General features: G+C 39.1%; 1 protein-coding gene across 2 annotated transcripts; it reads right to left on the bottom strand.

Moving 5' to 3' along the window:
- Nucleotides 1-28,002: 28,002 nt before the first annotated feature.
- On the bottom strand, nt 28,003-90,838 carry LOC149168861 (uncharacterized). 2 transcript variants are annotated; one of them, XM_089428453.1, is made up of 7 exons: nt 90,696-90,833; nt 89,851-90,633; nt 89,168-89,458; nt 86,876-87,187; nt 86,488-86,652; nt 28,607-28,690; nt 28,003-28,290 (listed from the first exon to the last, which is right to left on the bottom strand). In XM_089428453.1, exons 2-7 carry the CDS (start codon nt 90,337-90,339, stop codon nt 28,165-28,167), a joined length of 1,467 nt encoding a protein of 488 aa, XP_089284579.1. In that variant the 5' UTR covers nt 90,340-90,633; nt 90,696-90,833; the 3' UTR covers nt 28,003-28,164. The 2 variants fall into 2 exon arrangements, with proteins under 2 accessions (XP_089284579.1, XP_089284578.1); XM_089428452.1 differs by having other exon boundaries at nt 89,851-90,838.
- Nucleotides 90,839-144,179: the final 53,341 nt, after the last annotated feature.

Here is a 144,179-nt window from a genome sequence, read left to right as displayed (position 1 = left end):
TGTTATATCATCCAGGTAAATCACTACCGATTTATTGACTAAACCTTTAAATGCGATGTCCATGGCTCTCTGAAAGGTAGCGTCGGCATTGATCAAACCAAATGGCATCTTCTGATATGCGTATGTGCCCCACTTGGTTCGGAATGTGGTTTTCAACTGATCATCGGGATGTACCAGCACTTGATTGTATCCTGAAAATCCATCCAGGAAAGACATTAATTCTGAGCCCGCTATTGCCTGTAGTATTTGCTCCATAGGTGGGAGGGGAAAATTGTCTTTCTGACAGGCTTTGTTGAGATTCCGGAAATCAATACAGATTCTAATATCTCCGTTTTTCTTCCTAACAGGCACCATATTGGATACCCATTTGGAGTGTCTGACGGGGAAAATTATTCTGGCTCTCAACAATTTATTTAGCTCAGTCTTTATCTGATTTTCTAAGTTGGGGTGGATTTTTCTGAGCTTCTGCTGGACAGGTTTTTCATTGTCAATCATAGGGATAGTGTGTTGAATGATAGAAGTGTTGTATGTTTTCAGCTCATCGTAATTCCACGCAAAAACGTTTTTGAATTGTCTCAGAAGACGGATATATGCTGATTTTTCTTCAGGGGCTAGGCCGTGGCCTAGATTAACGTTTTGCGGCTTCTGATCGGTTCCTAGGTTCACTAATTCATAGTTTAGAGTTGAACTGTAGAGTTTAGAATTGGCAGACCTTTTAAACCGACTTTTCAAATCATATAAATCTTCTAACTTAACCACTGATTTAGGTATAGCGTTATCAGTGCTATTTTGGCGAATTTGGTGATCATGATGGTCTTCGTCAATTATTTGATTTGAGTAGGATCCTTCAGAAGTGAGGAAATTTACAATGTCTGGATCGTCATTGAATACTCTCCAGTTGGTGATGTTGTCAGGGATGGATGGTTTAAAGATTAATTCTATTGAAAACCTATAGGGACTAAAATCTTCGGAGGGAATTAGTCTAGAGGCTACGTTATCTAACAGGTTTGCGCTCGCATTTTGGAGTCTTGGGATTGACGAAATATTGAATGCTATGAAATGTGAAGTCAGATCTTGTACTAAAGATTGATAGTGTTTTAAATGACTTGACAGGCAATGTATGGTGTTACGTACCTGTTTGATGACAATTTCGGAATCTCCAAAGACTTGAAGATACTTAACATTCAAGCCGATTGCTTTGTATAGGCCTTGCACCAAGGCTTCGTATTCCGCTGTATTGTTCGTGCAATCGAACTCAAGTCTGCATGTGAGCATGGTCTTGTTTCCGTCTGGGCTAATCAGAACGCATCCTGCTCCTGCTCCCTCGTTAGATTTAGAGCCATCAAAATATAATTTCCAAAATAAAGATGTATTTACAGAATTATCTAAAAAATTAAAACACTTTGAATCATCAGTTTGGGAAAAAATTTCAACTTGGGACACAACTGAATTTTCTAAGTAAGGTGAAGTGTGAGCATTGAAATTGCCGAGGAAAGAATCTACCGAGTAATTGCCTATGATACTGCTGTTGTATGCTATTGCTTCGTTCTCTCCTTCCAATTCTGTCACTATGTACTTTTGGTGCAATTCTCGTTCAACCTTTATTTGATTGGGTTTGCCGTTGTAGGGTAACCACATGTGCGACCAGTCGGTTGAGAAATATCTGTGGAGTTTCTCGGACCAATCCCTGCTAAGAATTAAACCATAGAATTCAGGGATATCAACTACTAGAATGTCGATAACCTAACATACTTTCGGGTTAGATGACAATCTTATGGTCACCTGGTTAAGTTCACCAATCACTTCGACTTGAGATCGATCAAGTTGAACTATGCGCACTGCAGATTTCTGAGGCTGAACATTCAATTTGGCACATATTGATCTGGGTAGAATATTCATTGAAGCACCAGAATCAATCAGGCAATTGTGCACGTTTTTATTGAAAATTTCGTAAGTGAGGAGAAAAGGAGGAGTATGGGATCTTGACCTTCCTCCAATCAAGGCAATGTCATTCGGATCAATCTTATTGATCATGTTGGTTGGAGGTCTTCCCATGTTGTGGGAAGCTACAGCTGTAGGTAAATATATAGTAGGCACGTCATGTAATTCTTTCATCATTATTTTTTGTTGATGTTTCAATTTGCTCAATTCGTACAAAGTGATATTAGCCCTAGTCTTTTTCATGTCATCGATAATGTTATACTCCATTTCATCCGACACTATCAGTGTTCTTGATGGAGGTGCTTGATCTGATTGGATTGGGCTAAATTAGGTCGCTCTAGCGGTTGTTTTCTTTGTTGCGACCTTATCTTTTGTTGCAGGGCTTGCGCCCTTCTGTTTAGGGGTAGTTTGGGGAGGATCAAGTTGATTTTTGCTTCGTGTGCTAACCGGAAATGCTTCTTGATCCTCTTCTTGTGGGAGGATGAAATCCCACATTCCTTGTAGTTCCACAACTTCTTCATCATCGGTTTGCCCTTCATTGGTATTCTCTTCTTCTTCTTCTTCTTCAGATTCGACGTTTGAGACAGCATTGGGTGGTTTCACCTCCATGGGAAGGTTTCTTTTAAAAGATCTGTAGGGCTTTTTTGAAGAAGTTTCTGCTACTTGTTTTCTTATATCAATCATCTCGTTGGACATGGGCTTTAACACCTTTTTTAATCCTTCCATATCGAAAGGATCTTTCGTTTGCTTCTTCTTGGTGTCTTCTTTGAAAGAGATCTTATTAGATTTGCGTTCTTCTATTGCAGATCTCTTTTCTAGGGCAACTACACGTTTTTCTACTGCTAATGCCTCAGTCAAGTTTTCAACTAAGGTCATCTTGTTTTCCCTATCTACGAAGATGGCCAAGTTTGATGGTAAGGCCGTGATGTACCATTCACATCTTACTTCCTCGCTGGGTTGAGAAGCAGCAGGAATCTTGTTGAGGATCTTGTTGAACCGTAAATTGAAATCTTTAATGGGTTCTCTAGCCTCAGCTTTAAGATTAGATAGGTCATTGATCAATGTCGCTGTTGATCTGTCATCGCCAAACTTGGTGAGGAATTGACTTTGAAAAATGTCCCAACTTGTGATGGACCCGGAAGGTAACGAAAAGTACCATGACCCGGCTGTTCCTTGCATTGTGTAAGGAAAAAGTCGGACGACAGCATCTTCGTTGGTAACTCCGTTGAGATTAACAGAAAGCATGAAATTATTGATATGCTCTTCAACTAGCATGCTTGTTTCTGGATTGAATTTAGGTAGCCACTTCTCAGGATGGTCCGGTATTGGGCTCAGGGGTGGAGGCATTAAAACCGCCCCAGGATTGTTCCATGGAGACTGGGCCATCGTTGAGCCGCTAGTTAATGAGAGTGCAGAAGACAGTCCCTGATGCTAAGAAGATGAAGGTATTATGATCTTTGATGATTGAAGAGGAAGTGTTGTGGAAGATGGATGAGTGATTTGGGATGAGGATGTGGGTGGTTGACTTCGCGGTGAGGGTGTTGAAATGGACGAAGTGGATGAAAGAGTCTCACGGTCAGACTCTGGTGGTGCTTTCCTTGCTCTCTTCCTAGTAGGGAGAGGGAGTTCACTTGGTTGAATACCAAATTTTTCACTCTTCAATCTGGTCAGAGGATGAGCAGGATTGTACTGCGAAGTCACGCTGTTGTTAGATTTATCAGACCTATGAGAAAAAATAGAGAATCCCTGGAGTTTACGAATCAAAGTTTGAATTTCAGGGGGTTCAATAATGAGTTGGTTTGATATATTGGAGTAGGTAGCACCGGTGGATACTCGAGCGACTTCTAACTCCGAGTTTAACCGTAGTGGAGAAGTCGGGGGAGTTGATGAGGGTGATTTACTCTCAGAATGGCATTTAGATTTTGACTTAGTTGCCATTCATAGTTCGTGCCCTCCTTCTAGCGCCAAATATGTTGAGGGCCCCGAAATCGGGTCAACAACAAGGGGGATACCCACCCGGTCGGGAACCTGGTTGGCGGCTCCTTGCTCGTTTGGTGTAGCGGGTCCGACTGGGGATAATGGGACCAGATTCCCAATCTAAAAGATGTGTGTGTGTGTGTGTAGATTTTGAAGATACTAATCTAAAGGTAATTTTAAACTAATTTAATTCTAGACTCTAAACTGACTCTATGCTACTTTAATCTAACAAAAACAGCACATCTAATCTATACTAACCCGGGGTAAAATTCTTTCATTATGCGATCTAAAAAGATTTCATACAACAACTGGTAATAAAGATCATTCAGCTATCATAAGAATATAAATCAATTAAGATGAACCATTCTGCATAAGAAGTTAGGAAAAACAGTTGTGAACAGCATATCGCATAATCAGTTATTCATATGTCAAGCACAAACAAATGATTCCACCGTAAAAAAGTGCCAAATGGTAATCCAGACATTCATACATCAACATATAAACAAATCAGTTGTATATCACTCCAAGAATATGAGCAGAAATTAATCAAGAGATAAAAGTACCATTTATGACTGATTTTCACTCACAAACTTCAAGCAATAACGATTTATCTCTACTTACTTCTAACATCTACTAAGAGTACAGAAGTGCAACATCAGTAGCAGACATTAAAATGTAAACATAAATAAATCTCGATCCATCCATTCATCAAAAACCCCCTCCGAGGGTGCAAAAGTGCATGTTCTGAGGACAAGTTTTTTGACAAATTTCCGGACCCTTCTCCAAATGCCATGAGAAGGGTTAAATGCTACTAACTAACTAATCTTAATTACACAAATTTATGGAACGGCTTCAAATGACCGCCCTTTTACTAAAGCAAATTAATTTCTAAAAATTGAATCTAATTTCTAACCGTTTCTGTATCTGCTCCTTAGTGCTGTAAGCAATGTGAGGTTTGCCTGGAAAGAGTCGGCTGGTTGTCTTTTCCTTTTGCTTGGGCGATGAAAGTAGAAATAACAAAAGCTGGCACCTCTTTCTGACAAACTTGAAGATATTTTTGAAAATCTTCCTCTAGCTGGGTGTTTTTTGCTTTGTGTATACTTAGTATAACCCAGATTTCTTTCAAACTGATTGTGTTGTTGCTATTTCGGTTTCCGGCCGTGTAAATGACTCAATGAGTTAGGGATTTCGTTGCCTGAACAATCTTACGCATTGAAAATTGCTTCCATTCTTTGTTCCAAGCTTTTCTGAAGCATCATCCCTTTTCAGTGTTTTTCTTTTTGCTTTACCCAATCTGAGCTTCAGGATCTTTTGCAAACATGCTGCTTTTGTGCGCCTTTGACTCTGAGTCTTGGATAGTCTATTTTCATCAGTGTCTGTGGAGTGATACTCTGGAATCCGCGGCTCTGCTGCATGCGGCATTCATTTGTGAAGGCATCTCCTCTCTGTTCTTCAAGTATTGGCGCTTTCCCTTTTTCCTTAGATGTTTCCTGCATATAGATTTATATTAGTCGCTACCTTGCAGTTCACGCAAAGGAAAAGAGACATGACGAAAAGATTGACATGAAAGCTTTAAACTCTAATGAATGCATAATCATGACACTCATAATGACTTGACTCTTTGAAAAACGCAACACGATCATCTTTGGATACTCAGGCGTGTAATCATTAATTTCCCTTAAGGTGCGCGCTCGATTTTGGGTTTACAGATCATGCCGAAGAAACTTTGCGATGAGTGGTTTCTGCAATTCGCATCGCAGCAATTAATAGTCTCATTCGTCGCAGATCGCAAATCGCAAAATCGCAGTTTGTAGGATCGCAAATCGCAATATCGCAATTTTCATTTGCTCGTTGTGTGCTGCTTATGCGACGTTTGCGATATGCGACGTCGCATATCGGCCGTCGGCGATTCCTTTTTATTTTCTTTTAAGGGCGTTTTCAAAATATGCGATGCGATGAATTTCGCATCGCTTCTTTGCAGCTTGTTTATGCGCATAGGAAAACTCTTCACTCTCTCTCTGCGATGCGATATAGCTTCTAGGGAGTTAAATACAAAAATTTGGATAAAAATATTTTTGGGATTTTTCGTTAAGGGTCCCCCTTTGCTTGATATTATTGCTAATACTAAACAAAGAGGGGGGTTGTTGGTGACCACAACAGGAAGAAGTCATTGTTTCCTTAAGATAGCTCTGGACGACAATAATAGAGTTTTTGGAAATAGTTGTTCTACAGAGAACCTTTATTTTGTTATTGAACCTTTCATTGTACTGACATAAAACAATTTCTTCAAAAAAAAGGTTATTTTCATCAAACTTTATGAAGTTGAAACTAGTATCATATCTAGGCTAGAGTCTTTAACTGTATCTATCAATAATAAAGATCAAATTTCCAAAATATTTTCTATTTATACAAGCGAAAAAATCAAAATCTGTAAATGCCTAATGTAACCACTCACAACTGGTTTTATTATGAAAGATATATTTAAAGAATATGAGAGGTAACTATTCCCTTGGATATTTATATGAAATGAAGAGGGCTAATTACTTCCTTTATTTTTACCTGCAAAATGTTAAAAATAAACTATCAACGTAACAAACTAACTAAATTAATTCTACTCCTATTTTAACTATATACATGAAATTGACTAGGTATAGTCATATTTCCAGTGTAACCATTCTCTCATTTTTATTCCTACACATATATACGTTTCAAATATTAGTACTAGAAATAAAGTTTTTGTCGAACTAAGAACATTAAATGTGGAATTAGAATGCACAACTATTGTTAGAATTTTGCTTGAAATCTCCTTCTTATGAAATTTTCTCTCCAATTGAATACCTATTGGATCATAGAAATCTGGATGGAATTCTATTATGAATTGATAAGCATTCAAGGAAAGAGATGACAGGCTAGATTGAAGATATGAATTTTTGGATTTAACAGCTTGTATCATATTATTAATGTTATGTGTGAAAGTTAAACTTTTGACAATTTCTGGTGAAAGAAAAGTTTCCAAATATATTTCTTTGAATGGATCAATGAAAAATGGATGGAAATCTTTCAAAGGACAATTATCAATTAAATTGGATCGCTGGCAAGTTTCTAAAAATACATCATTTTGTTGATATTGTCTTGGATAAGATAGAAGCTTTTGATAAAACATTAACATTGATTGAAATTGGAATTGAAACAGCTTTACATTCTTTCGAAAAACTTCAACTTTCCAACAGGGCAATACATCACTCGAATGTCTGATAGTAAGGTGCTCAGTATGCTAGCGTAATATATCAAAAGTCTGAAAATTAAAATCTAAAGCTAAATCTGATTTTATACAAAATGGGTGCAAACGGAATAGAATGCAATGACTATCTGTACAACTAGTGTTATAGCACAATTCGGATCATTTTGAAATATTCTCTCTTTCACAAGGATTGGCCAGAATTATGGAATTCGAGTAATTTCGAACTCCATCTTGTGAATTAGAAAGTGAATTATGAGTATGAACGGGCGTGAAAGATTGATCATGATAGGAATCATAGACTGGAATACTTTCTTGGATAGTGAAATCATGCAGATGATTTGCTGCTTTAGAATGAGGATGGGTTGAAATGATTTTTGAATTAAAATACCTCTCATTCTCAGTTGTCTTTTGAAGTTTCTGATGATTCTCTCGAGATAAATCAACATCTTCAATATCAAAGTAATTATCATAAATGATTTCACAAGATTTTGTATATTTCCCTTCAGTTTCATCCAGTATATTCAAACAAGGAGGGACAAGCCTTTCCTGTTCGTTAATGGAAAAAGGGTGTTCTATAATTGCTTCTCTATCTTGAAAAAAACTTAATGGTAATTCATTTAGATCAGCCTCTGTAGTTTCTGAAATATCATTAATATTGAGAGGGGAAAAATTACCATCATTAAAAATGTCAGGATAAAGAGAAAAATGTGACTCTGAAATAATGCATTTAAAAATATCTCTTTTTGAGAATTCTTGTGCATTATGTTCATTGTAGATTTCAGGTTTTAGATCATACCTTTGTGTGCTCATGTTTTTTGGAAGAAAATTACTTTGTTGTTCTAACCTTGGCATTTGCATTTGTTGGGTTGCGATCATATTTTCTGAATTTGCCTCAAAGTTGCTTCCCGATTCCAAGGCGACCTTTCTTCCAAAATTGCCGCTTTTGTCTTCTTGTATTGGATCAGAAATATCCTCTAAGCTTTGGGAAACTTCTTCATCACAATTTATTTGCACATCCAAATTGGATTTCTCATTTATGTTAGAAGGAAATTGAACAAAGCTTGGACTAATTTCCAATGGATCGGGAATAGGAGGCAGAGAATAATTATGATCAACACAATCTAGTGATTCTTCACTTATGGGTTCATTTTCAACATCAAATTTCAAACAATTTAGATGAAATCGAATATTAAAATCTCTAACAGATTCATCTTCTTTTCGTAGATACTCAATTTCATCATATACCTGATCATAATCGTAGCAGTGAAATTTACAAACGAAAACTGTGACAAATTGATCCCAGCTGTGAATTGAGGCAACCGGGAGGGTTCTACACCAGTTTCTAGCTTCTGCTACAAATGTGAATAAAAATTCTGCATAAAATGCCTTCATCAATTCCTTGAAAATTAGAATTTGAAACATTTTGAATAAATTGAAGGGCATGATTAAAAGCAGAAGAATTTCTCTTACCATTGAATTTTACCTGAGACAAGAGTCTTACCACTTCGGGCGGAGTGTTGGAAGATGCACGTACATGGATGCAATTCTAAATCGGAAGTTTAAGAGAGACCATCGTAATTCAAATATTAAAATTGAAAATAAACCCCAACAGACAACATGTTTCAGGCCCTCCTTCTAGCGCCAAATATGTTGAAGCCCCGAAAATCGGGTCTAAAACAAGGGGGATACCCACCCGGTCTGGACCTTGGTTGGCGACTCCTTATCCGTTTGGTATAGTGGGTCCGACTGGGGATATGGGACTAGTTTCCCAATCTATGAGTGTGTGTGTGTAGAATTTGATGTTCCTGATCTAACAGTTCCTAATTAAGATATTCTAATTCTAACTTTAATCTAATGCTATGCTATTTTAATCTAATATGCAGCAACATACAAGTCTATACTAACCCGGGATGTAGTTCTTCTATTATGCGATCTAAAAAGATTTCAAATAACAACTGGTAATAAAGATCATTCAGCTATTATGAGAAAAGAAATCAATAAGGATGAACCACTTCGCATAAAAAGTTAGACGAAACAGTTGTGAAAAACATATCGCATAATGAGCTATTCATACATTAAGCATAAATAAATAGCTATCACCGTACAAAAGTGCCAAATGATAACTCAAGCATTCATATAATAATACATAAACAACTAAAAACTTTATATCGCTTTAACACATAAGCAGAAATGGTTAAGAGATAAAAGTACCATTTATAACTAGTCCTACTCATGAGCTTCAAGCGACAATGATTTATCTCTCTTTGCTTTAACATCCACTAAGAGTACAGAAGTGCAACATCAGTAGCAGATATCAAATGCAAACATCAACAAATCATGTTCCATTCATTCATCAAAACCTCCTCGGAGGGTGCAAAAGTGCATGTTCTGAGGACAAATTTTTGATAAATTTCTGGACCCTTCTCTAAATGCATGAGAAGGGTTTAAATATTACTAACTAAATTACGTATTTACAAAGATTCAGGATGCGGTTTAAATGACCCCCCTTTTTCTAAGCAAAAATAAAGCAAAATTAAAGCTAAAATTGAATCCAAAATTAAACTACTTTTGTATTTGGTCTTTGAAATTGCACATATGCAGCATCTTTTTAAGGAGAGTCGGCTGGCTGACTTCTGCTTTTAGCTGAGTCGAGAAAACAGAATCGACGAGAGTTGGTGCCATTTTTTCGGCCGCATTTATGATACACTTAAAATTCATCCACTGGCTATGCTGCTTCACCAAGTATGCCCAGTAATATTCCCAGTTTAACTTGCTCAACCCTTGAATTTCTTTTGCCTTTTCTTGCGCTCTCTGTTTCCATTCTACCTCTAGTTGTTGTGCGTTCAATAAATATCCTGGAGTGGTCTCTGCGATCAAATTTTCCCTGTGCAAATTTTCATTTACACAATCAACAAGAATGCTTGTTGTCGTGGTTTCTCCTTCTGCCGCTTGTTCTGCCTCCCTGATTAGCTCGTCCCATTTGTTAAAGAGCATTTCTTTATGGTTTTCATTTATCCTTGGTGCACCTGCTCTTTTTCCGTCGTCTTTATCTTGCCAAGTCAAATATTCAGTCACCCGTTTATCAATCAGATCATAGTCACTTCGTAAATCTACCACTTGATTAGTGGTTTTATCACTAATTTCACAATAATAACTCCACTGTGATATCTTTTGGCCCAACGCTTCTTGCTGTTGTAGTAATTGTTCATTCAAGGAAATGGACTCCGTAATAAATTCTGTAAGCTTAGGGTCGTCTTTGCGCATCTCCTATAAATCCTGTAACTGCTTTCCTTTCTCATCCAAACTTTTCTGATATCCTATCTACATTTGCTAGAAGTCCTGTTGCAACCTTCCAAGTTGTTTCTGTGCTTCATTATTGGTGTTAACTTGTTGCAACTGTTGTTGTAGTACTTGTATCTGGTCTTCCCTTTCTTTTAACAACTGTTGTACCTCAGATGCTTTATCAATAGTCGCAGAGGCGTATGCTCCTGCGATCTGAGATAGTTTGGTGAGATTTTCAGTAGGATTGCTAGTGGGATCTTTCCACAAGACGTCTAATTGTTCTACGTCTTGAGAGAGTGTATTTTCCAATTTCCTTTTCTTTCTCTATCTTCTTACCACTACTTTATGCTGTGGGCTATAAAATATATCCAGAGGGGGAATTTCTTCTATGTTGAGTATAAGCTCAGAAGATGGGGCAACAGGAATATGCTCCATATCTGAGACATCGCTGACTGTTGTTGTGACTACTTCTTTTGCTACCTGTGCATTGCTCACAGGTGTTTTTATGGCTTGCCCTTCAAGATTGATCAATTCATTGAAGGTTTCTCATTCTTTATCTAATTCGGTTGTGACTGGCGGTGCTTGAATGATGAGAGGAGGAGGATCTCTTTGCGGGGAGGCAATAACCTGCTGATGTAGAAGTTCCATTGACTGGGCAGTATCTTTTACTGACCCTTCGCTCTTATCCTGTTCATTTCCGGATCTTGTAGAGTGTTCGGACATTTCTTGTTCAGACTTGGATTTAGATCCGTTAGTGCTTGATCTCCCACTAAGACTAACACTTGGAGTTGGTCCTCTTGACGGTAGGCGTAGTTTCTCTAGAGGAATACTGGTTAACCTTCTTTCTCTGTATATTGTGAACTTTTGGAATTCTTCTGGAGATAATTGCAATTGGGCTTCGTGCAGAATTTCTTCAAGTGTGCTTTTCTATTGAAATATATCATCAAATAAATCCTTTTCTCCGGAGAACACCTTTATCTTGACTGTAGTTGTGAAATTCTGGGCAACCCCATTAGGTCAAATGGTCTTCCCGGAAATTTGAATAGGTGTAAACACATCATATTCTTTACTTCCGTGAATGCGTGGCCTACATCAAATAGCGAAAAGGCCCCACAGGCTACAAGAAACTGTGGCCAGATAGCCTTCTTTTTGTCCTTTAAGTCTTTAGTTAGACCACCTTCCCCACAAGTTTGATATGCAATCTCTCGAGCTAAGAGTTTATCAGGGATATACAAAGGTAGGACATGAGGGGGTGCAGTACTTCCAAATACCCTAACATAAGTAAACAATTCCTCCCTGAACCCTCTTGCGACGGGGAGGATGTCTACCTCTACTTCAGGCAAGCACCTTGGGGGGTCTTTATCATACAACATTCTGTACAAGGGCAGCATAATTCCATGACAAATTTGATAGAAGTATGGAGTGAACTGAGAGTCCCACAATTCTTTATGATAGACATGGATGGGTAAGAGGTCTTGAGTGGCCCACTTCCAACCCATAACAAGAAATTTAGAAACATAACATATTGAATCCATAATATATGCAGATAGGTAAAAATGAGGGTAGATTCTCTGAGCCGCAGCTCTTTTGGACCGGTAACTGACAATAGTCGTGACTAGGTTATCAGATAAAATTTTGGCCCAATCTACAATAGTGGCATTTGTGGCAACATCCAATAATGGTAGCCATTCGGATGAAAATTTGTTGATATTTGGCATTCCAAATATTCTACAGAGCATGGCAGTAGCAAAGCAATATGGGGAGGTAAGGGAACCAGTACTGTACATACCGTGTTTATCTTTCTTCAGCGGTTCGTCTCTCCTGGACCAGTCTTTGGTGGTTTCTGCCAGGTCCTGATTTTCCTTTACGAATTTCTCCATGAATTGCTTGTTATAAGTTGCCTGTGGCTCGGGCAGATGATACATGAGCTTTAAATCCTGCGCAACGAATGAACCGATGAGTTCTTAACCATGAACTTTGAACTGTCTATTTCTGATTTCTGCGCTATCTAGTATCCACTTGACCATGTCTGTGTATGGGAGGATTTTTGGCCTTGCTGCTATCCGATGTAAGAATGAGCAAGCTAGCTCTGTTAGGGATGCTTCAGAAGGACTCTGTGAGCCTGCAACAGCAGTAACTTCCATTACTCTGGGATTCTCCTCTTCGAGCAGATTATACATGCCTTCCCACGTAGCTATTCCCTGGTCTCTGTTACAAGACGTGTCTATATACAAAGGTGCCATTTCCTTTTCTTCGAAGCTCGGGGCTTTGCTTTTCTTTCCCATTTCAACCTGCGTATTGCTTTGTATGGTCCTCTGTTCTCCGTTCCTGCAATTCACAAGTGAGGTAGAAATGAATGACAAGGAAGGGTGATGGGAGAGGTTTTAAATGCCGCAAACATACCAAATACACCACCTTACGTGAAATGATTCTTCGAAAAGCACGCACTCATATTCTATTAATAACTGACAACTAACTCCTTTATTAACATTTACAGCACATAACCATGTGTCAGCTTATGGAAAATACTTTTCTTGAATTACGTGTCTGAAAGCTCTGCGATGGAGAGATTTTGCGATTTGCTTCGCAACATTGCAGATCGCAACATCGCAAAAACACAACATCGCAGCATTGATCTGGCCTGACGTCGCAACATTGCTTTATCGTGAAATCGCGACATCACAATATCACAGATCGCAGGAGTTTTATGTATGACAAATTTCTTTAACATGTTTCTTGCGAGATGCGATCTTGCGATCGGCGTCATCGCATATCGGGAGATTTTGAAGTGTTTCATGTAAGTTTCGCTGAATGCGACACGATGTTTGTTCATTGTCGCGATTTCGCAGATGTTGGGATTGTGCTTGTAAGGTGGCATCCCACTATCTTTTTACAATGCGATTTTAAAGATTTTTACCTTATCATAAACTTAGATCTTAAGAATTTCCAAGGAGCTTCATAAGCTTATGATGGTAACTTTATTTGCGGAACTGGAATTTAAGCACTACTTTGTTTTTCCTGGATTTTATAACTAAGGGTCCCCACACATTTAGTATTTCGAATGACACTAAATGAGAGGGGGGTTGTTGCTTGCCACAACAGGTGGGAGGGCACGTCTCCAAAGAACCCAAGCCGAATGGTGCTATGCTGAAACTGATGAATGTGAAAAAGGTGCCTACTAAAGCAAGGTGGGAAGGCACATCTCCAAAGGGAACCCACTCCAAATGTTGTTATAGAGTTAAAATGGACATAACTCAGTCAATATAACTCAGAATATTTATTATAACCTATTTTTGGAAATAGAAGAACCATTTTGCATCTTCTCATGTGTTGGAAATCCTTATCTGGACACTTAAGAATCTCAAATTCGTGTTGCAACTTTTTTGTCGTCAAAAAAGTTCTGAAAAATAACTAATTTTAAATCAACAATATCTCCCACATCCGAACTCCAATTTGACCCATTGTTTTTCTGAAATTGAGCGATTTTTTGAGAGGAGCTCAAATCTACAATCAATTTTCTGAAATTTTGCACCAAAATTGCATAAAAATATAGGAGAGCCTTCGTCCACGAATTGTCGTCAGAAACATTTTTGCAACATAGCTGATTTTAAATCAGCGATATCTCCCTCATCTGAACTCCAATTCGAACGAATTTTTTTCAAATTTGGGTATTTTTTCGTAAGGAATCCAAATCTATTATTTTATTTTTTTCACCAAAAACTTCAGATCTGATCTGAAAACTCGCTGCCCAAAAACATTCCTGCAAAAAAATGAAAAAAAGAAAAATTCTTCCTGTTTGGCCCAAGAAAATGCTTTATGGAAGACGTAGCACTTGCCTGAAGTTTGTTGAATATTTCTACAAAATTTGAAACTGAAATATGCATCAAACCCTCATTCCCATGGAATCATGACCTACTCTGATACCACTGATCCAAGTCTTGGGGTGAGACCCACAAGATCTAAAAAAATGAAATGGATTTTGGGGGAGAGGCCCCCAAGATTTGAAAAATTAAAATGCAAGAAGAAAAAGAAGAAAATGCCCAATAAACAAAACCACAGAAATTTTTTATTAAAATGGAGAATAATTGTAAAAGCTACATTATGGCGGACAAATTGTCCTTTTACAAAATGTGACTTGTTACTTATAGTATTTTTCAATTACAATACCACATGTCAATTCCATGAGTGAATGAATACCATGGGTGGATGTCACTTACAATACCATGGGTGGATGTCACAATATCATGGGAAAATACCATGGGTGGATGTCACTTACAATACCATGGGTGGATGCCACTTACAATACCATGGGTAAATTCCACAGGTGGATGAATACCATGGGTTGATGCCATTTTCCATTCAGATCATTTGTTGTCACAACGACAATATACTCAATAACCTTACCTGGCCTGCCTAAGGCCTACTCGGCCTCCTCAAAACATCCCTAATCAACCTTCATACACATCTCCCCTTGTTTCTCCAAATTTGAGTCCTACTCAGCCTACTCCACAAGACACCTCTCTTAATTTTGTCTCCACCTCCCATAAACCCTCTCGTCTCTCCATAGGTCTGAGGCCTACTCGACCTCCTCCTTCACAAGATGCACTTTCCAACTAGAATTTGCCCAAAGAAAAAAATTCTCATTAGTTCTTCAACAAGAATCTAGGGCTCTCATACAACGGAAAATGGCCCTTTTACAATGCTCAATAAAATTCCAAATACAAGGGAAAACTTACACTGAAAAACCCTTGTCTTTACTGTTGAAACCCTCCTCGATCTCCATGCCACATCTTACTCAGTAATTTCCACAATATGCTCATTATTAGTTGCTCTTGTAGTTATCGAATCACTATAATTCAAGAGCAAACTCTGCCCTCAAATATATCCAAACACTATTGTAACTTTGTCCTTCTATAGCCCCAAGAGTTAGCTCAACCGGTCAAATCAATGCCTCACCAATCGGGAGGTCACAGGGTCAATTCCCGAAAGCTCTTGGGGTCAAGTCTAGATATAGGCCGAGGGGTGTGATCCCCTTCAGAGTTGATCTACCCAATCCTTATCGTGGACGTAGCAGCTACCCAGTGACCATGGGTATTCGTGAACCACACGTGAAAAAAAACTTTGTCCTTCTATGTTGCCCAAACAAGGGAAAACTCAACCCTTCTATATTGTAGTTCTCCACAAGGGCTATGGCCCCTCCTTTCGAGCCTTGTTTTAGCATACTCAGCATCTCCCTTTTGTTATCACAACGATAGCATACTCAATAGTCTTACTTGGCCTGCCTAAGGCCTACTCGACCTCCTCAAAATTGTTGAAAAATGTGTAACTAGGTTTGGTCTTCATAAATATTAAATGTACTTTTGATTCTTGTATATTGTAAAATGAAATAAAAATTATTATTGTTATTTTTTGAGCATGGGTTTCATGCTCAAGATCTTTTATTTTATAGGTCAAGCACCCATTGAGTGCTTCTAGGGTTTGTCTTAGGTCAAGAAATCAAAAGAGTCATTGTCATATGTTGAAGACCCCATCAAGCACATTGTAACTTGTAAAAAGAATTATTTGTGTATTTAAAAGTGTCAAAATACCCTCCAAGACCAAGTCGGCCTATTTTGAGGAGCCACGTCCACCTTAGAAGCTGATATAAAGGAGAGAACTTGACCTCCTTTGGACACACATTCACTTCTCATCATCTAAGCAAAGGAGAAGCACAAAAAAGCTAGCGAAGAAGGAGAAGGACGAAGAAGGAACGTTTTTGGGCTAGTTCTCACGTGTGAAGAAGGAAGGTTAGGGTTTACTACTTCAAGGTTGAAATTCTCAAGTTTTAAAAGAGGATCAAAGTTGTTGGAAGAGGAGCCTAATAGGTCACTTACCAGCCCTAGACAAGGAAGCAAGCCAAGTGAAGTTGTTGGAAGGCCTTGGAAGCCTAGATTTTACTCACATGTGTGCATGCAGTAGCAGTTGTAGGGGCCGAAAATTTCAAACCTGCAGTAGAGGCCGAAATTCTGAAGTTGGGGGTCAAAATTGTGTTGTTGGAAGAGATTTGACTGGGTTTGACTTGGACAAATGAAGCACATCATCAAGGAGGTCAAACTTGGTCTTGGTCTAGAGGTCTTGGAATTCATTAATTGAAGAATCTATAAGAATAGAAGAGTTTTACAGGTTTTCCTCTTAAATGAAGATGTTTTGGCCCTGGCTTGCAGCGTATATTCTGTGTTCTTGTGTACTATTGTTCTTCTTGTTTTACTAGTTGTTTGATGATAAGAACAAACATAATAATAAGAGAATAAGTTAATAAGTAAAAAAAGTAAAAAGACATCACATGTAGTTATCAAGAAAAGAGAAACCATCCTAACTACTACCCTATAGATTTCTCAACATGGTATCAGAGCTAAGGTTGGCTAAATGCATGATGAAGATCTCTACTACATTGAAGAAGTTCTTAAAGAAGTGTGCAATGGTGGCATGCCATCTCAATAAAGGCATTAAAGAACTATGGGATCTCATACTTTCTCTCAAGAAGGATATGACCAAGACATCTACAAAGGACGAAGGTCTATTCTCAACATTATTGGCACATTTGAAGATGAGAATATTTGGGTGATCGACAATGGAGCATCAAGACATATGACTAGTGAGAACAAGCAACTAAATACATTATCAAGAGGAAAATCTTCTTACTCCACTAAGCTTGGTGACAAGAAGAGCTATCCTGTGGGGGGAATTGGATCAACCTCGCTAGAGCTGGAGAATGGAGGAAATATTCATCTCAATAACATCATATTTGTTTCAAGTTTGCATAAGAATTTGCTTTCCATTTCATGTCTAGAAGATAAGGGAGATAGAATTTCTTTCATAGATGGAAAGGTTGTAGTATGGGATAAAAACTCTAGCATCAAAAATGAAAAGATGATTGGGATCTGTGAAGGAAGACTCTACAGATTGTTGACTCCCCTCTCTCAAGCTTTGGTTCACATTGAAGTTAGCCCATGTGAACTTTGGCATAGAAGGTTTGGTCACCTTCACTACAAAATATTACCAACCCTAAATTCAATGGTGAATGGCATCCCTGAACTCAAGGAGGATCATGAAGGTGTATGCATGGGATGTGCATTAGGTAAAAATAACAAAGGACCATTTGGAAGCAGTGCTTCAAGGTCAAAAGAAATTTTGGATCTCATTCATTTTGATGTTTATGGTCCTATGTCTCCAAAGTCTCTTGAAGGTCACTTATATTATGTAACATTCATTTATGACCATTCAAGGAAAACTTGGGTTTCTCTGATGAAATCCAAGGATGAAGTATTCGTCAAATTTCAACAATTCAAAGCTGAAGTGGAGAACCTTATAGAAAGTAGAATAAATATATTAAGGTCTGATAATGGAGGAGAATATACTTTAAAGGAAAGCATAGCCTTCTATAAGGAGTATGGGATTAAGAGGGAGTTGATAGTCCCATACAATCCCAAACAAAATGGAGTTGTAGAACGAAAGAATCAATCTATTGAAGAAAGTGTTAAAGCCATGTTACATGATCAAGATTTGCCAAAAAAATTGTGAGGTGAAGCAACTAACACTGTTGTATACATTCAAAATAAAAGTCACCATAGGTCACTAGATAACATGACTCCCGAAGCAGCATTCACTAGGAAGAAACCAAGTGTGGACCATCTCCAAATTTTTGGTTGTCCTATCTATATTCATATATCGAAGGACAAGAGAAAGAATTTGGACCCTTCAGGTATGAAGGGAACATTTTTTGGCTACAATAATTCTTCTAAGGCCTATAGGATCTATATAAAGGAAGGACACCGAATAGAAGTTAGTAGCAATGTGATATTTGATGAAAGTATTGCATTTAGGAAATCAAAGGATCTCCTGATGGAATCTGATGATGAATAGCTTCCTATATTCGAAGAGGAAGGCACCAGGAAGGAAGAAGAATCAAATCATGAAGATGAAGGTCCCAGTGAACCCGTGTAACCTGTGGTCATCCTTGAAACTAGAAAGAGACCTAACTGGTTGAAATCTACTCTTTTAGATGCAAATGGACATGGAGTAGCCAAGGGCACATTCAGGGAAAGTAAGAAGCCCAAAAAATATTCTAGGTATGTAGCATACGTGACGAAGCTAATAGAAACAGAGCCATCCACCTTTGAAGAGGTTGTCGACCATCAAAAATGGAAGGACGCCATGAATGAAGGGTATCAATCGATAATGAAAAATGGAGTTTGGGAGATCGTACCTAGCCCTAAAGACAAATCTGTGGTGACTTCCAAATGGCTCTACAAGATTAAACATGTGGCAGATGGAAGTATTGATAAGTATAAGGCAAGATTTGTGGCTAGGGGCTTCTCTCAACAAGAAGGCATCGATTATGAAGAGACATTTTCTCCCACGGAAAGGTATACAACTATATGTTCACTGGTCTCTTTGGCAGTATTGATGGGATGTAATATTCATCAAATGGATGTCCAGACTGCATTCCTAAATGGCACAATTGATGAATAAGTCTATATAGAGAAACCCTTGGGATTTGAAGTCAAACATAGAGAGGCTTATGTTTTCAGTTTAAAGAAGGCATCATATGGCCTTACAAAGATTGGGCTTCACAAAGAGTTTTGTTGATCTAAATATATATATTAAGGTTGTGAAGAATGAGCCTGTAATCATTCTTTTGTATGTGGATGATCTTCTCTTAATAGGTGTGGAAGGTCAAATCAAAGAGTGTAAGAAGAAACTAGCAGTAGAATTTTACATGAAGGATCTACAGTTGATGCACTACTATTTGGGACTAGAAGTTTGGCAGGGACCTGATGATATTTATCTAGGTCAAGGAAAGTATGTGATCGAGATGCTGAAGAGGTTTGACATGATGGATTGCAAACCTATGACAACCACCATGATCACAAAATTGAAGAGGCTAAGGAGTTAATAATCGAGCCCAATGTATCCAACCAGGTATAGACAATTGATTGGCTCACTAATGTACTTGATGAATACTCGACCAGACATATGTTTTGTAGTGAATGTTTTCAGTCAATTCCAAGCTAATCCGAAGCATTATCATTAGATAGCAGCCAAACATATATTGAGATATCTGCAAGGAACAATCCACTACTACTTGAAGTATGATAAGAGGAATGATGTCCACTTGATTGGATATACAATTTTTGACTGGGGAGGCAATGTACAAGATGGAAGAAGCACTATAGGAGGATGTTTTAGTTTGGGATCCTCCATGGTCCCATGGATGAGCCGAAAGCAAGAATCGGTTGCTTTGAGTAGTGGTAAGGTTGAATATATTGCAGCCTATGAAGTAAGTAGGGAAGTTGTCTAGTTGAGGAAGTTGTTGTCCGACTTGTTTGAAGGACCAATGGACCCTATAGTGATACATTGTGATAACACCAACTATATAAAGTTGTCTGAAGACTCGGTGATTCATGGAAAGACAAAGAATATAAATAACAAGTATCACTACATTCGGAAGCTAGTACAAGATCGTGTATTGCAGCTACAATATATTTCCATCGATGAGTAGGTCGCTGATATATTGACAAAATATCCTCCTAATAAGAAGTTTGTGTATTTGAGGGACAAGCTTGGTCTAGTTGATATATCCTCCCTAGTTGAGAGGGAGAGATAGGCACATCATTATTGTATTCACTTGGGAAGAAAGAATGGAGGATTGGGTAAGCATCTGGCATTCGATACTCTTTGAGGATGAGGTAGGGCATCCAAGATAAGAGTAGTCGTAGAGGACTGATATTCTTTGAGAACTGGCTATCCAATATAAGAATAGTCCTGGAAGGACATATTCTGTGAACACCCGGGTGGGGAATGTGTCTTGAGAGACAATGATAATGGTGTCTATAAATCATTGGTCTCGTTAGCATTGTGCTCTAATATTGTGGAGAGATGGAGTTGTTAGTCAAGGCATTGCTATGTGACAATTTTGGTTGGTATGATGCTAAACAGATGGATTACCAATTCGACTCTTCTTATGAGATCTCTTCAAATTGAGAATGTCCATGTACCATTTATGAATACCTCCCTAGTTAAGAGGTAGTGTTGAAAAATGTGTAACTAGGTTCGATCTTCATAAATATGAAATGTACTTTTGATTTTTGTATATTGTAAAATGAAAGACAAATTATTGTTGTTATTTTTGGAGCATGGGTTTCATGCTCAAGGTCTTTTATTTAGAGGTCAAGCACCCATTGAGTGCTTCTAGGGTTTTTCCTAGGTCAAGAAATCAAAAGAGTCATTGTCATATGCTAAAGACCCCATCGGGCACATTGTAACTTGTAAAAAGAATTATTTTTGTATTTAAAAGTGTCAAAATACCCTCCAAGACCAATTCAGCGAAGAAATTGTGAAGTCAACCTATTTTGAGGAGCCACGTCCACCTTAGAAGCCTATAAAAAGGAGAGAACTTGACATCCTTTGGACATACATTCACTTCTCATTATCTAAGCAAAGGAGAAGCACTAAAAGGCTAGCGAAGAAGGAGAAGGACGAAGAAGGAACGTTTTTGGGCTACTTCTCTCACAAGTGTGAAGAACGAAGGCTAGGGCATACTGCTTCAAGGTCGAAATTCTCAAGTCACAAGTAGAGGATCAAAGTTGTTGGAAGAGGAGCCTAATAGGTCCCCTACCAGCCCTAGACAAGGAAGCAAGCCAAGGGAAGTTGTTGGAAGACCCTGGAAGGCTAAATTTCGTTTGCACATGTGGATGCAGCAGCCGTTGCAGGGGCCGGAAATTTCAGACCTGCACTAGAGGCTGAAATTCTGAAATTGGGGGTTGAAATTCTGTTGTTGGAAGATATTTGACTAGGTAAGGAAGCACATCATCAAGGATTTCGTACTTGGTCTTGGAAGGGTATTGGTCTTGGTCTAGAGGTCTTGGAATTCATCAATTGAAGAATCTATAAGAAGAGAAGATTTACGGGTTTTCCTCTCAAGTGAAGAGGTTTTAGCCCTGGCTTGCAGCCTATATTTTGTGTTCTTGTGTACTATTATTCTTCTTGTTTTGGTAGTTGTTTGATTATAATAACAAACATAATAATAAGAGAAGAAGCTAATAAGTAAGAAAAGTAAAAAGACATCAAGAAAAGAGAAATCATCATAACTATTGCCCTATAGATTTCTCAACAAAAACAACTTTGTTCAACCTTCATACACAGCTCCCCTTGTTATTCCAAATCTGATGCCTACTCGATCTACTCCACAAGATGCCTCTCTTGTTCTTTTTTCCACCTTCCATAGGCCCTCTTGACCCTTCACAGGTCTAAGGCCTACTCAACCTTCTCCTTCACAAGATGATATCTTGCCAACTACAAGAATGAAGCACTCACCCTTGTATTCATACTTTTCCAAAGGGTGCACTACCATGGGTCTATGGGTGCAAATCCCCATCACCTAGCCCGCTTGCCTTAGACGTGAGAATACTCTCAATGCTACCCAAAACATTAACATTATGTCTTAGCGAGGGATGTATTCTCACAACACAACTCGAAATGGCTTTACCTTTGAACCTAGAACACATTTCATCTGCAACCACAACTACTCCATATAATCCACAGCTGCAAGGGAGCGCCCCCCCCCCCACTCCTGGAGTGTGCTCCAAACGGGAGCGTTCAGGGAGCGCGCTCCTGTTCGAGAGCGCTTTTCAAGAATGCACTCCCACAGCCCAAACTTGGAGGTTCCAGGAGCACTCTAGAATTGCTCAGGGAACGTCACTCCTGGAGAGTCCAAAATGCTCCCGGGAGCATGCTCCTTGACTCCCCCTAGCAATAAAAAAAATATCTCAGCCCTTTAGCCCGCGCACGGGTCAGAGTGGGTTTTTTTTGTTTTCAGAGGTAAGTGGGAGGGCCAACGGGAATAAAAGGCCTCCTCCCCTCCCACTTAACATCATTTTATGAGTTTGTGAGAGAGATTGAGAGGGTTTGAGCCTTGGGGAGAAGATTTGAGCGATTGAGAAGATAAGATTGTGGGATCTTGCAGGGGAGAATTAAAGGCTACCATTTGTGAGAGCTTGGGAGATTGAAGGCTACCACCACCATTGGAGAGCCAAAGAGGTAGAGTTTAATCCCACTCTTTTTTTTCCATGTAACATTTGTGTTTTTTATGTGTTGAATGAATCTACCAAATATAGAAGTAGAAACTAGTTATTAGAATCTAGATGTTCTCTTCTCCTACTCTTTCCCATTCCTCCCTCATTTTATTGCAAGCAAGAATCTCAAGTTTCAACAAACATTATGGCTATATGGCGTAGCCTTATCTTGTTGGTTCCATTTTTGGCTATGACGGTGTTGTTAGGAAACAGAAGAAGAAGTGATGGAGATGATGGAGAAGTGGGTAGTGGTGGATTCGGATACCATGGAGAACGAAGAGGAAGAGGAGGAGGAGGATAATGGGAGTGAAGATGGTGATGGAAAGAAAACCAAATTAGACCAAACACCCTTGTGGAAATATGTTACGAGGCTTGGAAGAGGGAAATGAGGTGGGACCACTAAATTTATATGCCCCCATTGCAAATCTACTTATTGGTTCATATACCCATGCGAGAAAGCATCTATGTGGGAAAAGTCCATGGGTCAGAAATAAGCCAATAGGAATCAAAACCTATGCAAATGTGCTAACACAATAGAGATCCAAATATATAAGGGAAGAGGAGGAAGCACAATACAAATTAAAAGAATCAAAGGTTGAACATGAGGCCACTAGCACACATACAACATTCAATGGTCAAACAAGAACTCCATCGACCCATGGTAGTGGATTCACAACCACAGGCACAAACATCCCTTTAAGGCGTAGAATAAAATCATAACTCCTTGATAAAGGTTGTAGGGATGACGTGGATGCAAAAGTTTATTGGTTTCTCTTTGCAAATATCATACCATTCAATGTGCTTCGCTCACCTTATCAGCTTGAAATGGTTACCGCCATCAATGAGGCCCCCAAAGGATACAAGAGCTGGATATGATAAAGCTAGAACCGTGCGACTTGGTTAGGAAAAAGCTAAAATTAAATATGTTTTGGGTAAATTCACAAATGCTTAGAATGAATATGGGGTATTCATTGTATCTGATCGTTGGACAAATGTAAAAGGAAAGTCATTGACAAGTGTTATTGGTGTGTTTATTATCAGTGCAGTCTTCTTTTCATCTCATGACTACTGAGATAAGTTCAATATTGGCATCAACATTGCAAAAACATTAATTCAAACAGTTGAAACTATTGGGCCATACATTGTCATCCAAGTCATTATTGATAATGCTTCTAATTGTAAAGGCAGTGGAAGCAAGCATTGAGGATAGATACCCAAACATATCTTGGTCTAGGTGTTTGGATCACACAATGAACCTTTTGATGCATGAAATTATCAAGATAAAAGACCCTGAATACAAATGGATTGGTTCATTGTACAAGAGAGGCAAGTACATGATAAGATTTATTACTAGTCATAGCAATTCCCATGGCCTTTTTCGCGGTCACTCAAGGTTGGAGTTATTGAAGATTGCAAAGACTAGATTTGATAGTTATTATCTCACATTCAGATGTCTTTTGAAGGTAAGAGAGGCATTGGCTAACATGGTATCAAGTGAATCATGGCAGGTATTAAAGGATAGGGCTACAACCGCATCTAATGGGGATGATTTTCAAGAGGTGGAGGACATCGTTCTTGATGGTTAGTTTTGGGCAAGTGTTAAGTATGTTTTGTAGTTCACCAAGCCCATTTATAACAAGATTGGTTTTGAAAATACAAATGCACCAGCGATTGGGGAGGTGTATGAACAAAAGGACAGCATGCTAGGGAAAATCAAAGATATTGTTCAACCGAAAAATGCCATCTTGTATGATCATATTCACAAACATGTGGTCAAAAGGTGGGATAATCTTGATGTTCCACTCCATGCCTTGGCATATGTCCTTACGCCAAAATTCTACTCTCCATATTAGTTGGCCAAACCTACACCTTAGGGTGGGGTTAGGAGAAAAACCCATGGAAATCCAAATATACAAATGGGTACATGCTAACATTAGACAAGTTGATCCCTGGCAGTAGTGTGCTAGTCATTGTGTGGAGAATTAAGCAAATACTTCAGTCAAATTGGAATTTTTGGTACTTTGCATGCAATCGATGATAGAGATAGATTGGATCATGTTGAATGGTGGAACGTGTATGTCTTTGGGGGGCCTTTGGAAAAATTGGCAGTCAAAGTGCTTTCGCAGGTGGTTAATACTTCTTCTACAAAGTGGTGTTGGAGCACCTATAGCTTCATCCACAATGTCAAAAAAATAATCCTCAATGAAAACCAGGCATAAAGCTTGGTTTATGTACACTACAACTTGAGATTGTTGACACATTATTGTGAGCAAGCTCGATTTGATAGAGCATATATCACTTGGGACAACAACCCGAAGGAGGGATGATGGAGCCTTACATTTAAAACAGTTGGAAGCAAAACTTTTGGACGATGAGGATGACAGTCATCAAGCAGTAGCAACACCAACAACATGCCACCCGCATCCACTAGCAAGACTCAAGTTGCACCAGCTTTGCTGCCACCTCCATCTACAGTATTGTGTGGTCATATGCCTTCTAGTTTTGGGTGTGGTTCATGATCATTGTAGAGCCAGACTATGCAGGAGGAGACTCCCATTCTTCATAGATCACAAGAAAAGAAATTAGAAGTTTCTCATGAGAAGAAAAAAATTTAGTAGATGATAGATTTACTTGTCATTTTCTAGTCTCAAAAATTTTTTATAACTATTGACACTTTCATATTTATTATCGTATTTTTCGTAAACAATATATGCCAGTGGAAGTTTGAAGTTGGCAATTATAACTCATTGGTAATGAATTATGAATATGATGCTTCGTGAAACGTTTCATTTCATGTTTGATATTTTGTTATAGTTTGGTAATGGTTACAACTTTAGTGATGACAAATGTTATAGATTGAATTTTGAAGCTTTGAAACTTTAAGGTTGGTGAGAATCGAGATGGTGTGCACCTGTGATTGATGAAGATTATAACTACTAGATGATTGATGTTATATGGTTTAATCCATGGTTTTATGTTTTTTATAACTAATTCATCACTCTACATGCTTTTGTTGACATATATGCATCAAAATATAGAAAAATATATATTATATAAAAACACTTCCGACTCAGAAGCTTCTGAAAATCATTGTTGCCACTCTCGCTCTTGCTTCCAAGCAGCCTTGATACAACACAGAAGCAATTCCCGCAGTATGACTGGGACCCTTTTTCAAAGACATCCTGCTCCTAGAAGCCAGTTGTTCCTGAGCATCCAAGATGACCATCTTGTACCATGATACAATCTTGGAAGACTAATTCCTCACATCTGCATGGCCATCTTGTACCATAACTCTTGAAAGACTACTATCTCCCACCTACATGGCTCCCTTTGAAATCTGACTCCCTCTGACTCCAAATCGCAGGCCTTCTCGACCCTCAAGGTCTCTACTAGACCTTCACTCCAAGTTTCTCATGTGTATATCCAATGGCTATCTCAGCCCATGTCCTATCACAAGAATAGATCCAGCCCTTACTCGGCCCCTCCAAACTTGGATCTCTTCACAAGACCTTCCCACCTACATCATAATGAATCTCTCATTAATTTCTCCAGACTGCAATTGTCCACAACTCCTCATGTGAATGATATATTCCATGTCTCTCTAGGCCTATTGATCCTAGTCTTCACAGCCCATACAAGCAGTCTACTATACTTAGCCAACTCTCTCGGCTGGTTCTTCAAAACACTGTTGCTGCCTACAACAGTTCCTTCAGCTCCCTCTCAAAGTTTTCACCTGTGCAAATCTCAGAGACCATGCTCAAACACCATGTTATATTTGAGCACTATACTCAGTGCGAACGCACACACACACAGACACACACAAGATCTGGTAACAGCTTCCACCTACCTTTACTTAGCTAATAAACTGGAACACGCTAATTTGTCTAACTTTTACACAGTGCAAACTTTAAAACTAGTTAATAGATCATGCACAAAACAATTCATCCCGAAATACAAAATTCTCATTAGTTCTTCAACAAGAATCTATGGCTCCCGTACAAGGGAAAATGGCCCTTTTACAATGCTCAGTAAAATGCCAAATACAAGGGAAAACTTACACAGAAAAACCCTTGTCTTTACCATTGAAACCCTCCTCGACCTCCATGCCACAGTCTGCTCACTGTTGGCTGCTCCTGTAGCTGTTCAATCACTGGAAGTCAAGGGCAAACTCAGCCCTCCAAGCTGTCCAGACTCCAAATGCTGCTGTAACTTAGCCCTTCTCTGCTATCCAAACAAGGGAAAACTCGGCCCTTCTCTGCTGTCCAAACAAGGGCAAAGTCAGCCCTTCTCTGCTGCAGTCTTCCACAAGGGCTATGACCCCTCCTTTCAATCCCTCTCAGCCTTCTTTTAGCCTACTCAACCTCTCCCTTTTGCTGTCACAGCTACAGCATATTCGGCAGCCTTACTTGGCCTGCCTAAAGCCTACTCAGCCTCTTCAAAACAGCCCTGCTCAGCCTTCATACATAACACCCTTTGCTGCTCCAGATCTGAGGCCTACTCGGCCTGCTCCACAAGATGCCACTCTTGTTCATTTTGCCACCTTCCACAAGCCCTTTGGGCCCTCCTCAGGTCTGAAGCCTACTCGGCATTCTCCTTCACAAGATGCTTTCTTGCCAACTACAAGAATGAATAACTCACCCTTGTACTTATATTTTTCCAAAGGGTGAAATACCATGGGTCATCAGAATACCATGGATCTATGGGTGCAAAGCCCCATCACTTAGGCCACTTGCTCCGTACATGAGAATACTCCCAATGCTACCCAAAACATCAACAAAGATTTCTTAGAACAAAGAAGAATATTATAATGCTGCAGAAAGAAGACTGGATTACTCTATCCATCCCCTTCCTCTTTTATATCTTATCCAAAATCCCCATTTATACAGGTTCCAATGAGAACTTCAACTAATCAATAGAGTTGGTTATAATCTAAAATTAGCGATTGGCATTTGTGATAGGAAAAGTGCAGACTTACATGTGCCTTGCAAAGATTAACCATTTCTAGCTCTAAAGAAAGTAACGAAGCATTTCTTTACCTTTATATAATATTGGAATCTGATTTGAAGTTTAATAAACCAAGATTCATTTGCATATAAAAATATCAAAGTTTAGTAAGATACCTGTTGAGTGTAGCTAAAATAAACTATAAGCTAAGCCAACCACAAAATCATTGATATGCCAACAACATACCATTCAGAGAGACAACACTGAAAATTTGTATGGTTCAATTTGCAACTTTAAACCATACAGTATTTTGGGCATTGAGCTGATCAAAGGTTAACCCATACAATTCGATAAAAAAGGATTTTTGCAATCCATTAATCAACTTCCAACTGCATTTACCATAAAAATTACTGATAATTTTCATTGGAAATGGTACTGATTTAATGAACACAAAACATTCCATCTAGCTTCGCATTAAAAAATCTAGAATAAATTGATGTCAAGGTGAAGTCCACTCGAGGAACCAGTTTTACTTTATTATCAACGTAAGAAAGAGAATAATCAACAACATAGTTGCATAGCCAAGGTCACAGTTCAACAATACGAGTTTCGTAGTCAAGATCGATAAAAACATGCTCCAGATGGAAGTATGTAAAACTGTCCAGGTCAAGAAGGAACTATGTGGCTATTCAGGAGTGTTCCCACCATGACAAGCACTGCACTAGCCTGTAAATTTACACGCCCTCCAACTTTATCAACTATCACACTAATTCTGCCTCCACGTTCTGAAGCCTGTTTCAAGATCACCCAGAATTGCATTTTAACATCACTGATTTTTTCAAATAACCGTATTGAGACAGATTAAAGCTATTGCACAAAAGATAAATGGTTTCAATGCTTGCAAGGAGACATGCAAAGTCGATGAGCATTGCATCTTTCTTCCTTGGAAAAAAGAGTACAAAACTTTTTGTGATATAAAAAACAAGAAGACAGAATTCCTCTAGTTCTAGCATTTTCTTCAACAGTTGTTCATTACTTTTCTACCTACAAAGAACTAATAAAAGTGCCAAACAAACAGTGTGAACAGGATTGTAAATTTTCAACTCACTTGATAAGCTTCCAAGGTGTCCTTTTGAAGTTTGTCAGCCCAGTAAGGACCTAATGTACAATGAGCACTGCCTGTAACTGGATCCTGTTTCAAACAGCTTGTCACTTTATGAACAAATAAAAAACCGGCAAGCCCAAGCATATCAGAAAATATAAAGCAATTAATGAGTGTGCATTTAGTTCAATTAATAACATAAACGTCCTGTAGACAAACAACTCTAGCACTGAAAGTAGGTTTCATTCGTTAGAGTTTAGATATTACTGACAGCTTAAGAAATAAAGAGGTTCATAATTCAATTTTTGAATGATGGAAATCTGAATTTAGACTGGATATCTGTAATACATCTATCATCAAAACTATCCTCTTCGACCAGTTCTAATGATGATAATAGAAGATAATGTCCTATGTAACATTAGGAATTGGGTAATAGCATTTGTATTTTAAAAAAGCCTCTGAACTTTAACATCACTGGCAAAACCTGATATGTCTTCGAAGCTCAAATAATTTAAAAATAGAAAATGGCGGTAAACTTGCTACAGGCTCTGCCTAATACTTGGAACTGGGAATCTTCATTAATCTCTAAATTTTGAACAGCACCAAATTTGGTTTGATGATTGGATTTCCTAGCCAAAAATGAAAAATCTCCTCAGACAAAATGATGATGATATCAATCCTTACTTTGTAGATACGGCTGTTTTACATGTGCCCAATATTCTGAAAGTGGAAACTAATTGATAAATTGATTTCAATAACCATAATTATGTCTGGGTTTTAACTATTAAATCTTGACTGGAAATTTACATTTTCCTTGTCCTTGTTAACTACTTTGATGCACAAAGAGGCAAAAAAATACTCTCTTCACTAGGGATTGAGGAAACAAATAAAAGCATTGAGTTGCCTCGTCTACTCTTATAAGGTTTTCTCAGGAATTCATACTTCATATGTTATCCCATTTGTTTGTTATCAAAAATATTATCATTCCTATATTAACAACGAGTGTTCACTATACAGGCTTTAAAGAAAATTGAACAGGAGCAAAAAGATAAACTAATATAAACCTGAGACTCTTACAGTGACTCTGAAGGGCCGTTTCTTTAGTTTCAAAAACAAAATTGCAATGCAATTCTAGTTAACTGAGTCAAACTGACTCATGCAACTCGTCCTAGACACAAATAACCGTTGAGACTTCTAACTTGCACTAGGAGATAAACAACTGAGCCTCCAACTATTCGCATGAGTTAAACTGCTTCATGAACTCATCCTAATTTTTAGGAACTCGTCCTAACGTATAGGACCTTGTGCATGCTAAAGGACTGATTGTGGTCTTCGTGACTAAGGCACAAGTCAAAGAAGACCTTACTCGCTACTATTTTCAACAACTAGCCATCAATGAAGTAGATCTTCCACCTATCATGGTGAAAGCATACTTTCATCACAAGAGAAACTAGGCATTCAACCCATCAAACCCTTCAAAGGTGCAATTCCTCATCTCAAGCACACCAGAGTTTAGCCATCCAATAACCTTTATCAGGTTCAACAACTGAAATATCCAGCCTTCAAATCAGCAGGAAGACAATCTTAGTCCAGTCAGCATTGATACCATGTGGAAGTTTCATGAGCCCATGCACAAGACAAATTCAGAAATTTCACCTCATTTACTTGAGGTTTCTTGGATCTATTTCTTGTGACCTTTGATCCTTATGGCTAAATATGAAATATAAATTACAGCAGCATATCTTTCACTTTTGTCCAACCAAATACATAAAGTCGCACAAAAAGATGAACACCAAAACAATGTACTTCAATGAGAGAAGATTCGCAGCCCTAAGGGCTCAACCTCCTTGACAAATCAGATCTGGAAAATACTTTATAACAGCTGACTTATTACACCCTAAATCTCCCTCCTTAGTTCCTTCTTACCTTGTCAAATCACTTAACAAATCTGTTAACTGTTCGTGATAAATAAGCATACAAACAGCCCTGATTTTCAGATCTGCAATGCGCAATATTTGGATTGGAAAGGTACACTTACACATTACAACATAATGAAGATTTTAGTACATGCCATTTGCTCATCACAAGCCTTTAGAACATGTCCTATCTGCTCTTCACCAGCTAGGACACTCCAATTGCATCCAAACTCTAGCTAAGGCATCCACTATCAACAACAAACCCTATGTAGCAATCATGGCCTAGCAAGGCATCACACCAAGCTTCTCCTAGCTGCTCCAAAGGCTCGACAATAAAAGCTAGCATCAACACCACCAAGTCCACCCTTGATTCCACTTGCATCACAAAAGTTTTTGAGCAGATTTTCGAAGCTTGCATTACAAAAGCACTTTGTCTTCTTCACTCCTCTAGCACCGTGTTGCTGCACAAACTAGCAGGCCTTGTGAAAGGGATGCTTTGCAATGCAAAGGCTAGAGGACACAGCAACACTTGGTATAGAGCCCTGTTGAAAAATATAACTAGGTTCAGTCTTCATAATGACGTGTAATTGTGATTTTATGTAATTGATGAAAAGAAGAAAAATACATTATTATTGTAATGCTTGTCTCATGGGTTTCATGAGCAAGGAATTTTATTTTTAGTTTGACTCCCATCGTGAGTCCTTAAGATTGGTCATAAAGTCAAATTGAGTCAATGTCATGTATGAAGGACCCTTCTTGAGCATATTATATTTTTATACGAGTCAATGAATATGTCAAGTAGCCCTCCAAGACCAAGCAAAAGCATTAACCTTAAGTTGGCTTCAAAGTGGAATTAATTGTCTCCTCCAACAGTCACGTTGGCTCACCTACATGTCAGGTCGGCTAATTACCTTGGGCAACAACTATAAATAGGAGTGCTCAGCATCATTTCAGAGGCAGATTTTCGCAGATCACAGTCTGAAGTGCGAGGGTCATCAAGGGAGCCGAGTTACCAGCGAGGAAGGAAGAAAGAGCAGTGAGGAAGTTTGTGTTGATTTGGGACTGTTTTGTGGGCCATCTTACCTCCACACACGAAATTGCAGACCTGTATATTGCAGCAGTGAAGGCCGAGGAAAGGTGAAAGTATATTGCAGCAGTGAAGGCTGAGGAAAGGTGAAAGTCTATGGAAGCAGTAAAGGCTGAGAAGAGGAGAAGTCTATTGCAGCAGTGAAGGCTGAAGTCTGTTGCAGCAGTGGTGCAGTCCTCCTAGGGAGCTGAAGTGGAAGAAGGCTGAAAGTCTAAAGCAAGCCAAGGTTGAAGAAGAAGTCGAGAAGGAGGAAGGAGCAGAAGGTGGACTATCGTTGACAAAGGAGCTTTGTGTCTTGGTCTTGGAGAGGCAAATAGGTCAAGGGTCTTGGTCTTGGTATTCGTCAATTGGAATCTCTATAAGAAGAAGAATTTGTTCGGGTTTTCCTCTCAAAGAGTGAGAGGTTTTGGCCCTGGCTAATAGCCTATATTTTGTGTCTCTTGTCTCTTTATGGTTTATGCATTGGTAGTTGTTTGATGAAGAAGAACACTAATAACCTAAGTAAAAGAAGATCCTAATCTAAAGAAGTAAAAAGCACTCACAAGCAGTTACTAATAGAAGAGAAATCACATAATTACTATGCCCTAGATTTCTCAACATGGTATCAAAGCTAAGGTGACTAAGTCAAGGAAGGGCATCTTATAAAGGGACACTCAAGGATCAAATCTCAAGGAAGGCATCAAAGTGAAGATCATCTTGAAGCATCATAACCCTAGATCAAAGAAGTCTACAAAGAAGTATTGGGATCATCATCAAGAAGGAAAAGGCCAAAGCCCTACATCTACTCAAGTTGAAAGGATCTACAAATCAAGTTGAAATGTTTTGAAGTCTATTCATCCAAAGGAAGCTAAAGGCGTTGTCATCAAGACTCTAAGGCGATCTCTCTCAAGCAAGATCCCTACCATTGAAGACATCATCATCATTAAAAGATCCAAGGGATCTCCCTCTCTGTGGGATCAAGGATAATTATTGAAGAAAACTATTTTCATCAAAAGGAAGTTTTCTATCCTCTATATCATCATCAACATCAAGGAAGTGGCAAGAAGAAGGAACATTCTATCAAGTAACTATATCTGTCAAAATGTCTTTTTGCAAGGAAAGCAACAAATTCGTTGGGGCTTCAAACTATCTTGCATGGAAGAAAATGACAGATCTGAATCTCATTGAAAATGAGGTTATGGAACATGTCAAAGGTGCTATCACTAAACCAAGAGAGGAAGATGCTCAAGCTCTTGCCAAGTATATGAAAGGGGAAGTTAGGGCTCAAAGGATTCTCATAGAATCCATCAAGGATCCCCTCATCCCATATGTATCTAAACTCAAAACTTCAAAAGAAATCTATGACAAACTGGTAGAGTTATATTTCGTAAGCACTAATGGAAAATTCATCCCATTAAGGTGAAGATGGAATGTCCTGATACTTTATGAGGATATCTGAGATCCGAGATCAACTACAAGATCTGGGAGAAGTCATGTATGATAGTGAAATGACTACAGTTGCATTAAATGCACTACCGAAGGAGTGGGGTAACTTTACTTCAAGTATTTATGGGAAGAAAGAAGCTACTCCATTCCAAGATCTATGGTCACTATGCAAGATTGAAGAATCTAGACTAAAGGCCAAATCTGATGTGGGAGCAGGTGAGCAAAATCAAGCTTATGCTGCAATGACAAGAAGAAAAGGAAAATTTGGAAAGTCTGAATTTGGAAAAAGAAAAGGGACATGTCTAAGATTTAATGCTATGGGTGTCAGGAATATGGGTACTGCAAAAGAGATTGTCCTGAGGTCAAGAAGGACAACAAAAGAGGAAGAGAAGAAGCCCATATCGCCAAAGAAGTAGAGGAAGTTGAAAAGAAGTCCAAGAAAGAGGAAGTAAGAGATCTCTATTACTGAGATAGTCTTCCTCACCTAAGTTCTTCTCAAATTCCTAAGTCTTCTGTTGTAAGATATGGCTATCACAAGAGAAGAGAGGTTTTGGCCCTGGCAAAGAGCCAACATCTTGTGTTCTTGTTTTTATGGTTTTGGTAGCAGTTTGATGAAGTACAGACACATACATTAATAAGAAGAAGAAAATTAAGCTAACAAGAAAAGTAAAAAGACTTCACAAATTGTTATCTAGTCAATAAGAATCACACTACACCTAATTGCCCTAGATTCTTCAACAGAATGATGGGTGATCAAAATTGACTTTCTCAAAAAAAAAACAAGAAGTTGAGAATTTGTATAAGCAGGAACAAATGATAGGCAAGTGGATTTAAGAATATTTGATTGTTGACCATGTCAAAGTGATAAATTTATGCCTAGAAATCATAATCAATTCCAAATGAACAATATTTGCCATGTCTAAGACATAGAAATAAAGAATCGCTATCTAGAATATTTCGAGGCACTGCTAGTAATTTATCGCCGATATCTCGACAAAATATCGCGAGACGATAGAAAATATCGTCGGGCATGTTATGTCGCGGTTAGAAAAAGGGAAAATCGTTTTTTTCAAGGAGAGTGTTGGAGAAGGAAGGGGAAGAGTTTGTGGTGGTTTTCAAGGAGAGATTGAGGCTCAAACAACGATTATCACCACCAACTAAGATTTTTTTGAAGATCAAAGATTGAAGAACAGTGAGACAAACTTCATTTCTTCCATTAACAGGTATGTTCTTAAAAACCCCTATGTTAATGATTTTTTCATAGATTTAGGGTTATGCTTGCTTGCCTCTTTGCCTACCAACATTTTGTTTCTTTGTTTTTTTTTCCATTTGCTATGATTTTCATGCCCATGAGCCAATGCAAGGGTTTTCTCCATATTTGGACAGCAAGCTTCATTTTTTTTTCAACTTTCTTATGCACCCTCTTATTGCCATTTTTCATTCACATTGCAAAATGCAAATAATGTAGTAATTTTTTTTAAATGAGGTGGTTATTACTTATTATTTTTTGTGTTGGGGGGTTTAATGCCAATTTTTTGTTTTTTTTGTGCCCTAGGTTTGAATTAGTTCACTACAAATGTCAAATATGCCTAAAGCCTTGGACCCATTTTGGGAGTATGGGGAGGTTGTTGGTGGGGCAAATCGGGCATATATATATCATGCAAATTGTGTGGGACCATGTTAATTTTAGGTATGTTCTATGCTTAGAGCAATTTAATTCAATTTTCACAGTTAGCTCAATATCTTTTCCAGATTAGCAATCACATCAGCATTAAAGTCAACTGCAGATAGAACATAAACATAAATCGCAGAAGATAAGCCAAGACAAGAGGACACAAGATGTGGCGCTAGCCAGGGACAAACCCCAATGTGGGGAAACCCTTGATCAATTCTTCTTATATGTTCTTCAATAGTTTAATAGAGAGAGAGAGAGAGATAGTACGTTTACAACAGAAGTCAACACTTCGACTTATCTAGATAAGAGCATAGATCATCTCTAAGAAGATGATACATGAGATCAGTTGAAGACATGATGCTTCAACTGATTCTCCAAGGTGACTCCTTCACCTATCGTTGTGCTGCATTTCGTCATCATGTTTCACCTCACCATGCTACACCATGTTTCACCCATCATCACTATGTTGCATCTCATCATGCTTCATTAATCATGACTGTACCCATCACTATACTGCATTATGTGCCATTGTTGCACCATGTTGCCATACTGACCTATGTGTTGGCTGCATCTTGCTTGCTTGTTGTCCCTAGCTTGCTTGTTGTCCCTAGCATGCTTTTTGTCCTTAGCATGCTTGTTGTTGCATGCTAGCTATCCCTTGCATGCTAGTTGTAACATTGCATGCTTGGTGTATTTGCTGCTAAGTACCATACAACTGTCCCAATGTTAGTTAGTTGTCCCTTGCATGCTGCTCTCCTTCGGAGACAGATGCTCTGGCAGTTCCAGCAGTTCCGGCAGTTCTAGCAGTTCCGACAATTCCGGTTGTTTCGGGCAGTTCCAGTTATTTCTGGCAATTCCCGGCAGTTCTAGCAGTTCCCGGCAGTTACGGCAATCCCGGCAGTTTCGGCTGTTCTCCGCTGTTCCGGCTTCTGCCCTTTGGATTAGGGCAACGTTATCCCTTGGGATCTTTCCTCCTACTAAAACCCAAAGACAAGTAGAGAGGAAGAGATCTCATATGTGTTGAAATGACTTGAAGGCCACCTCTATTTATACTAAAATGTTGAGCACAAGTGGGATTTACTTTGTTACTGGCCGACCTTGACGAATTGTCCCATAACACAAATAAATTCATATATCCATGAATACTTATCGGAATCGGATGATCTTTAGATCAATCCTACACCTCTCGATGAGAGGGATCCAAGAAAAATATCAGATTCCATTAAGAAGCTGACCCACATGGAGTTTGGCCCTAGTTGCCAATTTTAACACTCCCTCTCAACTAGGGAGAACTCCATTCGCTAATCCATACGTCCAACTGTATTATCTCTACCATCAGTGCCCTGCACTGCTCTGCTTTGCTCTGCTCTGCTCTGTTGAACCATGAAGAAGAAGAATTGATCGAGAATGTCTCATACCATTCTCTACTGACCCAAAGTCAGTTTTATTGATCCAAGATCAATATCACAAGAGAGTGTCTCAAACCACTCATACTGATCCCAGATCAGTTTCATGGATCCCAGATCAATGGAGGTCATCCTTGCATAGGGAGTACGGTAGATACATCGATGCGTCCATTGATAGTACTACTATGGTCCTTAACCCCATTTCCCTGCTCATTGATCAGATGAGAGGTACTTCCCATGAGTCCCAAACTGCATTGATAGGATTCCTCGACAGGAGAACTAATCATCCTGTCCACCGGAGAACGAATCATCCTACCCCACAGTGGCCATGGGAGAACTAATCATCCCGGCCCACAGGAGAACTAATCATCCTGTTCCACAATTGCCACGGGAGAACTAATCATCCTGGCCCACAGGAGAACTAATCATTATGTTCCACAATTGCCACGGGAGAACTAATCATCCCGACCCACAAGAGAAATAATCATCCTGTTCCATAGTTTCCACGGGAGAACTAATCATCCCGGCCCACAGGAGAACTAATCATCCTGTTCCATAGTTGCCATAGGAGAACTAATAATCCCGGCCCACAAAAGAACTAATCATCCTGTTCCATAGTTGCCACGGGAGAGCTAATCATCCTAGCCCACAGGAGAACTAATCATCCTATTCCACAGTCGCCACGGTGTATCACAAGGGAAGGTTGAACCTATCATCTTGTACATAGCGCACCACCAAGGGAGGGTGAGTTGCCCTGTGGTCGTATGTTGCTCTAGTAAGTACCGCAAGCCCCCCAGAGCTCCGAGAGCTCAATGCATGCAACATGCAAGACCCTTAGAAAGGTCTCTCAACGACTCCAAGTCGTTCGGGAAAGTCACAGATTTGACCTTTCCCCAGGACTTTGACAAAATGTTTGTGACCTGTACATCAATCTCAATGCGATGGAGCCTCCTCACTCATCGACTTACCATATCCCAGATAAGGCAGCATCTGATGTCTATCTGCTGGAGCAATCATCGAATACGGGATTCCTCAATAATCGAATCCCTCGTCTGATTGTCAAAGAGAATCACAGTGGTATTCATCATGTGTACAAATAGCTCACTTAAGAGCTTCTGCAACCATGCAGCTTCACACGACATCATACTCGTAGCTATGTATTCGATCTCGGCAATGCTTATAGCAACCGACTTCTGCTTCCTGCTCATCCATGATATCGAAGCAGAATCCAAAGAGAACCAGCACTAAGAAGTGCTCTAGTGATCCTCCACACTGCCTACCCAGTCAGCATTCGAATAATCATGCAGTTTCATATTTCCGGCAGTGTATCTCAATCCATGAGAGATTGTGCCTCGAAGATATCTTAGAAGATTTTTGGCACCAATCTAGTGAGGCTCAACCAAATATGAGCTCACCATGCTCACTACAAAACATATGTCCGGACGGATGTTCACCAAGAAAATCAACGCGAATGAGTTTATGAAACTCAGAGGCATTTCCCAAATCTGGTCCGACATCACTACCATATAACTTCTGAAAGTTAAGATCCTCGAGGTAGTCACAGGCTTGCAGTTTATCATTCCACATCCGGAATCCAACTCCCTCTTACTTCTGCAAGTGAGAGGGTCTGCACCTGTTTGAAATAGGTCATCCTCAGAAGGTGCTGGTATGAGAGGTCTATCATCCACAACCTTCAAACAATGGTTTGGATCGGCTTCACTCTTAGTGAATCTCAGCTTCATCTGACAGCTATCAATCCTCTCATACTACGCTCGGGGAATTTTGCTTCAAGCCATAGAGGGCTTTCTTCCACCTGCATACGTGAGATTCTTGATCATGAATCTCAAACCCCTCGGGTTGTTCCAAACCTGTGGACCTGCTACATGAGGGGAATGGTCCCCTTGTAAGATTTTCCTTCGGTACATCTCAGACATGTACTTTCATGCTCTTTTTGAATTCAAGCATCCTTGTTACCATCAGACTTACAGACCTCTGATGCTATGTGTCAATGGACATGGTTCCCAATGGACTTCCAGCAACTTGATGCAACCCTGAACTCAAAAACATTTTTGAAAATTCTATTTTCAAACACGTACCTTTCCATCAATGAGTGCCACCTCATAACCTTTGACTTCCATTGCTGAAATGGACACCAGGTTCTTCTTGCAATCAGGTACATAAAAGAGATTTTGTAAATGAATCGAGTTACCCTCATTCAATTGAGGGGTAACATTCCCTACACCCTTTCCGAGATAGGTGGCATCGGCTCCAAGTATAATTCCACGATTGTTTCCATCTCTACCAAATTAGAGAGTGCACCCTTCTATCCGATAAAGTGCCTTGAAGCACTACAATCAATAAGCCAGATTCCCAAAGAATTTGAAGGAGAGGGCCAATACAAGATAACACTTCTTTATCTTATCAAAAACAACATTTGATTCTTCATACCTGGGGTTCCTTGCTTTCTTTGAAGAGTCGGCCATTTCCTTGATGACCTGCATTACCTGTCATTCCTTTGATCATTGAATATGTCCCTAGAATGATTGTTATCTTCATCAAGAGATGTGTCTTTGCCATTCGAACACTCCTTCGCATAATGGCCAAACTTATTACAACCAAGGCATCTGCCTTTCCTTCCACCCTTAGATCCGGACTTCCCATTGAAGTGATCTTTAGGTAGGCCATCAAAAACTTTTGCTGCGCCATTCTGATAATATTCTCTGCTTCGACTTCACCCTTGGTGAATTTGAAGAGGGATGAGGAATCCACTGATCCTTTTGTCCTTTCCCAACTGTCTTCGGTGATTTCTCTTTCACTCTTGCTTGGGCATTGTCTTCACCTCAGCTCTAATACCATGTTAATTTTAGGTATGTTCTATGCTTAGAGAAATTTAATTCAATTTTCATAATTAGCTCAATATATTTTCCAAATTAGCAATCACATCAGCATTAAAATAAACTGCAGATAGAACACAAACATAAATCGCAGAAGACAAGCCAAGACAAGAGGACACAAGATGTGGCGCTAGCCAAAGACAAACCCCAATGTGGAGAAACCCTTGATCAATTCTTCTTATATGTTCTTCAATAGTTCAGTAGAGAGAGAGAGATAGTACGTTTACAACAGAAGTCAACACTTTGACTTATCTAGATAAAAGCATAGATCATCTCTAAGAAGATGATACATGAGATTAGTTGAAGACATGCTGCTTCAACTGACTCTCCAAGGTGACTCCACCTATCGTTGTGCTGCATTTCGTCATCATGTTGCACCTCACCGTGCTACACCATGTTGCACCCATCATCACTATGCTGCATCTCATCATGCTTCATTAATCATGACTGTACCCATCACTATACTGCATTATGTGCCATTGTTGCACCATGTTGCCATACTGACCTATGTGTTGGCTGCATCTTGCTTGCTTGTTGTCCCTAGCTTGCTTGTTGTCCCTAGCATGCTTTTTGTCCTTAGCATGCTTGCTGTTGCATGCTAGCTATCCCTTGCATGCTAGCTGTAACATTGCATGCTTGGTGTATTTGTTGTTAAGTACCATACAACTGTCCCAATGTTAGCTAGTTGTCCCTTGCATGCTGCTCTCCTTTGGAGACAGATGCTCTGGCAGTTCCCGACAGTTCTGGCAGTTCCCGGTAGTCCCGGCAATTCCGGTAGTTCCGGCAATTTCGGTTGTTCCCGGCAATTCCCAGCAGTCCCGGCAGTTCCGACAATTCCCGGCAGTTCCGTCAGTTTCGGCAATTTCGGCTATTCTCGGCAGTTCCAGCCTCTGCCCTCTGGATTAGGGCAGCATTATCCCTTAGGATCTTTCCTCCTACTAAAACCCAAAAACAAGTAGAGAGGAAGAGATCTCGAGTGAGTTGAAATGACTTGAAGGCCACCTCTATTTATACTAAAATGTTGAGCACAAGTGGGATTTATTTGGTTGTTGGCCGACCTTGACGAATTGTCCCATAAGACAAATAAATTCATATCTCCATGAATACTTATCGGAATCAGATGATCTTTAGATCAATCCTACACCTCTCGATGAGAGGGATCCAAGAAAAATATCAGCTTCCATTAATAAGATGACCCACATGGAGTTTGGCCCTAGTTTCCAATTTTAACAGACCAAGATGTCAGGAGGGGTTACATGATTGAAATACCATCTGGCTAGACTCCCTGCACATGATGCAAATGTAATGCCTTGTATGGTTTCTAGTGCAAAGGTTATACAAAAAGCTCTTGAAGCAATTGTTGAACAAGACAAAAAGAAAGCTGCTAGGGAGAGGCCACTGGTCTCAAATAGATAGTTGCTAGTTTTATTTGTTTTGGTACATATAAGTTTATAACTCATGATGATGAAATACTTTTAAAGTTTTATATATGTGATGTTATTTTGTTTGAGTCCTTGATTGGACAATTACCAGGGATCAGCAGGATATGTGATGTTATTTTGTTTGAGCCCTTTATTGGACAATTATCAGGGATCAGCAGGATTTGGTATCACCTTTGAAGTTTGATGTATCATTTATATTTGACATCATATATATCAGTGTTTTCTTTATATTTATGTGCCAATGTGTTCATGTTGTTATTGCTTTATATGTTTAAAAATCTTTAAAAAATGAAAATATTCTGCATTTTTTATGCTTGTCGATATTCACCGATATTTTGTTGATATTTTCGTTGATATTGCTGATAAGATGTTTTCTGGACCCTCACCGATAGTTTGCTAATACCGATATTTTCAACACTGATTTTAACCATATCAACAGATTACTACCATGATCTATTTAAGCCAAGACTGAAGATGTCTAAATTGTTAGATCTTGGACTCTCAAGTCCCTTGGTAAACCACTAAACGGAAGGTAAAATTGACGATTTTGTACAGACATAAGTGACTTCATCCCTTTCTTATCTTGTCTATATTTGAAGGTTGTGTGTTGTTAATTGTTAAAATTGGCAACTAGGGCCAAACTCCACATGGGTCATCTTATTTATGACAGTTAATATTTCTCTTGGATTCCTCTCTCCGGGAGGTGTAGGATTGATCTAGAGATCCTCTGATTCTGACATCTACAAATGAAGTTATGAATTTATTTTGATTATGGACAAATTGTCAAGGTCGGCCAGCAAACTTATGTAGGCTCAGAAGCCCAACAGTCACGTCTATTCATCCTCAACGCTTGCTATAAATACATGATGCCTTAGCCTCATTTGGACACACTCATCTTCACACTTCTCCCTCTCTCCCCTCATTGATTGGGTACGGATTTTTGGGCCTCTCTCTCTCCACACGTCCGAAATTTCAGTAGGCCGAAATTTCAAGAGTCCGAATTTTTGGGTTGTTTGACCAAACTTTGACTGGGCTGAATTTGACTATTTTGAGGGCTATCTTATCTTGTTGTTTGGAGGCTGAAGTTGACTGAAGTTGAACGATTTGCTGAGGGTCGAATCTGCCCTATTGACTAGCATTGACTTTTCTGGTTAGGGCTCTTTTGTTGCGGTTATAAATCAAATTTGTAAATTGTACTATCTCTCTCTGCTGAACTATTGAAGACTAAAAGAAGATTTGATCAAGGGTTTCCCCACATTGAGGTTTGTCCCTGGCTCTTGCCACATCTTGTGTCCTCTGGTCTTGGCCTGTCTTCTACTATTTATGTTTATGTTCTATCTGCATTTTACTATCATGTTGATGTGATTGCTAATCTGAATATTGATACTGGGCTAATAGAGAAATTGAAGTAAAATTGCTCTAAAGCATAGAACATACCATTGTTGCCTAAAATTTAACATGGTATCGGAGCCAGAAGAGGACAAGCTCAAGCAAGAGTAAAAAGCAATAACAAAAGATTTGTGGACAATTCTCAGTGATGATCCAAGGTGTGTTCAGTATTCCTAAGGTATGGTTGACATCAAAAGATTATTTTGCAGACCTAACCTATCAGGCCTTAGGTTGTATCACCATAAATTTCTGAGTAGTATCTGAGATTTCATCCGTGAGCAGTATGGAAGGAGTCCTTGTGTTAAGTCTGAAACTGATCTTAAACTGCTGTGTGAACTGTTCTAAGGAAATTGCAAGCATACTTTGCTTGTCAACTTTTGTTAAAATATGGTATGTTCTATGCTTAGAGCAGTGTACTTTTTTCTTCTTATTAGCCACAGATTAGCAATCACATATTAAGTAAAGTGCATATAGAACATTAAACGATCAATAGAAAACATGCCAAGACAAGAGACACAAGATGTGGTGGCTAGCCGGGGACAAACCCCAATGCGGGGAAACCCTTTGATCAAATCTTCTTTTATCTTCAATAGTTCAGCAGAGAGAAATACGAGAAAAACAGAAATTTGTAATTTTATATCAGCAGCAGCAAACCCTAGATCAGCAAAGTCAAACTTGGTCAAATGAGTTGAAATTGACCTCCAATATGCTTGGTCAATTACCGGTCAACTAGCCCTCGAACATCCTGAAGAAACAACCCTTGAACAGCCCTAAAAACAATCAAACTGTTGTTGATTGAAGTCAACCTGCTGCCCAAAACTAGGGCAATCAACGCTAGTCAAACCTGTGGACAGATTGCCTCGATTTTGTACCGTCAGGGTAGTCATGAGCTTGCAGTCTACCATATCGAATCTCTCCAATATCTTCACCACATATTTTCCTTGAGATAGGAAAATCTCCCCTGGCTTCTGCCAGACTTCTAGTCCTAGGAAATAGTGCATCAGTCCTACGTCCTTTATCTCAAATTCAAAAGCCAACTCCCTCTTACATTTGTGAATGAGAGGGTCTACACCTGTTAGAAAGAGGTTGTCAACGTACAACACCAGTATGAGAGGATTGTCATCTTCAACCTTAAAGTAAAGGTTAGGGTCGGCTTCACTCCTAGTGAATCCCAGCTTCATCAAGTAGCTATCGATCCTCTCATACCACGCTCGAGGTGCTTGCTTCAGCCCATAGAGGGTCTTCTTCAACCTGCACACATGAGATTCTCGATCATGAATCTCATATCCTTCAGGTTGCTCCACATAGACCTCCTCTTTGATTGAACCATGCAAGAACACAGTCTTGACATCCATTTGATGTAGGTTCCATCATTGCGAAGCAGCAAGGGCTATGATCGAGCGGATGGTGGTATATCGGGCAACAGGTGCAAATATCTCGTCATAGTCTATACCTTCCTTTTGAGAGAAGCCATGAGCAACAAAACGAACCTTATACTTTTCCGCACTTCCATCAACTGCATGCTTTAACTTGTAAAGCCATTTAGAAGTGACAATTGCTTTGTCCTGGGGTCTGGGGACCACATCCCAAACATCGTTTTTCATGATGGACTCATATTCCTTAGTCATAGCATCCTTCCATACTTGATGCTTGACAGCTTCTGCGAATGACAAAGGCTCATTTTGGATGATTGTGCTCATGATGGTCAAGTATCCCTGATACCTGGTCGGCTTCTTACTTTCCCGGAAGGTTTCCCTGGGTGCAATGTGCCCTTCAGCATCATCAAGTGTCCCCTTAAGCCATGAAGGCCTCTTCCTAGAAGAGGAAGGCTCTTGCGGAGGGGGATCAATAAGATCCATAGGTTCTTCCATATCGGGCATCGTTTCATCTTCCTTTTCCTTTGGTTCCCTAGTGTCAGCTTCTTTAGATGCCCTTTGAGTAGGAAGATTGTCAACTTTGCTAAGACCCATATCTTCGTCAAAGGTGACATCATGGCTAATCTCAATTTCCATTTGACCAGCTACATAGATTCTATAGCCCTTAGTGTTTTCGCTATAGTCGACGAAGATTCCTTTCTTTCCAAATGCACCCAATTTATTCCTCTTCTACTTCGACACATGAAAATATACGGGACTTCCAAAAATTTTAAAATGAGATACATCAGGTTTCTTAACAGTGAACATCTCTTTGGGAGTCTCGGAACCCAATGCTTGATGAAGGCATTGGTTTTGCACATATACGGCAGTATTCGCAGCTTCGGCCCATAGAAATTTTGGAAGTCTTTGATCATGGAGTATAGCACACACAACTTCCATAATCGTACGATTCTTCCTTTCCGCCACACCATTCTGCTCAAGAGTATATGGTGTTGTAGTCTCCCTCTTAATGCCAACCTCTTTGGAAAAGTCATGGAACTCATTGGATTCATACTCAATCCCACTATCAGTCCTTAAGATCTTGATCTTCTTTTCGGTTTGATTCTCGATCAAGGCTTTGAAGTGACGAAACCAATTGAACACTTCATCCTTCTTTTTCAAGAACTATATCCAGGTTTTGCGAGAATAATCATCTGTAAAAGTGAGGTAATATAAATATCCTCCCAAAGAGTTCACGAGCATCATACCAGATATGTCTGAGTGAACCAACTGCAATATATCGAAGGTCTTGTTTTGGCTTGAGGGGAATGGTCCCCTTTTGAGCTTCCCTTTGGCACATCCAAGACATACACCTTCTTGCTCTACTTGGAACTCGGGTATTCCTGTCACCATTTGCCTTGCATTGGGTAGAGCTTTATAATGAAAGTGAACAAACCTCCGATGCCATAGTTTGGACTGAAGTGACGTGTCACAAGACATGACACCCAACGGACTTCCTCTGACCTGATATAATGAATCGACTCGAAACCCAAGAGTGAAAGCTTCCCTAAAATTATTTTTCCATACACGTACCTTGCCATCAATGAAGGTTACCTTATAGCCTTTGTCCTCCATTGCCGAAACGGACACCAGGTTCTTTTTGAGATCAGGAACATATAGGACTTCTTGCAAATGAATTGTATTACCCTGATTCAATTGAAGAGTGACATTCCCTATGCCTTTCACGGGATATTTTAAGTTGTCCCCAAGAACAATTTCCAGGTTGGTCTCCTTTTCTATCAAATTGGAGAGAGCTTCTTTGTAGCCAGTGAAGTGCCTTGAGGCACCACTATCAATAAGCCAATTTCCCAGCGAGTCCGAGGGAGCAGTAGTAGAGAGGGTCGCTGGTAAACAATATTCATCTTTCTTATTGTTAACAACATTAGATTCATACCTGGAGTTTCTTGCCTTCTTGAAGGTTGTCCTCTTCCTTGATTTTCGGCATTTCTTTTACCTCTGCCATTGCACCTGCCATTCCTTTGATTGCCTTGAGAGTGATTTTGGTCATCGTCATGGTGTGAGTCCCTTTTATCAGGGCACTCCCTCGCATAGTGGCGCATTTTGATACAATTGTAACATCGACCTTTTCTTCCACCCTTTGGTCCAGCCTTTCCTTTCGATTTAGCCCCAGAATTGTTTCTTCTTTTAGCATAAGAAGAAAAGGCAGAGGGATGGCCTTTAAGTGCGAGCATTTCTTGCTCTTCCATCCTTGTCTCTTCTTGAATACATCTAGCCATCAATGCCTCAAATCCTCGGATGACATTATTGTTGAGAAGAGTAATCATGAATATATACCATTCAGGTGGCAGTCCTCCAAGAGTTGTGATAGTCATTTCCCTGTCAAGAACTACTTCCCCAATAGATAGGAGATCATTCTTGATCTCGGTGATCCTTAAGAAATATGCTTGCATACTCTCATCTTTGCCCTTCTTAATTTCCTTCAGCTTATTTCTAAGGAACAGAACTTGGTTTGCATCATTAACTTTAAATAAATTGACCAGTCTATCGTAGATTTCCTTGGAGGTTGTCAGCTCGGAAACATAGGCCACCAGGCACCTATCAATAGAGTCCCGAATGATCTTCCTTGCTTTGACTTCTCCCTTGGACCACTTGCTTTTGGCAGCAACGGATGCATTTGATGGAGGCGCAACAATATTGCCTCTCACATGGTCCAACACTTCCTGATCTTCTAAAGTCAGATCGAGAGACATCTTCCATCCGTGATAGTCAGACTTCTCACGAAGCTTGTCTTTGGTGGGGAAGAGTGTTGAGGACCCCATGAAGTTTTTAGGATAGCCTTGCCAACCTTCTCTTCGGTGATTTCTCTTGCTCTTGCTTGGGCTTTGTCTTCACCTCAGCTATGATACCATGTTAAAATATGGTATGTTCTATGCTTAGAGCAGTTTACTTCTTTTCTTCTTATTAGCCACAGATTAGCGATCACATATTAAGTAAAGTGCAGATAGAACATTAAATAATCAACAGAATACAAACCAAGACAAAAGACACAAGATGTGGTGGCTAGCCAGGGACAAACCCCAATGCGGGGAAACCCTTTGATCAAATCTTCCTTTATCCTCAATAGTTCAGCAGAGAGAAATAGTACAAAAACAAAATTTTGTAATTTTATATCAGCAGCAGCAAATCATAGATCAGCGAAGTCAAACTTGGTCAAACGAGTTGAAACTGACCTCCAATATGCTTGGTCAATTACCAGTCAACTAACCCTCAAACAGTCTGAAGAAACAACCCTTGAACAGCCCTAAAAACAGTCAAACTATTGTTGACTGAAGTCAACCTGCTGCCCAAAACTAGGGCAGTCAACGCTGGTCAAACTTGTGGATGGATTGCCTCGATTTTTGTGCCAAAATCTGCGGCCTGCCTAGGAGAGGCAGCCACACCAAAACCGCACCCTTGATGAGTCAACGCTTGGTCAACGCAGGTCAAAGAGACCTTCAGCAGTTCTGTGTCCTCCTCCTTCCCACGTGTGAGCTGCTCCCTGTATAACCCAAAGCTAAGGGGAGAGAGAGAGAAGAATGAGTGAGATGAGATGATGAGAAAATGAATCAACCTCTTTTGTATTTATATGATTCACTGGGCATGTGTGCCACACATTTAACTGCTGGCCGACCTTGACAATTTGTCACATAAATACAAATAAATTCATATCTCCATAAATACTTGTCGGAATCAGATGATCTTTAGATCTATCATACATCTCTCGACAAGAGGAATCTAGGAAAAATATCAGCTGCCATAAATGAGGTGACCCACATGGAGTTTGACCCTAGTTGCTAATTTTAACAACTTTTAATTGCCCTTGGGCTGTCTCTATATTTCAAAGACTGGAAGAACTTGCAACCAATCTGAAGTTGCATCAACTGTGAGTGATATATTTTTAGCATTCTACACATATGGGGAAGCCAACTGTTGGTCATTCAAGCACAGCCAGAAACATGTTCATTTCAGAATTTCCTTCAAGCTACAATAGTGCTTTGAAGATGCATTTCTGAAATCTTCCTTTCAGTATTCGAAGGCTGATATTATTAATTTGAATGTTGATCTTCAACTGTAAGAGGTTTTTTTTAAGACTTTGATTATCTGACAAATGGCTAGATTGCAGTCATCTGCGGTTTCTGACCCTCACTAGGGCATAAATTACAGATCAGCAAGTACAGTAGCTACAAGCCAACTTGTGTTATCTAAAGTGTCTAGCTCTGCGGCTGTTATTTTTTTTGGCAATGAAAAAGGGTAACTTAGATTTGCCAAGCTATTATTGATGTTTGTGACCTTATTATACTTCCGTGGTTGACTGAAGGTATCGTTAGAATATCTCAGTGGTAATCTTCCTCAACATAAAGATCACTGTGCCTCATCAAGAAATTGTGGAAAAATCTGCTTAACTGTTGCTTTGTGAAAATCATTGAATTCGACCCCTCAATTACAACAATCATAGACCAAGCGAAGACTTGAACAATTGAAGAGTGTAGCCTGATTTGCTATATGATCCAAAATTTGCTGCAAGGAAAGGCATACTTTTGTATGCACAATTTCAAATATATTTTGAGAAATCAAGATCGATTTAATGTGATAATTTCTGAAGACCTTACATCTAATGGTTGTTGTTGATAAGGAAATCGGACTTGATAAGAAGCATAAGAAGTAGAACCCTGATATGACAGTATTCCTGTTACACATTTAGTATGGGCCGGTATTTCTATAATCGACAACTATTGGTCAGTGACTTGGTGTTGACTTTGCCATAGCAGATCAGTGACCCAGTATACATTGACCTTGTTGCAGTTGCAGTATTCTTGTCAACATTAATTTTGTTATATAACAGAGATCCACATTCACTTCTCAGTTTACATATTTATATAGAAAAGAACGTAGAGCATTCTTATCGAATTCCCCGCCCTGTTTTGAGAGAGGTTTGATCACTAGCTTGAAGGCAAGATAGCACAACAGAGATCCTCATATGGTCTATCTGATGGTATATATAAATGATCTCTCTCTCGGATGACATAACTCTTCTGACCTTCGCATGGGTCAGTATATTAACTTCGCATAGCTCAGATGGGACAGTCTGTTGACTTGGGATGGTACAGTCTGTTGACTTCAGAAAGCACAGTTTGATTATGGACTGCACTGTATATTTAGCTCAGGAACAGTCCTTCGCACATCACAGTTCCAACTCCTATGAATTCATATCTCGCTCTGTTTGGATAGGGACCTCGCTCTCCTGGTTCTGACACTTCAAAGCCTTGATCGAAAACCAATTCAAGAAGAAAATCAAGATATTGAGGACTGATAATGGGACCGAGTACGAATCCAATGAATTCCAAGATTATTGCAGAGAAGTTGGCATTAAGAGGAAGACTACAACGTCATACACTCCTGAGCAGAATGGTGTGGCTGAAACGAAGAATCGCTCTATTGTAAAAGCAGCCTATGCCATGCTTCATGATCAAGGCCTTCCGAAGTTCCTATGGGCTGAAGCTGCAAATACCGTCGTATATGTTCAAAACCGATGCCCTCATCAAGCATTGGACTCCAAGACTCCCGAAGAAATGTTCATTGTTGAGATAAGTCATGATGTCACCTTTGACAAAGATATAGCCCTCAGGGAGATCAACAACCTTCCCATCCTAAGGAAGGACAAAGAAACTGGCACCAGAAATCAGGGTGCAAAAGAGGACAAAATGATGCCTGATGTTGATGAACCTATGGATCCTATAGATCCTCCCCTCATGAGCCCTCCTCCTCCAAAAGGAGACCCTCATGGCTTAGGGAAACTCTCGAAGATCCTGAGAGGCACATTGCACCAAGGGGGACTTTCCGTGAAAGCAAGAAGCCGAACAGGTATCAAGGATATTTGATCACCATGAGCACTATCATTAAAAATGAGCTTTCATCATTCGAAGAAGCTGTGAAGCAACAAGTATGGAAGGATGCTATGAATGAAGAATACGAGTCAATTATGAAGAATGATGTTTAGGATGTGGTCCCTAGACCCCAGGACAAATCAGTTGTTGAGTCTAAGTGGCTCTATAAAATCAAGCATGGATCTGATGGAAGCGCAGAAAAGTTCAAGACTCGCTTTGTTGCCGAGGCTGATGAGATATTTGCACCTGTTGCCCAGTACACCACCATCCGCTCGATCATAGCCCTTGTTGCCTTGCAAGGATGGAACCTACATCAGATGGATGTCAAGACCACTTTCTTGCATGGTTCAATCAAAAAGGAAGTCTATGTGGAACAACCTGAGGGGTTTGAGGTTCATGATCGGGAATCTCATGTATGCAGGTTGAAGAAAGCTCTCTATGGGTTGAAGCAAGCACCTCGGGCTTGGTATGAGAGGATCGATAGCTATCTGATGAAGCTGGGATTCACTAGAAGTGAAGTCGATCCAAACCTTTACTTTAAGGTTGAAAATGATAAACCTCTCATTCTAGTACTTTATGTGGACGACCTCTTTTTGACAGGTGCAGACCCTCTCATTCACAAATGTAAGAGGGATTTAGCTTTTGAATTGAGATGAAGGACCTAGGACCGATGCACTATTTCCTAGGGTTGGAGGTCTGGCAAAAGCCAAGTGAAATTTTCCTCTCTCAAGGAAAATATGTTGTGAAGATATTGGAAAGATTTGGGATGGTGGACTGCAAGCCTATGACTACTCCGATGGAACTTAACTTTAAGAAGTTATGTGGTAGTGTTGCTGGACCTGAATTGGGAAATGCTTATGAGTATCATCAACTCATAGGAGCACTGACGTTCATGGTGAACTCCCGTCCGGACATATGTTTTGCAGTTAACACATTGACCCAATATATGGTTGAGCCTCATCATATATATTGGATTGGTGCCAAGAATCTTCTGAGATATCTTCAGGGCACAATCACTCATGGACTAAGATACATTGTCGAAGATGTAAGGCTACATGGTTATTCTGATGTTGATTGGGCTGGCAGTGTGGTGGATCATAAGAGCACTTCTAAATGTTGTTTTTCCTTGGGTTCTGCTTCGATATCTTGGATGAGCAGGAAGCAAAAATCGATTGCCTTGAGCACTGCCGAGGCCGAATACATAGCTACTAGTATGGCCTCCTGTGAAGCTGTCTGGTTGAGGAAGCTCTTCAATGAGCTGTTTGGACATGTGTTGGATACCACCATGATCCTCTGCGACAACCAGAGTGGGATTCGATTATCAGAGAACCTTGTGTTTCATGATCGCTCCAAGAATATAGATATCAGGTACCACTTTATTCGAGATATGGTACAACGAGGAGCAATAAGGCTCCATCACATTGCGATTGATGAGCAGGTCATCGATATTCTAACAAAGCCCGTGGGGAAGGTCAAGTTATTGGCCTTCTGAGAATGACTTGGAGTTGTGGAGAGACCCTTCTATGAGGGTCCTGCATGAGATGAACATTGAACTCTGGGAGTTCTGGGGGGCTTGGGGTACTTCTTGGAGCAATTAGAAACCATAGGGTGAATGGTTTGGCCTTCCCCTAGTGGTTTTCTGTGTACAGGGTGAGTGGTTCAGCCTTCCCCTGCGATACCCCTTGGCGACATGTAGGCAGGATGAGTAGTTCATCCTTCTCCTGTTGAGACATCCTACCCGTGTAGTCTAGGACTCATGGGAAGTAACTCTCATCTAGCCAATGCGTAGGGAAATGAGGATAGGGACCATAGTACAACCGATGGACGCATCGTGTACTACCGTACTCCCTATGCTAGGATGACTGATATTGATCTGGGATCAATAGGAACTAACTTCGAGTCAGTAAGAGTGGTATGAGACACTCTCTTTTGATTGGAACTGACTTCATGTCAGTAAGAGTGGTATGAGACACTCTCTTTTGATTGGAACTGACTTCGGGTCAGTAAGATTGGTATGCGTGTTGGCTTGTTGGGGCCCGACCCAGGTTCAGAAGTGGTTTAGCCAAACAAATCCCGAAACTACCGGCTCTTTGGGCAACAGTCCGCGGTGCGCGGACTGAGGTCTCACCCGAGGTAGTATGGGAGGGTGTTGGAACCAGGTTTCCGCACCCTAGGGATGTCTTGATGAAATCTAGAAAGTTTGCGAACCAATCCTGCGCGCTTGCGCCGCTACGCACAGCTCTATAAAGAGCGCGAAGAGGCATTGTCTAGATCTTTATCCTTACGACGTTATTATCAAAGATCTTAACTTAATTATGTGGGCCCAATATTCTCATCAATCATTCAACCTTTATAACAAGTGCGCACAATCATAAACTGTAAAAAGATGCAAAGATATAATAGAAACATCAACACACAGATCTACGAGCAGATGCACAATATTTCAGAATCAACTTATCTTTTATTAATCCTTTGTTCCAGTACAATCCCAACTCCGCCCTGTGCACTCAGCTGCAGGGGCCCACACACACAGCTGCGGACTCTACCAAGCCTCTGCGCACTCAGCTGCAGAGCCTCTTCCTACTACTACAACCCAAGACTCGGACTTACAGACTCAGAGCGAATTCCTTCTTCAAAACCCATCTCACTTGAGATCCAGACTAAAAGCTACTTTTTACACTTAGAGCCTCGCTCTATTTATACAATCCCATGGTCCGTGGACCATGGGTAGGTCGACACACCATACATTAAATTATATTATTTTAGGGCAGACAACCTAGACTCTTGCACTCCGCGCCCGCATTTTGCGGGGTCTTTACCCTATAATGACCAAAATTCGAGCTATAAGCCCCAAAAACCCGCTATCGGGGGATCTGCTACCCAACAGGCCCCCAACACAATCATCGTGACTCGTCACGAGTCACTCGACTGGTGCGGTGATCTTCGCACGGAGTCCCTCCAGCAACTTTTGCGCTTCGCTGACGTCTGTCACACATTCCTCCATTGTCTGTTGTATTAGTTGTGCGCGACTCTCCGATGCATCGTTGTCCGAGGCACCTTCTTGCCTTAGCGCATATGTATCCTGCATCTGGGCCAGCTTTCCTTCAGGATGCCCTTACTTTACGGAGTCTTTCACGTCATCATTTCGGTAACTAGGGAAAGAATAGAGAGAGCCCCAGCACTCCATACTCCATAGAAGTACTTGACATAACTGTAGTTTGCTATCACGTGAAATCAGGTCAATATCTCCTTAGAATCCCCCTAAAGGGCCGGGTCTACTCAATCGTGGCAGTGACCGTGAATGCTTCCTCGAGCCAAGGCTGGATGCGTGCTTTAAGCCCTGCTTCTTTCTGGCGCGCGACGTCCACCTGTTCCTTTAGAGCCTGGGCTTCCCTCATTTTGGCCAGTCGCTGAGTAAGGGCAACCGTCTGCACGGTCCCCCGAACATTATCGTAGGCCTGCTGCAACTCCCGCGCTTTTGTCTCTAAACGTGGTAGCGTTGAGTCTTCCTGCAGTGAGTTGAGGGTGAAGAGTGACTGATCCAACAATCTTGTGCAGTCCTGTACAGCGTGCTCTATTGCTTCCAACCCTGATTGAATGGCGCAGTGGCGCTGCTCTTTGACTTCCGAGGGTGTAGAGAGTTGCGCCTTCAGTCGCAGCTCTGCGATCTGCAAGTTCAGCTCCAACTGAACCTTTGCAGCCTCCTCCTGAGCCTTGCGGACTTGAGTTGCTAGCTGGTGAATCTTTTCTGCTGTTGGAAGTGCCACCGGCACGGCCAACTCCAGTATGCTGCTTCAGGCCTCCTCCACGGCTTGTTCCTGTCCCTGGGTTTGTGCGACCAAGTTGTCGCGCTACAGGCTGAGCTGTTCTAAATTTACCTTCTGCTCGCTCAAGACTTGGAGGGTGTGGTCCTCCCTGGCGCGAAGTTCAACAGTTACCCCATCCTGCAGCTAGTATAGGGTTTCCTTGGAGAGGGCAGCGAAATCCAACCCCCAGCCCCTCATGTCGCCCTCGGCTGCTGCTAAGACTGCGCCTTCTGGTAACACAAAGGTGTTTGTTGTGCGAGCGCACAACATCTGCTCAGCCTCGGATGCACCTTCCGCAAGGTGTGGTGTCATCATTCCTGGGGGTCGCACCTGTAATGCTTGCAACTGCGCTCTAAGCACCCCCAACACAGTTGTCTGCTCCGTCATCAAGTCTTCCAAAGCATCCTTGGTAGCATCACGAACTGGTTCGTCAATGTCAACAAGGTCTCCCTCAGAGGTCTTTGTTGCCTTTGTCCTTTTCCGCGCAGTTGGCTTCTCATGGACACGCGGCCTCGAGTTGGGTCGATTTTGGGGCAAGGTCCGTGCATTCCTCTGTCTCAGCCTGCCTCAGTATGTCCTGCTCCGTGGACATTTCTTGGCCTTCCTCGAACTCGTTGGTGGGCGCGGTTGTGGTTTCTGCCATCTGTACTGTCGCTTTCCGCTGCATGGCCGCTTTCTGTTCCTGGCGCTTTCTCTCTGCCAGCTTCGCGATGCATAGCTTGGTTTCCCTCTTCCGCTGCTGTGCTGCGATCTTTTCCAGTTCTGCCAGGTCCAAAGCGCACCACTCCGAGGACCATGCCGCCATCACATCGAAGATTGCATCATCCGTTGCAATGAACAGAAGCTTCACCCACGTTCGGGCTGGATCCTTGCGCGCCCGGATATATAGGTTATGCATATCCGCCTTGAACTCTGTCGCGCTTTGCAAGTTGTTATATACTGTAGGGGACAAGCGCGGCCTACGGTTGATCCATGTTCGTATGTTCGCCTTTACGAACGCCCAAAACACCTTTATCTCGCGAATCTTCGTCACGTCTTTCATTGCCCAAAGGGAGGCGTACCTCGCGGCTTCGGGTAGGTCACCCTCCACCGTAGGAAACTGGCTATCTTCCGACAGCTCTCCTGCAGCCAACGAGATGGATAACAACCACCACGCGCAGTGGAAGGTCTTACCCTGCTCCTGGGCCTCTCTACAATTTGTCAAAAACTCGTCACAGAGGAACTGCGCCCAATTGAACTGGACCCCCTCTGTGCATTGCTCTACCAACGCAATTACAGACGCTGGCACTTCGTCTGCGCAACATTTCCTCATCAGCTTTCTGGCTAGCAGCTGGGTGGCTACGCGCACCCCTTGGTCTTTGATGCTCGCTATTACATACCCTCGCTTCCTCTTCTCCAGCTTATATTTGGCCTTCATAGCCTCGGCGAGGGCCAAGTCGCCACTCTTTCTTGCTATGGCTGCGGGGTCGTTTCCTTTGATGGGCAGTCGAGAAATCCAGTGAATTAAATCGGCCGTGATGGGAATAAACTCCTCCAGCCAAAGATACCCATCATGTACTGGGCACAGCAGCTGACGGATGACAAAAATTGTGATAGGCGCACGGTGGTAGTGGGGTATCCACCGCAGATGGAGTAACCCAGCCTTCTCCACACCGCGTAACCATTTCTGCTGCCGTAATTTCTTCGCGGCCAACTGTGGGAACTTCTCGCTGTCTGCGAGGTCCCAATCTTCGAACTTCATATTAGGTACCTGTCCCAACGGCGGACCTTAAAACCTTAATTCGTCATGAAGAAGCAGGGTCTAGAGCACACTCTTCGTGGCCTCCAGGTACTTTGGTATCTTGGCTTTCCCCTTCCACAGGGGGATGTGGGGGGTAACTTTATCGCCGAGGACGCTTGGGAGACATTCTCCGCCTCATCGTCCTGCGCCTCAATTTGGGCAATCAGAGCTTGCAAATCTTCCTCCTCCTCCTCTATTTCAAGGGTGACAGCTTTGCCCTTCTCCGCCATTGACAATTTACTAAACCGCAGGTTCCGTGGTGATACCCAGACTGGCCCCATTGTCTGCTTGTCTTTCTGTGGTCGCGGTGTGTAGGGTGATTTTGGAACCTCTAGTGCTGATGTCGCCTCTCTCGGCTCCTCTTGGATTATACGGGGCTCTGGGGTAACTTCCGCGAATCGCACTCTGGTTCTTGCAGCCGTCATTTTGTCTATACTGGATCCGTTCGGTCGCGTGCTCAAGAGTGGCAAGAATGCTTGGTGCTCAATGCTCTGTACTGGCTCAAATCTTAAACAACCAAGTGTTGTCTCGAGGCTACCCCAAGGGATTTTATAGTAGCGCTTGAATTTGAATTCGATCATTCCCTCCACTTCTGAGTCATTAATACCTTCTTGGCGGCAGATCGTCCCGAATCTAGCTCTTAATTCCTGTCTTAATTGCCCATTGCCCGCTCCTTTCTGCCTTAAATTGGACCTCTTGTCATGAACAATGACATCAACGGTCACCTTCCAGCCTACCCGCACAGCAGCGCAGCCCCTTATGCGCAACTGCGACCCCTGTGACACACTGACCCTGCGCGTAGCCTCCGTCCCACACAGCTCTCCTATAGACTTGTTTATAGTCCCGCGCTCTCTTTCAACTACTGGGAGCGCTAAGACTGTGCTTCCTACAGATAGTCAGGTGGTCGCACCCGTGGTGCGAGGCTTCAAGTCACCTTTCAACCCGGTCTGCGGGCCTTCCTTAGTTACCCTTGCGCCAGTCAGCACCTCGCGTTCTTCCTTATATGGTGCGCTCCCCTGGTTACTTTGTGTGATAAGGTGCAGTTGCAGCCATGGTAGCAGAGCTAGAAGTTCTCGGCGACAATCTTTTAATGCAGTGGTATGGCTGCTCGTATCTTGTCCTGCCCTTCCGTCGATGTGACATGGTTGCGTGATTCCGGTTTCCAATTTTCTGATTTCCGCATCTATTACCATGCTTCTTCTCTTCAGTCATACCCGAGCTTCTTCAAGTTCGCAAAGTTTCAAGTTCCCTCGCCGAATGTCTTCCTGTAAATATATAATTCCTTTACCCGGATCCTCGCATATTGTCCTAACTGCGGGAGCTATCGTATGAGGATTCTCCTTTTCTCTTATGGTCTCATCTCCTCTCGTCAGTGTTGGGATTGCTTCCGCACTCCGATTTTTGCTTATGGCCCTATAAGCCCATCGAACCGCTGGTACACGCAATTCCCAGTCAATTCGTCTCGCCTGGTGAACTTTGTTCATGATTCCGCAGAGCTTTTTGAATGGCTTGACAAAAATTGTGGTCGTTTTTCCTGTTGTCGCGTCTGGTTCTGATTTTCGATCCTTAGTCTAGGACGTGCTTGCACAGCACACTTCTGCATCCATCAACATAGGTGGGCGCGCAAGTTGCTTCGTCCTGGCTGCCCAGCTTTCATTGGGGATTTCCAAACCGTAAGCGCATCTGTCTTCTACATTCGCGCCAGTTTCCAATAGTCTTCTAATGTGTACTCCAGCATTGTGCAGGTGCGGCACGCAACGCCCATTCCAATGCACCGTATCGTTGTTGCTCTAGTACTGCACTTTCAAATTTGTCTAGGAATTCATCCACCGCTGTTACCCCATCATATGTTGGCAGTTCCCTTGCTTCTGTTGTCACGCACCGCAATGATCTAATCATCATGTTGCAATTCAGCGTTGTCACTTCGTGCAACCGGTTCTGCCAGCGTTCTACTTCTTCATCTGAATCCGAAGTACAGGAACTGTCACGTTCCCACAAGATTCTCCCATATGCAGTCGGGTTCACCCGATCCTGGTCTTGCGTCGTTATCTGGTAAATGCAATCTAGCTCATCATCGCTATCATCGTCGCGCACAGGTTCAGTGTAGCACGCTCCTTCGGCTGGATCTAGCGGAACTACTACGCATAGGGACTTTTTCTCGAATATCATCTTCCGCTTCTTCAGGTTGATGACTCCATTCATATCAGTGGCCTAGTCTATTCCTAGCAACGCGGGATAAGGATTGTTGTCATCAACAATCTCTATTACTTCAAAGTCCGTTTGTGTGCTCGCACCTTCGATATCCACTGTTACCCCTTGCAACCTCCCCATAGGCAAAATCTTCTGTTGGTTCACCATTCGCAATTGAATCGGGGACTACTGCAACGCGAGGCTGCCCATGCGCTCCCATGTCTGCTTGGGTAACACATTCACGTCCGAACCCAAGTCTAAGATTACCTGATCCATCTCATATTCGCCAATCTACGCCATTAATCTCATCTCCCTCGCGGTGCGCAATGTATGTTTTCCTAGTTTCCGGACTACGTGCAATTCACCCAACCCTGCGCACCTAGTGATCAACTCCTGTTGTCCTTTGATTGCCTTATTGTTGCGTAGCAGCGTCATGCATGTCTCTAAAAAAGTAGTAAGCATAGAAGGATCCATTCCCGGCTCTGATTGATCCTTGCTACCTGAAGTAGAGACCTCCGTGAAGCTCTTCTTAGCTTTCATAAACGTCTCCTTTGCGCGGTCCAAGTCAAACTCAGGTTCCTTTGTAGGAGCCTTGCGAACCCATGTATCTTCTTCAAGCTACTTCCCCTTATCTTCCCCTGTGGTCGCGCCGCTTCTGAGCACCATATTCACATTTGGGTCTTCTTCGCGCAGTTCAGACCTCATCATTTGAATATTTTGAGTCGGAGTAGGCTGGAGTACCCCTTTTTCGTGCATCTGTGCAATCAGCGTAGGACAATCTATCATTTCATGATCAAATTGATCACAGTATGAACAAGATATTCTCGTTGGGTTGGTACAATCGCGAGCGTAGTGCCCTGGTCCTCCACAATTGTAACAGATTAACTGTCTGCGGCCCCTTCCTGGCCCCATTCCTCCTTGTCCTCAACCTCGGCCCTGAAAATCTAGCACGCTCCATCCACGCAGCTGGGTCAAGGCCTCGTGTTTATGTCTGCATTCTATATGCTAGGGTCTGCTCCATCATCAATTCATAGCTGCGACAAGTATGCTCGTCGTGGCCCACCGATCTACAAAAATTACAAAACAGCTGCTGCAGAGTCTGTGTATACTTCTGCAACAAATGACAGTTATCCGTCGTGTTATTTCCTCCTCTCTAAAAGAGCGCGAACCAGAGCGCGGGTGCTGCACTTGGCCCTGCCTGTGCCTCCGGTCTCAACGGCATTGGGCCCCCTCCTGCCAAGTAGTTCGCAAATACTGGACAGTGGTCTTTGTCATGGCCTTGGCCCTTGCATTTTATATACCACACTTCTTTGCAAGCCTCTGGTCATGGCGCCCTATCCTACTTCAAGCTCTGCATCTCCAAGCATAGATTCTGTAGTTGCGCGTGGATTTGTTGGACTCCCAGCCCCGAATCCTGTATCGGTGTTTCATGCAACCTCATCGCCATTTCCAATGCTTCTGCCTGGGTTGAAAGCTTTTGTTGTGACAGCGCCATCCTCAGGTGTGGTGTTAAAGATGCTACAACCATGCACAGTGCTGCGCATCCATTAGCGTCATATTAGCCTCGCGAATCGTACTCTTCAACCTCTGATCCAGATCCCAGGGGTTCTCACCTGGAAGCATCACGATCTCTTTAAATCCGATGATTGACTGCGTCTCTGATTTCGGCCGGCTAAATTCTTTGTTCAGCGCATTCTAGATCTCCACTATTCCTACATTTGGGTGATCATTCGAGTGCTTGATGTACCATGTCAACGCGCAATCCTACAGCGCACTCACCAATGTGGCCTTCTTAATGTTGTCATCCGTGACCCCATGTGCTTCCCACACTGCTCTTACCACGAACCAGAACTGATCCGGATCCTCATTTCCTACTCCTCTGAATACGGGTAGCTTGATCGCGCTCGCCATGCTGAATTACGGGTTTGGTTGAGGTGGGGTGGTTGAAGATGGAGGTGAAGTGGGTGATGGCGTAAGTGGAGGTGATCACTGCGAAATGCGCTGCCTTATCAAACTGACCGCACTTCTCAGAGAAACCCAAGCGCGCTCTTTCTCGCTCTCTCGCGAAGGTGAAATTAAGGGGTTATTCCCTAATCCCTCGGTGCCTTTGTAGATCTTTCCACTCCGCGTTGTTCCAAACATTAATGTATTCGCATAATCCGCTTCTCACATAACAGCATCTTAATCCAGGTAGTCAGGGATTTAATCTACCTACCTCGCGGTTCCTTGAGAAAACATCTTTCTGCTTCGCTATAGCTCACAGTCGTGTCTATCACGAACTCAGTGATAAAACCTCCTATTATCTGGTCAAGCCAATGGTCCACAACTCACGCGATCTTAGCTTCTGATGCCTCTAGTCGGCGCACTAACTCCGGAGTCCACACTATCGATCGATCGAGCTTGTACCTTCCCTAGCTGTCGGCTAACCTCGCGATCCAATCGTACAGCTCTGATGGAAAGGATGCAAAGAAGATCTTGTGGATTTCCATATACACGTAGCAATCCAGCCACCTTTTCTCAGATAATTGCGGAGTTCTGTTTTCCTGTATCACAAATTCGTGAATCTTCTGATCCAACCACTCTTCAATTTCCTTCTTCGTGGGATTCCAGTGTTCCGACATTAGACATCCCTTAGGCAGATCCCGGTCCCAGCAACGGAACCATTTGTTGGCTTGTTGGGGCTTGACCCAGGTTCAGAGGTGGTTTAGCCAAACAAATCCGGAAACTACCGGCCCTTTCGACAACAGTCCGCGGTGCACGGATTGAGGTCTCACCCGAGGTAGTATGGGAGGGTGTCGGAACCAGGTTTCTGCACCCTAGGGATGTCTTGATGAAGTCTAGGAAGTTTGCAAACCAATCCTGTGCGCTTGCGCCGCTCCGCGCAGCCGTCTGACCTTCGCGCAACTCTGTAAAGAGCACGAATAGGCAATGTCTAGATCCTTTATCCTTGCAGCGTTATTATTATAGACCTTAACTTAATTATGTGGACCCAATATTCTCATCAATCATTCAACCTTTATAACAAGTGCGCGCAATCATAAACTATAAAAAAATGCAAAGATATAACAGAAACATAAACACACAGATCTACGAGCAGATGCACAATATTTCATAATCAACTTATCTTTTATTAATCCTTTGTTCCAGTACAATCCCAACTCCGCCCTGCGCACTCAGTTGCAGGGGCCCGCGCACTCAGCTGCAGGGGCCCGCGCACACAGCTGCGGACTCTACCAGGCCTCTGCACACTCAGCTGCAGAGCCTCTTCCTACTACTACAACCCAAGACTCGAACTTACAGACTTAGAGTGAATTCCTTATTCAAAACCCATCTATGACTTAAGATCCAGACTAAAAACTACTTTTTACACTTAGAGCCTCGCTCTATTTATACAATCCCATGGTCCGCGGACCATGGGTAGGCCGACACACCATATATTAAATTATATTATTTTAGGGCGGACAACCCTAGACTCTCGCGCTCCACACCCGCATTTTGCAAGGTCTTTACCCTATAATGACCAAAATTCGAGCTACAAGCCCCAAAAACCTGCTATGGGGGGATCCGCTGCCCAACAATGCGACACTCTCTTTTTATTTGACACTGACTTCGGGTCAGTAGAGAATGGTATGATACATTCTCGATCACTTCTTCTTCTTCATAGTTCAACAGAACAAAGCAGAGCAGTGCATTGATGGCAGAGATAGTACAGATCAGCAAATGGATTAGCAGATAAATTTCTCCCTAGTTGAGAGGGAGTGTTAAAATTGGCAACTAGGGCCAAACTCCACATGGGTCATCTTATTTATGACAACTGATATTTTTCTTGGATTCCTCTCTCCGAGAGGTGTAGGATTGATCTAGAGATCATCCGATTCTGACATGTACAAATGAAGTTATGAATTTATTTTGATTATGGACAAATTGTCAAGGTCAGCCAACAAACTTATGTAGGCTCAGAAGCCCAACAATCACGTCTATTCATCCTCAACGTTTGCTATAAATACATGATGCCTTAGCCTCATTTGGACACACTCATCTTCACACTTCTCTCTCTCTCCTCATTGATTGGGTACGGATTTCTGGGCCTCTCTCTCTCTGCACATCCAAAATTTCAGGAGACCGAATTTCTAGGTTGTTTGACCAAACTTTGACTGGGTTGAATTTGACTGTTTTAAGGGTTGTTTTATCTTGTTGTTTGGAGGCTGGAGTTGACCGATTTTCTGAAGGTCAAATCTAACCTGTTGACTAGCTAGCATTGACTTTTCTGGTTAGGGTTCTTTTTTGTTGTTATAAATTATCAGATTTGTAAATTGTATTATCTCTCTCTGCTAAACTATTGAAGACCAAAACAAGATTTGATCAAGGGTTTCCCCACATTGGGGTTTGTCCCTGGCTGGTGCCACATCTTGTGTCCTCTTGTCTTGGCTTGTCTTCCACTGTTTATGTTTATGTTCTATTTGCATTTTACTATCATGTTGATGTGATTGCTAATCTGAATATTGATACTGGGCTAATAGAAAAATTGAAGTAAAATTGCTCTAAAGCATAGAACATATCGTTGTTGCCTAAAATTTAACATTAATGCCATGAAATGTATTGATGAATTAATTAGCCTCTAGCTTTCATATGGATTTCCAGGAGTTTGAAGCCAATAAGGGTATAAGCTATGACTCAATAGGTTCCTCTTTATTGTACTTTGGAATGGTAAAATCAGATTTTATTATCTGAGTGTATTGTTTTCAAGTAGCTTTGTTTGCTGACTAAATTGGATGATCTTTTACATGATCAATTGATTATATTTGTTGGTTGTGGAGATTCATTCATTGTGCTAGAGTGACTTCACCCAATAATTACATGATCTTTGCTTTGCTTTATTGAGTAGGATCCATTCATTAATCCCAAAATGGCACCTTAAACTTCTCCATTTTCATTTTAGTCCCCTATGTGTTAGATTTTCCAGAACCCAACACCTAGTATTTAATTCCAAGCAACAAGCAACAAATTATTGAATAAACACACAGCTAGGTTCCTAACAAAAATATTAAGCAGAAACAAATAAGGCTCTAAATCACATGAATCACAAACATATTTCTTCCCAACAAATCAATTCTTCATTAATAACACTCAGAACTTACTTGGGACCCAGTCCTGGGATAATGGCCTAATTGAGAAAATGCAAATTACAATACTCTAGATTTGATCCAGCAGATCTACTCTCTCTTGTAGATCTAAATCTCCAACCACTCTACACTCTCTCAAACCTAGCATACGCTCACTGAGATGCCACACTCAACCTTGCACTATTGTTGTGTCTTTGCCTCAACCATCAGGCTCAATTTATAATTTTTCTAAGCTAAGATCGACAGCCAAAATTAGCTTGCCAAGTTAACTAAAGATAAGTGACTTAACTTTAGTTAACTTTCTTATGTTTATCGTTCTTTACTTTAACTCAAGTAGCAATCATAAATCTAGCTTGCTTTACATGCAACTCATTTGCATGCATACAACTCACTTGCACACTCTGCATGTCGCATGCAATTATCATTCAAACTCTGCATGTTGCATGCAAGCCCCTAAAGATGAAAAAACTAAGGTCCTTCTAGTCAAAACACAAGGTTAAAAGTATCTACCCCAGTGACAAAAATCAACACTATGTATTCACAATTGACTTTGTAGCCCAATGGAAAGACACGAGCGTTGTTTATCTAAACAATTTCTTTGTAGATTAGAGACAGTAAATAAGGACACCCCTTCAATGGGAAACACACGAACTTTGAAGTGAGAGAAGTTGCATAGTGACAATAAGCACAACTTCTAAGTTACCTTCAGTTTACCTCAAAATTTCACAAGTTTGGAATTAACATTCTTGAAAGGAATATATAAACAATAACATGCTCCATAATGCCACCCTTAATTCATCCCTAGTGACACCTTTATCACACTCAAGACCACCTTTAGTCAATTTCCCATCAACATCCTTGGGGCCTTAAGAACACTCAGTACCTCTTTTAGTTCAACCTATATGGCACCATCAATATAGTCAACATCACCCTTTGTCTATCCTAAGTGATATCTTCAACTTCAATGAAGTGGCACTCAAGGCCAGTTAGTATGACATGTGACACATTCAGTGTTAAAACTCCCATTTCTAGCACCTTTCAAGGTTGTTCACCAATTTGGGGCTAGCTCAATATTAGAAATTTTTCAGAAAAATCCATACCCAAGTAAACATGGAGGAGGGAACTATTGTTGTTATTGTGTCTTCTTCTCGAATGTGTACGAAAAGAAACCACTTTATGTTGTGGATGACAAACAACCCAAACAATGAAAATGGTTGTTAAACTTTGTAGATCTGCAGCAAATGATAGAAACAAAACCTACCAAAGCCTTGATCTATGCACAATCATAGTTAAACAACAAAATGAAATAGTAAAATAAGCACAAGTAACTCTAATAATCCAATGGAAACCACATATATAAAGAATATATTTTATTAAACAACACCTGTGAAAAGAACAAATAATGTTACCAGTCCCCTCTATGGGATGGGTTCTTGGCTATCCTCAAATGTCTTCAGCTTTTGTAGAGTCTCTCTCCTCTATAATGTGTAAAACCCAGCAAATAAAATGTTTGAGCTCAGTGAGAACTCAAATGGAAAAGAAAAATGGTGTGCAACAGTGATAATAATCAGAGTTACAACAGTGAGTGCAATAATGAAAATAATCGAAAATGAATAATGAATGGAAAACCCTTCTATTTATAACAAAATACTAGGTTATACTTGAATAATGAACAATAATAAAATATTATTAACCCCATTCTAGAAATAACCATTTGGAATATTTTATTATATTTGGTTAGAGGGAAAAAGTATTTAAACTTTTATTTAGAAATAATAAATAAATAAATGATTTATTTATCATCTCAAGAAATATGGTTAAGGAATAATAAACAAATAATGATTTATTTAATTATTCCTAAGGGATTTGGTCAAACTTGACAAGGAATAATAACTAATTAGTGATTAATTAACTATTCCTATAGAAAAATAAGAGAATTAATGGTTTATCTATTTATTTCTCATAATAGGATCAAATGTGACAAGGAATCTTAATTAAACAATGGTTTAATTAATTATTCCTAAAAGATAATTAAATAAATAGTGATTTATTTAATTATTCTTCATGGGTTTAATTATAAATGACTTAATAAATGTGGTTTATTACGTAATTTCTCACAATGAAAGCAATTTTACTACAGTAAAATTGGCCCTACATGGTGTACTTCGACCCATCTAGTAAATTATGGCTAGATGATCAATTTTTTGTGATAACAATTGTAAAGTTTATTTGACCAAGTTCTTTTGTATCACATCTTTCCCTAGTCAACCTTGAGGAGGTGTTAAAATAAGTTATTTGATATTGAATTGGAGTGGAGATTAAAAGGTGACCTTAGTGGTCCCTCACATAATGTGGTGGTTGAATATTTTATTATTATATTGTGAATCTTTCTAGAAACCCTATCTCCCATCCACCACTACACAAAGGGGTCTAATACCCTATTAGTATACACCAACAATTGAAATATAATGTGAGCAATTCTTATCAGATTAGTTGCTTCCTCTACACAACATAGAGCTTTTACCACTCTAAACAACATTCATAGTTCTCTTGATTATTGGTTTACCTATTGGGTTTATCATATAATATGCCCAAAACCCTATTTTCTAACATAATGATATCATAAATGGGGATATATGCTTCATTTGTTAGTGAGGATATATCATTTTTTTTATTAGTTAAGTGTTTCCCAGGTTCCATCCCTCGCGCTAACCCCTGAAATTCTCAACAAATAAAGGATGCTTGTGGCTATTTATTCTTAGCTGAGTGGCGACACAAATGCACACCTTCAACCCCCACACCATCCACCCTCCTAAGGGGTGAAGGTGTGCATTTTTGATAGCCGAACAGGTCTTGCCCTTCTTCCTTGAATGTGATATTAATCTATATTGTTACATATCCATATCAAAATAATGAAAAAACATAACAAAAGATAGATCAACAACTTGATAATAAAGCACTTCGAGGGGGCAACCTCCTTTTACATCACATAAATAAACAATTCTTGTATGATTCAAATGACAAAGACCTAATTAATATATATAGCAATCTAAAGGGTCAAAATATAACTAGGGTTTACATAACAATAATAATGTAAGGGCACAACAATAACAATAGTGAGCTTCTATGGGGTACAACAATAACAATATAAAGGCTACAATAATATTTTAGGGACCTAACATGCCCCTCTCCTTCAAAAAAGTGGTGTCCTCAACATTTGAGTAGTTCTACATGCTTCTGTATAAAATACTCATCCTCCCATCTGGAATCTTCAGCAAGTAAGTTCTTTCACTTAATGAGATACTCTGAAATTAAACAATTTCAAAGTTGTTGAATTCCTGTTTCTGTGATTGCTTCAGTCTCCAATAAGATTTTTCCTTCCTCATCAAGTTCTAGCAATATAGTTTGAACTGGGAGCTTATCACCTATAACCTTCTTTAAGCATGAAACACAGAAAACTGGGTGTACTCATGAAGATGTCGGCAGCTCCAATTTGTATGCCATAGTACCAATCTTTTGCAACACCTTGTAAGGGCCATAGTACTTGGGTGATAATTTATTATCCTTCTTAGCTTACTTGAGGGACATTTGGTTGTATGGTTGTAATCGTAAAAATACCAATGTTGCGAAAACCGCAATTGGGATAAAATCAGCAAGGGCTAAAAAAGGAAAAAAATCATAAAAATCGGCCAAAAAAATGATTTTTACAATTTTTTGGCAACTTTTACGATTTTTATCGCGGTTTTTTCATTTTGGAAAAAAATTGGCATTTTTTCACAATTTTTTGCCATTATCGCAATTTTCGCAACACTGAAAATACCCAATTGCCCAGTCAAAACTTATTTCATTGCAATGGTGATCAACTTGTTGTTTCATTTGATTTTGCAATAGAGTCGGGTTATCATTTAAGAGTTGGAGAACTTGTTGTTGATGTTCAATGTGATCTTCCACTGCTTGAACCTTAGATTGTCTCTTAGAGACGATGTGATGGACAGAGGATGATATCCATAAAGCGTCATTTTTGCTGCAGTATGGAAGGAAGTGTTATACCACCATTTTGCCAGAGGTAACCACTTGACCCAATGTATTTGTTATCAAATACAAAGCAACGACTTTCAAAAGCAATGGGTCTTCCTTCTTGCATTAAAGCATCACCACTTCCCTTTCTTGAGGCATCACATTCGACAGTAAAGATTTTTGTGAAGTCTAGTGTAGCTAAGACCGAAGCTCGACACGTTGCCACTTTAAGATGTTCAAAGCCCTTAGTTGCTTCTACAGTCCAAGAAAATGCATTTTTCTTCAGTAATGTTGTTAAACGTGCTACTATTTTCCCATAAATCCTAACAAACTTGTGAGAATACCCTGTCAACCTGAGAAATCCTCGAAATTGCCTGAAGGTTGTGGGGATTTTTCATTCCTTAATGGCTTTAATTTTGTTAGGGTCTACCTTAACACACTCATGAGATACAATATGACCCAAATATTCCACCTCCAGCACCCAAAGAAACATTTGGAGGGTTTTGCATACAATTGTTTCTCCTCCAATAGTTCGATCACCCTGTCAACATATTGAACATGATCTTTCCAAGACTTGTAAAATAGTATATCATCAAAAAATACTAACACAAATTTTCTAAGGAAGGGTTTGAAGTGGAATTCATCAAACCTTGAAATGTGGAAGGTGCACTAGTAAGGCCAAAAGACATTCCAAAAATTCATAATGATCTTCATGAGTTCTAAATGTTGTTTTCGGAATGTCTTTCGTCTTCATTCTAATTTGATGATATCCTGAATGAAGATCCAGTGTGGTGAAGTAAATTGCTCCATGTAGTTCATCCAACAATCCATCAATGATAGAAATGGGAAATTTATTTTTAATAGTAAGTTTGTTGAGCTCTTTATAATCCAGACACATATGCCATGATCCATTCTTGTGCACCAACACTATTGGAGGAGAGAAATAACTTTGGCTAGGTTGAATTATACCTTCTTCTAGCATTTTTGCAACCATGCGTTTAATTTCACTCTTTTGGGCATAGGGATATTTGTAAGGTCTGATGTTTGGAGGAACATTTCCTAGAATCAAATGAATAGCATGATCATGATCGCGAATAGGTGGAAGACCTTTGGGAGCCTCAAATACCTTGGAATGATTGTCAAGGACTCTTTGGAGATTTGGAGAAATAGATGACTTAGATGTTTGAACATCTAGTGAGCTTAAATGTGCAATTACCCCTTGTTCCTTCTACAAAAGCTTTTTCATGCCATTAGAGTTGATTATCTTCTTAGGTTTCCCTGCGATACCCCTTAATTCAATTTATTTTCCTTCCCGGAAAAAATTCAAAAAAAATCTTGAAAATTAAAAGCTATTGTCCCCAAATATTGTACCCATTAGACTCCTAATACAACATTAGCACCACCTATTGGAATGACAAGCATTGGACTATTCAATACATATACCCCCATGATTAGATTGATATTATGGCACTTTCCTCAACAACTTATAGTTCCTCCATCTTCAACCATCCCTTAACACTCTAGTGTTGGATGTAGAAAGCAATTCAAATCCTTGGTTATCTTATAATGAATAAAATTATGGGTACTACCCGAATCAATCAACACTATTACGTTTTTTTCTTGATATATCCTTTTATCTTGAGAGTTTAAGGAGCAGTAATTCCCACCAATGCATTACAAGATATGGTTGGATTCATTTTTTCTTTTTCAATCCCTGGGGTTGGTTCCTAGTGTAAATATTCTTCTTTTGATGTTTCTTGTCCTTTTTCTACTTCCTCTTCTAAGCACACTTATGACCTTTAGTGTATTTTCTATCACAACTATAACAAATCCCTTTTGCTCTTTTTTCCTCCAGTTGTTGTGGTGTCAACCTTGTAGGTTGTGGGAGGCTAGGAGCGACAATACTTCCATATTTATAGTTGTGAGTGGTAAACCTCCTTGTTGCCATAATTTTTCTTTCAACATTTCTTGCCACCCTGAACGCATTCTCCAATGACTTAGGTTCCCAAAGGTGAACCTTATGTTGGATGTTATCCTTTAAATTCCCTATGAAGGCATCAGTCAAATGCTCCTCTAGAATATCAATTACCTTGATATTCAGTCTTTGGAAATTCTCAATGTGCTCCGCAACTAAACCCCTTTGTTTGAGATTTATCAATTGGCTAAAGAAGGTATTGCTCTTTGTATCCTCATAATGTGCTATCAATTCCTCCATAAAAATTGTCCAAGTGACAAGTGATTTACGAGAACAAAGTCATCAATACCACACAAACTGATTGGGTTCTAAATATAAAGATGCAATGCATACCTTTTGTGTGTGTTGCACATCATGTAGATCAAAGAAATGCTCTATCTATAGTATCCATGCTACTAGATCTTTGTCATCAAACTTCCTCATATAGATCTTTGGAATGTGGTGGTTCTTAACCCCAAAGTTGAAGTCTCTAGAATCATGATTCACATTCCTTTTGTTCTCATCATGAGTTTCATGGAATACCTTATCACCAAGGACCTAAAGGGAAAATGCTAGGCCAAGGACAACAAATGGAAACTGAGCCCACTGTCACCTCAGCTAAGGCTCCCTTTTATTTACGGACTTTCACCGATGTCAGGAGACTCAGTATATTACGGAGTCACTGATGAAGGATAAGTCAATGAAATGATATGGAATGACCCAGACAATCCCTTACCCGAAAGAGTTAGAAGGATAAGGCTTGCTTGCTTCCTAAGCAAAAGTGCAATGTCTTCTAGGGAAAGGGGAGGAGGATTCAACGGTTAGGTTTATGGGATATGATTAAAAGAGATATTGGGGTTAAGCCAAAATCCCTTTTCCTTAAGTAAAATCAATCTTGAGGCCTGTGGGTTATGGCCCACTAAGCCTATCGGAAGCATTCATTAGGCCTTAAGCCTTTAAAATCGGACCATATAATATATCGACTTTTCCTTTAATAATCGGGCCACTTATACTTATCGGAAGCTCTTACACCATCGGGAGCGTTCATATAGTGTTTTTACATTAAAAATCCCATGTAACACAGATATCGAATAACACGGGAATACACCAGAAAACATAGGAACAAGCGTTGAAATCCTTAACACCGGACTTCAAATCTTATGAGCCCGAATCTATAGATCGTCGGGTCTGCCTCTTTAAGCTTTACTCCTCAGACCTCCGATCGGCTCGATCTCCGATCGTCGATCGGTTTATCGGCGATATCGCCATATCGCTCGTCGGTCATCGGCGTTTCATCGCACTTCCCGCTATCTCTTGAACTCCCCAATTGCGATTAGCGATTAGATCTGCACCGTCGATCTGACTTCCGATCGGACGGTTGCAATTTAATCGCATATCGCTATCGCTCTATTACAAAGGCTCGTTCCAATCAGTTCAACGCGCCGACCCGATATGCCTTCCGAACCCGATAAGGTATAGGCCAACTTTCATAAGTTTTCAGGTCCAGATTCCAGTTCCGCTAAGTGCTTTTGCGCTATTTCTTAATGTAATTGGAATTCAGCTAAGGATTGGTGGATTTCTGTGTTAAAACACAGTTCTCTGCCATACACTAATTCACACGCGACATTCATATATATAACAATTAATTGATATCATAGGGACGCCATCGATCCTACAGTGATCGATGGTTGACCCAACCTACACACGGAACATTCAAACTATTCAAGAAATACAACACACAAGCACAATTCAACACTAAATGCACATTTTCTATTATACACAACATAGCTACAAATCTAAGGCATTTCAGCCTTAGCACGGGTTCTCCTCTCGACTACATTTCAACACTCTGTTGACACAATTACTACCATTCTGCTCTCCCCCTCTATCTGTCTCATTACATATATTTATAGAACACGCAGGTTCATCATTACAGGAATATTGGATCGGATCACTAAAAGGATCTGATCAATCCTCTCCTTGATTTGCTCAACAAACCCTTAAACTCGCTATACGTATACACATGGCAGATTTCATTTAATTAAGTCTTCTAGAGACTTATCCATTCCATCATTTAAGCTCTGTTTTTAACAGAAATTGTCCCTCGTTCAGCTCCATGGTCCACGTCCTCCTCCTTCTTCGCTTTGGATTCCTCCTTTTGACTAGGAGTGTTGGATGCTCCTTCATCAGGATATGACTTATGAAGGAACTTCCCAATCCCTAAAATCCTTATTGTAATTGGCATCCCTGATGGTTCTTGAAGAATTGTCTTTTCAAAGGAACTTTTTGGAGGACTAGCTTGTCTGGAAATTGATGCCCTAGGTGCCCCAACTTGGCTAGACGTGGAAGAAGGTGAAGGAATGTGAATTTTGGTGACCACCTTTCAATAGATCAGTGCCTTAGTCTTTGGGAGAATGGAGTCTATGATGAATATGAGTAGGATTTCTTGGTTCACAGTCAAGGAGGCCTCAAGACGACTTCGCTAGACTTCTAGGTCAAGGAGAAGCAATCTTCTAGTTTGTATACTTCGATGCACAAAAGGAATGGCTTATCAAGATCAAATTCTCTGATAGAATTACCCCTAGGAGATTTCGTTCATATTACATGGCCCATACATTGAGCGATGCTATAATAGAGACAAAATTCCACAATTTTAAGCAGTAAATGCATGCAACAATTAGGCTCAGAATATCGAATATCTCAATCCAATGTATATCAAAAAGTAAAATAAGAATGACATTAAAAGCACGTACTTACATGTAACAGAATATATCCAACCATTCACAATTGACAAGAGAGAAGCTCCAAGAAAAGATAAACCAATATCCACACATCAAAATTAATCCATAAAGCTCCAATTCATCCTCTCGAAAAAGTGTGAAAATCTCAAGAAAGAAAAGATCCAATCCAAAGTGATGATGAGCAAATGAGTTCATCTCACTTGTATTTATACACAACTTAGGAGTTCGAATTAGCGTCCTTGGCCTACATAAGCCCCAGAAATAAAATAATGTTCTAATAATTCAACTTTTGGTGACAAGCCCACCAAACAAGCTCATAAATAAAAAAAGTGAGCCTCTCAAGAGGTCAAATAATAATATATGCATGTCGCAAGGCCCTCTAAGAGGCCTAATGAGGTACATAGGCGCCATAATGAAGAATAGGACCCTTAAAAGCAATGGACAAGGGGTTGGCCCCTTGTAATAACCTGTGGTGCTCCAAATGGCATGTGGGGGCACAAGTGTCCTCATGGATTAGGACCCCGTATAAGGAGACCAAACCCAAAATTGATACCATCTGCAATCCTGCATAAGATCCAAGGCATCCCCTAGCCTTCCAGTACAACAAGTCATTAGAGAAATCGAGTAAATAAGCTTACCAAATCATGGACCACAGGTGGGGACTTCATAATGGCCTGCCCTTCCATAATGGGCTTCGGGACGTGCCAATGTCTCCTAAACTCCAAATGGGGTTAACCAATAATCTTGTTAGGTTGTTTCTACTTCTAAAGGGGATAATATAGTCAAGGAACATCCTTCAAAAGGTGGTGGCATGTCGCAGATAGGTGAATGAAGTAGGGAATGAGAAGGGGCAGCCCTGGGTCACATGTTAGAGTACAAGGGTAGCTAATAAGAGGGAAGCCCACACTTGGGTTTATAATGTATAGGAGGGAGCAATCCTGGTACATGAGGTGCCTCGGCCTTGATTTTCCCACATGTTAGAGTAACAAGAGTAGCTAATAAGAGGGAATCCCACACTTGGGTTTATAATGTATAGGAGGGAGCAATCGTGGTACGTGAGGTGCTTCGACCTTGATTTTTCCACCCTTATTTATATGTCTTTTGCCCTTTTATGATTTTCTTTGATTAACTGCTCGGGGCTCAAGGGGGAAGAGCATGATGTATAAGATATAATAGTGAACACCCCCTTTTAAGGTGGGGTGGTTCATTGCCCACCAGGGGTTGGGACAATCATGGGTTCCTATATGATGTAGAAGGCTCATAGAACTTGTAGGAACTAGGGTAATGGCCATGATGATGGGTAGAGCTCATGTATTAGCTTTTGCCCATGTGCTAAATGTGTTTGTTCCGGCCATCTTTTGCATTTTGTGGTACATTTTCATGTTGAATGTGACTATATATGTTCTTATCTTTCTTTTTAGCTGCATCAACCTCCGGGCTTCATTCCAAGCCAGTGTTACAAGAAACGTCCCCCCCCCCAAGATCTAAACCCCGATCCACGATCCGTACAGATGCATGGGGGAAGCGTCCTAAGAAACACATTTTGAAAAAACCAAAACGCGTTTCGGACTGATAAACACGCTTCCTGGAAATTCCGGAAGCGTGTGACCGAAACACATTTCGGTTTTTCCGAAACGCGCTTCGTACGTCGCTTCGGTCGTACGGAGCGTCGCGCTTAGGAGTGCGAAGCGTACGGATCGCGAGCAATTTTGTACACGTTTCCTCCATTTCCACCGCGCGGCCAAAAAACGTTGTTTTTTTATTTTTATTTTATTTTTTGGCATTTTGACTTGTTAGAGGTGGGTCCACCTTGGGTTAGAGTGAGGAATGAAGGGATTTAAGCCCCCATTCATCTCTCATTTTCTCACTTTGAGTTTATGAGAGTTGGAGAAGAGAAGAGAGAAGAGAAGAGAAAAGAAGAGAGGAGAGGAGAGGAGAGGAGAAGAGATGAGAGCTTGGAGGAGTGAAGGAGGAGGAGGAGGAGGAGCTTGGAGTAGGCACTTGGAGGGCTTCTATTAAGTTATGGTATGTTCTATGCTTATAACAATTTACTTCTTTTTCTTATTATATTCCACAGATTAGCAATCACATGTACATAAAGTAAAGTGCAGATAGAACATTAAATGATCGACAAAAAACAAGCCAAAACAAGAGACACAAGATGTGGCGGCTAGCAAGGGACAAACCCCACAATGTGTGGGGAAACCCTTTGATGAAATCTTCTTTTATCTTCAAAAATTCAGCAGAGAGAAATAGTACAATAAATCTAATTCATATCAGCAGTAACAAACCCAAGATCAGCAGCATCAGCATTAGCGGCTTCATTATCAAACTAGGGTAGACGATATCTCACAAACCGACAGTCGGATCGGCTTGAATCCACCACCAAAAGTTGCGGCTTCCAGAGGAGGTTCAGATGAACCTACAACACAGTTCATATGAGGAGATCTTCTAGTCCATGCAGGTCAAACTTTACTTCTGCAGTTGCAGCTTCAGTTTTGACAGCTTCCGGCTTCAAACTAGGGCAGTCGATATCTTGCAAACCGTCTATCAGATTGACTTGATTCCACCACCAAAAGTTGCGGCTTTTAAAGGAGGTTCAGATGAACCTACAACACAGTTCAGATGAGGAGATCTTCTAGTCCACGTAGGTCAAACTTTACTTCTGCAGTTGCAACATCAGTTTCGGCATCTTCCGGCTTCAAACTAGGGCAGTCGATATCTTGCAAACCGTCTGTCGGATTGACTTCATTCCACCACCAAAAGTTGCGGCTTTCATAGGAGGTTTAGATGAAACTACAGCGCAGTTCGAATGAGGAGATCTTCTAGTCCACGCAGGTCAATCTTTACTTCTGCAGTTGCAGCTTCAGTTTCAGCAGCTTCCGACTTCACATGTGTGAGAGAGAGACCCTTTTCTGCGTAGTAGAGAAGAGACTCTTTTCTGCGCAGTAGAGAGAGAGAGATGTGATGAGATGAGTGAGTCCAAATGAGGAAAATTCCTCCTATATTTATACACAACGTTGGTGTTTGAATAGATGTGACTGTTGGGCTTCTGAGCCTACATGAGTTGTAGGTCGGCTTGATAATAATTCCATAATCAAAATAAATTCATATCTCCATGAATACTTATCGGAATCAGATGATCTTTATATCAATCCTACACCTCTCGACGAGAGGAATCTAATAAAAATATTATCAACCATGAATAAGATGACCCACATGAAGTTTTGCCCTAGTTGCCAATTTTAACACTCCCTCTCAACTAGGGAGAACTTCATCTGCAATCTGTCTATCGGTCGTTACTATTCATCCATCAAATGTACTGCCATGTACGACGTGACCCTTGCCCTGCTCTGCTCTATTCTGCCTGTTCTGCTTTGTCTTGTTCTGCCCTATACTGATTTGTATTGTTTTGCTCTGTTCTGCTCTGCTCTTGCATTGTTTTGTTCTGCTCTGCTTTTGTCCGAATTATGAAGAAGAAGAAATGATCGAGGATGTATCATACTGACTCAAAGTCAGTCTCAGAGTATGTACCATTGGTCCCAGACCAATCTCAACCAACCCGAAGTCAGTGTCATAGTAAGTACAACTCCACTGGTCCCAGACCAGTATCATCCTCCACTGACTCAAAGTCAGTCTCAGAGTGCGTACCACTGGTCCCAGACCAGTCTCAACCAACCCAAAGTCAGCTTCATAGTAAGTACCACTCCTACCACTGGTCCTAGACCAGTATCACAGTCTCAGAGTGTACCACTGGTCCCAGACCAGTCTCAACCGACCCGAAGTCAGCGTCATAGTATGTACCACTCTCACTGGTCCCAAACCAGTACTGCACTGACACGAAGTCAATCTCAGAGTATGTACCACTGGTCCCAGACCAGTCTCAACCGACCCGAAGTCAGTGTCATAGTATGGTACAACTCCTACCACTGGTCCCAGACCAGTATCATTGATCCCAGATCAATGGAGGTCATCCTAGCGTAGGGAGTACGGTAGATATAACGATGCATCCATCGGTACTACTATGGTCCCTAACTTCATTTCCCTACTCATTGATCAGATGAGAGTAACTTCCCATGAGTCCCAGACTACATGGGTAGGATGCTTCGACAGTAGAACTTAATCAATCTCGTCCTCACAGGAGAACACATTAATCCTGCTACAATCGCCATGGAGAACACATCAATCCAGGCCACCATGGAGAACACATCAATCCAGGCCTCACAGGAGAACACATCAATCCTGCTACAATCGCCATGGAGAACACATCAATCCAGGCCTCACAGGAGAACTAATCATCCTGCTACACAGGAGAGCAAATCATCCTGTTCCACAAGAGAGCGAATCATCTTGTCCCACAAGAGAGCGAATCATCTTGTTCCAGTATGCACCACCAGGGGAGGGTGAGTCACCTTGTGGTCGTATGTTGCTCCAGTAAGAACTGCAAGCCCTCAGAGCTCCCAGAGCTCAATGTATGCAACATGCAGGATCCTTGTACAAGGATTTCTTGATGACTCCAAGTCGTTTAGGAAAATCACAGATTAGATCTTTCCTCGAGGCTTTGACGAGGTGTATCGACCTGTACATCATCTTAATGCGATGGAGCCTCCTTGCTCATCGACTTACCATATCTCAGATGATGTCTATATGTTGGAGCAATTGACGAATATGGGATTCCTGAATAATCGAATCCCACCTCTGGTTGTTACAGAGAATCGCAGTGGTATCCAATGTAAATTCAAACAACTCACTGAAGAGCTTTCGCAACCAGACTGCCCCATAGGAGGTCATGCTAGCAGCAATATACTCTGCTTCGGCAATGTTCAAAGCCACCGACTTCTACTTCCTACTCATCCAGGATATCGAAGTAGATCCCAAGGTGAAACAGCACCTAGAAGTGCTCTTATGGTCCATCACACTACCTGCCCAATCAGCATCAGTATATCCAAGTAGTCTCACATCTCCGGTAGTGTATCTTAACCCATTAGTAATTGTGCCACGAAGATATCTCAGAAGATTCTTGGCATCAATCTAGTGAGGCTCAAACAAATATGAGCTCACAATGCTAACTGCAAAACATATGTTCGGATGGAGGTTCACCAAGAACATCAATGCGAGTGAGTTTATGAAACTCAGAGGCACTTCCCAAATCTGGTCTGACATCACTACCATATAACTTCTAAAAGTTAAGATCCTCGAGGTAGTCACAGGCTTGCAGTCCATCATACCGAATCTTTCCAATATCTTTACCACATATTTTCCTTGAGATAGGAAAATTTCCCCTGGCTTTTGCCACACTTCAAGTCCTTGGTTCTTCATTTCAAATTCAGAAGCCAACTCCCTCTTACATTTGTGAATGAGAGGGTATGCACCTGTTAGAAAGAGGTCATCAACATACAACACCAGTATGAGAGGCTTGTCATCTTTAACCTAAGGTAAAGGTTAGCATCGGCTCACTCCTAGTGAATCCTAGCTTCATCAAGTAGCTATCGATCCTCTCATAACATGCTCGGGGTGCTTGCTTCAGCCCACAGAGAGCCTTCTTCAACCTGCATACATGAGATTTTCAATCATAAATCTCAAATCCTTCGGGTTGCTGCACATAGACCTCTTCTTTGATCGAACCGTGCAAGAACATGATCTTGAAATCCATCTGATGTAGGTTCCATCCTTGTGAAGCCACAAGGGCTATGATCAAGCAGATGGTCGTATATCTGGCAACAGGTGCAAATATCACATCATAGTCTATACCTTCCTTCTGGGAGAAACCACGAGCAACAAAACGAGCCTTATACTTTTCCGTACTTCCATCTGCTGCAGCTTTATCTTGTAAAGCCATTTTGAAGTTACAATTGTCTCATCCGGGGGTCTGGGAACTACCTCCCAGACATCATTCTTCATAATAAACTCATGTTCTTCGGTCATAGCATCCTTCCATATTTGATGCTTGACGGCATCTGAGAATGATGAAGGCTCATTTTGTGTGATCGTGCTCATGATGGTCAGGTATCCCTGATACCTGTTAGGTTTCTTACTTTCACGGAAGGTTCCTCGGGGCGCAGCATGTCCTTCAGCATCATCAAGTATCCCCCTATGCCATGAAGGCCTCTTCCTAGAAGAGGAAAGCTCAAGTGGATATGGGTTCCTCCACATCAGGCATTGTTACATCATCTACCCATAGAAACTTCGAAAGTTTCTGGACAGCTTTAACAATCATACGGTTCTTCCTTTCCGCCACACCATTCCGCTCAGGAGTATGTGGAGTAGTAGTCTCCCTCTTAATGCCAGCATCAAGTATGCCTAAGTGAACCAACTGTAATATATCGGAGGTCTTGCTTAGGCTTGAGGGGAATGGTCCCCTTTTGAGCTTTCCTTTGGCACATCCCGAACATACACCTTTTTTTCTACTCGGAATTCGGGCATCCCTATCACCATTTGTCTTATACCGAGTAGAGCTTTATAATGAAGGTGGGAAAACTTCTGATGCCAAAGTTCGGATTAAAGAGATGTGTCATAAGACATGACAATTAGCGGACTTCCATCAACCTGATATAATGAATCAACACGAAACCAAAGAGTAAGGGCATCTTTAACATTATTTTTCCATATACGTACCTTGCCATCGCTGAAGGTTACCTTGTAGCCTTTGTCTTCCATTGCCGAGATGGACACTAGGTTCTTTTGAAGTCAGGTACATCCTGGAATTTCTAGCCTTCTTGAATGGTTGTCCTCTTCCTTGATTCCCAGCTCTTCCTCTTACCTTTGCTATTGAATTTGTCATTCCTTTGATTGCCATCAAAGGGATTTTGATCATCGTCCCAGTGTGAGTCCTTTCTATCAGGGCACTCCCTTGCATAGTGACCTATTTTATCGCAGATGTAACATCGTCCTTTTCTTCCACCCTTAGGTCCAGTTTTTCCTTTTGATTTAGTCCCGGAATTATTTCTTTTCTTAGCATGAGAAGAAAAGGCAGCAGGAGGACCTTTAGGCATGGGCATTTCTTGCTCTTCTACCCTTGTTTCTTCTTGAATGCATCTAGCCATTAATTCCTTGAAACCAGGAATTATATTATTGTTTAGAAGAATAGTTCTGAACACATACCATTCAGATGGTAATCCTCCAAGAGTCGTGAGTGCCATTTCTCTATCAGTAATAGTCTCCCCAATAGATAGGAAATCATTCTTGATCTCAATGATTCTTAAGTATACTTGCATACTCTCATCGTTACCCTTCTTGATTTCCCTCAGTTTATTTCTAAAAAACAAAACTTGATTTGCATCATTGACTTTAAATAAACTAAGCAGTCTATCGTAGATTTCCTTGGAGGTGTCCAGTTCAGAAATGTAGGCCACCAAGTGCTTGTCGATAGAGTCACGGATGATCTTCTTTGTTTTGACTTCTCTGTTTTTCCATTTCTTCCAGGCAGCAGCGGATGCATTTGATGGAGACTCAACAATATTGCCTCTTACATGGTCCAGCACTCCTTGATCTTCTAGGGTTAGATCGATAGACATCTTCCATCCGTGATAGTCAGCTTTCTCACAGAGCTTGTCTTCGGCAGGAAAGAGTGTTGAGGACCCCATAGTTCTTTTAGGATAGCCTTGCCAATCTTCTCTTCGGTGATTGCTCTTGCTCTTGCTTGGGCTTTGTCTTCACCTCAGCTTTGATACCATGTTAAGTTATGGTATGTTCTATGCTTATAACAGTTTACTTCTTTTTCTTATTATATTCCACAAATTAGCAATCACATGTACATAAAGTAAAGTGTAGATAGAACATTAAATGATCGACAGAAAACAAGCCAAGACAAGAGACACAAGATGTGGCGGCTAGCCAGGGACAAACCCCACAATGTGTGGGGAAACCCTTTGATCAAATCTTCTTTTATCTTCAATAATTCAGCAGAGAGAAATAGTACAATAAATCTGATTCATATCAGCAGTAACAAACCCTAGATCAGCAGCATCAGCATTAGCGGCTTCATTATCAAACTAGGGCAGATGATATCTCATAAACCGACTATCAGATCGGCTTGAGTCCACCACCAAAAGTTGCGACTTCCAGAGGAGGTTCAGATGAACCTACAACACAGTTCAGATGAGGAGATCTTCTAGTCCACACAAGTCAAACTTTACTTCTGCAATTGCAGCTTCAGTTTCGATAGCTTCCGGCTTCAAACTAGGGCAGTCGATATCTTGCAAATCGTCCGTCGGATTGACTTGATTCCACCACCAAAAGTTGCGGCTTTCAGAGGAGGTTCAGATGAACCTACAACACAGTTCAGATGAGGAGATCTTCTAGTCCACGTAGGTCAAACTTTACTTCTGCAGTTGCAGCTTCAGTTTCGGCAGCTTCCGACTTCAAACTAGGGCAGTCGATATCTTGCAAACCGTCCATCGGATTGACTTCATTCCACCACCAAAAGTTGCGGATTTCAGAGGAGGTTTAGATGAACCTACAGCGCAGTTCAGATGAGGAGATCTTCTAGTCCACACAAGTCAATCTTTACTTCTGTAGTTGCAGCTTCAGTTTCGGCAGCTTTCGGCTTCACATGTGTGAGAGAGAGACCCTTTTCTGCGCAGTAGAGAAGAGACTCTTTTCTGCGCAGTAAAAAGAGAGAGATGTGATGAGATGAGTGAGTCCAAATGAGGAAAAGTCTTCTTATATTTATACACAACGTTGGTGTTTGAATAGATGCAACTGTTAGGCTTCTGAGCCTACATGAGTTGTAAGTCGGCTTGATAATAATTCCATAATCAAAATAAATTCATATCTCCATGAATACTTATCAGAATCGGATGATCTTTATATCAATCCTACACCTCTCGACAAGAAGAATCTAATAAAAATATTATCAGCCATGAATAAGATGACCCACATGAAGTTTTGCCTTAGTTGCCAATTTTAACAACTTCCATCTACAAGAGCTAAAAAGGTAAGTGCAAACCCCAAACTCCCTTATTTTTTTGACCTTTTTTTTTAATTTTTCTCCTCCCTCTCCTACTCTTTCCCATTGTTTCTACTTGCTCATTTAATTGCAGGTTGTCCACCACCTCTATCCATATTCCAAGATGGTGTTCTTTTGGCTTCTATGTATCATTCCACTTTTGGTTTTAATAATGGCAAGCAGGAGTAGGAATAGAAGGGAAGAAGCACAAGAGGACAGTGGTCCCAATAAGAGTGACCCAATGTATGATGAGGAGGAAGGGGATGAAGTCGAACCTGAAGGGGAAACTGAAACACTAGAGGGAAAAGTTGCATTAACACCCTTGTGGAACTATGTGACCAAACTTGAAGGGGGAAAGGGTGGTGGAAGCTACATTTTTTTGTGCCCTCATGGTTATCATGGAGGAAAACCATTTAGTGGTTCATATACCCGTGTGAGGAGGCATCTTTGTGGGGTGATGGACAATGATGATAAAAAGGGTGTTGTGGGGATACAAATTTGCCCAAACATTTCATCTGAACAAAGAAGAAAATACATCCAAATAGAGGAGGTTGCACAACAAAAAATCAAGAAACAAAAAACTCATTCTGAATCAAGTGCAACCTCTAGATTTGGTAGCTCATCTCCTCACGGTACTTCTAGAAGCTCTGGAGGTAAATGAACAACAGGGAATTTCCTTAATGTTGCTGGGAGGGATGATGTGGATGGAAAGATAGTCTGATTTCTTTGTGCTTGCGGTGTACCATTCAATGTGCTTCGCTCTCCCTATTGGCATGAAATGGTAAAGGCCATCAATGAAGCCCCAAAAGGATACAAGTCCCCCAACTATGAGAAAGCTAGAATAGTGTTATTAGAAAGAGAAAAAGCAAAGGTTCAAAGAGCTTTGACACGTTTTACAAATGAGTGGGTAGATTGTGGGGTATCCATTGTATCAGATGGGTGGACAAATATTAGAAACCAACATTTGATAAATGTTCTTGGTGTTTCTGCTAGTGGTGCAGTATTTATTACATGTCATGACTCCTCCTCCGTCAGTGTATCTTCCCAAAACATCGCAGATCTCCTATTGCAATCAATCAAAGATGTTGGTCCGAATAATGTGGTTCAAGTGATCACAAATAATGCAGCAAATTGTAAGGCAACAAGAAAAATTGTTGAGCGTACTCATCCACACATCTTTTGGTCTGAATGCCTGGTTCACACATTGAACCTTTTGATGCATGCTATTGTGAAGCATAAAGAATGTGGGTGGATTAATGAGCTTTACAGGAGAGGGAAGCAACTCATTAAATTCATCACAGGGCATACAAAGGTAAACTACTTCTATGGCACTTACTCCAAGTTGCAGTTGCTTAAACTTGCAAAGACAAGATTTGCCAGTTATTACCTCACGTTTAGGTCGCTAGTGAAGGTGAGACAAGCTTTAACTAATATGGTGTGTGCTGAAACATGGGATGAAATTAACGCTGATAGAGATGGTGCTAATGCAGCCAAGGACACTATTCTTGACATGTACTTTTAGTCACGGGTTAAATATGTTTTGCAATTCACCAAACCAATTTATTACATGATCAAGTTTGGAGATTCAAATCGACCAATAATTGGGGAGGTGTATGAGCAAATGGATAGCATATTGGGGCAGATTAAAGACATTGTTGAGCCTAGAGATATCACCTTGTACAATTATATTCGTGCAGAGGTGGAAAACCGATGGGAAATGCTAAATGTTCCATTGCATGCATTAGCATGTGTTTTGACACCTAAATACTATCATCCATCATGGCTTTCAACACCAGCACCTGCGGAGGGAAGCAGGGGAAAGCCACACCAAGATCAAGAGGTTCACAAAAAAATATGATTGCATTAAGTAAATTAGTCCCTGATGAGGAGGAGGCTGCCATGGTACGGGGACAGTAGAGAAACTATACACTTAACACTGGTCCATTTGGGAGCATGCATGCAATTAGAGATCGAGAGACTTTTTCTTCTCTTGAGTGGTGGAACATGCATGGAGGGGCTACTCCACTTCTACAGACTTTGGCATTGCGGGTGCTATCACATGTGGTAAACACTTCTTCTGTAGAGAGGTGTTGGAGCTCTTATTCTTTCATCCACAGTGTTAAAAGGAACAGGTTGAGTTTAGACCAAGCAAAGAGCTTGGTTTATGTTCATTACAACTTGAGATTGTTGTCCCATTATTATGATGATGCAAAGACTAATAAAAACCTTAAGATTTTGGACAGGAATCCAGAGGAGCCCAATTTGGAGAATGGAGTGTTGCGATTAGAGCAATTAGAGGATGCTTTTATCCAGGTATGTCCATTGTAGTATGAATTTTCCTTATAAAGCATTTCTCTAATTCATGTTTTTAAATTTTTTTTGTTAACTAGCGTTTTTTTTGTATGAATTTTTTGAGTGATCCAGGATGATGATGATCGTGTTGAGATGCCACCCCCATCTGGTCCCTTGGTTCCTAGGTTCCATGGTTCAACACCAACAGTAGGGGGTTCGTCTTCATTAGTTTCAGTGCCACAACTTCCACAAGCACCATCTTCTTCATTGCCACCACGTGAAGGCCCACCGCCATGTTCTCTTCGTGGTGGAAGGAGGAGAGATTAGTAGATATATTCACAATTTACTACTTTTGTCATAGATTAATCATTAGACTTGTAGGTTTGTAAATTTGAACCTTTTTGTCTTGGTCGTGACCAAGTGACATATTTTGTAAACATTATTATTTGAATTTTGGACATGACAAATGTTGACAGTTGCTCACTTGCTAGATAAATCATATTATGCTCTATGTTTTACGTTTGATAATATGCTTAAATGTTTTATGTTTTATAATATGCTTAAAAATTTGATGTATGTTTGTAATTGCTAGAATATAGATGGTTGATGTTCGAATAATTAATCATTGATGTACATACTAGTAACTACAATGGAATCATGGATGCCATAACTATCATGATTTATGCAAAAATATGCATGTTTTCATGTCTTCTACAACTAATTTGGTATTTGAGATGTTTGTTTTGAGTATAAATGCAAAAAAATATAAATATATATATATATATAGCAGATGCTTCCCCAAACGCTTCGCTTCCTACATTTTTGGAAAATGATGCTTCCACGTCCCCGCTTCCAAAAAACATCCCCGATTCGTGCAACATTGTTCCAGGTCATGACCCAAGGCGTGGACAAGGGGAAGGTGCGTGCTAACCCTATGTGGACCCAGTGGAGGAATGTGGACCCAGGTGGGAGAAATGATGAATGGGGTAATAATGAATGGAAAACGGGTAATAAACGCGGATAAGGGAGCGGGACCATGCAAGCCAAAATCAGGGTTTCCCATGAAATACCATCCCTAGAGCCAAATGGTCAGTAAAAGAGATCCCACGGGACTAGAATCCAAGGTTAATACCTAAGAGGGTCTAGTGGACAAGAGCACCCATTCTTTCTACCAAAGCCCCCCATTAATCCATGCCCAAAAGTGCCAATGATAAGCAAACTACAATACTCAATTTCCAAATGACAAAGCATACCTTTAGGTTCGAGAGGCCCACCTTCAAACATACGATCATGGCAGATGTGCGAGGGACCACATGGCTAACTCAGGTGGCAAAGAAGTGGCATAATGAGCTAGTTGATGGCTGCAAGGGGTTGTTGGCTACCGGCTGAGGATCATCTTGGAGAAAAAAAAACTCCCAGGGATATTACCCACAAAATGGTGGGTAACAGGAAGCGTTTATTGCAGCAACTTTGTCAAACCTTCCATTTCTGCTTTTAAACCATCGTTCAAGCCTTCCATGTCCCTTTTTATTTTTGCTTCTAAACCATCCATCTTAACTTTCATCGCTTCCAACTCATTTTTTGTTGCTCTTTGTGAGAGCAAAAATTGTTGCACTTGTTCCTGTAATTTTGATATATCATGTTGCATTTTTCCTCTTCCTTATACATCATAGTAGAGCTTCCTGTGGGCTTAATGGGTGTATCATTCTTTGTGGGCTTAATGGTTGTATCATTCTTTTTTTACGAGTCATTTTGGAACAAAAAAATGATATCTATACTTTGTTATGCCCTTTGAATCACTTCAAACTGATTTTTCAAACAAAAGTTATGCAATTTTAAAAAATGCACACCTTTCTTGTTTTTAAGAGCTTGCTTTTGAGCTTTTTGTTATAGGCAGCCTTGCAACTAATGTATCTTTGCGATTTCAGCCTCCCAAGGTCTGATATTATGTCTTGAGGTAGCTCTCTATGTCTTCTTTCCAACCCCACAAGTTAGACCGAGATTGGATTCTTCAAGCTAAAGTTATGCCAAATCTTCCACGTTGCCCTGATTATGGACTGGTTCAGTAGAGCGGACTTGTACGGCATGCCACATGTCAATGTTTTAACCTTCGACCTTGAAACCCGTACCCAAAAAACTACAATTTGTGCACTTTCAATTACTTTTTACAGAATTCAAATCTGATTCTCGATGAGAAAGTTATGACGGTTTTCCCCGGGACACATGTTTGATACTGAATTTTGGAGCATACAAAAACCCTAACTTCCTTGGACCATACCTTTGAAAATATACTAAAACAAGGTTTGAAAGTTTAACCAGATATTCATCAAGATTTTGCCTCCAGGTGGTAAAAAGTTCACGGTCTAAAGCTTCACAGAAAAGAAAAGAAAACGTTATAGCAAAAATGCCACGATGACCGGTTTAAAGTAAGCATAACCCTAGGATCAAGAGATCTGATACCAAATGTTATGTATCCAGATCAAAATAATGTAGAAACATAATAAGAAAAAAAGACCAACGACTTGATAATAAGCCACTTCGAGGGGGCAACCTCCTTTTACATCACATAAATGAACAATTATTGGATGATTCAAATGACAAGACCTACTTAGTATATATAGGAGTTTAAAGGGTCAAAATATAATTAGGGCCTACATAACAATAATAAGATAAGAACACAACAATAACAATAGTGGGCTTCTATGAGGTACAACAATAACAATATAGGGGCTATACTAGTATTATAGGGACCTAAAATATATGATGAAATCTTAAGTTTAAACAAATTGAAACCAGAGAGATGTTGCTAGTAGCATAGCATAGATTTATCTCCTTGACATGCATTGTCCAAATATGTCATTTTTACTTCAAAATTTTCAAATTCAACTAAGAAGCTTCAATAAAAATACTCACTGGCCACCCATACAAAACTATGCTTATTGCCTATCCAACACATCCCACCATGCATTAATTCAACTGCAAATACTGAAAGTCAAGCTTGCACAAGTTTGCTCACATCACTTTTAATCCCTGTCAACATGTGTTGCAGGTCTTATGCCAAACATCCTTGAATTGATAAATTATATCAGTTACTGATGTTAGCATAAGTACTACGCTATTTTAAAGCATACAAAACCTTACTCAAATGCAAAAGAATGACCATATACAAATGTCTATGGAAACATTTATGTCGTCGTAAAAATGCCTTTATTCTCTCTTTAGTACCCTGTTCATTTTTAGTTCCACGAATAATTTGATTTTGAAGAATGCACACTATTCCAATTTTATATTTCTTATAATCTAGTTTATCTTTACCATATTCAATTGCCCTTGCCACTTTTGATTTTGACTTCACTGTTGGAATATTTTGGCATTCAATTTCTTTTCTATCACTTTTAAGTTGTCACTTTCAAATTTGGTATCAGAATACTCAATATCACCCGAAGACACAAAATAGTTTTTCTCCTGACAAGGAACTTCTCTATTCCAGTAAATGGTACTGGATCGATACTAACTTTGAAAACAGATATATCTTTTCAGTTCAAATTTTCTTTTCATTTCATCAAAAAAAATTACAAAATTATAACAAGAATTTAAACCATTATCACAATTACATAATCTCTTCATTTTGCTTTCATATGTTCACAGTCCACATGCTATAAGCCTCTTATTTTCCCTCTTGCTCTCCAGATTTCAGTCTCAGTTATTAAAGTCAGAGAAAATCTTACAAAGAGAGTTTTAATTGGGAGTATAAATGTCGGTTCACATAAGTACAATGTTTAGAAATTCAAAATGGTACAAAGATAGCACATTAGAATTCAGCACAAGTGTCCAAAAATATAAGACAAGAGAACAGCAAACTGACAAAGAAAACAAAACAAATCCTGTGAGAGATGCAATTGTACAGCCAAACCATGGCTGCAAAGCAAAATCTGAGAAAGAAGGAAAGGGCTGACTTCCAAAAGGAACTCTAACTCATTATGGATATGGTTGATAGCGGCTTCCAAATGTATATTTAATTTTTCATCCCGGCCAGAGGCTCCTATTGTGTGGAATTTCGCTCAGTATAGACTGTATATTTATCAGGACATTCTGAGTCACAAATGCAGCCAGCTTTGCAGGATAAGATATTAAGGAGGTTACCCAAAAATGAATGAGCTTTCAAATAAAAACCGTACATTTTTGGTGTTCAGCTCCATTGTTGGAATGGATGGATTCATGCAAACACAAGCAGTTAGTCACAGAAAAAAATAGGGGTGTAAACAACGACTATCAAAGGAACAATTTGAAAGGTGATGCCATTTTGTAGTAAAACAGCCATACGCAATCAAATGGGAAGTGACAATGCGGATAGGCTTAAAGTCAAAAGAAAAAGAAACCACTCGAACAAAGAAACAGGGAGAGGTTAAATAAATAGGTAGCACATGCCAGAGTCTTACCATCGGATATTAAGATTAAATTTTTAAAATAAGAAAGTTTAGAAAGAGATAGCATCCAATGTACCTCGGGGATGCCTGCTTTTGGACAAAAGAATCTCGAAATGAAATCAAATTCAGTATCCGGATCTGCAACTGATGTTACAATGAGACCTCCCCGCCCTTCAAACTCTAACATCTTCCCAAAGTCTGGTTTCAATTGTTTCACATCATTGGCACTTGGAACCTCGACCTTCAATGCCATCAAAACACTAGACGAAGTCAATTTGCATGGTAAAGGGTGGCTCTTTTGCTAAATTATGATGTAAATTTTGACAATACTGATTTTCTATGTAATCAAATAGTCCTTCCTAGAAATATGAAACTTTACTTATTCCAGCTTCAATGAAAATCAGTGTAATTTATGTATTATGTGTAATAAGAAACGCCGAGGGTAAATTCTAAAATCCAATTACCAAGTAATCACCCAAGCTGTTTAGTCCTGCCCAAACAATTTGAACATTTCCTAGTACATCTGACAATTTTTCAACTTCAGAAGACTGGCATTTAGAAGCTGTGACCAATGGAAAGTCAAGTTCAACAACGCCAGTTCCAGGTGGCAGTTTACAGTTTTCCACCCCTTCTGCAGATGGCTCACCATATCCTCTGATTTTTTTTGCCTTTAAAACTCCTGATCTTGTGTGAAAAACAATAACGTCATCCTCAACTATTCCAGCTGTAAATAAAAGATGGGCGGCCGCTAGTGTAGCATGTCCACATAGATCGACCTACACGAGGAACCAGAAAAAACACGACATAGAAAATAAGGTTTCCGCCATTTAAGATTAGGAAAAAAAATTCAAGCAACCAAAAACAGGTATTATGTGTGCATATTTTCGGTCTAAATAAATCTTCAGGTAAAAAAAAGAAACATTAACTCTACACAAAGCTACGGGAAGCCTTGCATTATCCATACGGGTTATAACCATACCAACATCTTTTCAGTTCGATGTTTTTTCTTGCTGCAACTCTAATCAACTTGGCATTTCAATATTTCCCGGTATTTATAAAGTGGCAACAACATTTATATATGACATTAGCGTTAGAAAATCAGAGATGTGCAGTCCCATAACATGTTATGGACAGAAGCAATAAACAACAAAAAGGAACAGACATTCAAACAACAGAATAAACACAGATATTAGGAGAAAAATGAGACGGATTGTCTCAAATCAATACACCCTACAACTCTTTTCAGTTTCATGTTTTTTCTTGCTGCAGCTCTAATCAACTTGGAATTTCAAAGTTTCCAGGTATTTAGAAAGTAGCAACAACATTTATATACGACACTAGCGTTAAGAAATCGGGGATATGCACTCCCATAACATATTATGGACAGAGGAAATAAACAACAAAAAAGAACAGAATTTCAAACAACAGACTAAACACACATGTCAGGAGGAAAATGAGACAGATTGTATCAAATCTATACACCCTACAGTAGATTCAAATAAAGAAATCTGCTGATAAGAAGATCCCTATCTCACCTCTTCTTCCATCTAATGGGCCTAATGGTTAAGAGTATGTGTTTCCTCCTAATAAGTCACAAGCTCAAAACCAGCCTCGGGTAGAGTATGTATGCTTTTATAGACTTAGCAGTCAAAACACTGCACAGAAGTGGGTCTCTTATCCCACAAGGAAAACAACTAATACACCAATTTGGTGTCTGGCTTGGTGGTGATCTTAAACTTGGTTGTGACCTTAAAATTAAATAATAATAATAATAAATACAATGTACCACGTTCCCTTTTATAAACTTCCAAGGGAACTTCCTATGGTTCTATGTTAATTATGTTGGAGTATAACGCTCCATTACAACGTTCAATGTAATAAAGTCATGTGACTTTCAATTTTTATTGCATTAGAGATTCTAGTAATAAATCGTTATTAAGTCTTCATGTTTGTTTAGTTATAAGCTAGTTATAGGAGTAACCTACTGACGTTTGTTTAGTTACAAGGGAGGATCTCTATCTCACTCCATTATCTATATTTCTAAATGCATTTGCTATGCTTCTATCAAAATTATGCTCAAGTATAACACTCCAATACAATGTTCAATATAATAGTCATGTGACTTTTAATAACAATGCTATTGTGTTAGGAATTTTAGTAACAAATTGTTATTATGTTTTAATGTTTGTTTAATTATAAAATGGCTATGTGAGTAGTTTACTATATGGTATATAAAAGAAAAACATGCCAACGTATTTGATGGCTCTTCCGATAATAAAATATTTCTTTCATATATTTCTAATTTCCTTCTTGTTCTTAAAAATGTTGATGGCCAAAATGTAACATGGTATCTAAAGGGTTTGAATATAGAGGTAAGCTTCTCTGAACAATAAAACTGAGAACAGCAAAATCTAATTCAAGGCTACATTAAGGATTAGAGAGGGTTTAACCACCTCAAACCTAGTCAATTTTTTTAACAAACTTGCCCTTCTACCAAGATTATTTCAGCGGCATATCCTTAACAATCCTTGCAAAAACCCTAATTATCCATGAAAATAATAAAAAGACAAAAATAAATAAAAAACACTCATACTGAACCCATCCTTTGTTCAATAAGTGCTTACAGGGGAACTCCTAATGAAATTCTCTATTTATATGCTTCCATCCTTTATACACCCTAAAGCGGCTTTAGTCCTTTTAAGATTCAGAAAGGAGAAAACCATATTTAATCCCTAAATCCAATATTTGAAGCATACCTCAACTTGGGGTGTAAACCATCTGAGGTCAAACTCATTCTTCGGTTCTGAAGAAGCCAAATTTCTCTTGACTGCTTTGAAAGACTTTCCACTGCCATCCACCACCAGTAGCGCTTTCTCCCCCTCTAAACTCACCTTCTTCGAGGAGGGCCATCTCTTCACCAAGAAAGCTGTCTCTGAAAGATTGAACTGTCTTGCAACTAGCTGCATCCAGGACGATCCTCTCACATACGGAAGATAACACACAGCTGCTGGGTTCCCGCCAAATGGATTCTCAGTGAAGGCATTAATCTGTAAAGTTTGACAAAATCAAGCCAGGAATGTTGATACTGGACTAAGGGAAGATGCTATGGCATCAACCTTGAAACTTCATCTTAAAATCAGCCTATATCTTAGTAAAACTTCTAGTATGGCTATAATGCTTTGTAAATTATTTATATACCAAAATTGATGGGATTATTACCCTTGTTACGTGTGAAAGATTATTCACAACACAAATGGTTACCATTATTCACAACACACACAGTCGGTATTATGAACAGTCTATATGTTTGTTATGCACCCAACGGACATAGTTACCATTATGAACAGTCTATATGTCACAATTGTTGTTATGCAGGCGAGATTATTCACAAAATTAATTAGAATTGGAAAGGGAGTAATGATCAAAATAACTAGTTTACCTGCCCATAATCGATTTTTGCATATAGCTCATCTGCTAAGTTGTACTTTTCAACTGCAACGTCCATATCTTCCTCTGTGATTCGTCGAACTGCTTCTTTCAGGACTTCCATGTTGGACTCTTTCGCTGTCAATGGGGATGCTTCTTCTGCGGCTTCCTCCTCCTCCTCCTCCTCCTCCTCCTCCTCCTCCTCCTCCTCTTCCTCTTCCTGCTGTTGGACTGGTGAGACGGCAGCTGAGAATTGATCTCCATCCACCCGCTGAGATGAAGCGGAGACTCTCACTGGAACCATTCTCCTCCCCTGGTGTTTTATAGCGACAGCAACCGTCAGGGGACGATGGGGATTCTGAAATAGCAGTCTACGACTTCTTCCATAGTTGTGAGCGGTAATGTAGGAGGGGTTAAGAGGAGATAAACAAATGATGTTCTGCGAGGAGGCTTCCGATACATTAAAAATGGCTGATTTCAATACTCCTCCAGATATGGCCATTGTCGATGAAAACGTTATTGGCAGATATGAAGCACACACCACTAGAAGAGTCAGTTCTATATAATTGGAAATACACGCAGCTTACTGCCCTTGAAGTCCTATGAAAATCTGCCCTCTCTGAAATTAATCATTTCGTTTCAGGTGCAAACCCACCAGATCCCCTATATACTCGACTCGATCCCGAATCCTCCCCTCCATTTTTATTTTTCCAGATTCTCAATGCTGACCGAACTTCTAATGCTGATGATAAGAACAATCACATGGCGAAACAACACCTTGAACTTTTTGTCTCACCTCTCATGCTGGACGGGAACGCTCGCAGTTCGCTCACCAAGATCTTGAACTTTTTGCCTCACCTCTCATGCTGGACGGGAACGCTCGCAGTTCGCTCACCAAGATCTTCCCTTTCAATTCGTCGGAAGGAAACTCATATTCCAAAGCGTGACTGGTTATCGGTGTTAGCCCAGAACTTAACCACTTGTCCTACTCGGGGTAGGAGAAAAATTTCAGCACCCGGGTTATATCTACAAGCTAAATAAGTTAAAGATGGAACCTAAAGTTGTACAGTGATGTGTGGTTTGACGGTAAGTCACATGGGCGAAGCCCGGGGAGACCGAAGTTCAAATCTCATTGAGTACATTGACCTGCTGTGGTGGCGGCTAGAGGGGCGGACCCCCCTCCCCCAGCGGGTCTGCTCTTGCTAAAATCATAGGTTATTGGTATACCCGACTTGCAGGTGGTTGGTTATGCTCTTGGTGTTATAGTGGCAGCTATGAGGTTTGATCCTGGGTCTCCCGTGGATTAAACTTGATAGTTACTGATTCACCATGTGTTAAAAAAAAAAAATGGAACCTAAAGTTACTAGGACAAATTAAGAGATTGAGGCCGCGTAATCTTTTGCTTTATTGGAATTATAAGAACAAATGAATTTAATTAATTTTATACACGTTTCAATTCCATTACCATTATTTCCTTGCCTAAGGAGAAACTTATCAATTTAACTATTTTTATATTTCTTAATCCTTTTAAAAATTTATTACCACAATTACATTAATAAATTTGGTTGATATATTCTCAACCACATTATTAATTATGGAAGAAAAGAATGATTATCAAAGAATTTGAAAATGCTTAATTTTTTTAATTGAAACAAGGTAATAGACATTGAAATGTAATAATGTTGTTGGTGAAAATTGATTAGCACAACCACATTAATAAATATTGTCGATACTAGTTATGGAAAAAGAAAATGATTATCAAAAAACTTCAAAATACTTATTTCCTAATTAAAACAAGTCACACGCATTGAATTGTAATAATATTGTATGAATTAAATTCATGTTTGATTACCTTCATTTTTAATCATATGAAGTTGAATCTCCTCTGAGTGAATTTTATGTCAATTCATTAGTGCACTTATTATTATGTTAGTTTATTTTTTTGTAAACAAATAATCACTCGTAACTATGTGCTCCAAATGGTAACTAAATTAATTTTTTTTTAAATTAGCTTGTCTATATTATGTTAGTAGTGTGGATGAGTGTTAAGCCTTTAATTATTTATTTACTAACCATATAGATATATTTTTTGTAAACAAATAATCACTCGTAACTATATGCTCCAAATGGTAACTAAATTAATTTTTTTTTAAATTAGCATGTCTATATTATGTTAGTAGTGTGGATGAGTATTAAGCCTTTAATTATTTATTTACTAACCATATAGATAAAGAAACAAAAAGGTATAACAAAATTAGTTGATTGAGAGCACATGCATTATATTTGGATATAAATTCTCTCTAATTTAAATAGTTTTGTATAACAATGTTGGTTTGATTTATTGATACTAAAACTATTTATTCACTTTTAAGATTTTTGAGCATCACATTATTAATATTAAAATTACAATTATAGTTCAGATGGTGAACAATTTAGCCAATTTTTATGCTTGTCAGGTGAATTGTGTACAAGTAAATTGCAAGGAACGAGTCGTGGGCAACTTGCAAGCAAGTGGTTCAACTCGTCAAAACGCTTCCACTACCATAGAGTATATTATCAGGGGTGACTTAAGATGGTTCGGGCAGCGCCAAGCACACGCAGCCTAGCTCTGTGCGGCCGAGGTAAGGTAGAAAAGCCAAAGGAAAATATGAGGAAGGGGAGTCTCGTAAGCCGGGAGGCAAGCCGACGTGAACATTATTAATGAAGTGACAGAAGCATACCACGAGGACATCGATGAGGAAATCTAACAACTCATAGAAAAATGGGAGGCCAACCTAAATCGGCAAGCAGGCTCCATGGAAATTGAAGCTGAGGATTGGCAGGTCTTAGTACCGGATCCCAGTCACACCCGTGGCAGAATAACATTGTTAAAACACACCCTCTTCCTTTATTGGTCAATGAAAGGAATCTTGGGCAAGGCCCTAGAACAAATTGCCTTGAACATGGCCGCCACATTGCATACATTCCCGGACTACAAAAGGGAATTTCAAACAATTATGTTTCAGTTGCAGATGCAAGATGGCCGCCTCCAGCAAATTGAGAAACATTTCCCTTGCATCTTGCTAGCAGATGAGCTTCCGGGGTCAAATGTCAAAGACTCAACACCAGTGGATTCTGCCTAGGCCGAGGATGCAAATCAGTGAACCAAGGTCTCTTATATTAGTTTATGATGCAGATAGCATTTACTTTCAGTTGTAATTTCAGTTATGTTAGTTTGCAGTTAAATAGGAAAATAGATATGGACATATAGTCTTACATAGCTTGAATAGGAAGGATCAAACTACTTCGGTTTTGGATGGTATTCCATGTTGTTAGGTGGCCAAGAGACTTGGTTTCCCATAAGGCAAGTTGAGGCAACCTAAAAAATTTCTCAGATGGTTGTAACTTGTTGATTAAATTTAATAGAAAAAGAGGACCTACCAAGCTTAACAAAAAAAAATTATAGTTATAGTTCATTTTTCATAATTAGATATTTTATATATACAATTATGAGTTAAAGTTTAAAAATATTAATTGATAATGTGTAACTAAATTACCAACATATCGAGATAAAAATATGAAGAATTAAAAATTGTCAAATGTCATTGATATACATCATATATCAACTACATTTATTAATATGATTGTGCTAGTATTAATTAATGTATTAAATGTTTATATTAATGATATATATGTATGTGGGCATATATATTAACATTGTTAATCATATTGTTAAACTTAATAGATTTTATATAAAACTAATATTACATTATAAATTTGATATTACATATTATTACTAAAACACTTAAAACAACTACATAAAATCTAATATTATTATAATCTTAAAATAATCTAATCTACCTAAATAATGAAACTTAAAAACCTAAAATAACTAGATAAAATCTAATATTATTATAATCCTAAAATAATCTACCTAAATAATAAAACTTAAAAACCTAATTACCAAACGAAATAAACATAAATAATAAAAAAACGTACCAAATAAAACATAATAAATCAAACACATAAAAACTAAAAATTATAAACTATTAAAACCCAAAACCCACTGCCCTAAAAGCTAACTCTAAATCATAGCACAACCACATTAAAACCTAAAACCTATTAAAACCTAAACCTAAAACAATTGAAATTATTAGCTCTAGATTTAGGTTAGGTTTAGAGTTAAAATGTATGGTTATGTTAGGGTTAGGTTTAGAGTTAAAATCTATTAAAAATATTAAAACCTAAAACTTAATAGAAATAAGTGCATAAAATCATTTTACATTCACCATTGTCGTGCGGATAGTCATCTAGAGAAGTACTGTTACTATTAAAACTATTAACTTTAGGTTTAGGTTAGCTTTAGAGTTAAAGCCTAAAGCCAAAATATAAATAAGTGAATAAAGTCATTTTACATTCACCATAGATGCGCAGATTGTCACCTAGAGAAGTATTTTTACGTGCGGAGCAGAGTAAAATTATTCTTCTAAGAGATTGAGCAATGACAGGAAGTGGGAAATCAACCAAACTTTAGGAAATCGATTTCTCGAAGCAGTAAGGCATGTCTTTAGTTTTGTGTTAAGGCGTGTCTTTAGTTTTGTGTTAGATGTGCAACATCTGAAACATATATGTCATATTGCACTCTAACATGGTTAGATATTGCAAAAACATTGAATGGATGTTTATTTAATTTATGCATATACCTTAGGAGGAAAATCAGTATGGTAAATTGAAATGATTGATTGCTCAAGCGGATCGATGGTAAATCAAAACGATTGATTGCTCAAGCGGATCAATGGTAAATCGATATGGTTATGTCCATGCCTTGGCCATTTGTAATTTCTTAACAATGAATATATTTTAGAATTGGACGCTTGTTATTTCATTTATTTTGAAATTGAAAATTTGTTGAGATTCTTTTGATATCCTTCATGGGATTGTGTATAAGACGAAGAATATTCGCAAATCATTAAAACTTAGCCATCTATAATTTTTTTCAGTACGAAAAAAACTTGATAGTATTATAAATCATTGTATCCAAATACAAAAATAGTAAGATAGAGAGGAATATGCTTATAGCCCAATAAACAGTCTATGCAGCAAAAATGCTGGATACAAAACAAATGTTCTAGATACCAAATATAGATAGATTCCAAATACAAAAATAGTAAGATAGAGAGGCATATGCTTATAGCCCGATAAACAGTCTATGCAGCAAAAATGTTGGATACAAAACAAATGTTCTAGATACCAAATATAGATAGATTCTGGGGATAGGAGACAGAACCCATAGCCGGCGATATTTGCAAAAACTGAGAAACATGTGCTTTTGGAAAATAATATAGATAGTATTATAAATCATTGATTCAAAATACAAAAATAGTAAGATAGAGAGGCATATGCTTATAGCCCGATAAACAGTCTATGCAGCAAAAACGCTGGATACAAAACAAATGTTCTAGATACCAAATATAGATAGATTCTGGGGATAGGAGACAAAGCCCACAACCGGCAATATTTGCAAAAACTGAGAAACATGTGCTTTTGGAAAATAATCTGAAAAACAGGTCATGAAACATACCAGGGCCTGTAGAATGATCACTATATACCTGGAAGAGAGAATTCCTGCATTTGATGCGTTTCGTTCCCCACTGTTATGTTCATATTCCATTTTCCAATCTGTGTATGGAGCCCTTTCTTTGAAAGCTCATCTGCAAGTATATTTTGGGATCTGTCGACATGGTTAATGGAAAAATCCTTTGTAGATTTCCCGAGAGAAGCGATTCTGTTCATCCAAACGGATAGATTGTAATTTTTTATGGAGATCTTACCATTTACATGGTCTATAATGAGTTTTGAGTCTCCATAGATCTACAAGGATTCTAAATTAAGGAAGTTACAGAATAGAAGAAGACCGGATAGAGCCATAGCTTCCGCTTTGTTGTTTGTTCCTTCTCCCCCATTCCAACAGATAGCAAAATGTTTATCCTCCTGTATGCTAATGAAGGCTCCACAAGCACATATTCCATTTTGAGCAGCCCCATCAAAATGAGCCCTAGGATAACTCATTTGGAAAGGTAATATTTCCTTTGACTTTTCTTTTTTCTACTGAGGGATGGAGGGTAGAAATGCATTATACTGGGAAACAATATGTTCAAAAACAGTTTTAAAACTATCATTTCTATCTTGAAATAAAACTTTATTCCTCCATTTCCAGATTGACCAAAAGACTAAAAGAGGGATAGGTCTCCAAATCGCTTTCTGTTTACTCCACCATACAAATGCTTCTTTAATAGAGGAATGAGTAATATAATTGAAGCCAAAATAAGTGACTAGATTCTTCCAAAGCTCCTGAGAATGAACACATTTTAAGAAAATGTGTAAATTGTATTCTTCCTTAGATTTGCAAATAGAGCAGATAGCAGGACCATACTAGTTCCTCTTTTGCAAATTGTCCCATGTAAGATTTTTATTGTGAAAAACAAGCCATGAGAATATGATAATCTTATAGGGGCACCCAGATTTCCAAAACGTGTATGGGAAGATGTTTTCAAAAAGTGGAAAATGGACGTCTAGAAGAGATAGATATATGTCTTTTACATAAACATTCATCTTCTCTCCCTTCCCCTTCCAGATAATACCATCCTCAGCTTCAGATCTGCATATCCCCCTGTTTTTCATTTTCCAAATAATCTGATTCCATTGAAGTGCTAATAAACTGTCAAGGCCCAGCGCAAAGGCATTGTTCCAGATGGGAATAGAACCCTGCCATTCATCAATAACCTGTGCCCAGTTAAAAATTCCCTTTTGATGGAGGAAATGTAATAATTGAGGAGAAAAAGGAATATCTTCTTCTCTGCCCATAATGGGATCAAGACCAATAATAATGTTGTTCCCTGTCTGAAAGCTCCATACTAGGTTTTTGAAAAAGAACTGTTGTATCTTATGGAAGCTCCTCCATATGGCAGATCCTCGGTCAGACCCTATCGATCTTTCCCTGTACCAATAAGTAATATCTCTATTGCCCATGTATTTCATTCTGATGGACTTACTCCATATATTGTCCCCTAAAACAACTCTCCATAAAGATTTACACAACAAAGCATAACCAAACATTTGTAGATCCATGATACCCCATCCCCACATCTTCTTTGGAAGGGCAAGGTTTGATAGTTTAGACAGGGGAAATTTCCTTTTTTCCTTGTTACCCCCCCATATAAAATTTGTTGTTAGTCTATTCAAATTATGAATAACACTTGCCGGTATATAAAATAAATGGGCCCAATATACCATTAGCTGGGCCAACATAGATTGAGTTAAAATCATCCTCCCGGCCATAGAAAGACATTTATATTCCCATCCTGCTATTCTTATAAAGTACCTGTTGAGGATCCACGTCCAGTCAGCATTTGTATAACCCAATGGTTTTAGATGATACCCCAAGTATTTCATGCCCTCTTTAAGTGGTTTCGCTTGTATATTGAAGAGATGGACCAGATAATCTATTATTTCCATATTTACATCCCCATGATGAAAGGAAGATTTGCCGACATTTATAAGAAGACCTGTAGCTCTTTGAAAAATTCCCAAAATTCTGTGCAGACAGTACTAGGACTGCCGACAGAGCATGCAAAAATCAAAATGTCATTGACAAATAAGTTATGAGAAAAATAGTTTCCCCTGCTGATTGTTAGTGGGCGACATCTACCCTCCTAACAGCTCTTTTTATATGAAGGCTTAAAGAGTCCATAACAAGAATGAACAGAAGGGGGGAAAGGGAACACCCCTGACAAAGTCCTCTGGCAGCGAAGAATAAGGTAGATGGAATACCATTGATAAGAATGGCATAATTGACATTTTCCACACAAGCCATTATCCAATTAGTACATTGATTATTGAGCCCAATTTTGATAAGAAGGCACCTCAGAAATCCCCAATCGAGACAGTCATAGGCCTTCTTAAGGTTTATTTTCAGGATGGCTACTTCAATATTTTTGTGTGCATTGAGTGCAGGAATTCTTGAGTAATAGAAACAACTTCCAGTATGTTCCTTCCGATTAAGAAGCCATGTTGTTCCTGGGTTAAAAAGCTAGATAGGATGCCTCGGATTCTCCCTGATATGATTTTAGAAATTATTTTGTATATGGTATTGCAAAGAGGAATGGGTCTGAAGTCTGAAAAGGTGTGAGAAACCTTCTTTTTTGGATTAAGGTAATGAATGTAGAGGATATAATATGGTTTATTTTGCCCGTATTCCTGGATTCCTCTACCATACCCAAAAGGTCATTTTTTATCAGATCGAAGAAATGAATAAAAAAGTCTATCGTCCAGCCGTCCGAGCCCGGACTTTTATCTTTTTTTTTAAGATTTCATGACCGACAAAAGCTCCTCCTCTGTGACATTAGCAATAACAGATCATTTTGTTCCTCGTCGAACATGGATGGAAAGGGTTCGATACCCCAGATGATATCTTCAATCCCGATGTCCCGGTTCCTTTTGTATGAATTCTGAAAAAACTTGACTGCTTCTTTTGTAATATCATCCTGAGTCTGCAACAGGTTGCCCTCCTCATCTTTTATCTCCCATATTGTATTTGTTTCCCATCTTTTGTTTACATATCTGTGAAAAAAATTTGTGTTCTTGTCACCCTATTTTAACCAAATCACTCTGCTTTTCAGTCTCCAAGTTGCTTCTTCAATGGCTAGAAGGTTATGTTTACTTCTTTCCAGCTCCCTAATCCGAGCACGCAGATCCAAAGAAATTTTGTTATCAGTCAATCTCCCCGCGATCCTGTCAAGCTCCCTATTTATATCTAGAAGAGCTATTATGTTAGTACGCTTCTTTTTGAATTGCCAATCTTTTACCCTTTTCCTGAGTTGTACCAGGCGGCACAGTAAGGATTCAGCATGAGAGGATGGGCCACGTGGAGAGGATGATAGCCAAGAACCCTGTACAATTTTATTGAATGTAGCATCCTCTAACCATATTCTATTGAACTTGAAAGGATAACCCTTCCTGTGGCTCTAAACAATCCATTGCAGGGATATAGGTCTATGATCAGAAATGAAACAAGGTAAAATATTTGAGGAGGGTAACCCAAGACGATCCATCAGCCTGTCATGGATTAAGAAGTGATCAAGTCTTTTAGCAAGATATGCATTCTCGGATCTCCCATTATCCCAAGTAGGAGCCAACTTTGAAGGACAAATATCCACAAAGTTGTACTGGAGAATAGCCTCCCTAATGATACCCCCCACTGGATCATTTTTCCTACCTATGCCCCACACTTCATCATTACTCAATGTACAGTTCAAATCACTTGCTATCAGTAAAGAGTCAATTTCCATAATCTCAGAGGACAAGAATCATTTCCAGAATGAAAGACGATCCTTATATGGGGCGTAAACATTCAAAATATGTACAATACCAGCCATGCCCCTGAATTTTGCAAGAATCAGGATGTCATAAAAACATCTAAAGGCCCTGGCCAATATCCAAGTCGGGTCCCATAGAACAGCCAGGCCCCCGGAAAGACCAATAGCCCCTGTCACAGCAATATGCCATGTAGGAAACATGCGCCTGAAATAGGCAATTGTTTCAGGACTGCCATGCATAGTTTCTTGAATAAGGATTATTTTAGACGAAGATGAAAGAAATACATTCTTAAGAGCCAAAAATTTTGGGTCCGCTCCAAGACCTATAATATTCGTAGAGAGAATTTTAATCATGAGGTCTTTTCTCCAGGCTTACTTGCTTTAAGAGGCCCACTTACTGCAAGATCTATAATAGGAATATCAATCAGGGATGGATCATGAAGATCATTTTTGGACTTATCCCTCCTTCCACGGAAGTGCCTACTACCTCTGTTCTGCTTCCTTTTAACCGTGATATTCCCGTCGAGGTAGGACTAATAATAGGAGAGGAGGATTTCTGTGGTTTGTGAATGGTGAGAGGGTGTAGATGAAGGGACTCTCTTCTCAAAAGCATATCAAGATTGCTTCTAATCGAATTAGTAGGGGAAGATACAGGCGAATTAAGAGGAGTGACAGAGACTACCGGAGCTTCACCTTTTAAATCAGTCTTGTTTTTCTCCTGAGAGGAACCATGCAAGAATGGTGAAGATAGGGATATACCCTTCGAAACAAGTCTGTCTTTAACGGGATATGGAGAAGAAGATGGAATGAAAGTGATGTGGGATGAAGAATTGATGTCAAGATACGGGTGTGGCATAGGAAGAGGAGACCTAATAGCAATCCCCAGGGAAGGTTCCGGAGGAATAGGATGAGAGTGAAAAACCTCCTGTGTACCCAATGGAGGTAATGAAACTGGAGCCTTATTAGGAGAATAGCCAAAATTAACCAAAGAATGGGATCGCGGATAAGATGAAGGAGCGTCTAAATTCTCTTTTGAGGAAAAGGAGTACCGGTGAGAAATATCGCATGATAGGCCTATCGACTTTGAAATGCTTCTAGACAATACCGGTGAACCTTTATTTGCAAACGAGGCCGATCCTTTTAAATTATTCCTCTCCTCCCTAGCATCACAGTACTCATTATCCGATAAGTGGGAGAATGATTTCACATGAGATTCCATCCTTTTTGCCTTTCCTCCCGGACGCCGAGGACAGAGCCATTTTAAGTGCCCTGGTTTATGACAGACCGAGCAATGAAAAGGAACACCCCAGTAATCAAGTCTCTGTTGAATATATAACTCACCCCAATTAAGGTCAATGTGCTCAGGAAAACCGCCTTTGTATTCTTTCTCAATAAGAATCCATGCTACCCTTTTATCCTTAGCTCCTAGACATTTGGGATCCACAAAAATAAATTTTCCAATAGCATTCCCTATATCAAAAAGCGTCTCCTTTGTCCATAATTCGATAGGTAGGCCTAGTAATTTGACCCAAATGAGGTTGTTTTGTGGGGTATTTCACATTGGATTAAAACCAATATACCATTTGTGAAGGGCCAGAAAGAAGACCCCATATAGTATCCAGATCCTTCACATTTAAAAAATGGAAGTTGTATGAATCCTTCATGAGCCTAACGATCGTGGGGATGTACCCCAGCAGAGAATTCCATTTGGAACCAAGCCAAACTCTCATCTGAGCATCTTCCATATCAGGAAAATGCCATCGACCAACCAAAGCACGGGAATGAAGACTGGAAATTATGTCCGCAAGAGAGACACTGTCCAGATTAATAGCCGATGGAGGAGGGACGATCTTTGCAGGACGATGGTTTTGCTTACGCCGCGGATGAACATGTCCGCCACCTTTTTGTTCATGTAATGACTGATAAGGTTGAGGAATCAAATGATCAGCCAAAGAGGACTGCCAGTTCATCGGATTGATAGGTCTACAATGGTTTGCTTCTGCCTCCATGTCAGCCCGCACCATAGCTGATGTGTCAGACTCAACGGATAATATCTCCATAATGCTCGCGAATATTCTAATATTCGACAGATAAGCAGAAGGGACGGACAAGTAAGCCAAAAGAGCATAAGCTGGGGAGCAAATCAAGAAAATTAATGGGAAAAAGCAAATCAATATGATCTAGATAAGATGAGGAACAGTTCTAATATACGATACATTCCCATACTAAAAGTCGAAGAGGACGAAAGGATCAGAAGATATTCCCAAATCTTACAGCATCTTGTAAACACCTAGGGAATACCAACACTTGACATATAATAATAATGGTTCTAACATACGAAGAAAACCCAAAATAAAAGGTTCGACAGGAAGATGGATCAGAATTTTATTACCAAATCATCCAGCACTTTGAAAACACCTAGGGAATACCAACAAACGACAGATAATAATAATGGTTCTGACATATGAACATACCCAAAAATAAAAGGTCTAACATGAAGAATGGAATGAAAGATTATTCCCAAATCTTTCAGCACCTAAATACACCTCGGGAATACCAACCACTGACAAAAACGTAAAAAGGTTGACTTACTTTCCAGAGAAAGTGAAGGAACCAGAAGCAGTGACGGTGTACTCTAGGAGGAAGTCAATAACTCACGTGAACCATCCTACGTCCAAACCCCCCCGGATCTCGGAAAAAAGAACAAATCAGGAAATTTTCGTCACCGTCTCCGGAAAAACCAAAGGGACAGAATAGGCAAGATAGTCGATATCGATAGGGATCATGAAAAACATGGTAAAACAATGCAACAATAGTAACAATACTTACATTTACACCACAATGACCTATTCTAAAACTGAAATCTAGGCACGGCTTAGATATGACACAAAAATTCAGAAACCATGCAAATTTGTTTAGGAGGTCCTTAATTCTTGTTAAAACTTTGTGATCCATGCACAGAGATATGAACGGATATCTATCCTTATATTACGAGATTGGCAATCAGAGAACCATAGAAACTACACTATAGATTAAGGATTATCATCTGTATAATGCTCAGGACAGAAAAAAAACAGATACGATAAGGCTTGTATGATGAACTAACCTTTTAAAATAAATCGGGCAAATAGACATGTCGCCGCCGAGAAGAAACATCACTTGACTAGAGTCGCTTCGACTCGCAACCTTCTTCATGTGCCGAGAAACACCAGAGATATCGCAACAATAAACAGACGGCTAGAGAGAGATATAGCTGGGATACGAAAAGTGATACAGAGACCAGAAAGACACTAAAAGCTTGGAGGAAAATACAAGTGGATAAGTTCAAATATAGAGTATTCAAAACCGAGATGAAGATTACATCACTAGTCCATAGACAGACTAAACGATAATCCGTGTTTCGAAAGGAAAAACTGATACGATGGACAACCACAAAATTAAATGCATGAGAATCTGCACTTTAAACAGGAGAAAATACCAGGATGGAGCACCGCGCTAAAAACTGGGCAATCACCTTCCCTGCGCAGGGAAGAGAAGAAAAGAAAAAGACGTCAAAACAAAAACATTCCCTGCCTTATACCATAAGAAAAAATGAAAGAGGATGGACTGAGAGCCAACACGTATTAAGACGGATGTCTGCTGAAGAGAGCTCAGGAAAAAAACAAGCTATGCGTAGAGTGAAAAGGTGTCACGCCAGAAATAATGAAATGTGTCCCCCAACATGCGCCCCCTCCATGAATCCGCAGGTATTATTGGCCATCACAACAGCCCAACCAGAGTGCACAAACTAATCTCTGTGGATACAACAATAGGTCTCGGCGTCTCGGCAGCTCGGCTTATCGATGTAATTATTTTTTCAATTAAAGAGATGAACGAATCAATATAATATATTAGTTTTCCTTTTTCTTAATCTTCTAAATGATTGATTATCTTACCTTTTTAAATTTTAGTAAGATTGGATTATCTTACATTTTTAAATTTTAGTAAGTAAGTTTGTTGTTTTGCGGTTTAAATAAAAGGATGGCTTTGAGAATTGGAAAGGTTAGTAATTTAAGACAAGATTTTATTTTTACTATTTTTCTTATTGATTGTTATTAATAAAAAAGGGGACATTCACATTCCTTACTAGAGAACATGTTTTCTCTTCATGAGGTTCTTGCTTTCACATATAAATTTAATACTTTAATGTTAATTATTCACATACATTAGTAATCTTAGGGTAATTTTTTCCTATTATGAAGCAATTTGCTAGCCAATCACCCCTACCATGATTTATAGATAGCATGCTTCATATGCATTTTGTCAGTTCTTCAATCAATATATTCATTTATCCAACGTATTCATGCGGTGAAGGTGTGGTCATCTATTCTGAGGTACATCAACCATTCTTGCATGCAGCTGTTTTCATTTAATGTTTAATGCATTCTAGATGGATCACGAGTTGAAATTGGATTATAAACTACTTTGGTTGTATACTTGTTCCCTTATTTCACCTTAGTGGTCATCATGTGTACCTAGTTCAATATGACCTTCCTTAGGGTCTTTCTTTCATTATCTAAGAGGGGCACAAATAGGAGGCTCTAATGGTGGTAGCATTCCATGTTGCTCATACTTAACACTTGTCGTTATTTCCCTCATTCGTTCTCCCATCTTTTGAATGGTTGTTGTCTAGTGCCCATGTTGGTTCCCTATATGCATTGTCCTTTGAGAAGAAGGGGTTGGAAATACTTGAGGTTGATTCAATTGTAAGAAAAGAAAAAGTATTAAGAGAAATGTCAAAATGCAAAAGAATGGCAAGGGATGTGTGTTGAAAAATATAGCAAGAAATTCTCAATTTGATTTTTGCCTTGATTAAATTGAGAAAAATTTGGATTGCCACATTAGCAGACAACTTGGATGATGTTAACTTGTGTGACATGGCTTGTATCACTCTATTTACTCAGTAAATTCGAGTTGGAGGAGTTAGAGTTCAGTTATGCATGTGTGATTGCTAATTTGTAGCAATCAAGGTCAGTTATCTCAGGTTGTTTTCAGTTAAACTAGTTCCAACTTTTGGAGGAACTAGTGGAAGGTCAGTTAAGCAATGGGACTTCAGTCAAAATCAATGATCATCTAGTTAATTGATCAATTAGCCCAAAATAGCTAGTGCATGCAGAGAATTTGAGTTACCAGTTGAGGTGGAGATTCCAAGGTAGTGTAACATCAGTTGTAGACTAGTCTTGAGTGTACAGGTGTTGCATGCAGTCAAATGATCAACCTAAGGAATTGCACAATTCAATTAGAGGAATTTCCTAAATAATAGGGGCTAATTCCTCAAGGAACAACGTAAGGAAATAGGAGCTCAAGCCAAGGCCAAATTTGACTACGTCTGGGTCAGAGGCCTTTAGTGAGTAGAGAGATAGGTTGTGCACTTGCAGAGTGAGCTCAGTTAAACAAAGCAATTGTAATACATCTCTATTTCATTTTATTAATGCAAGAGGCATTGGGGTTTTTAGCAGATTGCTTTCCCTAGATAAAAATACTTGTTGCATGTGTGTTATTTCTTCTTTCATGTCTGATATTTTTGTTCTAAATTGTGAATCGATGTCTGCATAGTGGTAGTGTAGGTTTATGTCTTGTGATTTTGATTAAAAATTCATGAGTAGTTGAAAATCAACAGCCTAATTTCTACATGGTATCAGAGCTGGATTCACATTAGAGTAGGAAATTCAAATTTGTATCTCAGAGGTTCGAATTTGAAGATCAGTGTAGCAGGATTTATTCAGAGCTGAGAATATGGCCTTCAATGAACTAAGCCTAGAGTATGCCTTAGGAGGCACCTCTAATTTTGTTGCATGGAAGGATCGCATGGAAGCAATATTGGATGACAAAGGATTGCTATAATACATCAAGACAAATGTTGCAAAACCACAAGCATTGGATGCCCAAAACCTTGCTCAGTGGAAGAAAGATATAGCCAAGGCGAGGAGAATCATCTTGGAGGGAGTACAAGATCATATTGTCTCGAATCTCCATATAAAAGAAAATTCATCCACGATGTGGAAAGCACTGGCAGAATTTTTCGAGAATAATAGTGACCACAGGAAGCTAGCGCTCGAGGGTAAACTTCGAAGTATCTAGGCAAGTTTACACAAAAAAATGATGCAATTCTGCAGTATCTAGGTAAGTTTACACAGTGTTGTGATGAAATTGGCGGAGTCGATGTTAATGTCCCTGAAGAATAATTGGTAACCTTAGTCCTTTTGAGCCTTCCCAAGAGCTAGCATAGATATTAAGATTCAGTGAATGGGAGGGAGAAACTACCTAGGTGGGAGTGCTTATTGTTTGACTTGGTATAGGAGGAAATAAGGCGGAATACCAGAGATGGGACTTCATCCAAGGGTGAGGATGAAGAAAAATTTGCATTGGCTGGAAAGGAAAAGAAGGGAAAAGCGAATAAATCCCAATCCAAACCAAAATCCAGTCAAGAGGGCAAGAAAAAAGATTTGTCAAAAATTAAATGCTTTCATTGTCATGAATTCGGGCATTATGCCACGAAGTGTCCACACAAGAAGACAATCAAGAAGACCTTAGGAGGAGTAACAGGTGAAGCTTTGGCTTCACAGTTTGAGCTTGACTTTACCCTCATTGCATGCATGGCTAGCACAATGATGGGGATCATGTGGTACTTGGACTTAGGTGCATCGTTCCGTATGGTGGGGAATAAATATTTTTTTAGTAACCTAAAAAAGAAATATTCGCATATGCACATCAAGATGGGGGACGATGGAAGGTATAGCGTGAACAGGATTGGTACAATCGCCTTTCAAAGCGGGTCGGTCTGCCCCCTTAGGCTCAAGGATGTCATGTTCATTCCTGACCTAAAGAAAAATCTCGACTTTGTTGTAGTTTTGGAAGACCGTGGTTATGATGTGATCTTCAACAAAGGAAAGAAATTTCTGAGACACATAGCCACGGGACAGGTCAAGCAGATCGGGGTTCGTGTGAAGAAATTATACAAGCTATATGTTGAGGATTTTGTTGCGTTGAACACAAAGGTGGAGAAGGTGTAGAGCCACAATGTCGGTGAACTTTGGCATAAAAGACTTGGTCATTTGCATCATGGTGCTTTGAAGATCATGCAACAGATAACCACAGGCCTCCCCAAAGAAGCGCTTGAGAAGCAATATGTATGCAAAGGATGTACTTTGGGGAAGTATACAAAAGGCACATTCCAAGCAGATCAAGACAGCAAAGCACATGCAGTCCGGAAAAGGATACACTCTGATATTTGTGGACCTTTCTCAACGACCTCCACTACCAAGCACAAATATTTTGTCATTTTTATTGATGACTTCTCACAGAATTGTTGGATCTTCTTCATGCGGAAGAAGGATGAGACATTCTCCAAGTTCGTATAATTCAAGGCACTGGTTGAGAAAGAAACGAGAAAGAAGGTGAAGGCTCTCAAGAGTGATAATGGAGGTGAGTACGTGTCGAATGAATTTAATTTTTTTTGTGCAAAAGAAGGCATTCGACGATAGTTGACAACACCCCATAGCCAACAACAGAATAGGGTGGTTGAGAGGAAGAACTGTAGCATTGTGGGAGTAGCGAGGGCGATGTTGCATGATCAAGGCCTACCTCTGCATTTGTGGGCTGAGACATGCAACGCAACAATACATTTGCAGAACCAGAGTCCTCATCGGATTCTTGTCATGATTACACCGGAGGAGGCTTTCTTGTGGAGAAAGCCATATCTATCGCACTTTGGGATTTTTGGAGCCTCTATTTACTACCATGTATCCAAATAATCAAGGAAGAAGCTAGAGTCGACAATAGAGTTGGGGGTATTTGTGGGTTACACAAAAACTCCCCATAACTACTGTGCATACTTTCCATCCCTCAAAATGACAGCTGTGTGAAGGGATATAAAATTTTATGAAGATAAAGCCATGTCATGCTTTCTTGAGAGTGAGCTTCATATCTTACTAGAAGAGGAGCTTTTAGCTCCAAAGAAGGAACCTCAAGAAGTTGTGGAGCAGCCACAAGTTGAGGAGCAGAGAGTGGAGACATCCACTCAAGCCGAACCATTCAAAGAAGGCAAGAAAAGGACCAGGGAAGTTGAGATACTTGTGCAAAATGCGAGGGAGAACATGGGTGATCCTTGAAATTAACGCAAGAAAAGAAGGTCACCAGATCGGTACACTAGCTACATGGCTATAATGACTGAGCCATCCTCTTTTAAGGAAGCAATAGAGAAACCTGTATGGGTTGATGCAATGGTGGAGTGTTACAGATCCATTTGGGCACATCACTCCCATCATCTAGATATGTGTTTTAGGGCTCATCAAACCCTAATTTCGGTTGCTACATGCCCTAAACAAGTCAACCTTTTGAATGCCTCCTTCCGAGACAGTTTCATGGCCTGAAGACATCCTGAAATGACCTTTAGAGGGACCAGCGCAGGTAGGCCCATGCAAGGGTGCGCTGCAGAGTAGTTAAGTCCATGCCAGGGTTCTCTGTAGAGCACTTAGGCCCTCTTTGACCTGCGCTGGGTGAGATTGAGTGAAATTCACATAAGGTTTAGGGAATATTCTTATCTTCTGGAGCCTTCTAGAAGATTCCCACACTTATCATCTCCTATGAGCTCGAAAATGGATGAGGAATGAGTTAAGATACATCCTATCCTCTCATCCCTTCCTCCATGGAACTAATTCTAAGTTTGGAAGGCCATTCAATACCCTCATTGATGAAAAAACCTCCTCCATCTTCCTATAAATTGAGCACTCATCTAAGTGATCAAGGGTTGGACTTTGATGAATTGTAAGGAGATAATGTTAGTTTGAGATTTGAGACTATTGTAAGTGTCGTTATGCTGCCGGAATGTCATGCTTATTATGTGATGTGGATGGAACCAAAGCTAGAAGAGTGACTTCGAATCAGGCTTCATGGTTGTAATTCTTCCTTCTATTCAATAAAGTATTTACACCATTTTCCATATGCTTATCTTTGATATATGAATGCTTATATGTGTGAATGTATCTGATCCATTTAATTGTAATCAATAGATCTTTTGCTTTGATTGGTTCTTTGTATTCTGTTGATGTTTACAGGTATTTCTCAAGCGTGTTAAGTACGGGAAGGAGCGACGAGACTGATACAAAGGAGACAAGAGGAAATCGAAAGTACAAGTAGGTCCTATCATTCTCTTTGTCTTACCTATTGTTTATAGAAAAAGGTTAAAGTGCTTTAAGTTGTTGTTCTAGATATGGCTACTTATATAGGGAATTAGTATTTATCCATAGATACCAAATTCTTCATAACAAATTGGTGACTCCGCTGGGGAAAGATCATTGTTCCAAGTAGCTTATCACATCCTAGGACACTCTAGCAGCCCTTACCACGTTTCATTGGTTGTATTTCAGCCTTGTTGAAGTGAATTTTGGTTAAAATGTGCGTTTATTTGCCTCTTGAAATGGATTATTATCACCAGCGTAGGCTTGTGAGGTACACAATGTGCTGCAGAGCACCCTTGGCTTAGGGACAATGCTCTGAAGTGCATTGTCTCCCATTCAGGGATGCGCTGATCCTCCTTAGGTTAGTTTTCCACCTTTGGATATGGTTTTTCACCAAATTTCTTTTGTTTGATTGCTTGATGAATGATCAATGAATGTTATGTCTTTGAAATCAAGATTGTATCTCCTTTTCTAGCTCTACTTTGACTTGATTGATTAATGGTTCTTAAATGATTTCTTTGTCATTATCGATTCATTGTCAAAGTTATATTATAGTCAATTAATATTTTTTCGAAAGAAAGTGTCGTAAAAGTCTTCTTTTCCTTCGAAACGGAACTGTCATAAAGTCTTCGTTCTTATAAAAAGATTGATTGATTGTATGTGCATTAGTTTCCTTTTTTGTTCATCATAACATTAAGGGAATCGAAAAGAAAAACTTGCATCGTGCATTGAAAAAGTTTGTGTGTGTTCATAGGAATAGTTTAGGGAAATTGCATTAGATTGTGATCTTTGCTCTTTGATCGAAAGATATCTGATTGTTCTATCCTTATTAGCTAAGATTTTCATTGTTAAATTGAATGGAAAGAATGCTTATCATATTAGTTTCATTCTAGGAATTGAAAATACATCACCTGAAAGGCAAATTCTTAAGCAAGATCAACTTAAAATTAACATCAATTTACCTAATGGAGCATTGTCACCTAACGAATAACATTTAGAGGTTCTAGGCTAGAGACGTGTTCCGACGTCGTAAAACATAGCAGTTGTCACTAACTTGTCTACAATACATCCCGAGTGTGATACCTCATTCCACGTACATGAGTATATCGTAGCTCATCCATGTACCTTCGGGTATATAGGGCAGTGTTACAGTACGTAAAGTATATGGGAATGCTCTCACTGTGTGATTTTGCATTAGACAATGCTAATATGGATTGGGCCTCCATGTATTTTCGAGTATATATGGGAGGACAACACTAGGTTTCTATCCATCCTTAGGAAACTGAGTCGACCACCTTGCACACTGTGATACACTGAACACAGCATTCGGGGAGATTGCCTTCCTGTACTTCTTGTTTCGCTAGGAGGTATTATGCAATTCACAGTTTCTTGGTAAACCTTTTGCCTAGCTTACCCCTTTTTGTTTATTTCTTTTTTGTAATCAAATCAATCAACAATCATGGAGGAAAATCAACCCTTACCCTGTCGTTCATGGAGAGTAGCGAGTAAACCGCCTTTACCGCCCGAAGCTACACCTATACGGTCAAAGTGGTCTCGTTTGACTGGATCTAGTACTTCATAAGCATTTGGTTCTTCATCTGAATTACCCAAAACACCTATACCAGTAAGTACTGTGACCCCAGTTACTCCTACAGTTATTGGTACATCTGTTACTGGAGTGGAATCTCCACAATTGCATGAGGACACTAGAACTGAATCTAGTGAAACGGTAACCCAAGTTGTTCAACAACAAGTTGATTCTCAATCCGAAGTTGTTCAACAAGAAATTACTTTTGAACCTGAATCTGTTCAACTAGAACTGGATCCTGAACCTATCACTGTTCAGCCAGAAGTTGTTCACGAAGCCCAACCTGAACTTGTTCTTTTACCAAAACATTTGGATCTTGAGGTGGAACAATCAGAAGTTGTTACCTTACCAGAAGAAGATCGACCGGTAGATCCTCAAACATCTGTAACTGTCGAGACCTCCTCTTTACCTCAGCAACAACCAGAAATCTATTACGGACCAGACAATGAAGTTCTTCCACTTGGTTTGATTTCAATAGAAGAGGAACCTGAGGTAGAATCACCCAAAACTCCATTCCATTTTGGAACTAGACTGCATTTGTATCCTTATACTCCTCATTTCACTGCTCCTTTTGATCTTGATTACTTTCAGACACCTATTGATTCGTTAGGAAACTTATTTGGACATTTGACTATGGTAGAGTCAACATCCCAGACCGTACCATCTATTATGGCTACGGCAGAATCTTCTATCACAACCTCTTCGATGTTTACTACGACACCTGAGTCACACTTGTATGGTGTTCCGTCCATCCCATCGGCCAATCTTTATCGAGAACCCACTCATGTGTTTCTTCTAGCCCTTGGTCTTCACCAATGTCCTCTACTGGAATTTTATCTGGTTCCTCATTTACGGGTACCGAACAGCTAGACCCATCAAGTTCACATCAAGCTGGTTCATCTGGTTACCGTCCTTTGTATCCTCTTAACACTAGACTACCCCCATACGGAGAACAATATGCATATTCTCCTTATCCTCCTTATTCTGGGGGGCAACCATATGTCGGTATGTCGTCGTCTTCAGGTCAACCTGGAATGATTGTCTATCAGTGGCAACCAATCATGCCCGTTCAACCTAGGATTGTGTATCCATTACAACTTATGCAAGTTGTGTCATCCATACCTACAACACGTATTGTTACAATTGTGCCACAATCACAAGCCCAAATTGTTGTATCGCAACCTGTGCAAGCTGGCCCTTCTACCTCAGACCCCCAAGTTTCAGGTATACAGATCCAACCTTCTTAGGCGGTTTGATAACAACCACTTGTGTTTGGAGCCTGACAACTTTAGGGTAGTTTACCTTTTACTGGAATGACTCAGACTTACACTAGTTTAGTGTATTCACAACCTGGTCAACCTTACATTGGTTGGCAACAACAACCATTGTACCAACAACAACAACAGTCGATTCAACAGGCTTGGCAGCCCCAATATCAACAACAACAATTCCAACAATACCAATCTCAACATGGACTTGGACAACAAGCTTATGCTGGGTTTGGTCAGCAACAAGTTTATCCAGGCCCTAGTCAACAAGCCTATGCTGGGTTTGGACAACAACAAGTTTACCCTGGTGCACAAGAACATCAACTTTACACCGGATTTGCTCAACAAACTTACCCATATCAAGGTTACCAGTAGCAGATGCCCTATGCTAGTATGTAAAGGCCCATTGCCCAGGAAATTCCATCTTACCCTGGATATGCTCAACTTGACTTCAATAGACAGCTGCCTTTCGTTGCGACACTTGAGTTACCAGATCTAAATCAACTCGCCAATGACCCAATTCTTTATGCATCTTGGTGGCTGGTGATTCCTCATAAGTTACCTTTCAATATTCCGAAATTCAATGGAAATCCCGGAGAAGACCCGTCCAACCATGTCATGACTTTTCATTTATGGTGTTCATCAAACTCCTTGAATGATGATTCTGTTAGACTTTGTCTTTTCCAGAGAACGCTTACTGGTCTGGCTGCGAAGTGGTACATCGAGTTACCACGAGCTTCTTTCGATAACTTCACTGCTTTAGCTACCACATTTTTAACCCACTTCCAGTTACCCATATGATATGAGACTGGAACGAAACTATTAACCAACTTTAAACAAACTACTACTACTCATATCTCTAATCATATTCATGAGTGGCGTCATCATTGTCGAATGGTTAAAACTTATGTTCCTGATCAGCTTCTAGTTGAGTGGTTTATAAAATCCTTACTGCCATCTATCACTGAGGATGTGGTGAAAGGTGGAGTTGTCACAGAAGAGCAAGTAATTGCTCGTGCCCAATATTTGGACTTGATATATACACAGTCTGGCATGCTCTATGACAAGATTCTGAATGCACCCTGACCAGCTTTCACTATTCCTCCTCCACCATCAAGTAAGGACTCTCATGTCGATGACGGTGTGATTGGTTCTTCGAGCACACAATCGACAGGTAGACCATCTGGTCAAACACTTGCCATTACCAATCAAATTACAAATGCACTTGATAACACTCTTACTTCCGAAATTGATGTTGTGTCATCTAACAAGGGCAAGAATGAAAAGCAACCAGGAGGTAAGAAAAAGGGGAAAACATGAAGAAACAAAATAACTCCCCTCAAGAGAAATCATCTTATTCCTCTTCTTTGGCTAGGAAACCTCGTTACCAGTGTTTGATCTGTAGCGATGAGCATTTTACGTGAGATTTTCCATGCCACTCTGAAGTCTCCAAACTTCTGAATACTTCTAATACATCTGCGGTATTGACTGATCCTTTTCAAAAACCGGAGACAAATATGGTTGCTACAGACCAAGCTTCCACTTCCCAAGTGCTTATGTTATCCGCCTCTAAGTAGCAAGATGATGTTTTGGTGTCAACACAAAATAAAGATTATGGAAATCAACCTTCGTCATCGAATAACCAGGCTGATCGACCTAACCCTTCGACTATAACTTCAAATGATCCTATTCCACCACCTATTACACTAGAGTTAAAAATAAAACCGCCTAAGGGAGTTGTACACAAATCAACATTTAACCCTCGAGCTCGAGCTGCACAGAACTATAACATAGTAGAAGATTTGGCTTAGTCACCTTCTGTTATGTCTACGCTTGAGGTGCTACAAAATTGTCCCTCCCAAAAGAAGGCTTTGTTGTCAGAAATTGGTGGAATCGATCCAACTAATTCCAATCTTGTGGTTTTCAACCATGTGGGTTATACACCACAATTACCAGCACAATTAGCATTTCTTATTCAAGTAAATGACTTGAATAAACTTGTTCATCCAACCATTATTAACGAGGGGGCATCTACTTGTATAATGTTTATGAGTTGCTGGAAAACACTTGGTTCACCGTTGTTGTCACGTTCACCAACAACATTAAAAACTTTTGACGGTCGCACATATACACCTTGTGGAATATTGAGTAATCTGCAAATTGAAATAGGAGGCAAAACGGTAACAGTTGAAGTTGAGGTAGTTGACAGACCCCTTGACTACAACATTTTGCTAGGAAGACCATGGGTTTATGCCGTGGCTGCTGTGGTTTCAACATACTTTTGTATGATTGCATTTCCTCATAAAGGTGGAATCACAGTTATTTACCAACTCACCTTCTTCACCTCTAGTTCACAGGTTACTAGAAGCATTCCGTTGGTACACGACCCCCACTATCTCTCTAAAGAATTGGTGTAGGACTCTTTAAAGACTCTTCCCTAATGGGTACTTTTCACTACCACCACCATCAAATTTGGCGGAAGTGGCAAAAGTTGAGACTTGCAACATGATATCTTCCACTTCATCTGACTTAAGGAGGATTACCAATAGTTTTGAAGTTGATAGTAGTAATGAAATCATGCCGCTAAGCCCTATTGAGCAAGCATAGCAATCAATCTTTTCGGCTTGCGCGGTGAACCCAAATCCATTTTCGCCAATTGTATGGGTAGATCGTTCATTAGAATTTGGTACTTCTTCCGATCCTTTTTCACGAATATTTTCTACTGATGGAGGAATCGTCCAATCAATGATGATGGAAGGAGAACCATGGGAGGATTATCATCATCGTTCCCACCTTCCAAATCACATCAAGGATTATTCAAATGAATTTCATCATCCTTCAGTTGTCGATTTCCTTTCGAATTTTGTTTTCATAGATACAGTAGATTCCGAGCAAAACTTGTCAAATATTGAAAAAACCATTTTTGTAAATATTTTGACCAAACCTAACATTGTAGAAAATGTTCATGTTGGCAAATCTTGTTCTCCATCAGAACTTGACATTTACCGTGCTCTTTTTTCGTGAATTTCGAGATATATTTGCATGGTCATACGAGGAGATGCTAGGTATAGACTCTAGCATAATTGAACATGAAATCCAAATGTATCCTGATGTCAAACCAGTACGACAATGCCTTCGACCCGTTCATCCAAAGAAGGTTGTTGCCATTAAAGAAGAAGTTGAAAAACTTTTGCATGCTGGTTTCATTTACCCTGTTCCTCTTACCGACTGGGTTTCCAATATTGTTCCTGTCATGAAGAAACAAGGGACAATACGAGTGTGCGTCGATTATAGGGATGTAAATCAGGCTTGTCCAAAAGACAATTATCCCACTCCCTTTATCGACCAGATTAATGTGCTAGATGCAAAATATTTTCATTTATGGATGGTTTTTCTGGCTACAATCAAATCAATATTCGCCCACAGGACCAATCTAAAACTGCTTTTATTTGTCCATGGGGCACATTCGCTTATCGGAAACTCCCATTTGGTTTGAAGAACGCAGGGGCCACATTTTAGAGGGCAATGAACTATGCCTTCCATGACATCAACCATATTTTTCAACCATACCTTGATGATTTACCTGCTCATTCACCAAAGCGGACCGATCACTTGCAACATTTAAGAGCTATATTTTTACGGTGCCGACACTACAAAATACGACTCAATCCACACAAATGTGTGTTTTGTGTTGGTTCTAGTCGTTTTCTTGGATTCGTAGTGTCTAAGGAGGGAATTCAACTTGATCCATTCAAGGTTCAGGCAATTCTTGACTTGCCTCCACCTTCAAATCTACTTCAGTTATAAAGACTCCAAGGGAAGGCTAACTTTCTGAGGAGGTTCATTCCAAATTATGTTGAAATGGCTAAAGGATTTACTCATTTATTGAAAAAGGGGATACCCTTCCATTGGGATCAGGTTGCGCAAGCTTCCTTTGATGCTCTTAAAGATACCTTGATTAGAGCCTCATTAATGTATTCCCCGAATTATCAAAATGACTACTTCTTGTATCTCGCCGCTGCAGATACAACCATTGGAATGGTTTTAGTCCAAGAGGAATATGGGATTGAACATCCTATATATTATTTGAGCCGCAATCTCAATGATACAGAAAGTAAGTACTCTTATGTTGAGAAACTAGCTTTGACAGTTGTTCAAGCTATACAGAGATTTCGTCACTATATCCTGCTCCAAAAGACCATTTTCATTTCGGATTGCAACCCTATGACATATATTTTGTCACGTCAATTGCTGGGGGTCAAATACTCAAAATGGATAGTCATTTTGCAGGAGTTTGATATGGAATTCATCAAGTCCAAATCAAAGAAATCTCTAGTTTTCACCGAGCTACTTTGTGACCTTCCCTTGACTTCTATCGATTCAACATCAGAACCATCAATTCTAGACGAGTCTCTGTTCCTAATTTTGTCATCTGACACGTGGTATGGAGATATATTGATTTATCTCTAGACCCAAACTTTCTGGCCTAATACCTCTCACTCGCAACAACGACGTACCAGATACCAAGCCAAATATTATCTGATCATTGGCGACACTATTTACCATCGTGGTATCAATACAATTTTACGAAGGTGCCTCACACATGAGGAAGTCGAGAAATTTTTGAATGATTTCCATTTAGGTGCTTGTGGTGGACACTTGTCTGGTTATGCTATCGCGCAGAGAATTCTCCGTGCTGGTTACTTCTGGCCTAGTATATTCAAAGATTGCATAATTGCCATCAGAAGTTATCACACATGCCAGATCTATGACCGTAAAGCTAGATTACCACCTGCACCATTGCATCCTGTCGTCGCTGTTGGACCATTCACCAAATGGGGCATTGACTTCATGACATGTAACCCCACCTCGGCCAGGGGGCATGGGTACATTATAGTCGCCATTGACTATTTTACCAAATGGGCTAAGGCGATGCCAACATTAAACAACAGTGGTGAAACGACTGCTCTTTTCTTTTTCAACCACATGGTTGCCTGGTTTGGTGTACCACAGGCTATAGTTATAGATCATGGGTCGCATTTTCGCAATCACATGATGGTTGAGTTGACTGCTAAGTTAGGACTTTCACATGATAGTTTTACCCCTTATTATCTGCAAGCGAATGGACAACTTGAGGCCATCAACAAAGTCTTGAAGCGAATGATTCAAAGAATGATAGGGGTTCATAAACAAAACTGGCATTTAATCCTGCACTCTGACTTGTGGGCATATCGAACCTCGGTGAGAAATACAATTGGATTCACACCCTTTCAATTGGTGTATGGTTTGGGAGCAATCTTGCCAATACAATGCGAAATTTCATCTCTCAAACTCGCGATTGACCTGTTACCTGACACTTCTGAAGAAGAAGCGCGTTTCTTGGAACTTATCCATACGGATGAAACCCATTGTGAGGCCGCATTAGCTAATGAAGCGCACAAGAAACGAATCAAGGCGAAATATGATAGAAATTTCAAGCCTCACATCTTCTCATAAGGAGACCTGGTCTTGCTTTACGATAAGGAAGATGATAAACTAGGAGCAGGAAAATTTGAACTGCTTTGGATGGGTCCTTATCTTCTAAAGCGTGTTTTGGCAAAAGGTGCATACGAGTTGGTGGATTATGATGGAATCCCATTGTCACAGCCCCGAAATGGGCTGTATCTCAAACGTTACTATGCTTAATTGAGTGTAGTAAAAATCATTGTATATACGCTTTAATTGCATGTGTGTGTGTCAGTGTGTCTTTTAGAGTTTTTATGTGGTTAAGTAATCCGCTTTGCATTTGTTGCAGATGTCAGAACCTTTGGAACCATTTGTTGGTTACGCCGATGGTGCTAGTCGTAGTACGCAGAACCTATCTTCTGCAGCATGGGCCATTTTCGCTCCAAGTGGCGAGTTAGTGAGTTTTCAAGGGATTTGTATCAGTCGATCGATGAACAATATCGTTGAGTATAGTGCGTTGATCGAACTTCTCTCTGATGCCATTTCACTTGGCATCCGTCAAATCATCATTAGGCTGGATTCACAACTCGTTGTACTACAACTAACAAACATTTATACTGTCTGAAATCCAACAATTCTTCGTATGTTCCTTAGAGTTCGTCTTTTGGAAAGACATTTTGAGTACATTCAATATCAACATATTTCCAGAAACTTTAACACATTAACTGACTCATTAGTGAATTATGTGTTAAACATACATTTGCGACACATGTAAAAGAAAATTTTCAATTCACATCATTAGTTGAATAGGATTGCATATAGTCATACGTATAAAAACTCTGAAAGTAAAAATAGATAGATGTTTTAAAAGTTTTTACAAAATTTGTGTCCAAGACACATTTGGTCATCTGACCTAAAAACTCAAAATGCATGCAAAAACATCCTAAGTAGACCTAGTGATGCTCATGATAACAGGTCACAACCTGAGCTATCATGTGCAAGAGCCGCATCCAATGGCCTAGAACACCAATAGTATGGCCCTGCATCCCCAGAGGTAAATCCTTGATCCGAACATCCGGAATACCAACTGTTAATCCCTCCACATGATCTTGCAACTCTGCCAAGGTCTCAGCTAAATCCAATTCCTAGGGAATCGCTCTCCCAATGTTCATCCTTGTTGGCCCACCTGCCTCCTATTGGTGCCTCATAGGTCGAACAGTACCCACATCTGCATGCATGAGAACAATTTTAGTTTAGTCTTGGAAACATTAAAAACACAAAAACATGTAGAAACTTGAAAATAAAAAACATTTTGGTCAAAAAATTTACCTATAGCACCCCATTGAGCACCCACTGGTAAAATCAAATCTGGATCTCCACGAAAATCCATCCCTAAGTATGGATGCTCCTCAACGACAATGTGTTGTCGATCGAGCCAACTGAAGAATGTAGTGGAAAAAATTATTGTTGACTGACCCGCATGTATAGCCATCAATTCGACCCACCTCTCCATCTGTGGACCTCTAGGATCAACTACACCTAGTGTTACATGCTGTGGTTGCATCAATGGGATTCTTTCTAAGGCAAAAGCAATTAAGATCGAACCATAGATAAAATTCTTTGTCTTACCACTTTTTACCTTTGTCAGTTGTTCTTTCAGTGAAGAAAGTACGGCCTCACACCAGTTGAATACTTTTGGCTTAAGACACTCTAGTGCATATTGCATATATGATATGTTCGCTAGATGAAGTGCCACACTGCCAGCCAATTTTGTGATAGTAAAAAGGATAGTTCTCAAAGTCAAATCACTTACATTCCTGATGTTTATTTTCCCATCCTTGCTAGGCTATGTACCTGGCCGACAAAACTATCGAATGTAATCCCTCACTGGTTCACCTCCACGGGAAAATGCTGAAAGTGAGATGGGGGCACCACGCCTCGACAACCCGGTAAGGAAGTAAACATCATTGATCATAATAGGGACCACTGTGTCCCCTATGTGAAAAGCCTTATCTGTCGGATCCCATGCATGAACTAGGAATTTTAATCGTTTTATTTGTTGCCTCATTTCGGACAACCTAAAGTATCTGAGCAACCCATAGTTTTTGAGGGCCTCAATTATACCCAAATTATTTAGGGCAATCATGTATTGTTCTTCATGCTCTCTTTCTCACCAAGTAATGGTCATTCTGATCTGATGAAAGCCTGCAATCAAACCATAAGCTTAATTAGGATCCTTTCCATGCAAAAAACAGGACAAATTTGGAGCAAACAGGTGAAACAAACTTGGGAAACTCACCCAGTGCAGTGCAGGCAAGGAGACAGTGCGCTGCAAAGTAGGCAACCTTCTATCTGGGTGCTCTTCAGCATAATTTTCGACATGCAAGCCTGCGCTGATCCCGGGGTGAAAAAAACCCCAGAGGCCTCTGTTGGGCTTCAGTTTTGATCTTATTTTGCTTTGAGAAACTTACCTACCTATCCATTTATCCTTCATTTTCACTTCATCCATCTCATTTTAATGAATATTTGATGTCTAATCAGGTATTTAGCTTTAATTTGTCAATTTCTAAAGTTTTTATAAAAGTTTGATTTTAAGTGCAATTTTGGCAATTTTAGAAATTCCCGTAATCACTTCATGGTTGATATGGATGCAGGCCACTTCAGCACGAATGGGATGCATGAATGGAAAGCTTGGGAACTAGGACCAAGCCACCTATGCTTGGTTCCAATAGAACGAGCTTTATTATGCCTTTTTGGAGCTAGTCAATCATGACTAGTCATCCAGAAATCCCATCTAAATAGGGCTGTTTTGGGATTCCAAGATATTAGTCATATTTCTTGGGATGAGGGAGATGGATTCGACTTGGATAGGTGGATTAGAGTAGATATGTTTGTTAGAGTGATTTTAGATCAGTTGGTTTCATGAACTCCTTATTTAAGAGCCACACTTTGATGGCTCAACACAATTGACATATGATACTTTTATGCTGTAATATTTTTGGTTTGAATACTTAAGTTGGAGACTTGTGTTACTCTCATTTTGCTGATCAATACATGGATGTGTAACTGATATAAAGCTTCTGATATCATCTTCAAAAGTGTGCAAGGCAAGGGTGGAGGGCCCCCACTCCAAGCTAAGTACACTTCCAAGTTAAACTAGTTTTATTTCATTGCAAATCTGGTTGATTGTAGCTTTAGTTTTTCAAAGTCTTATTTCAGATTGCCTTATGGTTATTCATAGTGATTGATTTCATTTGTTAATGGTTTATTCATCATCTAATTGAGTTGGAAAACAAGTGTTCAAGTTGGGCATTCCTTCTATGAAATGGTGAATCAAAACTAGTCTCTTTTGTTTACATGCAAATAGTTTGTTTCCATTTAGATTTATATCTTGAGATGAATGAGTTATGATGGAAAACTTTAAGTGTCTCTTAAGTTAAGAGCCTCTTTCATGTATAATTTATGCATCTTGAGTTTTTGGTTACAATCTCTAATTCATTAAGTAATAACTGAGGTGGAAGTGGACTTCTTGAGTTCAAGAACCCTTTCAATGCTTTCTCTTTTAAGCTAATTGAATTGGAGTGATGAGATGTATTTTCTTTAGCTTTTAATCATTTATCTTTCAAGACTTGTTAGATCTTCATACATAGTGAATTTGCCTCCAAGAATAAACAAACCCGGATTGATAGTAAATAATTGTGTTAATTTAGTAACATAAATTAGCTCAACATTTTGGCGCCGTTGCCGGGGAGGCAAATATCGGCATAGTCAATAGAGAGATAAAATCCAAAATAAACAAAAACATTAGTTACATTTCATTTCTTTAATTATGTTTCTTTAGGCCTAGAAATAGAGATCCTAGAATTAGGTTTCCAAAACAAAACCCCCCAACAAAAACATAAAATCAAAAAAAAAAAATAACTACAAAATCCATTTTCAACAACAAGATCTAAAAGATGATGTTAAAGAATAGGCTACAACACTACTCCATTCTTGAACATTCTTTCTCATCAAATCTTTATGATCAAATAAATTTTCATGTCCAAAATTTCATTAAAGTATACTTTTCAAATTTGGATATGAGTTTACTTATGATCTTGTTACGAAAATGGATGCACTGGAAATTCTCTTATACTTGAGAGAATGGATTAGTTTTCTAAAATAGAATAGGATAGAATAGAATCAATAAACAAGTAGAATGAACTCACAATAAGACATCCATAATAAATTTGTTTCAAACAATTTCTTCAAATCATTGTTCAATATTCATTTGAAAGGACTACATGGCAAAATGCAGTAAGACCAAGCCTATTTTGGGTAACCATATAGGATCATTTTGAAATCATGGTTTATTTTACATATCTCTTGAAATCTAGTTTTGGAATCCATTTTGAAGTTTTCAATTTATATTACAATAAAAATGTGATCAAAATCAAAACCAGGTCTCAAGTGACATGTTAAGGACAGAGTTAGTACAACCTATATTTGAAGTGTCTAATGGAAACATTTTTATCTGAAATTCATAGGGAAGATAGCCCTTGGAATCTAGTTTCCAAATCAATTTGAATCACTTCAATCAGGTATCATATGAAAAAGTTATTCTTGAAATACTAACTGCTTGTCGAAAAATCTGCATGGTGACAATCCTAGGTCTTGACTGTTCATTGGCATATTTGACATACCAAATCATCTTCTTTTCAAAATCTGTTTATATGGGAGATATATCTTCAAGTCTAGTTTAAGACACAATTTGAATCATCCCATTTGGAGGTGAAATGAAAAAAGTTATGCCACATTTAGTGACTGCATGTCTTCAAACCAGCATAGTAAAACTCTGCCTCCTAGGCCTGTTCATCACCAATTTTGTGATATCAGGCCTAAGAATTTTTAAAACCTGTTTCTACTGGAAATACAAAAATGAATCTACTTTAATCTCCAAGTGGAATCACATTAATCTGATCTTTATCGAAGAAGTTACGCTTCAAACAGTGATTGCTGGTAGCCATCTGAATTCACTTTAACTTGGCTTTGGAATCACTCTAATTGGATATAAAACAAATATTTTGTAAACAAAATACCGATAGGAGGTCTAGGCTGGCCACCATTCCTCAAAGCGGTAAATAAATGCATTTTGTTTGTATATCATATTTGGACTTGTTTTCTAAGCAATGCTTGTAATGATTTACATATATATTGGAAGAAGAGAGACTGTACAACTCTCTTCCTCCATCATCTAATGTTGTATTGCAGGCAAGTGCTATGTTTTTGCAGGTCATAGGAAGAATGAAGGAGTGAACTCCATGGATGAAGTAATTTTCTAAATCAAATTCATATTTCAGAATATGAATACAAATGTTCAAGTCAAAGAAAAGTGAAAATTCACCTGATGTTGAGTTCTCCTAGATGCTGACCACCAACACCACCAAACCCTACAACATGATCAAGATCAAGGCAAAAAGACATGAAGACAATCATTAGAAGAAGCAGTCAAGTTCAGTACCATGTCAAGTCACATCAATCTTTAAAGAAGTCTTTCATATTGAATTCATATTGTTCATGATTTGATCCTCATCATTTGTCCATGATTTCATCCATCATCCATACTGTATGTTAAGCTCCATGACCAAGCATGTTGAAGTCCAGACTTACTACTACATCACGACTTCAAAATAACCTATTTTCATAAGCTTTCATACTTCCCTACTCCATTACACCCCACCTCATTTGTTGTAAATGGTCATAGGCTGAAAGTTTATCATCAGCCTATTAGCAAAGAGACATTCATGAAACAACTGGTAGAAGAATTAGGACTGGAAATTATGGCTCTGCCATCTTCCAGTTCGGAAAAAAAAAATATATATATATATTAAAAAAAAAAGGAGAAAAACATATATGAAAAAAAAACAAAACATAAAAAAATAATTGGTTTGCTGGTGAAAACCAGGCAACTGGCACCATGCAAACTTGAATTCATAGGGGAAAACCAGGGAAACCTGGACTCTATGAATTCTATATTCTTGTTTTACTATTCTCACACAATTTCAATGCAGGACCTTTCCACAATTGACTTGAGGACAAGTCAAACATTCAGCAAGGGAGAGTCTTGTAGCAAGCTTTTAGCTGCCACAGCTAAAGGATTGTGTTGTCCACTTTGGACCTGAAGCAAATTTGTTGCAGCAGAACCTGAAGGGACCTGAGCTGAAACATTATTACAGAAGGGACCTGAAGCAAATTTAGTTGCAGCAGATCAAATCATTCCAGAAGCATTGCAGAGGGACCTGATATGAAATAGTATTACAGTGGGACCTGAAGCAAACTTAGTTGCAGCGGAACCAGATCAAAGCCGACACAATATACCAGAAGCATTGCAGAGGGACCTGAAAGGAAAACATTATTAAAAGGGACCTGAACAATTCAAGAAATGGAGCATAGTGAACAAAGAGCAGTAATAAAAGTCTACTTTTCATCTATCCATAACATTTTGGATTCCATTCCACCTGTACAAACAGCATTCAACATTCCATCTGTACAAACAACATTCAACATTCCGCCTGTACAAACAACAGCAAGGGAGTATATTCATAGCCATTTTGTGCTTGAAATTCAATTTTTTTTTTAGAAACTTCTAGTTTTGATCTAATTGAAGTTAGTATCTGCAAATATTCATTGATATTCATTCCCAATATATACCCCAAATTCCCTATACATATTCCATTTCATTCACATACATTTCCTATACATCTTTTTATAACCCTAGGTATTTTCCTTAAACGCAAAAAAGATCAAGCTAGGACAACTCTTTTCACCTGCACATAAACTCAGAGCATTAGCAATGGTCATAATTTTAAAAATGACCCCAATGGTCATTTTAAAATTATAAAATTATGTTATAAAGATTATGCGCTATATGGAATTCAAAAATCATTAAGTTTATGATATATGTTAATGATATATATCATAAGTTTATAAATGCGCTAACATATATGTTACAAAGGGAATATAACATACGCATATATCATTAACATATATGTTACAAAAGGGAATATAAAATGCGCATATCAAAAAGGAAAATATATAAATCAAATGCGTATATAAAAAGGGATATAACATAGTTATAAAGGGCCAAATGCGCATATCAAAAGGAATATCATATAGTTGCAAAGGGCCGAGGGTTCCCAAATGTGCATAAACTACAGAAATCAAATGCGCATATAATATTACAAAGGGCCGAGAGTTATTATAACAAAGAATATGGGTTGCAAAGAAATGATATATGGTGGAGGCCGTAAGCATTAGTGGGAGAATGGTATTCAAACAAAAATCATTGCAACCAACGATCATTACACCGTAAGCGGAGAATGGTTATACGATGGGTATAATCACAACGCAATTGCAATGAGCCAAAACGGTCATGAACTGACCGAGCCATTGGACCGATTAAAACAACAATCCCACCATTGTTTAAACCACAAATCCTCATTGCCATAGCTCAGAAAAATCATGTTTGAAGTCGCAACATAGTAAAAGGGGAAAGGAGTGTGTTGAGTGAGAATTTAAAGGCAAAATCTGAGTCGTGTGAGTGGAGGAAGACGAGTTTTGCGAGCAAACAAGGTAAGACTTGAGTTTATTTCGCTCGGCGACTGTAGATAGATGGAATTTCGCCATTAACTCACAGATGTTGTTGCTCTGCCACCAGTTCGATTGACCGAAGAAGGAGGGATTTGAAGAGTTGTTTGCATCCCACGCGGCCAGCGACAGTCAGGTAACACTAAAACTGGGATAACTCCAAGTTTGCAGCATGTATGGATAGGTTAAACGGATTTGTATGCGTAAATTATGGTGTAGAAACAACGGTCAATCGCCCGACATTTAAAATTACATGTTGCATGCATAACACGATAGCGGAGTTCGAGTTAAATGTGGAGTCAATGCATCAAAAACGGAGTGTTAGTTGGATGCCGAAGCGCTAAGGGTTGTTATATATGAGCGCTGCTTGTTAAACCATTTGTTTGCACATAACCTTCATTTGTTTGCTGCACGCCACCGTATCCATAGCCATTAAGTCTGTCATATGAATGTGAATACGATTTGGCTGTGCGCAATTGTCATTAGCTCAGAACAGAGGACGCATTCAAATACAGAGTGTTATCATATGTGGTGGTTGAACGCATTGAAACATATTTTTGAGTGTTGTATGTGTATGGGCTGCCAAACCAAGAACGCATTGGTATATGCCGAGAAGGGTGGATTGTTAAATAAAATAACAGAGGAATGCTGTAGATTGTGTATATGCAAAACAAGTCAAATGTATTCATGCCATAATGCGCCCTGTGTATCGAAATTTTAATGCATTTGTGCCATATTCAGAAGATTGAAAGACGTAGGAGTGCCTGCATACATGCTATGTTGACTGCAGAACTGAGTTGAATGTCAAATTTGCATTGTTTGTGCCTTGAGGCCGAGAGTTTTATAGTCTGAATTTAAAAAAAAAAAAAATTGTTTGACATTTGTTATAAGCAGTGAATATGATGAGGCCGAGCGAATGTGATTAGTCCTCTAGGCTTATAACTCTGTCAATTGAATCCTTGTGCAGCATTTGCTATATAACACAGTCATATTTTTGTAAAAAAAAAATGATGAAAAGGATTAGGCCGAGAATGTTTTGGAATATTTCTTGAGAGGCCGAGAGTAATTTGCCACATTATACAGTCAATTTTCTTGAGAATTTGTTGCAAGGCCGAGAGCAATTTGTTGCATTACACAGTCATTTTTTTTTTGTGAAAAATGATAAAATGGGATTAAGCAGAGAATGTTTTTGAGGATCTGTTGAGAGGCCGAGAGCAAAATTTTTCAAATTTTTGTTCAAATACACAGTAACACATGTTATTTTGAGATTAAAAAAACATGGTTATTGCTGCATGTGTATTTACTTTTCAAAAACAAACAGAGAGCAGTGTATTGATAGAAGATATTCAGGTGTTGTTTGCCTTAAACAGGGAATTGAAACAGTGCTTGTGCAGAGGAAAGACAGCAGAGGTTAAAGAAGACAGAGTCAAACAGATTAAAGTTGAGTCAGAGGGGGAAGGTAAGCCTCGTTGCTTCTACAATTTCATTTAAAAACAATAGTCATAATTTTTGTTAAAATGAAGTTAGTAACAACAGAGGATTATATTGATTGGTTCACAGAAATCATGACAAACCGGGTAGAACCAAGATTTCACATAGAAAGCTGGGGAAAAGAAACTGTAGAAAAACTGTATCAGTCGGGAATGATAGGATTTCTACAGAAGTTTAATGGCCATGCATAAGACTGAAACATCTGTCATGTCTGTTCCTAGGAATAGGAATTCTATTGATTTTGAAAAAGAAGTAGAAGCTTATTCTCCTAGAAAACCAGAAGAACAGGATATAGCACAAGAACCCCTTGAAAGGGATTCCACATATGATAATGATGCAGGAGAATCATTAATGAAAACCACCCAGGATTTTGAAAAGGAAATTAATTTGGCCAAAATCCAAGACTTAACTGATCAGATAGAAATAAGCAAAATTGTGGAAAAGCAATTAAAATCAGAGAATAAGGCACAGAAAAGGACAATGCAAAGTTAATGAAAACAAATGAAAAGTTACAAGAAGAAATAAGCAGGTTGAAAAGGAGAAATGAATTGCTTTCCAAACAGGCATTCCAATGGTTAAAGGACAAAAACATGTGGCAAGCTAAATATGAAAAGCAAAAGGTTAAAGCAGCAATGTTAAAGGCACAACAGAATTTGATTGTTTGAACAGGGAACCAGCTACAGGTACAGCATCCACTTCAGAGGGCAGAAGGTCCAGGAGAAGCAAGCAAGCATGGGGACATGCTTGATCATAAGCATGGGAGAGATGTTGGGCTTCAGTTTTGATCTTATTTTGCTTTGAGAAACTTACCTACCTATCCATTTATCCTTCATTTTCACTTCATCCATCTCATTTTAATGAATATTTGATGTCTAATCAGGTATTTAGCTTTAATTTGTCAATTTCTAAAGTTTTTATAAAAGTTTGATTTTAAGTGCAATTTTGGCAATTTCAGAAATTCCCGTAATCACTTCATGGTTGATATGGATGCAGGCCACTTCAGCACGAATGGGATGCATGAATGGAAAGCTTGGGAACTAGGACCAAGCCACCTATGCTTGGTTCCAACAGAACGAGCTTTATTATGCCTTTTTGGAGCTAGTCAATCATGACTAGTCATCCAGAAATCCCATCTAAATAGGGCTGTTTTGGGATTCCAAGATATTAGTCATATTTCTTGGGATGAGGGAGATGGATTCGACTTGGATAGGTGGATTAGAGTAGATATGTTTGTTAGAGTGATTTTAGATCAGTTGGTTTCATGAACTCCTTATTTAAGAGCCACACTTTGATGGCTCAACACAATTGACATATGATACTTTTATGCTGTAATATTTTTGGTTTGAAGACTTAAGTTGGAGACTTGTGTTACTCTCATTTTGCTGATCAATACATGGATGTGTAACTGATATAAAGCTTCTGATATCATCTTCAAAAGTGTGCAAGGCAAGGGTGGAGGGCCCCCACTCCAAGCTAAGTACACTTCCAAGTTAAACTAGTTTTATTTCATTGCAAATCTGGTTGATTGTAGCTTTAGTTTTTCAAAGTCTTATTTCAGATTGCCTTATGGTTATTCATAGTGATTGATTTCATTTGTTAATGGTTTATTCATCATCTAATTGAGTTGGAAAACAAGTGTTCAAGTTGGGCATTCCCTCTATGAAATGGTGAATCAGAACTAGTCTCTTTTGTTTACATGCAAATAGTTTGTTTCCATTTAGATTTATATCTTGAGATGAATGAGTTATGATGGAAAACTTTAAGTGTCTCTTAAGTTAAGAGCCTCTTTCATGTATAATTTATGCATCTTGAGTTTTTTGTTACAATCTCTAATTCATTAAGTAATAACTGAGGTGGAAGTGGACTTCTTGAGTTCAAGAACCCTTTCAATGCTTTCTCTTTTAAGCTAATTGAATTGGAGTGATGAGATGTATTTTCTTTAGCTTTTAATCATTTATCTTTCAAGACTTGTTAGATCTTCATACATAGTGAATTTGCCTCCAAGAATAAACAAACCCGGATTGATAGTAAATAATTGTGTTAATTTAGTAACATAAATTAGCTCAACAGCCCCAAAAAACCCTAAAACCCTCATGAAATAGTAAAATAATGACATGAAAAGAAAGAGGAGGAGTAGATCTCCTACCTGGTCCAGACGGCACGAGAAATGGTCCACTGTATCTCTCGCAATTAGCTGTTGAAGTTCGAGGTAAAAAGCTAGCCGAGAGCACAAAACTGAATGGTAAATATCAAATGGTAAAAATGACATGGTGAATACTTGTTTTATGTTTATTTCATGTTAATTAATCGGATAAACCTTAGTATTTATCTATTTTTACTCATAAAACAGGTATGTTTAATCCATTTGGTGGTGTTTTGAGCAGGTTTTACGGTAGAATTATAGAATTTGACGTGCTCAATTAAATTGCATCTTTGACCACAGAGCATACTTTTATTTCTTTTTCGAGCTCTGTTAAACATCGAAAAAGGAACCCCCTTGGAGTCTTCTTTAAGCTCTTTTCAGACTCTCTAATTATGAAAAGATTGTCGAGTGCTTGTCCTTTTTAGCTCGTTAATAGATTGGAAACGACATCTACTCAGTATAAGTTTAACCCTTTTTCAAGCTGAGATATATTATTTACGAAAAAGGAATACGTTGGCCGAACATGGTCAATAGGTTCTCTCTCATATTGTTTTACGCTTTTTCAGGATTGAGAGACAAATCTACGAAAAAGAACTTGTGGAGTTTTCTTTTCGTCCCTTTTCAAACTCTCTGGACATCTAAAGGATCGAGTTATCATTGTCGTTAAACTCGTTAAAACATCAGATAGCGACAAACTTGTCGATCATGACAAGACCGAGTTTCACCTTCGCTAGACTCAGTAAAACATCACATGGTGATGGATTCACCCGAACGGTGGAATTATACAACAAGCATATGTTATCCTCCTCAATATTGATAAAAATAAAGAGGTATTGGTCAACAATGACTGGGGAAAATGGAAAAAGGGGTAAACCACTTTTTCGCTCTTGAACATGACACTTTCACTTCATCACCGTGACTATTTGGGTTTAGTTATTAGCTTGATGGTTATCATATCATTGGTCTATCATACCATCCATCACTTTGTTTTGGGTCAATGCTACCAATTCATTTCAGTGTCACCGACATGTACAAGAGAAGTCATTCAGTCAAAATTCATCCTTTGTAATACCATAAACCTTCATTTTCATGACCGCCATTCCTGAACCTTGTGTCTTTAGTCAAATTCCGTCTCCAAAATCATTACACTCGTTTCATGTCATTGATGTGGGATACATCAAGGCCCTCCCGCGTGTAGAAATTTTGAATAATTTAACACATATTCAACAGAGATTAACCTGATCATGTACTATTGCGGAATACATACACAATACATAAGCTCCTTTACGTTGATCATCAATATAGCAGCATCAATAACAATAAAACATCAAGAGCATTCACACATTAACACACTATGTAACCCGCGGAAAGCATCTCGCTAAAAACCCCACACTATCTGTATATTAATGATTGAGACCATGTAACATTACAAAGTACAATTTTTATCACAAGCAATCCAGTACCAGCTCCACCTGTTACACACAATACAGCTAATATCTGATCTCCAAATCTATTCCACTGCTTGCCTGCCTCCACTGCTCAATACCTGCTCAAGAATGAATGAGAATGGTCTACCAAACTCGTATTTCACCTCCAAAGAATCACTCACAATGTGTAAGATGTGAGAAGAAGCTACAAACTGGGCAAATACATGAGAAAACTCATTGGCATACTCAATCCCTTGATTGTGCAAGATCTGATGCACAACTATAGTCACAACTGATAGCAATCTGATTCTCTAACACCTGTCCTTGCTGAACTGAACATGCACTGACATGCAACTGAGTTAACTGATGTATTCTATAGTTGTATTATGAGTTAATAATTAGTTTAACAACTCATCATTAGTCCATTTGCAGTTAGACTAACTACAACTAGTTTAACCAAGTCAAACTGAACACAACTCCATCAACTCCACAATCAACTCCACCAAACTCAACTGATTGAGTTCTAACTGAAGTCATGCATGCAACAACTCAACTGACTCATAAGAAAAGCGTACTTCCTTTTGACAGCTGCATGGGCCACATCTGTAGCTCAAACTGAAGTGCTCCAAGAGAATAAGATCAAGTTTATAGTCCAAATATTATTATGAGACAATAATATTTGACTTTTCTATTTTTGACAGCCAGTCTAAAAATAGACTTTGATCACCCACACTGTGATCACTCACACTGTGGTCACCCACACTGTGATCACTCACACTGTGATCATCCACACTGTGATAAAAAATAGAACTTGCGCCATAATTTGCCTGCCGGCCCACTTAGTGAAGGCGACTCTTTTCACTAAGCTCCATCATCTTGTTGCAATCTCAACACTCCATCTCGACAAGATATGGATTATCAGCAACCCCTATCCTGCCTCGGTGGTACTCGAATTTGCTCCTGGTGAAATCCTTCGTCAGAATATCAACATCCTGATCCTCCGTTGGAATGTATGAAAGCAACATGATCCTCCGCTGCACACAATCTCTGATATGATGGTACCTGATGTCAATATGCTTAGATCTATCATGAAATACATGATTAGCCGCGAGTTTAATGCAACTCTGGTTATCACAGTAAATCATAGTAGGATCCAAATGAGAACCGAACAAACCAACCAGGATCTTCCTCATCCATATAGCCTCGCATGCAACCAAACTTGCTGCCATATACTCGGCCCCCGCTGAATTGAGTGCCATGGATCTCTGCTTCCTGCTGTACCAAGAAACTGCTGTCGATCCAATACTGAAGACCCCTCCTAATGTGCTCTTTCTGTCCGTTGGGCTCCCTGCCCAATCTGCATCCGTGAAGCCAAATAGATTCAACTCATCCTCCTGTCTGTACCACAAACCATATCCCGATATGCCTCTCAAGTAGCGTAATACATGCTTGCCCGCCTTCCAGAAGAGCTTGGTAGGCTTAACCATAGCTTGTGAAAGCTGGTTAACTGCATAGCATATATCAGGTCGTATATTAACCAAATACATCAGCGACCCCACCAACTGTCGATAAACAGTGGCATCCACTTCTTCTCCCGAAGTGGCATCCTCCTTCTTCCAACCTCCAGGAAGAGGAGTATCAACAGGCTTGCAGCCATGCATGTTGAATTTCTCCAGTATCTCCCGAGCATACTTGCCCTGAGAAACAAACAGCCCACCACTGCGCTGCCATATTTCCAATCCTAAGAAATAGTGAAGGAGGCTCAAGTCCTTCATCTCAAACTCTGTAGCAAGATCCTTCTTGCATGACAGTATCAACAGCTCATCACCCGTTAGAATCAAATCATCAACATATAGTACAATGATAAGCAACTTACCCTCCACCACAATCTGGTATAGGTTAGGATCTGCCTCGCTCTTGGAGAATCCAAGTCCTGTGAAATAGCTGTCTATCCGTGTGTGCCAAGCACGTGGTGCTTGCTTCAACCCATACAGCGCTCTCTTGAGCCTGCACACATGCGACTCGCTGCTGAAGACCTCAAAGCCTTCGGGCTGCTCAATGTACACCTCCTCCTCAATGACTCCTTTGAGGAACACAGTCTTCACATCCATCTGATGAATGTGCCATCCCATCTGCGCTGAGAGAGCAAGAATCGTCCGTATGGAAGAATACCTTGCGACAGGTGCAAAGGTCTCCTCATAATCGATCCCCTCTATCTGTGAAAAGCCTCGGGCAACAAATATTGCCTTGTACTTCTCCACACTCCCGTCAGCTGCCTTCTTGACCTTGTAGATCCATCTCGAACCCACCACTGATTTCCCTTCCGGTCTAGGAACAATCTCCCATGCACTGTTTCTGACAATAGAATCATACTCTTCCACCATGTCGTCTACCCATGCGGGATCCTCCACAGCTTCCTCGAAAGAGGATGGCTCAGTCACAACACACTTGCTCATCAGAGCCATGTATCCAGTGTACCGATCAGGTGACTGTCTCTACCTGCGTTGGGCTGTAGGTGGTCCTACAACTTTCTCTGCATCTTGAGCTAGTCGCTCAGCTTCTGTCAAGCGCTTTCGCCCTCTGATGGTTGGCATTGCATGAGTGGTCTCTTCCACTCCATGAACCTTGTCCTGTGGTTGATCCACGTCCTGAAGCTCATCCTTAGGAACTAATAGCTCCTCATCTGCATGCAAGTGTAGCTCCCTCTCAAGTGAACACTTCATGGCTTTCTCCTCCTGAAATTTTATATCTCGTCGCACAACAGTTTTACCACTGTCTGAAAAATACACACGATAGTTGTGGGGCGTATCAGTGTACCCCACAAATATCCCAACCTCTGCGGTCGGCTCCAACTTCTTCCTGGCATCCTTCATCACATGCATGTAAACATTAGCACCAAAAATCCTCAAATGAGAAAGATCAGGCTTCTTACTAGAATAAGTCTCCTCAGGTGTACTGATGCCAAGTGTCCTATGAGGACAACGGTTCTGCACATAAACTGCTGTATTGCATGCTTCCGCCCACAAGTGAAGGGGTAGGCCCTGATCATGCAACATTGCCCGTGCAACACCCACAATCGTTATGTTCTTCCGCTCAGCTACCCTGTTCTGCTGTGGGTTATGGGGAGCTATGAGCTCTCTACGAACCCCTTCTGCCTTGCAGAAATCCTTGAACTCGTCCGAGATGTATTCACCACCATTATCGCTCCTAAGAGCCTTCACCTTCTTCCCCGACTCCTTCTCGACCAGTGCTTTGAATTCACAGAACTTTGAATATGTCTCGCTCTTCTTCTGCATGAAGAAGATCCAGCACTTACGAGAGAAATCATCAACAAAAATCACATAATACCTGTGTTTTGCTGTCAAAGCAACTGAGAAAGGTCCACACACGTCTGTGTGAATTCTCTCAAGGATCGTCGTGGCGCGACTATCCTTCTCGTGAAAGGTGGCTTTCACAAACTTCCCCAAAGTACACCCCTTGCACTGATCTGACTACGCAAGTGTGCCTTTAGGAAACCCTGTAGTGATCTGCTGCAGTATCTTCAAGGCTCCATGGTGAAGGTGACCCAATCTCCTGTGCCACAACTCGCCATCATCCCGGCTCACCAATCCTTCTGCCTTGCCCGCCATTGCTGCGCATCCATCTACATGCAACTGATAAAGGTTCCTCACTCGAACCCCTATCTTCCGGGTCTCACCAGTTGTCTTGCTACGCAGGAAAGCCTTTCCCTCGCTGAAAACAACATCATACCCCTTGTCTTCTAACATCGCCACTGAGATGAGATTCTTCGTCAATCCTGGAACATGCATGACTTCCTTCAATACGAAGGGTTTACCAGACTCCCTCTCAAAGGAAATGGTACCTATACCGGTCGCACTGTATCTACCATCATCGCCCATCTCAATGTGCACTCCAAGATCTTTGTCCTCCAGATCAAAGAACAAATCTCTATCTCCCGTCATGTGAGAAGACACACCACTATCCAAGAACCACACTGATCCCATCACACTTGAAACCAAGCATGCGATCAATGAAAAATCAAGCTCAAACTGTGAGGCTAGAGCCTCTTCTGCTAAAGATCCAGCAGCCTGCTTGTTCTTCTTCTTCTGCAGACAATTAGTGGCATAGTGTCCGTGCTGGTGACAGTGAAAACACTTCACCTTGGACATATCCTGCTTCTTGCCTTTCGCATCGGAATGAGAAACTTTCTTGTTCTTCCCCTTCTTTGCTTTGGCAGCCAAAGTGCAATTCTCTTCATCAGATACCTTTGATGAAGATCCATTCTCACCTTTATTGTTTCTGAGTTTATCCTTGAGCGCCAGGTCGCTCTTGCTTTGGAATAACATTTGCAATTCGTTGAAAGACATTTCAACAACACTGCTGCAAATTCGATTTTCCACCAGCTCCAAACTCAATCGCCTTCGATCTAAAATTCGTGAGAACACAATATTTCTCGTACAGAGATTGACTATATGGGCATTCACCGGATATCTCACCTTCCAAAGGAAGGATGAATCCAGAGGCTACCTAGCCCGATTACAGACTCTGCCTGAAGAAATCAAATGTAAACACTTTCTGAATAATAGATCTGATGATCAACAGCTCTGATACCATGTAAAAACTTTTTCTACAATTATCTAGCTCGCTCTGATACCATGTAGAAATTTTGAATAATTTAACACATATTCAACAGAGATCAACCTAATCATGTACTATTGCGGAATACATACACAATACATAAGCTCCTCTACGTTGATCATCAATATAGCAGCATCAATAACAATACAACATCAAGAGCATTCACACATTAACACAGTATGTAACCCGGGGAAAGCATCTCGCTAAAAACCCCACACTATCTGTATATTAATTATTGAGACCTGTTGTGGTAAAAACACAACCCCCCCATTTTTGAAGTGAACACATCAATAATGGGGACCATTTCTATAAAAATTTTGGCTAAACACCTTTTTGGATTTTTATTTATTTGATTGCCCTACGCTTTTGTTAATTTTTCGTTTTCTTTGGATTCTTGTTTTGATTGCTTTGTTAGAATCGATGTTTTATAAGCTTCCCATTGACGCTTGTTTCGCCTCATTTGGTCAGCCGGTTTGAAAATGGTACTCCTTTGAAGTCTCGTAATTTATCTAGCCTGGGTTAAAATGCATAAAATGTAGAATATTGCAGTTTGTAAATAAATTAGCTCAATAATGCATTTATTTTAAATATTAACCCCTAGTTAGTTCTTACTAACATTTTTAATTTTTTTACTTATACAGCCAAATTATTAAGCATCAGGATTTAAGAAATTCACTTCAATTTCCGAATCAAATCCTAATCACGAAAACCCAAACATTCAAGTGGCTGTAGTTTATTTTTATTTTTTTATTTATTTTTCAAGTGGCTGTAGTTTAGATAATTTCACAACTTAACTAAATTTCATTAGAAATAAAATCAATATAAAAAATAATATTAAATCTTAATTTAATTAAATTAAATTAATATATAATTAATTTAATTAAATTAAAATTTAATATATATAAATATATATATATATATATATAAAACTTATTTCGCAATCGGGAGATCGCATCGGAAGTTTTATGGGACATATTTTAAAAACCTCGATACACACTATACCTCCAATCCCTGATCGCCGAAAAACTTAAGACAAAAGGGAATAAGCATATCGCATCAGGAGTTTCATGTGCCAAAGTTTAAAAACCCCGATGGCCATATCCTCCCGATTCGCCGATACAAAGGGACTCAAGTGGCATTAACCAAGTCTTATCGCATCGGAGCTTTTATGAGACACAAGTTTAGCAACCCCTCCATCCTTCCCGATCGCCAATATCTGATGGCGTGATAAGGCATGTGGGCATTAACTTAAATTAAAAGACTCATATGTAAGATAAAAGACTTGAGTTTTGTTTTAAACCTTCGACACTCATACGTATGAGTGAAAATAATAAAGGTAGTTATAATTTTAATAAATAATTTATAATATTTAATGTTTTATTGTATATTAATTAATTAATATAAAATTTAATTAATTAAATTAAATAAAATTTAAATATTATTTAAATTAATATTAAATAGGTTACAAATAATTAATTATGGTAATTATTTAGATTAACATTAATTAATAGTAGTTTATTAAATAATTAGTTTAGTTTAATTTAACAATTAAATTAGAAATAATTATTAGATAATTAGAATTCTAATTTAGGATTAAAATTTTAATTCAAATTCTCTTTTTAGCCCAGCAACAGAATTTCCAGATTTACATCAGATTTGATCCATCAACTTTGGAGGTTCATAGATTGAGTTATACTTGGCCAAATGAGGCCCAGGACGGCTCGTTGGAAAGAGAAAATCAAGGAGAACAGTTTTGAGGAGGTTTCACTAACAGATTTAATCATTTATTGGATCAAAAATTAGGCAGAAGATTAAGCTCCGAATTTTGAAACAAAATCAATTTTCTGAATTATTTTCTTCATTTTCATTTGTCCAAAGCCTCTTCTAACTGTAGATCCATTGGTTAATAATATCTTTGGCCAATTAAACCACCCCAAACATCAATAGAGAGCTTATATTTTATGTTTAATTAGTTATTTAAATAGAATTTGATTGGATTTGATTTAATTGCCAGAAATGATATTTTAATTGCATCTTAATTTATTTTGATTTCTTTTTGCAGGAAAGCAGTGGAAGAAATATGGAGAAAATGATCTCAATCAATGATAATGCTAGAGCAATTGAAGATCAGGATTTTTGAGCAAATAAAATTGGATTTGGCAGATTTCTCTTCACCAAACTTTCCTCTCAAGAATTCTTTCACAAATAGTATAAGTAATAGATTGCAGAAGGTAACAGGGGGCTGTTCTCCTTTGCAATTCTAGATTTCTAAAAGCACTACTGTAATAGGAATTTAGAGTTGTAGGAGAGAGGAGAGAAAATCTCAGATCTGGGGATTATTGAGGATTTTTCCTTTGTATCTTGAATTATGTAAGAGGGGCAGAGTTTGCACTATTGTGGCTCTAGTTTTGAAGGCAGAAGTTCAAGCAATGTAAAGGGATGTTGGAGACCAAGGACAGAGAAATGGATGCAATAAATTGGTATTTCTAATACTACTGTTTAAAATATCAATTTTAATTTTATGGTGACAGGAATGTGTCATTTTATTCATGTTTGTGCACTATTGTCAATATGGGTAATTTGTCTCAATCTTGTTATTATGTATCTCTGTTTTATGGATTAATTTCTCATTTTTGAGTAACTACTTACTCAGAAATCTGTCTTATGAAACTGATTTATTGAATGGTAATATGTTGTGAACTATTTCCACATATCATTATTCAATTATTGGGTTTATTGGTTTGATAATCAATATCATTTTTTGTGAACTACTTCCTGAATGTTGTTGGTTTATTATTTCAGTTAAGAGGTCTCAATAGGATGTGTTTTGGTATCCATAATGTCAGTTAATTGAACTACTTCATTAATTTGATATTCATTATAAACAAGACATATATAAATCCCAATACTTTAATTATCTTGCTCTTAGTTGGATTAGATCTATATCTACCTAATTAAGATAGGATTTAGATTAATTTCTTTTGCTTGCATCATAGAATAAGCTTGCATTTAGAGTAATTTCTACATTCTTTTAAGTCCTCTCCTCAAAGAGGCAAAATTTTAGTTGTGGCTTGGCTGAACCCAAATCAGCTTAAGGGTCATTCTCTTGCCTGATCAGCAAGAAGAAGTAATCTGATATCCCTGTCTATTGGTAGGTAAAGATACATCATAAACCAATAGCAACAGGGAGAAGGTAACTGGACCTAGTTAAACCAGTCGGAGCCACCACACCAAATGGAAAAGGAGCTGCTTTAAGGTCCGGACCGGGTGGTTATCCCCCAATGTTGTTGCAGCGATTTTCGAGGCATCAACATTTTTGGCGCTAGAAGGAGGGCCTGGGATTTTTTGTCTATTGGAGTCCTTTCAATTTTAATATTTTATTTATTGTGATGACTCCTCTTAAACTTCCAATTTGGAGTTGTATCCATGGACGTGCATCCTCCAATACTCCACCCGAAGTGGTAAGACTCTTGTCTCAGGTAAAGTTCAATGGTAAGAGAAATTCTTCTATTTTTAATCATGTCTTTCAATTTATTCAAAATGTTTCAAATTATGATTTTCAAGGAATTGATGAAGGCATTTTATGCAGAATTTTTACTCTCACATTTGCGGCAAAAGCCAGAAGCTGGTGTAGAACTTTTCTAGTTGCTTCGATCCACAGCTGGGATCAATTTGTTACAATTTTCATTTGTAAATTTGATGGCTATGATTATGAACAGGTATGTGAAGAAATTGAATATCTACGAAGGTTTGAAAATGAGTCTATTAATGATTTTAATATTCGATTTCACTTGAATTGTTTAAGATTTAAAGATGAAGATAAACCTACGGAAGAAGAATCACTAGATTGGTTTGAATATATTTGTTCTCTTCCTCCCATTCCCAATCCATATGAAATTAATTCAAGTTTTGTTTCATCCCCTTCTAACATAAATGAGAATTCCAACATGGATGTGCAAATCAATTGTGATGAAGTGGTTTCACAAAGCTTGAAAAATATTTCTATTCAAATGCAAGAAGACAACAACAGCAATTTTGGAGAAAGAGCTGCCTTGGAATCTGAAAATTACTCTGCGGACAATTCAGAAAATCAGATCGCAAATCAGCAAGTACAAGCAGCAATCAAAGTAAATCAAATGCAAACTGCTGTACAAATTTCTGAATTTCTCCATGATGAGCAAATGCCGAAATCACAGCAGCAAAGTAGCCTTCTTCAAGAAAGCATGAGCACGCAAAGGAATGATTTTGAATCTGAAATTTACAATGAGCATAATGCACAAGAGTTCTCAAACAGAGACAATTTTAAATACATTGTTTCAGGTTCACATTTTTCCCTTTATCCTGATATTTTTAATGATGGTAACTTTTCCCCTCTTGGTATTAATGATATTTCAGAAATTAAAGAGGATGATTTAAATGAATTACCAATAAATTTTTATCAAGATAAAGAAACAATTGTTGATCATTCTTTTACCATTAATGAATATGAAATTCTTGTTCCTCCTTGTTTTGATATATTGGATAAGATCGAAAGGAATTCTAGAGAATCTTGTGAGGTCATTTATGATAATTACTCTGATGTTGAGGATGTTAATTTCAATTTTTCTGAAGAGAATCCTCATGATAAAATTCAAATAACATCTGAGGATGAGGAACGCTTCAATTTAGGAATTATCCCAACTAATCCTCATTTTAGAGCAGCGAATTATCTTCATGATTTCACCATTCAAGAAAACATTCCAATTCATGATTCATATGAGGATCAAACTCCCATTCCTATTCATAATCATAATTCGTTTTCTATTTCACAAGCTGGAATTCGAAATTACCCAAATTTCATAATTCTAGCCAAACCTTGTGATAGATAAATTATTTCAAAACAATCACAATTGTGCTGTAACATTAGTTGTACAAATAGTGATTTCATTTTAGTTTTTCTTTCACAGTTATTTTGTTTAAACTTAGATTTATTTTTTGATTTTATTTTGCAAAATTTTCACACTTTTCGCTGGCATATTGAACACCTTACTATCAAACACTCAATTGTTGCATTGCCCGATTGGGAAATTGAAGTTTCATATTATAATCATGAGCATCAAAAGATATCAATATTTCAATTTCAATCAATGCTAATGTTTAATCAAAAGCTTCTATTTTTTCAAAGGCAATGTCAGCAAGAGAATGTATTTTTGCAATCTGGCCAGCAATTCAATTCAATTAATAATTTTCCATTTCCTTTGAAAGATTTCCATCTATTTTTCATTAATTCATTTGAAAAATATTTGGAAATTTTTCTCTCAAAGGAGATTGTTAATAGCTTAACATTTGTACATAACACTAACAATTTTTTCCAGACCTTTGAATTTGAAAACTCATATCCACAATTCGGCCTGTCATCTCCTCTTCTGAACATTTCCCAATCATTAATGGAAATCCATCCAGATTTTTGTGATCCAATTGATATTGAATTGGAAAGCAAATTTCAAGAGAAGGAGATTTTAATCAACTTGCTAACAATAATTGTACATTCTGATTTCATATTTATTTTCCTTAGTTTAGTTAGATTTGTATTTTTATTACTAACATTTGAACTGTACATACATGCAGCAATTAAAATGAGAAAATGGTTACACTGGAAATATGACTATACTTAGTCATTTCCATGTATATGGTTAGAATAGAAGTAGAATTAATTTAGTTAGTTTGTTTTATGTAGTTAATTTATTTTCAACAGTTCTGTAGATTAAAAATAAAACAAAGCAATAAGCCATTCTCATACATGTTCAGTGAAAACATTTTTCCCTATCAGAAAATTTTAATTCTGGCTTTCTTTTTTAAATTTCTTACAACAATACCTCTACTCTGCCTATTTTGAATAATGTCTTGATTAAATTCAATTAAGATTGCACTTGGCATCGATCGCTTCAAAGCCACTTTTCTTTATTTTGAGATTTCCTTCTAAGATTTTCTTTTGAAATTTATATGATAAAGGTTGAGGATATAAAAGCTTCATGATCTCATTATCCCATGAAATGTATGACTGTCTATGATAAGATTATTTCTAATTCAATCATTATTAGTCAGTCAAACCTTTCACGGTAATCATATGAAGTTCATATTATCTTCCTCGGAATTTGCTAAAAGCTGACCTTAAGGATGTCCATTTTGCTGTGTGCACACCTTCAAATCTGTTTTGATATTTTTCCACAATTAGTGGCTTTATCCCATTCTGATCTTTAGTTTATTATTTGATGCTACAAAACGCATCATATTCATTTACTAAAGGTATTATTGAACAGTTGCTATAACAATACGGATTCTTCTCAAGCTATTCAGAATAAGCAGAGATAATAAATTATTATTTCAATTCAAAAGAGGAGCCTATTTTTATATTTATTTCTGGTAAATTTTATATTTCCTGAACATGAATAAACAGATCTTATTTAGGCTGATTGCACACTTAGATTTAGAATAAATGATGAGATGATTTTGAACAAAGTCGAAATTTTGATAAATCAAAGGAAGAATTTGAAGATTTATGAGGTAAAATCTGCAGACAATTTCCTTCCAGGTACGCATTTACAAGTTCGTCCTCATCTCTTATTAGTTTCTCTTTTCCTTAGTTTATTTTTGATTCGTGTTCTGTTTTATTTACAGGTTTTCATTTGTTTTCAAAAACTTGAAGTAAGCAATAAACCCATTTCAAATTTGCAACAAGTTCACGGAAATTTTACTTTTGATTCATTAAAATTAAGCATTTTTTTTAACTTTGCTTTTATTCATTAGAAAACCCAAGTGAAATTTAAAACATTATCGCAAGATTCATGTCTGAAATGTTTCAACTTGATTTTCATATTGCTAATAAAAGATCTCCGATGCATTACCTCACTCATATGCCATATCGCATTTCGCATATCGGAGGTTTGCAAGTGAAGTATACTTCCATGATCATGAATCGCTGATCTCCGATAAATGACTTTACCGATATTGCGATGACCACATAATTCCGGACCCGATATGAAATTCAAATCAAATTCATAAAAATATCGCGTCCGTTCAATCGCAATAATGGTAGGAGCATAACTTTAAAAGGACCGATGTCTCGGATCCGATATGTTATCGAATTTTCATCATAAAATTATCGGGTCCACTCTTCATCGCATATCGGCGTATTGAGAATTGTTACATCGTGCGCTTAAGATTGCCGATCGCAATCGCCGATTAGCCACGTCATTCATCGCATATCGGCATCGCAAGAATCATATTGTGTTACATCGGGTGCTTAAGATTGCCGGTCGCCTATTAGTTATGTCATCCATCGCATCGCCGATATCACAATCGCTTCCTTGCATCTTTATTTATGGCCATATCACTATCCCAAATTTGCAATGCGCAATGTGCAATGTGCAAAATACAAATCGCGAGATGCGATGTGCAATATAAGAATCGTAGCATGACTGTCCCCGATTCGCAATATAACAGCTCCTCAATAGTGTGATCACCACATCTCATCGCACATATTTTCTTCGCATGATCTCATATTGGAAATTTGCTATTTCAACCACCGATGCAATAGCTTCCAATGCATGCCTTTGAGCCATTAACATTTAATTGATATATGGCATAGCAACAAAAATGAAGTCTTGCAGATTAAAATTGAAGCATGGTGAAGAAACATGTTATGTGAATCATCCGATACGGCGATGTGTTATTTTAAAAGCAAGCTTGGGTAACCACTATAATAAGAAAGCAGTTAATGATAAATTTGCAGCATATTCAAACAATCATTTTCATTTCTCATATATTTCAGTTTTAAATATATAATTCCATAATTAAAAAAGGAATTCAAGGCCTCTCTATCTTCATATTTAAATTTTACTATCTTGGATTTGGTCTCGATTCTGAACAATTTATAAAATCATGGAATTTATACGAAACTTATAATATTTTGAGAAACAGTCATCATTGCAAATTCTCATTCTCATTTTTCATGTATTTGTTTTAATTTCAACTCCCTTGAGCACTAAGCATTTTATTTTTACATTTTACTGCTTGCTTTAATGTAAATAAAATAAATAATGATTTTGGGTTATAGGATTTTGGTTAGTTTGACTTCTTCATGTTTTTAATGTTAATTAAAATAAGAAGTCAGCTAGCTTGGAGAAACTGATACCTTTCAGGTAAGAACAAAAGCAATTATCCAATGGTAAGATTCATGTGCCCACTTTCATTAATTTCCATTTCATTACTTTAGTTTCAGTTTTGTTTTTGCTGATATAAAAAATCTGTTTTGCAGTTCTCCATTTAAAGCTTTCAATCCTCTGCCAGATCATATTTTCAAAGTCCATACTCTTCTCCTGGCTTAATTTCATGAAGCAGCGATAATCCTCATTGAAACAGCTACACCAGGAAGTTTCTGAACCTTTATTTGTTTCTTTAAGCATTCCTTTTATTAGAAAATGATCAAGATGATGCTTTGAAACAAGAAGATTGATACCAGATAGAAAGTTTTCATTGTGGCTGAATTTTAACGTCACTGCTATCCAAAAAGCCTAAAATACTTACAACCCTGCAAGGTATGATTTTCATAAATCTCAACATAAGAAGAAATGATTACACGGTTATTTTCTTTTCTTCATATTGTTGAGACATTGGTATAAACATTCTTGTTTGAGTTTATCTTTCGAAACTTGGATTTTCTTTTCCACTTTTAAAATTTCTTCATTTTTATTTTTGTTTGCTGATTTCTTTATCATTTTAGCATAAGAATTCTTTTACTTTGGTTTTTAGTTTTGATTTTGGTAACTTTGCCAAGATTTATATGGAAGGCCTTCTTGTTACCTAACTATGGTCAGCATCCATGGAGAAAAATTGTTAATAGTTACCTATTAGCGTTTTCTTAAATCTCTTAGTAAAGTTTGATTTTCTTATTATAAAAGTAGACATATTTAAGGAAGAGATTACCAATCAAGAGAAGTTGGCAAAGTATCATAAAATCTGAAAATTTCTTTTTTATCAAATTGTAATCATTTTGAGATTTCAAAATTTTATTAAGATCTTTCAAAGTTTTATTATCAGTCAAGAAAAGTTATTTATAACCAAGTAAAGACACTTTACAGCAAAGCGCCTTTAACTCTGAAATTGTCATTCTTAACTCTTAAGGAGTCAATGATTCTCCCTGTCCCAAAAAGTCTTATTTTTCTAGAATATAATCCAGAAATATATTTAAACTTAAAAGATAAGAGGTCTCATCATGAGTCTGCTTACCATGATCATAGGGGAAAAATAGGCTGACATTACCAACACTGTTAAACAAACTAGGGTAATGGCTTATGATTGCAAACAATTATAAGACAAGGGGTCTCATCACGAGCCAGCTTGTTCAGACCAATTATAACCAGTGAATGGCATTGTCATACTATCTGGCCACCAAACCAGGACAATGGCTTTTAAAGATTTATAACAAAAATAAAAAATAAAAAAATAAACATATATATATATATATATGGATTTATTTCTAGATCAATAATTTTTAAAGAGATGGGATTTTGAATCATTGATGATTAAAAGGTAACCCTGTTAAGACTATAGATGTTTGCTGGCAGCAGTGGCTCTACCTGTGACAAATGAGTATATTCTAAAACCTAAGCTGTAAAGTGACCCCTGCGTTATCTCTACAACTAATTAAGGACTGATATAGAATTTTGTAATATTTTAGTTTATGAGAAGTTTTAAGAAAAATAACAGTTAGATGATTCTTGCTTTTATTCAGACTAATGAACCTAGTCAAGCATTTCAAGCATAATTTTCTCTTCTTTAATTATTTTTATTTTTAGGAAAATCTTATTCATATCAAACAGAGATAACTGGTTCTTCTCACGTGTGTCGCCATTGTTGTGGTAAAAACACAACCCCCCCATTTTTGAAGTGAACACATCAATAATGGGGACCCTTTCTATAAAATTTTTGGCTAAACACCTTTTTGGATTTTTATTTATTTGATTGCCCTACGCTTTTGTTAATTTTTTGTTTTCTTTGGATTCTTGTTTTGATTGCTTTGTTAGAATCGATGTTTTATAAGCTTCCCATTGACGCTTGTTTCGTCTCATTTGGTCAGCCGGTTTGAAAATGGTACTCCTTTGAAG

This window comes from Pinus tabuliformis, chromosome 4_2 (genome assembly GCF_031772625.1).
Source record: "Pinus tabuliformis cultivar Carrire ecotype Pingquan chromosome 4_2, CPIR1, whole genome shotgun sequence".
NCBI classification, from domain to species: domain Eukaryota; kingdom Viridiplantae; phylum Streptophyta; class Pinopsida; order Pinales; family Pinaceae; genus Pinus; species Pinus tabuliformis.
This window is presented reverse-complemented; position numbering and strand designations above follow the sequence as displayed.

What these genes read in the sequence shown, in the direction of transcription:
- LOC149168861 (XM_089428452.1), bottom strand. Translation starts at nt 90,339, where the DNA reads ATGGCCATATCTGGAGGAGTATTGAAATCAGCCATTTTTAATGTATCG. An exon ending in GGTTTACACCCCAAGTTGAG is followed by an intron (nt 87,188 to 89,167) that starts GTATGCTTCAAA and finishes TTCCTCGTGTAG; the next exon opens with GTCGATCTATGTGGACATGC. An exon ending in ACACCTTGGAAGCTTATCAA is followed by an intron (nt 28,291 to 28,606) that starts GTGAGTTGAAAA and finishes ATCTTGAAACAG; the next exon opens with GCTTCAGAACGTGGAGGCAG.